This window comes from Pelophylax lessonae (genome assembly GCF_965119305.1).
Source record: "Pelophylax lessonae genome assembly, chromosome: 11".
NCBI classification, from domain to species: Eukaryota; Metazoa; Chordata; class Amphibia; order Anura; family Ranidae; genus Pelophylax; species Pelophylax lessonae.
In genome coordinates this window covers 173,565,687-173,709,865 of record NC_138778.1, presented here as the reverse complement: position 1 = coordinate 173,709,865, position 144,179 = coordinate 173,565,687, and the positions used below count along the sequence as shown (strand labels likewise).

Genomic DNA, 144,179 nt, shown 5'->3' with positions numbered 1-144,179 from the left:
AAAAAGTGTATATATAAACAATACATATATAATAAATACTAAAGTGCTAAGATTAAGTGTCCATAATATAACCATTAAAGTGCAAAGTGATTTGTTAAGGTGCAGTCCAAAAAATGCTTCTTCAACACAAAACTAAAGTGCCAAACAGGTGCTCGAATCCATAAAAGTGCCCAAGTGCTCTTCAGGAAAAAGGCCCCCAATGGGGATGCACTCACCAGATTTTGGGTAAAAATGAGCCTTGAACATGTATAATGTTCCTTGATCGGATCACAGGATCAATGCAGCTACCCTAGCATATGAGATATCCCTCAAACGGATGGATGGATGACAAGCACCTCATAGACTGGCTCCTTAATAATTCGTCTCCTCTCTCTCTCCCATGTGTGTTTCAAATATAAAGAGAGAAGCCGTACATAGTGAAGCCCGTAATATTTATTTAAAACAGAATGGTAAGAATAGTACTCACAATGTATCTTTAAAAAATCGGCAATGAACAGCATTAAACAGCCTAGCACAGTCAATCCTCCAATTTCCGTGTCGCTGCCGGCGTGCGTTCCACGGTGGTTAACAGGAAATGACGCTGCAAAAGCTCCGCTGCCCGGAAGTGCGTCGACGCGTTTCGCCCGCCTTAATGGGCGTTATCAAAGACATCCTGCGGGGGTGGTGCTACACATGGATGTGTTTATGGGCTTCAGAGACAGCATCCCATGTTGAATTAGGCATGCATGGCTGCACCCTTCCTCCTCTGGGTGCATGCCAAGGCACGGCCCTTAAGGCCCTTCAAAATCCTCAGCACCAAGCCCATGATGCTCTTAATCCGGCCCTGGTCCTCCTCCACCGCCGCTTCCACCTACACCGCCCATAGGTGTGCGCAGCCTATTGCATTAAGGTGTGCACCCCAAAGTTGAAATACACATGCATGTGTTTGCCAGCAGGGAGAGTAATGTATCGGGGCCATGTACCTGTAGGCAAAGAGAAATAGAGCAGAGCAGGTCCGAGGGAGATCTTTCCCATCTCCTCACTGGCAATGCTATGTGCCCTAGGTGATTAGGGTGTGCCCAGGCACACCCGGCACACCCTGTGCGCATGCCTATGTCACCGCCACATCCATCACCACCTCAACCTCCCTCCTACTCCATATGGGCCTCGTCCTTCAGAGATGAAGAAGAACATTGTTTTATTTTTCTGTTTTTTTTTGTTGTTTTAAGTTATTTCCCTATCCACATTTGTTTGCAGAGCACTTGCCATGCTCTTAATTACATTTTGCTGCCATTTGCAGCACTCTAGCCCTTTCCTTTGGTGTTTTAGAGCCATTTTAGTGCCTTAAAGTTCGGGTCCCCATTGACTTCAATGGGGTTCGGTGTCCGGGAAAAGTTCGGTAAAAGTCCGGGACACGGACCCGGACTTTTTTTTAAAGTTCGGCCGAACCCGTCGAACACGGACATCTAGGTGTCCGCTCAACCCTAATCATGGATGCAAAAATTAGTGTTTAGCACCAGAATACAAAAGTATGTACCAATATACCAAAAGAAAACTCTAAAAAAAAGACCAGAGATGCTTAATTATCTAAAGCATAGCACCTCATTTATGCCAGAGCTCATATGTGTCAAATTAGAACACATCAAATATCTGACACCCAATAAATAAAAACTTTCTAACACCCATAAAAACAGTCTAATCAATCAGAAAAAAAAAACAATTTGGAAACAATACTCCCATAAGGTTGGTTGTTGTTGAAGGCTGTGCTTGGTCGTTCTGAAAATCTCAAATTAAAGTTATCTGAGGAATAAGCATCAAGAAAAGTTTAGTAACAAAACATTTTACTTTTCCTCCTAAAAATAAACCAACGGTTAGAGGAATTTAGCATACAGTAAGCATGTCAAACATTTCCCTTCCTAACAGTGCACTTCTCTAATACCAAAAATTGTTGACGTCAAAGTAATTATTACCACATGGATTTCTATATTTTTTTATATTATTATGGTATACCATAAACTTAAAGAAAAAAATTGTTCACCATGGTTGAAAAAAAAATGAGCAACTCAAAACATTAGTAATTTCTCATTTGAATACAAGAACCCATACGTCACCCATTCTTCAGCAATTCGGAACATTCCTCAAAACTTGTTTTCTCTACAAAGCAAAACTGATAGTTAAATTTGTATGACAATACAACTATTTACAGTCCCTTTGCAGTTACCTGTGTCACAGACAGGAGAGGGGGGAGGGGGGGGGGGTTTGTTTGCTAAAAAGGCACTAGAAAATATATTTTTTAAAAAGTCAGTGATAAAGAAAGAAAAGTCGGTGACACAAAACCTTAATGATGAAAGTTCAAAATTGCTTACGATTTTTAAGGATAGAAATACAATTTTAGTCCTTAAAGCGGAGTTCCACCCATTTTTAATAGGTTGGAATACATAGATCTTTGTAATCCCCTTTAAAACGGCTTTTACCAATGGAAACTTTTTTTTTTTTTTTTTGCTAGTAAATACCTTAATTTTGGCTTTATTCCTCCTCTCCTCACTTCCTGGTCCGATCGGCGATGACGTCATTCGGCGATCCGCAGTGTCTGCTGGGATGTATTCTATTCCAGAAATCTCAGTAGCTGTATCTGTACTGAGCCGTGCCTGCCCCGCCTCCGCCCCGCCTCCTCTCATTCAGTTGCATTGTATGAATGTATTAAGGCCATTCTCTGCCCCGCCTCCACCCCGCCTCCTCTCATTGAGTTGTATTGAGAGGAGGCGGGGCGGAGGCTGGGCAGAGAACAGCCTTAATACATTCATACAATGCAATTCATTGAGAGGAGGCGGGGCGGAGGCTGGGCAGAGAACAGCCTTAATACATTCATACAATGCAATTCAATGAGAGGAGGCGGGGCGGAGGCTGGGCAGAGAACAGCCTTAATACATTCATACAATGCAATTCAATGAGAGGAGGCGGGGCGGAGGCGGGGCAGGCACGGCTCATTACAGATACAGCTACTGAGATTTCTGGAATAGAATACATCCCAGCAGACACTGCGGATCGCCGAATGACGTCATCGCCGATCGGACCAGGAAGTGAGGAGAGGAGGAATAAAGCCAAAATTAAGGTATTTACTAGCAAAAAAAAAAGTTTCCATTGGTAAAAGCCATTTTAAAGGGGATTACAAAGATCTAAAGTTCCAAAAATGGGTGGAACTCCACTTTAAGGTCACACTTTACACACCAAATAAATATTTCCTTGCTTCTAAAAGCTGCCATGACCAGTATAGTACGGCAAAATCACATCACTTTAAAACATAAGTAATAAACACAAAACAAATTATTATGCAACCAACATTCATTCAATGTTATGAAATGCTTTGCTGATACAGCACCTTTAGGAACAGTGTAAAAACGAAAACAACATAACGATTCATGGCTCTAAGGTTGCCCATACACGATACAATTTTCATACAATTTCCCAAACGTAAATTTCATCATTTTTTTGGGGATTACCTTGAGAATTTCCCATTATCTAAGCTCAGAATACAAAGTGAGATCAGCTGAGTTTGAAGGTTATATATATATATATATATATATATATATATATATATATATATATATATATATAGGGGTAGTGAGGTCAGTATTTATACTTTATTGGAAAAACCTAGTTTTCCAATTTATGTGGTTTCCTGCGTCTTAATAATCAGATTTATATACACCCGACTTCATGGTTTGCTGTTAACTATCCTTGGTGGCCAAGTGTATACCTTCATGCTCAGCTTAATATCACATACAATCTCCACATACATCTATACAATGGCATGCAATCTTATATAACGAGTAAATACACTTAAGTGTCTATACAAATATATACACGTTTTGGAGGGAGAATTCACTATCACACACAGTACTGCTTTGTAACCGGGTTCCAAACCCTGGAGTATCAGACCCCATCTTATCTTTGGCGCTTCAGGCGCTGGAGTATCAGACCCCATCTTTGGGAATTTCAGATTCCCGGGAGGTGCTAAAATTAGCGGTTAACTGGGTACCATTTATCTGCTCTGACAGTATAGGGTAGTAATAATAATAATAAAAAATATAATTACTTACCCCATACTGTGTTTTTGGCAGATCTAACTTCTGACACCAAAACTGTTAGCTCAAATCTTGTCAGGAGGCAATCACGATGATATTACAGCCTTTCAGTTGCTAACCCCCCTTTTCTAGATAGTGAATTCCCCCCCGTCCGGCCGGGAGTTATGACAACACATAGCACTCAAACGTAGTGCAGTCACAACTAATTTTATTGCACGTGAAGCTCATATTTAAGGCATGTTTTGAGCGGGAAAGACTGCTCCAAACCGGTTTATAATTCATCAGTCAATAGCACATATCAGACAGAATAGTACATAAAAGGGCCTTTGCTTTCGCCATGCATTTGTGTCAATATGAGGTGTTTTGTTGTAGTATCGGTCCGTCTTGTGTTCAGCTTGTCTGTGTTAATGTAAGCAATTGTCAATTGTTTATGGTGGTGTCAGTCTCTATGCAAAATGTCTTGTAATCTAAAGGCTAAGCCTTAACTCGTTAAGTGTCTGAATGAATGAATGGAAAAGTGTTGAACATGTCAATGTCTTTTCATCTATATGCAAAATACAGCTGTCTGCTGTCCAAGGTTGTTATGAATGGTTGTCCGTCTAGCTCGTTACGATGTAAATGCAAGGGCCCACATTTCATCACAGGATGGGCATAAACTGAAATATATATCTGAAATATCATAAGGCATGTTAATACAATCTTTCAACCCACTGTGTGAAAGGGGCCTTAGTGATGATGTCAGCAAGGAGTGACTGTGAAAAATTGCACATAAAACTGCACTGCCCAATTTCTTACAGTCAGGACAGTGCTACATGGAAACAGGAGATACCATCTTTGTTTTATTTCTATTCTAGCAATTCAGGACTGTTGGCAACTATGGTAGTGCAGCAGGGTGCTGCCACTAAAGACTAAGAGAGCCAAGGGAACCAGCAGAGCTTGGCAACACAGTCAGAGGGACTGGTAAGCGGAGCAGCGGTGCTGCCAACAAAGAGCCAGGGGGCTTGGTATTGTTGTTTGTTAATATTGAGGTGGAAGAACCCCTGTGTGGGAAACTGATATCTATGTAAACTTTCCTTTTATTTATTAAAAGTGGGCTGCCATGCCCTTAAAAAAGTTAAAACTGGTGCAACTCATTGAAAAAGCACCTACCACATGAATAAAATAACCCTAACAGCACAATGTTTAAAAATGATCACAAGGTAAAAGCTCAGGGGGTGGGGCGTGGCCTGAAGACCAATGTGAGCGCACGGGTTCTAGCGAGGCTCTCCCGGCGGATCTCCGTTTAAGTCATCCTGCAGCTCCAAACTCGAGCGTTACCTTCACCCCCGGACTCCGTTCGACCCCGCCATCCAGCCCTGGATATGTCTCCGCCGAAACGGCCATCTGAAGAGGCAGCTAAGCTGGAGAAGTTTCGGCACCAAGAGGGGAGCGGGGTGGCCCAAAATGGCGGACCGTCCCAGCCTGCTCCCGCTGCAGCTACGCAGGCTGCGGACCAAGCGGTCATCCTGGCCGCCATCACGGACTGCAAGGCGTCCCTGACCACCAAAATAGAGGAGATCAAGGTGGACATCTCCTTGCTCAGACAGGACTTCCAGAAGCTACGGGGTAGGATGTCTGAGGCGGAGGGACGGATCTCCAGGGTGGAGGACGATTTACCCCCCATACAGAACGCTGCAGAGCAGGCCGCCAGGGACATTCAATATCTGTTACACAAGCAGTACGACCTGGAGAACAGAGCCAGGCGTAATAACATTCGTTTTGTTGGATTGCCGGAGGCTGCGGAGGGGACATCCCCTACTACGTTCCTGGAGGACCTTCTGGTCAAATCGTACGGCAGGGAGGCATTCTCACAGGCCTTTGTCGTGGAGAGGGCACATCGCATGCCGGCGAAGAAGCCGCCTCCAGGCGCGCCACCCCGGGTCTTTATTGCCCGATTTATGAACTTTCGGGACAGGGATGCGGTCCTCCGGCTGTCCAGGGAGCGTGGGAATATCCCGCTGGACAATCATCAAGTCATGGCGTTCCCGGACTTCTCAGCGGAGGTCCAGAAACAGCGCAGCCAGTTTGGGGAGGTCAAGCGACGCCTTCGGACCCGCAACCTCAAGTATGCAATGCTGTATCCTGCCAGACTACGAGTGGTTGGAGAAGACAGAGTACACTTTTTCGAGGACCCTGACGCTGCGATAGCCTGGCTGGACCGTCTGCCGTGAGTGTTGAGTCTGCTGCCCCTTACCTACCCTTGTGTACACCGGATAACTGTACGTACTTCAGCCTGGACTGTCCTGGTGGTTTTCCCCCGTGCCCCCTCTCCCCCCCTCCCTCCTCACTTGTCCCTCATGCCTTGGAAGCTCATGCTGGCGCTCCTACTGTCCCCTGCTATTCCAGTAACTATGGACTGTACTCCACCTAGGGACGCCTGGATATGTTTCCCAGCCCCTTTTTGACTCCCCCTGGTCGGATGATTCCCCCCCCCCCTTTTCCCCCTAAAGATTTTCTTTTTCTCATATCTGTTTTGCCGATACGGACCCCTTCTTATTTTGCCTTCTGGCCGGGAGGCCTCTATGCCCACCATGGGTAATATGAACCTTCGATACCATGACTTGGGCTCACTGTTGTGTCCCAGTAATGGGACTCCTCTTCGGAGATTGTTTGCCCTCATGGGTGTGCGGTGCTCTAGTTGGTTCTGGGGGGCCTCGCCCTTTGGTGGAACTGCCCGGGACTGCTGGACACCGCTGCCTGTGAACTGTTTGGTTTTGGGATTGATGCTCACACAAGTTGGGGTGTGTGTTGGGCTGGGTGGGGGTTTATGTTTATTGAGTTTTGCTATGTGTATTGTGTACAGCCATGTGTTTGCATTGCCTTATCTTTTCACACTGTTTGGTTAGGCTTCTGGGCTCCGGGCCATGGGCAGCGGGTGTGCTCTGAGCTTGTCCCAGTGCTCCGTCACCATCCTGTGCCGCGAACTGCTCTCCCCTCCTTGATGATATGGCGGGGCTGACCTTCATTACGTGGAACGTGCGAGGCATCCGAGACAAGGTCAAGCGAACCGTTATCCTTTCCTATCTGAAGGAACAGAGGGCGGATGTGATCGCACTGGTCGAGACGCATGCTGAGGGCACCCTGCTTGGGGCCCTCCGCAGACCGTGGGTCAGTTGGTCTTTTCATGCGTCGCACTCCTCTCATTCAAGGGGTGTGTCGCTGCTGGTCTCCTGGTCTGTGGCTTTCGCGGTGAGGGAAGTGGTGACGGACCCCTTGGGCAGATATGTGTTTGTTGCTGGAGCCATAGGGGGGCATGACATACTCTTACTGGCGTGGTACTTTCCTCCCCCTTTTAGTGCCACCCTCCTGACTGAGGGTATGGCGTTTCTGGCGAAATACCCCTCGGTTCCCGCAGTATGGATGGGAGACTTTAACATGGTCTCCAATCCATTCCTGGATAGGGTGGGCGCACCAGGCTCCCCGCCTTACCCGGATAGACCCACCCGCTTCCATAGACTGCTCACTAGTTGTCACCTCCTTGATTCGTGGCGGTGTCTGAATCCCACTGCACGGGCCTACCCGTGCTTCTCAACATCTCACTCCACCATGTCTAGGATTGATGGTATATGGATCTCCCAGGCCCTCCTGCCCAGGCTTTTAAGTGCCAGTTTTGGCCCGAGACTGCTCTCGGATCACGCCCCATACTATGTCCCCGTTTACTGCCCCTCCTCAGTGACATTGGCGTTTAAACCCTTTTTGGCTCAAGACTATTCCGGACATTGACTCTTTGACGAAAGAATGGGACTTTTTTTCCAGCTCCAACTCTGACACTGCTGCCGTGCTGACTGTATGGGAGGCCTTCAAGGGCCATGCACGGTTACTTTTGTCGTCGCGTATAGCTCGACATTGGAGGGAGTCGCGGACTGACTTACATACTGCTGAACAACAATTGGCTGATCTGGAGGCTGAGTATGCCAGCTCTCCGACGCCGGATGCACTTTCCCAGCTTAAACTGAGGTCTAGGGCCCTAGACCATATGTTCCAGGAACGTGCCAATCACAAACTGTTTTTTAGTGGGCAGCGTATATTTGAGCATGGGGAGCGGTCGGGCAAACTGTTGGCCTATTTGGCCCATATGGATGCTAGACCGCCTGTGGTGATCACACTTCATCCTTCGGTGCTGGGCGACTCCTCGGACACCGCGGCTGTGGCGGAGTTGTTTGCTTCGTACTTTAGCGAGGTTTATTCCTCCAAGGTGGATTATGATCCTTTGGATCTAGCCGGTCTGCTGGATGCCCTGGAGTTTCCCACACTGACCCTTGAACAGATCACGGCATTCGAGGCTCCGATATCTCGGGATGAAATAGCTTCTGCCATTTCCTCTTTTGCTAGGGCTAAAGCGCCTGGATCTGATGGTCTTCCCGTCGAGTTTTACTCGCAGTATTCTGAGACACTGGCCTCCCGTCTGCTCGCGGTGTTTGAGGCGGCATTTGAGTCGGGCTCTCTCCCTGCCTCAATGTGTGAGGCTTTGATCATTTTACTTCCCAAGCCTGGTAAGGATTCCCGGTTCCTGGAATCCTACAGGCCCATCTCACTGTTACAGTGTGATGTTAAAATCTTGGCCAAAGTACTTGCCCTCAGACTCAATACGGTGATCCTCTCTCTTGTACACCCCGATCAGACGGGATTTATGCCGGCTAAGAATACGGCCTTCAACACTAGGCGCTTGTTTATGAACATGCAGGCCCCCCATGACTATGTCGGTACCTTGTACAGTCAACCTCGGGCCCGGGTGGTAGCCAATGGCTGGACTTCTAGGTCCTTTCCTCTATCTTGTGGCACGCTCCAGGGATGCCCCATCTCCCCACTGTTGTATGCCCTGGCGGTCGAGCCTCTTGCGATGGCTCTCCGGGCGGACCCTGGCATTTGTGGTCTCCGTCGTGGTGACCTGGAGGAGCATGTTGGATTGTACGCAGACGACATGCTCCTGTACCTGGCTGACTCGGGGCCCTCGTTGCGGTGTGCCCTGGGGGTCATACGGCGGTTCGGGAGATTTTCTGGCCTAACGGTCAATTGGGATAAATCCCTCATCCTTCCTCTAGACAGTTTCCCCCCAGAGGCTGACCAGACGTCACTCCCCTTGTCGCGAGTGTCGGAATTTAAACATCTCGGGGTCCGGGTGACTAGTTCCCTTACTGACTTTATCCCCTTAAATATTGAACCTCTCTTTGACTTGGTCAAGGACAAGACGCAAGTTTGGGCTCGCTTACCATTGGGCGTGATGGGCAGGGTGGGCCTGGTGAAGATGATCCTGCTTCCCAAAATCCTATACCTGCTGTGGCACTCTCCAGTTTATATTCCATATAAATACTTTATGACTCTGGAGAGTTTGTTGCAGTCATTTATCTGGGGCTCCTCCCGGCACAAGCTGTCCTGGAAGCACACTCAAAAACCCACCAAGTTGGGAGGTATGGCGGTTCCAGAGCTGGCGAGATATTACCTAGCTGCCCAACTATCACATTTCTTTCATCTGGACAAACAGGATTCGGGCAGGTATATGGCATTGGTCTGCAGGGGTGTGGAGTCGCGGCTCCCTCACCCGTTCTGTGATCTGCTTAGAGGCGTTGCGGGGTCTGTGTCTGCGGCTCCTCGGGGCAGTCTTTTATTCCATCACAGGCGGGTCTGGGACCTGGCACTATCTAGAACTGGGGATGCGAATTTGCATTCCATGACCCCCCTGTGGTTCAACCATCAGCTGCCGGAGCTCCTTCGTATCCCTGACCCTGGGGTATGGATCCGTAAAGATGTATACTTGTTATCTCATGTTGTTTCTGCTGGGTCTATTAAGTCCTTTAGCCTACTCCAGGAGGAATTTCAACTCCCGGCCTCCATGCATTTCTACTATTTGCAATTGTCCCATGCCCTGAGAGGACAATTCGCCCACATGGTCCCTGTGCTACCGTCGGTTGATATAATTGATATGATTAAGGGCCAGGAACATAGTAAACTCATCTCGTTACTGTATGAAATGTTGGGCACTAAGTGGGTGACTGCACTGGCATATGGGGTGCGGGGGTCCTGGGTGGACGATGTTGTGGAGCTGGAGGACGAGGAGTGGGATGAGGCCTTGGAGGCTTATACCCTGGTCTCTCCCAAATTGTCGGATCGGCTCACTCAAATTTATATTGTTCACAGATCGTATCTGACTCCTGTGAGGCTGGCCCGCTTTGACTCCTCCCGCTCATCGGCATGCCCTAGGTGTTCTCACTCCCCAGGCACCTTCGGCCACATGATTTGGTCCTGCTCGGATGTGCAGGGATTTTGGACGCAGGTCGTCCGATTCCTGCACGACCGCATGGGATGCCCGACTACCTTGGACCCCAAACTGTGTCTCCTTGGGATATTCCCTGAGGTTGACACAGACAAACACACAATTCACTTTCTCCGGGAGACTTTGTTCACTGCCAGAAAACTGATAGCCCTGAAATGGATGCAGCCTACATCCCCTACCCTTTCGGCTTGGAAAGCAGCAGTGGGTGCCACTCTCCCCTTTAAGAAAGTTATGTATGCTAATAGGGGCTGCCCCAAGAGATACAACAAAATATGGGATAGGTGGCTGGAGGCCCCTGACACTTGTGAGACTTGATGTAGCAGATGCTTGCTGGGCCCGCGCCCGTGGCCTCCATTATGTCTTAGTTGGGGCACGTAGTCCTGTTCTGATTATAACAAGTCATGTACCGCGCTGTATTATTTTAATTTTATTTTTTCTTCTCCTTTTTTTTTTTTTCTCCACATCGCTTCTCTTCTGCTCTTAGCCCAGTGTGAAGTTTGAAGTATTTGGCTATATGATATTGTACTTGTGCAATTGTCTCACGATGCTTTTTATTGTATGCTTAACTATTTATTGGTGCTTAACTCAATAAACGTTTGTTTGGTTCAAAAAAAAAAAAAACTCAGGGGTATGTTTGGATGGAAACATACAGTGTTGATCATACCCCCCAATGTAGAAGGAACCCTCAGATACAACCAAGATTTGATTTTTGATCCCAACATTAGACTTTTGAGATTACAATGGAGTTGTATCCCTCCTAGCTTGTCCAAGTGGATGAATAGGGCTGAATTATCTAATTAGCACTGATAAGACTTAGGTAAACACAGTCTTAAAACACTAATACAATAACTATATCAAGTTATGAATTATGGATCTGAAAAGTAAAAGTAACAGTTATTCTGCTATTCATAGACCCTAAACACTGATGCTTATGCTTAGAACAATCTTTCTCAAACTTTTTAATACAGGCGAACCCTTAAAATAACTTCCCGGTCTCGAGCAACCCCTTCTAAAAATGACTATATTTACAACTCATAATAGTTAGTGTGATGGTCAGGGGTTTTAGCTTAAAGCTGAAGTTAAGTGGAAAAGAATGGTTTCCTCTATAGCTGCATTTGCATCACTTGCTGTACCTGTAATGATGTATAGGATCTCACAAAAGTAAGTACACCCCTCACAAAATAACTCAACACACAGCCATTAATGTCTAAACCACTGGCAACAAAAGTGAGTACACCCCTAAGTTGAAATGTCCAAATTGGGCCCAAAGTGTCAATATTTTGTGTGGCCACCATTATTTTTCAGCACTGCCTTAACCCTGGTGGGCATGGAGTTCAGCAAAGCTTCACAGGTTATCACTGGAGTCCTCTTCCTCTCCTCTATGATGACATCACAGAGCTGGTGGATGTTAGAGACCTTTCACTCCTCCACCTTACATTTGAGGATGACCCACAGATGCTCAATAGGGTTTAGGTCTGGAAACATGCTTGGCCAGTCCATCACCTTACCCTCAGCTTCTTTAGCAAGGCAGTGGTTGTCTTGGAAGTGTGTTTGGGGTCGTTATCATGTTGGACTACTGCCCTGAGGCCCAGTCTCCAAAGAGAGGGAATCATGGTCAGCTTTAGTATGTCACAGTACATGTTGACATTCATGGTTCCCCTAATGAACTGTAGCTCCCCAGTGCCGGCAGCACTCATGAAGCCCCAGACCATGACACCCCCACCACCATGCTTGACTGTAGGCAAGACACACTTGTCTTTGTACTTCTCACCTGGTTGCCGCCACACACGCTTGACACCATCTGAACCAAATAAGTTTATCTTGGTCTCATCAGACCACAGGACATGGTTCTAGTAATCCATGTCCTTAGTCTGCAGCAAACTGTTTGCAGGCTTTCTTGTGCATCATTTTTAGAAGAGGCTTCCTTTTGGGACGACAGCCATGCAGACCAATTTGATGCAGTGTGCGGCGTATGGTCTGAGCACTGACAGGCTGACCCCCCACCCCTTCAACCTCTGCAGCAATGCTGGCAGCACTCATACGTCTATTTCCCAAAGACAACCTCTGGATATGAGGCTGAGCACGTGCACTCAACTTCTTTGGTTGACCATGGCAAGGCCTGTTCTGAGTGGAACCTGTCCTGTTAAACCGCTGTATGGTCTTGGCCACCGTGCTGCAGCTATGTTTCAGGGTCTTGGCAATCTTCTTATAGCCTAGGCCATTTTTATGTAGAGCAATAAATCTTTTTATTAGATCCTCAGAGAGTTCTTTGCCATGAGGTGCCATGTTGAACTTCCAGTGACCAGTATGAGAGAGTGAGAGTGATAACACCAAATTTAACACACCTGAGACCTTGTAACACTAACGAGTCACATGAGGCTGCTGCTTCATGTTAAAATCTTTTCTGCAAAGTGCCTGGTCCTCTTCCTTGCACTGAGCTTCTGACACAAAGGGTGTTAAAAGCTTCAGGGTTAAACTGCATTTGAACCAACGGGGACCTGTCTCCTCCTCTCCTTTGTTTGTTGGAGAAAAGCTCATGCATTGTATAGGTGGATTGTAACACAATTTCTGAATAGAAGAGAAAATCCTGTCATTCATCCAATTCCCCCAATTAGAAACTGTGTTACTTTCAGTATGAAAAATGTAAAGGCTTTACTCAGTGGATGAGATCAGAGGGGAGCAGGGGCCAGGTACCCGTCAGACGGTCTGGAATGCATTTCAGCCCGAAGACTCAAAGCTATAAACCTCCATAATGCTGGAAGTTCAGTACCAGGAAGAGGACAAGGCTCTCTGCAGAGAAGATGTCAACATACAGCAGCAGCTTGCACAGCATGAGACATACTTCATTACAGGTAAGTGATATGATTGCAAATATAGGGGGTAAAAAATTTCCGACTAAACTTCAGCTCTAAGTATGGAGGTCTGTAGATTTCTGAATTTCTGAATTATCTTGAACCTTTTGCTTTGCCCAGCATGGCCAAAGCACAGATTCACTTTAAATTCTGAGCTGTGCCCAACCACTATTGACAATGTATCATGCAAGGGGGCTGTTGGGATGGTGGTAAATTGCTTTATTAACCTTCCTAGCGGTATTCCCGAGCGTGACTCGGGGTTAGATTTTAGAGCCAAAAGCGGTAACCCCGAGCCACACTCGGGGTAGCGCTAGGAAGATCGCTGGATCCTGGAAGACGTTTTACTTACCTTTTCTCCGGGATCCAGCGAAGAATGTGACGTCCGCCGGGGGGGTGGAATCGGCGGCAAATTCGAATGTAAAACACACCAAACACACTGATACCATTCAAAATAAAAAAAAATCACATTACATTGCCCCCCAGTGCCCTTTCCTGCAGTTTTACTGTACTTTTTATGGAAATATATGTATATATATATACATATATATATATATATACACAGTATATATATATATATATATATACACACATGTATATACATGTATATATATATATATATATATATATATATATATATATATATATACATAATTCTTGTGAATGAGCAGCCCAAACCAACTGTATACATTATATATATATATATATATATATATATATATATATATATATATATACAGATGGTAAAGCAAACCTTTTTGAAAGAGAGGGGGGATGAAAGAGAGGGGGGTGAAAGATTGAGGGGGGATGGAAGAGAGAAAGAGAGAGTGGGGGGATGAGAGAGAGAGAGAGAGGGGGGATGAGAGAGAGAGAGGAGGTTGATAGAGAAAGAGAGAGGGGGTGAGAGAGAGGGAGGGAGAGAGAGAAAAGAGGTGAGAGAGGGGGAAGAGAGAGGGGGTGAGTAAGAGAGAGAGAGAGGGGTGAGAAAGAGGGGGGTGAGAGAGGCGGTTCTAGAAATCAGTGGCCAATAGAGTCTCAGGTGGAGGGGGGTGGCTTTGTTGCTGCCCCCTGCACAGTGCTGCCCTAGGCCTGGGCCTTGTTGGCCTAGGCCAAAATACAGCACTGCCCACACTGTATAGTGAGAAAAACTGCTGTTTAGTTTAGCGCCGGATGGGAAGGATTTATTTTACTGTTTTGTTGGTTTTTCATATTTGCAAACCTCTGCTGAATAAAGCTGGCAAACCCACCAGACTTTAAAGAAATTACCTGCATGCTGGCCTTATTTTACTGGAAAAGGTGATCCCCAGAGGCGTAACTAGAACCTTCAGGGCCCAGGTGCAAGAAACCATGAAGGGCCCCCCGGACCTCTGGCCTGGGCCCTTCCCTATAAGCTTTTGACTCCTCCTACTGATCATGGGGCCCTTTACTCTCATTGCGGGCCCTTTATTACAGTCTCGCAGCGTGACCCTTTCACAAGTTCTGCAGTGGGCTCCCTTCCTGCCATCTTGGGGCCTCCCCACAGTGGTGGAATGCCAGGGCCCAGTTGCAAGTGTGACCTTTGCGATCCTGGAAGTTCAACCACTGGTGTCAGTAGTTTTTATTTTTTGGTATTTTAATTGTATTATTTTTTATCATTTTATTTTGTTTTTTTACAATGTCACTGACTATGACTCTGTCCATTCAGAAAAGGAAGGAGCTGGTAAATTACATATTTACAGACCCCTTCCTGGTTTTCTATTGTGACACATCCCTTGCAGCAGCCGGGAGGAGAGGGGAGGGAGCACAGTGAGTGGGTGGAGGGGGGGGACCAGGGGAGCACACAGGGGCCCAGAGACAGAAGAAGACAAGTGAACTGTATAGGAGGAGTGGTGGGGGCAGCATACAGAGGAACCATTCTCTTCCATTGTCCTCCTACAGCTACAGGAGGAAAAAGGAGGACAGTGATTTCTCTACATGCTGCCCCCGCCGCCCCTCCTATCCAGGTGTACAGGGGAGCTGCACAGGCCCCCTGGAGCATGGGGCCCGGTTGCAATTGCAACCCCTGTAGTTACGCCCTAGCAATCTGCTTGCTGTGGGGGCACTCCACAGGAGGGAGGGACCAGAAGCACCAAAGAGGGACCCGAGAAAAGGAGGATCCGGGCTGCTCTGTGCAAAACCAACTGCACACGGCAGGTAAGTATAACATGTTTGTTATTTTAATAGAAAAAAACTGAGACTTTACAATCACTTTAATATATCCTTTTATGCTGGAGATGTTTTCATCACCAAGTAGTATTAAGAGCTCTACGATTAAGCCCATGAGGGGGTGAAACGCGTTAGTGGGCGTGACTTGGGAGAAAGCAATACTGAAGCCTTTCTGATACTCTTAGAACTAAACACCTTCCACCTTTCTTCAGAGATAGTATCACCTGGTTGCCGCAACACACGCTTGACACCATCTGAACCAAATAAGTTTATCTTGGTCTCATCAGACCACAGGACATGGTTCCAGTAATCCATGTCCTTAGTCTGCTTGTCTTCAGCAAACTGTTTGCAGGCTTTCTTGTGCATCATCTTTAGAAGAGGCTTCTTTCTGGGACGACAGCCATGCAGACCAATTTGATGCAGTGTGCAGTGTATGGTCTGAGCACTGACAGGCTGACCCCCCCCCTTCAACCTCTGCAGCAATGCTGGCAGCACTCATACATCTATTTCCCAAAGACAACCTCTGGATATGACGCTGAGCATGTGCACTCATCTTCTTTGGTTAACCATGGAAAGGCCTGTTTTGAGTGGAAGTTGTCCAGTTAAACCGCTGTATGTTCTTGTCCACCGTGCTGCAGATCAGTTTCAGGGTCTTGACAATCTTCTTATAGCCTAAGCCATCTTTATGTAGAGCAACAATACTTTTTTTCAGATTCTCAGAGAGTTCTTTGCCATGAGATGCCATGTTGAACTTCCAGTGACCAGTATGAGAGAGTGAGAGCAATAACACCAAATTTAACATACCTGCTTCCCATTCACACCTGAGACCTTGTAACACTAACGAGTCACATGACATCGGGGAGGGGAAATGGCTAATTGGGTTCAATTTAGACATTTCCACTTAGGGGTGTACTTACTTTTGTTGCCAGAGGTTTAGACATTAATGGCTGTGTGTTGAGGTATTTTGAGGGGACAGAAAATTTTACACTGTTATACAAGCTGTACACTCATTACTTTACATTGTAGCCAAGTGTCATTTCTTCAGTGCTGTCACATAAAAAGATATAATAAAATATTTACAGAAGGGGGTGTGAGGGGTGTACTCACTTTTGTGAGATACTGTATATATATATATATATATATATACTGTGCTTCAGTTATGAATGGACACAGTGAGCGTGTGTGTTCACTATGTTCATTTAGAAAAGGAAGGGACCAGTAAATTACATATTTACTAGCCCCTTCATCCGCTCTCCATCCTGAAACATCCTCCAGATGAGAGGAGAGGAGAGGAGGGAAGCCAGCACCAGAAGCCTGAGGGGTTGGGCCCAACATGGGAGTGGGAAGCCCAGGCAGTAGGGGGAATTGGCACACCCCCTGCACACACCTATGTTGCATTCATATTCCTGCCTAATACTGTATTCCTATTACAGTGTTGCTAGGAATGAAGACCATCATCAGCCCTGCATTATCCAAACCTTGCATTTTCTTAGGTACAAGGTAAAAACGTGTATGGTCACGAAGAAAAAAAACAACAAAGTTTTACAAAGTAGGGAATATATAAAAAAATACATTGCAGCCATTACCTCTACCTTAAAGGATAAATCCACTTTCGTGGGGGAAAAAAAACAGCAAATAAAGAAAACACAATATAGCGTATGCAATTGCGACACAAATCGTATTGTAATTACATGTTATTAAAAATGACCTTTCCTTTTCAATCTGCAGCTGTTGTAGTTTTCTGAAAATGCAATGCAATATGGTGCTGCAGCTATGAACCAAAAGACATGTATATTAAAAAAGAATAGCGCGCAAATGCAAAAGAAATTACTACCAAATCTGAAGAGAGTCCATAAATAAAAATGGGGGTTTGGTCCCACCATATGGCCATATCGTGCTCAAGCCCACTACTGCGTCAAAGTACCCCATTATCAGTGGGTCCTACACTATCCATGAAAAAGAGATGAATCCAGCCCTTCTAACCCTTGGAGACAACACTCCTTGCTGGGAAAAATGTGCAAATGCACTACAGGGGACTCCTCCTATATCCATTTGATGGTGGACACTGATTGAGTACAGGTGTATGTGGGGGGTGGGGAGGGCTGCTCAACCTCGATAGTCTGGTCAGACCGAATACATAATAAACAGGCAAAAAATTTGGGGGAGCATACCCATGTATTTCCAAAGCTGCTGCAGCTATGAACCAAAAGACATGTATATTAAAAAAGAATAGCGCGCAAATGCAAAAGAAATTACTACTTTGGAAATACATGGGTATGCTCCCCCAAATTTTTTGCCTGTTTATTATGTATTCGGTCTGACGAGACTATCGAGGTTGAGCAGCCCTCCCCACCCCCCACATACACCTGTACTCAATCAGTGTCCACCATCAAATGGATATAGGAGGAGTCCCCTGTAGTGCATTTGCACATCCTTCCCAGCAAGGAGTATTATCTCCAAGGGTTAGGCTGGATTCATCTCTTTTTCATGGATAGTGTAGGATCCACTGATAATGGGGTACTTTGACGCAGTAGTGGGCTTGAGCACGATATGGCCATATGGTGGGACCAAACCCCCATTTTTATTTATGGACTCTCTTCAGATTTGGTAGTAATTTCTTTTGCATTTGCGCGCTATTCTTTTTTAATATAAATGCAATATGGCTACCTGGAGCTGTTCTGTACACAGAATGTATACTGACCACACCCCCAGAAACATAATTTCCTGCTTGTGTGATTGGCTCACCAATTTTCCCAAAAGTCTGCTTAAGCTACGAATCAGATTTCTGGCATCTCCTGCAATAAAAATGTCATTTTTGGTGAGATACTTCCAATAGGAACACGTCTAAAGGGATGCAGGCCCAGCAGCTTTCCTCATTAGAGCCCTGCAGGTGCCACAGCTGATAGATAATTATGAAACCACTCCCATTTGACCCACTCAGCACAGAGGAACAAACCGTAATTTCTTCAGAATAACAAAAGGTAGGAATCTGCACCAAAGGTTGTTAAAATCCCTGCAATGTACAGAGATCACCCAGAGGGGAACTTTTTTTGTCAACAAAAGTGGAGTTTCGCTTTAATAATGCATTGTGAGAGTATTAGCGTCAAATGGGGTAGAAGCACTGGGTGATCAGTAGGCATAGGACATTAAGATATACTCAACTATTGCATGCAATGGATACTGCGTACACCAGTCTTTATTAATGACACTACAAAATTCACAGAGAAGCAGCCAAGTGCCCCCCTTCGGCCACTGAAGCCTTAGTAAAGGCAGTGCAGTATTACATACAACCAACAGGTGGCGGTACAATCCTAAGCATTGTTAGTCAATAAATTTGCTATTTCTGACATTTCCATTTCAATTTTTTTTTTTTGAGATCCAATATTCTGCAGCAAGGTTTATGTTTCTGTGATTTGTATGATTTTAATTTTTGTTTCAGTCTTAATTAGCCTGTAGGTACCAAGAATACCCAGGGGTGTCTGCCGTGCACAGAGACCACTCCGATGAATGCAAAATGAGTTAGTGGTGTACATAAGAGCCTTGGGGACTGGAAAATTCAATTCAAATTGTAATACGAACTCTGGTTCTTCTCGGCGTACCGCCGCTTCCCAAGAAACTCTATGATGGCAACAAAGTAAAAGTTGCATCTGTTTAGAGAAAGTTGACTGCTAACTTGCATCAAGCTTGTCAACAGCTTTGTAATTATTGTTGTCGCTGCCTTGTGATTCAATCTTGAAGTCTTCTAGGAAAATAAAAAATCTTATTATATTATTACAAGCTGTCAAAGCATGTAAACAATTTTCAATAGTAGAGGCATTGCAAGAGCTTTTCCTGCTTTTATGATTTTTTTTTTTAAATGTAGAATTACCTGGTAAAGATAACACAAATAGCCGATGAAGTTGGCATCATCTCAATGTGGATGTCAGCAAAAATGCTTTTATCTTGTCACGCCTTGGGAAGATCACAAGCATAGAGAATTACTGGGGAGATGAAAATTCTCATTTACTGTATATTGAGTCCAACGAGAGTACCAAACAAACATCCAAAAGTCCAAAGTTTTTACTGATTTAACTGGTTCATAGCAGAAAAAAATACCAACATGTTTCGGGGGCCAGACTCCCCCTTCATCAGGGCTTAGGACTTTTAACCACATAACGACCACCCACCGCAGATATACTGCGGCAGGCAGCCGCTGCTGGGCAAAGTGACGTAGTGGGGTACGTCACTCGCTCAGCCGCCTGTAGGGGGCGAGCACGCACCGCCGGAGGCGCGCTCCCACCCCTGCTCGTTCACAGGCATCCCCACGTGAATGACCGGCGGCTACGATGTCCGCCGGTCACTCACGACCTCCCGCAAGAGAAAGGCAGATGGCTGATGTAAACAAAGCCGCCTGTCATTCTCCTTGATGTAAGTGCAGAGATCATACGATCCTGCTATGTAGGATCATATGTCTCTGTGGTTACATCACAAGCCACGCCCCCCCCCACAGTTAGAATCACGCCCCTAGGGACACACTTAACCCCTTGATCACCAATAAAGTTAACCCCTTCCCTGCCAGTGTCATTTTGACAGTAACAGTGCATATTTTGTAGCACTGATTACTGTACTAATGTTGCTGGTACTCCCAAAAGTGTCAAAAATGTCATTTAGAGGTCCGATCTGTCCGCCACAATGTCGCAGTCCCGCAAAAAAAAAATCGCAGATCGCCACCATTACTGGTAAAAAAAAACAAAAAACAATAAAAATGACAAATCTTTCCCGTAGTTAGTAAATGCAATAACTTTTGTGCAAACCAATCAAAATACGCTTATTGCCATTTTTTTTTTTTACCAAACATATGTAGCAGAAAACAAATTGGCCTAAAATGTTAAAAAAGTTTGATTTTTACATTTTTTTTGAGAATTTCATATAAAAAAATGTGAAAAATATTGTTATTTTTTCAAAATTGTTTTTTTCTTTGTTTATAGCGCAAAAAATAAAAATCGCACAGGTGATCAAATACCACCAAAAGAAAGCTCTATTTGTGGGAAAAAAAGGACGTCAATTTTGTTTGGGTGCAGCATTGCACAACCACGCAATTGTCCGTTAAAGTCACGCAGTGCCGAATCACAAAATAGGGTTGGTCTTTGAGCAGCCAAATCTTCCGGGGCTTAAGTGGTTAAATGGTGCCTAAATGGATGCAGATAACCAGATACAGGGGCTGACTGGCAACTTTCGGCCCAGGAGGCAAGTACAAACCAGAGGCCCATGGTGCAGCGACTCAGCCTCCCTCCCACTCCCCCTCTTCCCAGCCTCCTCCTGACCCCCATTCAGGCTGAAGCTCTGCTCTAGGTACTCTCTACTCATAGGCTGAAACTGCGTTCCTGACCTGGCCAGCAGGGGGCGGTTGGAGGGAGCTGGGACAGCCCGGTTGGGGCTCCAGTGGGGCATAGAGCCAACCTCTGCTCAGAAGACACAGATTACACCATTCATGCTGGGAGGGGGGGGGGGGGGGTCTGCACTCTGTCCTTGTCTTCAATCCGCATTCAGTAGGTCAGCGGCATGGACTTTTTACTTTTCTTCTTCAGGAATCCTTAAGGCACGTCTGTGGCAGAAGCGGTGCAGCCTTTTTATGGAGCATTAGAACGGCCCAGAGGGCAATTGCCCCCCTGCCCCCTGGCCCAGTCTTCCGCTGACCAGATATGAGACAAATCTGTACTGTGATTTTCTACTTCGAACAGTTTCAGAAGACAAAGTATGCCAGTGCTAACAAGTGCAAAAAAAATAGAGATTTATATGTTTTTTTAACCATTTCAGCTGCAGAAGATTTACCCCTCTTTCTGACCAGGCCATTTTTTGCAATACGGTACTGCATTACAATTGTGCGGTCATGCAACACTGTATCCAAATAATATGTTTGTCCTTTTTTCCCCCACAAATTGAGATTTTGTTTGGTGGTATTTGATTACCTCTGCGTTTTTTTTTTTTTTTGTTTTTTTTTGAGCTCAACGATTTTGAAAAAAAAAAAAAAAACAATATTTTTTACTTTCTGCTATAAAACATATCCAATAAAAAAATGTAAAAAATCGAATATCTTCATGAATTTAGGCCAATATGAATTCTGCTACATGTTTTTGGCAAAAAAATACCAATAAGCGTATATTGATTGGTTTGCACAAATGCTAAAGCGCCTAAAACTATGGGATATAGTTATGAAATTTTTATTTATTTTTTACTAGTAATGGCGGCAATCAGCGATTTATAGTGGGACTGCAATATTGCGGTAGACAATTGGACACCCACTGACACGTTTGATACTTTTTTGGGAACCAATGACACTAATACAGTGGTCAGTGCTAAAATATGCACTTTCACTGTACTAATGACACAGGCTGGGAAGGGGTAACAACAGGGGCGATCAAAGGGTTAGCTGTGCGCCTAGCCTGTGTTTTATTACAGTGTGGGAGGTGCTTTTACTAGGGAAAGACATAATTCCTTGTCCCTGCTTTGCAGAGACAGATCAATGCCTTCCCTGCTGACAGAAGGACAGTCTGCCTTTTTAGTCAGACTGCCATTCTGCCTCTCTGGCTGATGATCGGTGGGTGCTGGTGCACATCGAGTCCATGGTACCTGCTGATTGGCTCCCACTGTGTATAATCACAGCCAGGACGGGCCTGTGGCGGCGCGCATTTGCGCCCCCTACCTGGAAGTGCAGGATCATGTACATATATTCGGGATCCTGATCCCAGTGGTGGCCCTGTAGCAATAAAACTGCTATAGGGCGGTTGGCAAGTGGTTAAAGTGAAATGACGAAATGCGTTGGGGTTACCTGCTATTTGTAACAGTTTGGGGTGATGTTGCAATATTGTATCGGGTTATGCTGTTCATTTTCTATCTATATGTGTTTTTAAAAGTACTATGTTTAATAACATTTTGTTCATTTTTATATACCTGTTGTTTTTTTGGATGCCTGAAAAAATCCCATCCTCTTTCTACACATTATTCTTCAAAGTGAAATGGCACCTTTGCTATGGATTATGAGAAAGAGAAGCAGTGCAAGAAGCCAATCAGTTCATGTGCTGACAAGAAGCATGCGGATAGGAGGAGAGAGAAGTGTGACAGACAGGTGAGCTTAAAACTGAGCTGCTTCTTTTTTCACTGTCCATTCACAGGCTGGGGGCAGTACAGGGGGACCGAGGCTCAGAAGAAGTGAGTTGAATAATGCTGGCCATCAGACTGAAGGCATCTAATGGCAGAGAAGAGTAGTGCTTGGAAATTTCTGGACTGAAGGTGAGTATTGCAGCAAAGACTGCTTTAGTTATTTTATTTTTTATTGGGCTATTCATTTTTATTTTGTTATTTTTGTCTGGAGTACTGCTTTAAAGCCCAACTCTATCTAAAGACGTTTTAAGTTTTTGATTAGTTTTCAATTACATGTACGAGTCAGAATTTCAGGGATGAAAAGAAATGTTTTACCATGCACACGATGCTCCTGTTTGAGCATCTAATTTCTCATCAGTTTTTTTTTTTTAAATGTATTTGCGCGTATTTTAGCGCATATGTGTTCATGCAATTTTGGCGCATGCGCGCATTTTTTGTACAAAGGCGCGGAAATGTATTTTCATGTTATTGTTTTGTGCATTATGTAAATGCCCATTTGCACACATTTGTGCGCAATCGTGCATGAGGAGTAATTTACTGACCAAAAATGCAGATTTTTCTATTTTGTTTTTAGGAATGAATGGCGCTTGTTTACGCTCCTGTGTGCACAGGCACATTACAATTAATCGGCTGTATTTTAGCTTAGTGAAAAAAAAAATGCTGTACTGAGCTTTTTCAAGCTGCAGTGTGCAAGAGAGCTTAAAGTCAACTTTACTACAGGTGAAGCTAAATGTAAATGTACTTTTTTTGCTGTCTTTGCCCCAACCAGGGAGACATATCATCACTGCTCTGTCTGACATATGTCACCTGGACAGGAAATTAGAATAAATCTCCCCAATGGGGACAGCAACAATGACCTGGCAGAGGGTTTAACCTATCTGCCCAGAAAGCTAAAAAAAAGAGGTTAGAGTTGGACTTTAGGAGGTCCCCCGCTTATGCAACTTTTCATTTTATGCTTCATTTGAATTGCCCAGCTTCACAGCCAGGGCTTAAAGTAGCCTATCTGACCTGGGGGTGCAGTAAAGAAGAGTCAGGAGGCATAATGTCAACATTGTGTATGAGACTTTGGTGGGGGATTTAGGCCCCTTTCACACTATTGCGACGCAATTTTACCGCGATTTCGCGGCGCGATTTTGACGCGATTTTGAAAGCAATGGCAAGGCTATATGCCTCAAAACACATTAAAATCGTGGCAAAGTAGTGCAGGAACTACTGTGAAGTCGGTGCGACTTCAAAACGCACTGATATGAATGGGGCTCATTGAAAATAATGGAAAACGACTTGTCATGCGATTTTGCAGTCCAAAATCGCGGGACAAGTCGCACTAGTGTGAATGGGGCCTTACTAAAATTGGTGCGCTCAGAATCTAGTGCAGCTGTGCATAGTAGCAAATCAGCTTCTAACTTCAGCTTGTTCAAATAAACTTTGGCAATACAACTTGGAAGCTGATTGGTTTCTATACAGAGTTGCACCAGATTTTGCGCACTTCAGTGTTAGTAAATAACCCCCACAGTGTCACAACCTGGTAAACACTAGTACGTAGTTGTCATTAGATTAGGGTGATTAAACAGAACCTATGGCCCCTTATATTAGATGTCCCTATCAGAGTCCCTCTTTACATCAGGAGTCCTCATCAGAGTTCCTCTGTACATCAGGAGTCCTCATCAGAGTTCCTCTGTAAATCAGGAGTCCTCATCAGAGTTCCTCTTTACATCAGGAGTCCTCATCAGAGTCCCTCTTTAGGCACTTGCCTACTGGGCACTTTCACCCCCTTCCCGCCTAGGCCAATCTTCAGCTTTCAGCGCTGTCACACTTTGAATGACAATTGCGCGGTCATGCAACACTATCCATATGAAATTTCTATAATTTGTTTTTACAAACAAATAGAGCTTTCCTTTGGTGGTATTTAATCACCACTGGGGGGGGGGGGGCCTGGGTTAATTTTTGCTAAATAAACAAATAAAGACCAAAAGTTTTGAAAAGGAAAAAATAACCGTTTTATAGTTTGTTCTAAAATTTTGCAAACAGGTCATTTTTCTCCTTCACTGATAGGCACTGATAAGGTGGCAATGATGGGCATTGATAAGCACCGATAGGCTGCACTAATGGGCAATGATGACAAGGCACTGGTGGATACTGATGGGCATTGAAAGGCGGCACTGATGGGCACTGATTGGCAGCACTGATGGGTACTAATAGGTGGCACTGATGGGCACTGGTAGGCGGCACTAATAGATGACACTGATGAGGAGGCACTGAAGGGCTTTGACTGGCACTTATTGGCAGCACTGGTGGGAACAGATTGGCAGCACTGGTGGCTACTTTTGGGGCTGAACTGATAATCAGGACACTGATATTCAATGCCCTACTTATCAGTGTACATGTCCCTTTTAGAGAAGCCAGTTATCGGCTCTCTTCTCCTTTCTCTCGCTGTCAGCATGAAGAAAGAAGTGCCGATAATAACTGGCTTCTGCTTACATCCATTATTAGCTGTGATTGGACACGGCTTATTGCGTGGTAAAGAGCTGTAGATTGGTGCTTTATCTCATTATGTGATCAGCAGTGTCCTCTGGACACTGTGATCACTGAGCGCGCCACCCGTGCCCTGCTGTGGGTGCGCAGCAGGCGCGACTACAGGACCCTATCATATGATGGCAAGTGGTTAAATTTATGAGTATTTATTGGAGTCCCCCATCACCTCAAAAACAGTCTCTCCTGCGCTCACGTGGTATGCATGAAGGTAAGTGGTCTTGTGTGGTCTTTGTACACACCACCTAGGGTCTTGCTGCCCCCTAAGGATAAAGGGTAGCCAAATACACAGAAAAACAACTACAAGAGAAAGGCGCACCAACCTTGTGTATTACCACTAAAAAAGTTTATTAAAATCCAAAAAAGGTTGCATACATTGTACTCACAGACGCATGATAATTGCACGCATGTAAGGACATTGGAACCAATCGCCTCCAGGACTACCAGGATACTCCTATGGTGCTTGATACCTTTAGATTTACTGTAAGTTGATTTTAAATTTCGACAGCACTGATGGGATTTTGGGACTAAAAATAAAATGATTACTAAAGCAGCTAGAGCATGCAGCTTAGTTCATTGCTAAGCACTGAGCATTCAGCATAGTACATTGTGTTGGTCCCAGACATCAGGGAGAACCCTGCAGAGATGAGGATCAGTCAGCAAACTCCATATTTTTACACTCACGTATGCAAGACCTTAGATTACCTCAACCTGAAAAACTTGAACCCCTGGAAGCAAAATCTTTTCTGAACTATTATATTCTTAGCTCATTTCAAATTTCTTATGTTTGTATGGAAATGGGAAGATGAAACATTTATCCTCACGTCTATTACCTGTGACACCCGTACAAGATATGGAGGCTGCACTTGTCACCGCTACACAACAGCAATAGAAACATTGTGAGTTCTAACTCATCCTCACTTAAAGTGGTTGTAAACTCTTACATATAACCAGTAAAGTGACTGGCCTCAGGTAATACAAAAAGATGAAACAAATCCTCCTACATAAGTTGTACCTGTTTATCTGCAGTCTTCTCTTCTCTACATCAATTCAAATTGCAGAATTTACCATATATACTCGAGTACAAGCCGACCCGAATATAAGCCGAGGCACCTAATTTTACCACAAAAAAGTGGGAAAATGTATTGACTCGAGTATAAGCCTAGGGTGGGAAATGCAGCAGCTACTGGACCCAACTGGACCACCACGAGACCCAAAACAGGGGCTGTGGGCATACAGGAGATGCAGAGCTATGGGCATGGTACAGGAGATGGTACAGGCACGGTACAGGAGATGGTACAGGGGTGGCACAGGAGATGGTACTGGCATGGCACAGGAAATGGTGTGGGCATGGCACAGGTGATGGTGCGGGCATGGCACAGGTGATGATACAGGCATAGTAGAGGAGATGGTACAGGCATGGCACAGGAGATGGTACAGGCATGGCAATGGTGATGGTACAGGCATGGCACAGGAGATGGTACAGGCATGGCACAGGAGATGGTTCGGGCATGGCACAGGAGATGGTTCGGGCATGGCACAGGAGATGGTTCAGGAATGGCACAGGTGATGGTACAGGCATGGTACAGCCATAGCACAGGAGATGGTACAGGCATGGCACAGGTGATGGTACAGGCATGGCACAGGAGATGGTACAGGCAGGCATGGCACAGGTGATGGTACAGGCATGGCACAGGTGATGGTACAGGCATGGCACAGAAGGTACAGACAGGGCATAGATGGTACCGACATGGTACAGGAGATGCAGTGCTGCGGGCATGGTACAGGAGAATGTCCTGTACCATGCCCGCAGCACTACCTGAGGAAATGCAGGGGCTGCGTAGGAGTCTCACTTACTTGTCGGTGAGGCGCCTTACATTAAAATATGGTGCCACCTGGCGCCAACACGTCACGGCGCATTCACCGCCGATTCTTGGGAAAGCCCATACACGTTCGACTATTCCTGGGCAGACAGGGCATGCGCGGCGCCATGTTTAAAGGTAAGTGAGACCGTAACTCGAGTATAAGCCAAGGGAGGCTTTTTCAGCATAAAAAAACACGCTGAAAAGGTCGGCTTATACTCGAGTATATACGGTATACAGCTTGTCTGAGCTGTCAGCTGTCAGAAAAAAAGGGGCGGAGAGCTCAAGTCACACTCTGCAGAGCTCAGTAAAGATAAGCTCTGAGAGCTGATTGGAGGGAACGGACACACCCTCCACCACACAGGAACAGAGCTGAGGTTGTCAATCAGCTGGAGGTCCCTCCCATGTCACCATTTTTCTCTTGGTGTCAGGAAGACTTGTCAGAAGTGATTCATGCTGATAGCAGAGGAAGGAGCCAGCAGACAGAAATGACATTTTACCGCGATTTTTACACACTAGGATATGCCTTGTTCATATTTCTTGTCTGAGGTTTACAACCACTTTAAAATTTATTTTTGTCCGTGACCCAATCGTATTCTATCATTTCCTATCCTGTCAAGAATTGAGGTGAATGTCCATAGGAAGGAACGCAGATGTCAATAAACAAAACTGGAAGATGCTCTAACTCTTTCCTGCTCTATAAAATAAATAAAATGCTTTGACTGGAGATGAGCCTTTTAAGTTGTAAATTATTAAAGACGCAAAATCTAAGCAACCCGTGAAGCAGAAACTTTATTAAACTGAACTGTTATTAGGTTTGCCGGAGCGGAATGTCTCGATATTGCTCATTGAGCTGCTTAGACAAAATTTGCTTGAAGAAAAAAATATTTTATTTAGAAAGTGCTTTTTTTTTTTTTTCTTTTGGTGAGATGTATTTTGAAGAGTTCAATTTAATTCATCTAGTGTTTATATATGTACAGATATATGTAAAGTATTTGTGTTCTTATAGAAGAAAAAAAATAAAAAATTAAGGGTAATGGGGGGACAATTTTTGACACAAGAACAGGTCAAGGATAGGTGGAAGGAGCTTTCAAAACCCTCAAGAGCCATTTAACCACTTGCTGTCTGCTCACTAGAGCACTACTGCGGCAAAGTGGCTCGATAACGTCTGGCGACGTAGACCTACGTCGCCAGACATTCCCCTTTCTCGGCGGCGCGCGCGCGCCGCCGGAGGCTCGCTACCGCTGTATTCAGTCACAGCGGGAGTCGGGCCAGGGGAGGAGCAGCGGCGATCGCCGCTGCTCTTCCCCGATCGTCGGGAAATCGAGTGTGGAGATCCGCCCGCTTGTGTAAACAGAGCGGGCGGATCTCCTAAGTGACAGGCAGGGTCAGATTGCAGGGTTCAGCATAGCTGAACATGCGATCTGTCCCTGTGTCACTCAGTCACCTCCCCCCACACATGTTAGTAAGCACCAGACATACATTAACCCCTCCCTCTCCAATAAAATTAACCCCTTCCCTGCCAGTGTCATTTTTACAGTAACAGTGCATATATATAGCACTGATTACTGCAGTAATGTCACTGATATCCCCAAAAGTGTCAAAAATGTCAGTCAAGGGTCCGATCTGTCCGCCGCAATGTCACAGTCCCGCAAAAAAAATCGCAGATCGCCACCATTACTCGTTAAAAAAAAAAACACCAAAAATGGCAGAAATCTTTCCCTTAGTTAGTAAACGCCATAACTTTTGCGCAAACCAATCAAAATACGCTTATTGTGATTTTTTTTTTACCAAACATAGGTAGCAGAAAACAAATTGGTCAAAAATTTAAAAAAATTTTGATTTTTTTTCATTTTTTTGGGGGAAATTTCATATAAAAAATGTGAAAAATATTGTTATTTTTTCAAAATTTACGCTCTTTTTTTGTTTATAGCGCAAAAAGTAAAAATCGCACAGGTGATCAAATACCACCAAAAGAAAGCTCTGTTTGTGGGAAAAAAAGGACGTAAATTTGGGTACGGCGTCGCAAGACCGCGCAATTGTCAGTTAAAGTCTCACAGTGCCGAATTGCAAAAAGTGGCCCAGACGTAACACAGCAAAATCCTCCGGTGGTAAAGTGGTTAAAGCCTATTGAACTATTGAAAGAAATCACCAAAACAACATTATTTCCGCCGTTCCTATTGACTCCAATACATTTTTGGAAAACGGCATCATTTTACTAATGGTTTGCAATTTTAGGAAAATGAACACGCTCAATTTTTTCCCATCCCTATTAACCACTTGCCGACCGCTCACGTTGAGGGTACTGCGGCAAAGTGGCTCGTTATCGTCCAGCGACGTAGACCTACGTCGCTGGATCCCGCCCCCTCTTGGCGGCGCGAGCGCGCCGCCGGAGACTTGCTCCCGCTGTATTCAGACACAGCAGAGGTCGGGCCAGGGGAGGAGAGGCGGTGATCAAGTGAGGAAATGAGGAGTGAGGAAATCCGCCCGCTTGTGTAAACAAAGCGGCGGATCTCCTATGTGACAGACTGACTGATTACAGGATTCAGCATAGCTGAAACTGCGATCTGTGTCTGTGTCACACAATCCCCTCCCCCCACACACGTCAGTAAGCATGAGGCATACATTTAACCCCTGATCACCAATAAAGTTAACCCCTTCCCTGCCAGTGTCATTATTACAGTAACCGTACATATTTATAGCACTGATTACTGTAGTAATGTCACTGGTATCTCCAAAAGTGTCAAAAATGTCAGTCAAGGGTCTGATCTGTCCGCCCCAATCCCGCAAAAAAAATCGCAGATCGCCGCCATTACTAGTAAAAAAAAATAAACGATAAAAATGACAAATCTTTCCCGAAGTTAGTAAACGCGATAACTTTTGCCCAAAACAATCAAAATACGCTTATTGTGATTTTTTTTACCAAAAATACAGTCAGGTCCATAAATATTGGGACATCGACACAATTCTAATCTTTTTGGCTCTATACACCACCACAATGGATTTGAAATTAAACAAACAAGATGTGCTTTAACTGCAGACTTTTAATTTGAGGGTATTTACATCCAAATCAGGTGAACGGTGTAGGAATTAAAACAGTTTGTATATGTGCCATGTATATGTAACTGTCAAAGTCAAAAATGTCAATTTTTTTGAAAAATTTTCGCTCTTTTTTTATTAATATCGCAAAAAATGAAAAGCGCAGAGGTGATTAAATACCACCAAAAGAAAGCTCTGTTTATGGGAAAAAAAGGATGTAAATTTCGTTTGGGTACGGCGTTGCATGACCGCGCAGTTGTCAATTAAAGTCGTGCAGTGCCAAGTTGCAAAAAGTGGCCTTAACGTAAAGCAGGAAAATCCTCCGGTGGTAAAGTGGTTAAAGTAGGTGGAAAGTCACTACCTTACTGTCAGCCCAAATGGTACAAAAATGGTACAAGAGCAATTGCTTTAATACTAGAGAGTTTTTAGGCTACATTCACACCTGAGCGTAGCGTTTTCGCGCGTTTTTACAGCGATTTCACCGCAATTTTTACCGTGATTTTACCGCGATTTTTACCGCGATTTACATGCGTTTTTACAGGCGTTTTTTGTGCAGGTGTTTTTAGATTGAATAGAAACCAATGGAAAACGCCTGTAATCTGCCCAAAAAGAAGCTCATGTACTTTTTTGAGCGTTGGGCGTTTTGCTTACAGCGTCAAAACGCTCAGATGTGAACAGGGGCCATTGAAATGAATAGCATTTGTCTTGTTGGGCGTTTTGAGAACTGATCCTAGAGCAGAAAAACTCCCCAAAAACGCCCAAAAACGCCTACATGTGAACGGAGCCTTAAAGTTTTTTATTTATTTATTTTTTATTAAAAATCACTTTTTTTAGTTGTTTAGTTTTTATTCGCAGTCACATTATTATTATTTTTAAAAGGAAAAAACTGCGCTTTTGAAACTTGAAAATTAAAAAACAAAAAACAAATATAAAATTTTATGAAACCCAACAGTGAATATACAAACGGAAACTCTACTGTGTAATAAAAGGACAGTCAGACATAATCATATATAAACAGAGTCGCGCTAGCAGTTAGCAATTATCGGTGTAAAAAACATAGTGAAAAATATATAGCATGTACTAAAATAAGTCCAAACATAAAATCCAAAGGGATACTGCAAAGAATAATTTTTAAGATGAAGTCCTCCTCATATGTGACCCAGGTTGGAAAACATCCAGTCACCATCCATCACCATGTGCAAAAGTCTGCAGAAGACACTGCCACCTTGGCATGGTAGTGCCCTGGAAAACGTCATTCTGTGACGAAATGCATAGTGCGGAGCGGCGTGCTGACGTCATCGCGTACCTTAGTTCCTAGAAGTGTGGGTTGCCTTACTCCTTAGCGTGTTTTTTCTACATTAATGTAAATGCGATTCTATTTTTTAATAAACTACCATTAGGATTTTACGCTATGTGGAGCATCTTATGTTTTTGGGTATGATATCATGGAGATTGTGGTTGGATGATTACTACTTTGGCCCAAAGGAACCCGGAGGAACGTCTCTGAGAAGCTCTGGTTGGGTATAAAGCCAAAAGCGCTGCTGACCTTTCTCGATTAAAGGTCCATTCTAGTTGGTAAGCAGGCAATTTTACCATTCAAAGGCGGCGGTGTCTTCTGCAGACTTTTGCACATGGTGGCTGCATGTTTTCCAACCTAGGTCACATATGAGGAGGACTATGAGGAGGACTTTGCAGTATTTCTTTGGATTCTATGTTTGGACTTATTTTAGTACATGCTACTGTATATATTTTTCATTATGTTTTTCACACCAATAATTGGTAACTGCCAGCACAACTCTGTTTTTATAACATTATTATTATTATTCAGGATTTACATACCGTAGTGCTTTACAAACAGGGGACAATACAAATACAACACAGTTCAATACAGAAGGAATAGGGGGGCCCTGCTTTTGGGGATTACAATCTAAAGGGAGGGGGAGATAGTGCAAAAAGTAATAGCTGCAGGAGTTAATCTGATGGCGGTGACTGAAGTACAGTATTTTAGTTGGATTTGGGGTGGGCTTCCCTGAATAAATGAGTTTTCTACGATCACCTAAAGGCGGACATACTGGGGTAGGGAGTCCCAGGGTATGGGAGAGGCTCTGAAGAAGTCCTGCAGGCAAGCATGGGAAGAGGTAACAAGGGTGCTAGAGAGCAGGAGGTCCTGGGAGGAGCGGAGAGGATGATTTGGACGATATCTGCAGATGGGGTCAGTGATGTAGCTGGGGTTGATGTTGTGGGTGGCTTTGTACGTTGTGGTTAGTGTTTTGAATTTTATACATGGGCAGAGATGTATAGTAACGAAGTAGAACTACTTAAGTACTGTACTTAAGTACCGAAATGCGGTATCTGTACTTTCCTAGAGTAGAATTTTTTTCTCCTACTTCTACTTTTACTTCACTACATTTTTTCGATGATTTCGATACTTCTACTCAAGTATTTTTTTTTTGTGCTGCATTGTTACTCGTTACTTTTAAAAAAATTACCACTGCCAGAACAGTAGATGGCAGGTTGCATAAAGCTCAAAAAAATGTGTATAATGTCATTTGTAAATCAGCGCATACGAAAATAAAGGCTGTGTATAATAAAAGCTGCTATACCAAATCTTTCCAATAAAAAGAAAATATGAAACAAACAAATAAATGGTGCTACAGCGCTTAAAGTGCATCAAGAAACTACTAACAAACACAGGTTAATCATTTGAATAAATCATTTGAAATAATAAAAACAATATGATGTTCATACTTTTGACTTCTTTCTTTAATAACTACATAACACAGTACTTGTACTTCTACTTTCAGTACTTGAGTAGAAATTTTTTTTCAAAACTACTGGTACTTTTTACTTTTAGTACTTAAGTAGCAAATTTTTTGAAAAAACTACTTGCAATACTTAAGTAAAAAAAATGTTGAATACTTTAGTACTTCTACTTAAGTAACTTTTTCTGCGAGCACTTCCACTTCTACTCAAGTAATTTTTTGATCGAGCACTTGTACTTTTACTCAAGTAGAAATTTCAAGTACTTTATACAAGTCTGTACATGGGTTAGTGGAAGCCAGTGAAGGGATTGGCAGAGAGGGGCAGTAGTCACGGATCGGTTAGTAAGGTGTATAAGTCTAGCAGTAGCATTCATAATAGACTAAAGGGGGGATAGCCTGTGTAAAGGTAGGCCAGTGAGGAGGGAGTTGGAGTAGTCAAGGCGGGATATAACCAAGGAATGAATAACTCGTTTTGTGGTGTCGTTAGTCAGAAAGGGTCAAATTCTGGAAATGTGTAAAGGTGTGGGGGATATTTTCTTGGCACACTTTGGGCCCCTTAGTAACAATTGAGCATTGTTTAAACACCACAGCCGGGTATTGTTGCTGACCATGTCCATCCCTTTATGACTACAGTGTACCCATCTTCTGATGGCTCCTTCCAGCAGGATAATGCACCATGTCACAAAGTTCCAATCATCTCACCACTGGATTCTTCACCATGACAAGGAGGTCACTGTACTCCAATGGCCTTCACAGTCACCAGATCTCCATCCAATAGAGCACCTTTGGGATGTGGTGGAATGGGAGTTTCCCATCAAGGATGTGCAGCCGACAAATCTGCAGCAACTACGTGATGCTATCATGTCAATATAGACTAAAATCTCTGAGGAATGTTTCCAACACCTTGTTGAATCTATGCCATTAATAATTAAGTCAGTTCTGAAGGCAAAAGGGGGTCCAACCCGGTACCAGCAAGGTTTACCTAAAAAAGTGGCCGGTGAGTGTATATTATAGGAAGCTTTAAAAGGACAGATTAAAATTTATGGCTGGAAAACCACGTTGAAGATGAAGGGACTTTACTGAAGATGCTCAAATAAGCTCACCAGCGTCCAACATCAGTACTTTACTTGTGTACGCATATAAATTCATGTAAATGCATACACAGTATCTCACAAAAGTGAGTACACCCCTCACATTTTTGTAAATATTTTATTCTATCTTTTCATGTGACAGCACTGAAGAAATGACACTTTGCTACAATGTAAAGTAGTGAGTGTACAGCAGCCTCCCATTGCTTTCAACAGGGCTGCCTCCCGCAGCTAATCGTGGCTGCTGGCATGTAATTACTTATGCAGTGATCACCTGCGAGTGATCGGACCTGGATGTAGAGAGTCTGTGTCAATGGCAGATCACTTGCAGGTGATCGCTGCATGAATGATTACCTGCAGGCAGTCACGATTAGCTGCGAGTGTGGCTCCCGCAGTTGATTGCCTGGAAGTGAAACCCGCACTGGGGTTCTCGCATGTAATTAGTGTCAGGCCTATTCAGACACATGATGGTGCTTCTGTCTATGGCCCCTCTCACACACTCCGTCCGTCGGACGGATTCCGTTTTTCTCTGCGGGGGATCGATCCGCCGACCCCCCGCTGAGCAGGAGAATGACAGCTGTGTCTCCGCGCTGTGTGCGGAGACACAGCTGTCAGTTCCCCATACATCTCTATGGGGAAATCGGATGGGAACGGACCGTCGGTCCGTTCTCATCCGATCCCATCCGCTGGATGGATGGAAAATAGGGTTTCCATCCGTCCAGATTTGTCTCCGCTGACATCCGATGCCCCATAGGGATGCATGGGGGGACCGTTCAGATCCGCTAAAAAAATGTACAGGCGGATCTGAACGGTCCGCCTTTGTGTGAAAGAGCCCTAAATGTTTAGATGCATACTCATGCACACGGCTGCCATAAACGCAGCATTTTTAATCAGTATTGGCTTTTTTTTTTTTTTACGGAATGCAGCTCTATTGTTTTCCTTGAGCCCATGCACACATTGCGTAAAGCTCAGTATATTTGCACTGCGTTTAGATCTGTAACATCAAAATAGAAGAATCTGCATCCAAGGTCAGTACTTCACACGCGTACACATATTAATGCATGTAAAAAAAAAAACAATATTTTTCACTTTCTGTTATATAAAATTCTAAAAAAAAAAATTTTAAATTAAATTTTTTCATCCTTTTAGGCCAATTTGTTTCCTGCTACATATTTTTGGTAAAAAAAATCCCAAAAAGGCCCCTTTCTCACATGCTGACTGTTCAGATCCACCTGTCAGCTATGTCCCATTGTCGGGTCGGCGCAGTGTGGGGCATGGAGATCGGATTGTCCCATTGTCGGGTCGGCGCAGTGTGGGGCATGGAGATCGGATTGTCCCATTATCGGGTCGTCGCAGTGTGGGGCATGGAGATCGGATTGTCCCATTGTCGGGTCGCGCAGTGTGGGGCATGGAGATCGGATTGTCCCATTGTCGGGTCGGCGCAGTGTGGGGCATGGAGATCTGATTGTCCCATTGTCGGGTCGGCGCAGTGTGGGGCATGGAGATCGGATTGTCCCATTGTCGGGTCGGCGCAGTGTGGGTCATGGAGATCGGATTGTCCCATTGTCGGGTCGGTGCAGTGTGGGGCATGGAGATCGGATTGTCCCATTGTCGGGTCGGTGCAGTGTGGGGCATGGAGAACGGATTGTCCCATTGTCGGGTCTGCGCAGTGTGGGGCATGGAGATCGGATTGTCCCATTGTTGGGTCTGTGCAGTGTGGGGAATGGAGATCGGATTGTCCCATTGTCGGGTCAGTGCAGTGTGGGGCATGGAGATCGGATTGTCCCATTGTCGGGTCAGTGCAGTGTGGGGCATGGAGATCGGATTGTTCCATTGTCGGGTCGGCGCAGTGTGGGGCATGGAGATCGGATTGTCCCATTGTCGGGTCGACGCAGTGTGGGGCATGGAGATCGGATTGTCCCATAATCGGGTCGGCGCAGTGTGGGGCATGGAGATCGGATGGATATTTGTTATAAGACATCTCCCTGCCCGCTGCTGACCTGTTTCCGCGCATGCGCACTAGGACGTGTGCCCGACACCGTTGCAATGTTGTCAAATTTCCCTACCTATTCCGCGCATGCGCAGTAAGACGTGTGACGTGGCTATAGCTGATGCATGACGAATCCACAGCTGATCTGAACCGGAAATTACGAGGGTATGAATTTCTGATGTGGTAGTGAGATCTGATAGAACACCGGCATCTTCACTATGCACCTAGCTTCCTGCGCGCGACCAACTTAAACCTACGTCGGTTTGCGCAGGAGAGCCACCCTGCCGCAGTAAAAAGGGAAGCGGTTAACAAAAACAGCATTATTATTTGGAAATGGTACTTAAATAACACACACAGTCTTTGATTTCAGAAATATGTTTACACTTAGAATTTGACTGGAGTTCGATGTAAAATTCGATTTGAATTTCAATTCGAATTTCGAAAAATTCAGACAAATTTTGTTTCGTTATTCGGAGCATTCTGTAAATTTTGTTTACACTGTAATCTGGGTATTCGGATATATCTGAATCACTGAAAATTTGTACAAATATTTATTCGGAATGAAACGAGCCGCACATATCTAGTGCATGGGCCCGTACTGCAATACGCTGTGTTCAGAGATGTAAAAACGATACGCTAAATAGATCTGGATGCAGATTTGTGCGTGGGCCCCTAATATATCAGTTTGTTTTAGAATCTGAACTTCCAAATGGGGTCAGAGTCAGATGATTATGACCCCCCCTACAGGGTTTATCTGCTGGGTCAGTGTGACCGTGTATGCGTTGGGAGGAGACACAGGGACAGAAGTCATCTCCTGGAACATTGTGACTGCCAGTTTTTTTTTTAAAAGCAACAAACTGGAACCGGAGAATGTCACTGGAAATCCAGAGAGTGCGGAGCCGGAGGAGTCGGCCCTCCCTGGGATCTTCTGCTCAGGTAAGGCAGGACTGAGCTCCACTGGGGAACAATGTAATTAACTAATGCCAGGTTACAAATGCATGTTTCATTAGAAAGATATAGAAGCTGGCAGCCAGGCAGAAAATTATCTTACCACCTACATATCTAAAATACGACCAAACCAACATTAAACATCCCATTCCTAATAGGCATGTAAATGCTAAATTGGTTTCAAATGTACAAAAGTAAATTAATATGGCCATTATCATATAAATGACTGTATAATAATAAGGTAAATGGTTGCCAGACACTCTGCTTTAACTGTTTTAAATAAGCCAATTTATAAAAAGTAGAAACATAACAGCTTTTACTGCAATTTATGACACATTATTGTCACTTTTGCACTCATTTACATTAAAAGAGATCCTGTTGCTATACCACCTATTTCAACAAAAATCCTCCCATAAGAATACACACTCACCGGCCACTTTATTAGGTACACCTTGCTAGTACCAGGTTGGACCCCTTTTGCCTTTAGAACTGCCTTATATCTTCATGGCATAGATTCAACAAGGTGTTGGAAACATTCGTCAGAGATTTTGGTCCATAGTGACATGATAGCATCACGTAGTTGCTGCAGATTTGTCGGCTGCACATCCATGATGTGAAAGCGGAGTTCCGGCCACAAAATCGACATAGTCGATTTTGGGCCATCCGCTTGCTTTTGGTCACCTGAAAAATAAATGTATAGTTACGATTTTTTTTTTTGTTTACTTACCTTGTTATTGAAGAAAAATATACTCACCTTTCTTCCACTTCCTCCCTCTGCGGCCGCTGCCCGCGCCGTCACTTCCTCTTTGCACTGATTCCTGGGAGCTGAACGTCATCGCTCCCAGGAATCAATGCGCCTGCACCGGCCCTGCTCGTCAGTTCCGGGGCGGGCGCGTCATTCCCTTCTAAACAGCTTCTTGGCATGCCCAGAAGCTGTGGAGGGATGACGCGCCTGCACCAGAAGTGACGAGCGGGGCCGGTGCAGTCACATTCTGGGAGAAGAGGACGCGGAAGAGGACGCGCTGGCTTCAGCTGCCCACATTTGAGATGGCAGCGCTGGAGAATAAATTTTCAAGGTAAGTATTTCTTCTAAAAGGTAAGTGCAACCCGGGACAGTACAGAGGCTATCAATTGTGGAACGTACTAGCCCTGACTGTCCCGGGGGTATTTTTATTTAAAACCAATTTTTTCGTGGCCGGAACTCCGCTTGAATCTCCCCTTTCACCATATCCCAAAGGTGCTCTTTTGGATGGATATCTGGTGAGTGTGGAGGCCATTGGAGTACAGTAACCTCATTGTCATGGTGAAGAAACCAGTGGTGAGATGATTTGAGATTTGTGACATGGCGCATTATCCTGCTGGAAGGAGCCATCAGAAGATGGGTACACTGTAGTTATAAAAGGATGAACATGGTCAGCAACAATACTCGGGTAGGCTGTGGCGTTTAAATGATGCTTAATTGGTACTAAGGGGCCCAAAGTGTGCCAAGAAAATATCACCCACACCATTACACCACCACAGACAGACTGAACTGTTGATGCAAGGCAGGATGGATCCATGCTTTCATGTTGTTTACGCCAAACTCTGACCCTACCATCTGAATGTCGCAGCTGAAATCGAGACTCATCAGACCAAGCAACGTTTTTCCAATCTTCTAATCTTCTTGGGCCCTTTAGTACCAATTAAGCATCGTTTAAACACCACAGCCTATCTGAGTATTGTTGCTGACCATGCCCATCCCTTTATGACTACAGTGTACCCATCTTCTGATGGCTCCTTCCAGCAGGATAATGCACCATGTCACAAAGCTCAAATCCTCTACAGTAATAAAGTGGCCGGTAAGTGTATGTGCATTCAACATATTTGATAAATGGTATTTAACTGTTAAAGTCTCCCTTGTGTGGACATTCAAAATCCATCAGAATGCTACCTGGGTGCCGCCATCTTGGATATGATGTCAGCAGCCCCAGCAGACTCAAGTGACACTTTATAGCAGATTTTCCTAACCTTTTTTTATCATGAAGGAACCCTCAAAATATTATTCAGGTCTTAGGGAACCCCTACTAAAATGATCAAATATGCAGCCCATGGTATATTAGCCACACCACATTGGTGGTAAATGCAAGATGGGCTTCCTTGCACTGGTGGTCAGTGAAAAGAATGCCTTGTTACAAGGGTGGCCAGTAAAAAAAACTGCCCATTACAATGGTGGTCTGTAAATAGAATGCCCATTTTAATGGTGGTCATGGTTGCCCCCCAAATATTTGGGGGATCTTTGGAAGAATGCTCCCTACATTGGTGGTCAGTGGGAAAAATATTCTCCTTATAGACAGGTAACATATTCACTGAAGAAGATCAATTGGTTCCATTCTGATGGTTCTGTTCAGTGTTGTTAATCAGGGGTGTTAATAAGGGGGTAGCACCTGCCCTCCTGTAAGGGTCTCAGGCCCCATACGTTCAACAGGGGGGGGGGCAGAGCAGCAAGTGTGGGCACAATTACTGGAATCAAGCTCCCCGTGTTTACAATGCTTCCGTTTGTGAATGAACAGGGAGCCTCTGTACAGTGCACTTCCTGTTCAATTACTCAGCAGCTGAGGCTGCAGAGAAAGGATTAAGGAATCTGTGTCCTCAATCTCTTTCTGTTGGGTGTCTGTTTAGACCCCTGATATTTCACCAACCCCCACAAGGCTGTTAAACAAATGTAAGTATTAAAAAAATCTAGAATTGTAAAAAATAATAAAAAAAAACATAATTAAGGGCTTATTCTCACAGGTATCCTGGTTGCATGAATGAGCTGTTTGTTCATGTGGCTTAACCCACCTCTTAGGCATGGTTCACTGTTCCTGACAGCAAGGCTGTAAGGGGGCCTCATTATAACAGCAGCCGTGTTGTTGGTGCCAATCCTATGTGGACACCATCAGACAGTAATTTTCTCCATCACTCATCAAGAAACCCCTAACAACATCTGGAGGAACCCTAGTTAATAAAGACTGCTCTATTGAATTTCCCTTAACTTCTTCACCAGCAACTACCTAAATGGTTATGTATGGAGGTGATGGGTGAGGAGGAGGAGGAGGAGCTGGGCCAGCACAGAGAGTAATTAGACACTTTAGAAAAGGAGAGGTCTATGACGTGGTGGGAAGGAGAGGGCTCTGCTAGGGAATTGACTCTCCTGCAGTAGTAACATTTTCTAGCAAGTTCCAAGGCACATTGCAAGTTAGTGTAAATTGTTTATGAAAAGAAAAAAGGCTACAAGTACGTGTATATAAAAAAAACTAGATTTTAAACTTTAATATCCCAAAATTGTAGCCAGATTGAAGATGATTATAAAAACTTCACTGGAAGTTTTTACCTAGCATAAACTTTTATAATGGTTACGTAGACAACACACAGAATTCAGGAATGTGTCAAGAGATGGGACAGAGATCACAGAGAGAAAATAGTAGTAAACCCATAAAATGCCCTACATCCAGGGCTATTTATTAATAGGACTTCATGGGCCAGTGCCTACGGCAGACCATTAGAGGTGGCAGCATCAAGCCTAAAAAATTGATATGGTTCCTTTTTATCCAGGCCATTCTATATCTGGTTATAGTTACATACGTCCAACTGGACTTGTTCTATTGAGTTGAAGGACATTTCGCGAGTGGCCGGCTCCGATGTCTGCCGGTCACTCGAGATCTCCCGCCGGAGAGGGAGAAAGGCAGGCGGCTAATGTAAACAAAGTCGCCTGTCATTCTCCCTGGTGTAACTGCAGAGACTATACGATCCTGCTATGTAGGATCGTACTATATGTCTCTGTGGTTACATCACAAGCCACGCCCCTCTACAGTTAGAATCACGCCCCTTGGGACACACTTAACCCCTTGATCACTAATAAAGTTTACTCCTTCCCTGCCAGTGTCATTTTTACAGTAACAGTGCATATGTATAGCACTGATTACTGTAGTAATGTCACTGGTAACCCCAAAAGTGTCAAAAATGTTAGTCAGGGGTCCGATCTGTCCGCCGCAATGTAGCAGTCCCGCAAAAAAAATGCAGATCGCCGCCATTACTAGTTAAAAAAAAAACAATAAAAATTACATAAATCTTTCCCCTAGTTAGTAAACGCAATAACTTTTGCGAAAACCAATCAAAATACGCTTATTGCTATTTTTTTTCCCAAAAATATGAAGCAGAAAACAAACTGGCCTAAAATGTTAAAACATTTTGATTTTTACATTTTTTTGGGGGGGAATTTAATATAAAAAATGTGAAAAATATTGTTATTTTTTCAAAATTGACGCTCTTTTTTTGTTTATAGCGCAAAAAATAAAAATCGCACAGGCAATTAAATACCACCAAAAGAAAGCCCCGTTTGTGGGAAAAAAAGGACGTCAATTTAATTTGGGTATAGCGTCGCATGATCGCGCAATTGTCCGTTAAAGTCACGCAGTGCTGAATTGCAAAATAGGCCCTGGTCTTTGTGCAGCCAAATCCTCCGGGGCTTAAGTGGTTAAAGCAGGTCAATTGTAGCCAATTTACCCAAGCGCAACATTTGTAGCAAAGTTTGTCTACACAAGGAAAGTGAAAGTATGCGGTGCCAAGTTTGACTATCATTTGAAATGTCAAGAATTACATATCATTTCCAATGTGGTTATTACTGGAGGTAACCTTTGCTTAGTATTTTTTCATCATATGTAAAGTATGAATTGGCCAGTAGGTTGGTCGTCAGTTTTACATTTATTTATTTAATACAGGTGTCAATATATAACCAAAATATTACATTGCACTTTGTATATTCACATCAGTGTCTGCCCTCAAGGAGTTACAATCTAAAGTCCATAGCTCACATAATAGGACCAGTATAGACAGAAGCTAAATAACCTTCCAACATGTCTTTGGAGTGATGTAGCAAACCCACCAAGCACAGGGAGAACATGTAAACTCTATGTAGGTAGTGTCCTGAGCAGACCTTAGTGCTGCAAAGCATAGGTGTTAACCACTATGCCACCACAACCAATCAAAATCTTATCAGGTGTAGCCAGTATTAGGCACAGTCAAGAGCCCATGTTTGCCATACATTGCTTGAATGTTGGTGGATTCAGCATGGAATCTGAGCCTTGGGTGTCCCTATCAACACAACCTCGCACAAAAAGGTTGATTGTTCAATCGACTTTTGTCAAAGAAACCAAGTGGAAAATTGCCATCGTAATATTTTAGGGTTCTGGATCACCAGCCAGCCGTCTTTATTTTGCAAAAAGGCAAATTAAAGCACTTCATTTCATCATTAAAACAATCACATCACTCTGGTACACAAAAACAAAACTTTGGCTCACAGTCAGTATAAACTTGTCCTACAACAGGGTTTAAAGTCCCTGCCTGTTCCAGGGGCCCAGAAAAGTCCCAGGCTGCATCTCAGTAGCTGTACAGCCCACAGCCTTCCTTCAACTGTGTCCTGTTCCACTCTAGACCTCATGGGCACTTGCTGACTGCTTCCTGCCCTTTTCAGCTGTTACTGGCAGGTGGGTTAATGGTTTTAGGACCAAAGTACCCATAGTCAGGTTTGGAGACTCTTTCCAACCCAAAATCTCTCCGAGCATCCAAATTCCCTGGATGCATATGAGGACTTAAAGTGGAGCTTCACACTGCCCCCCAAAAAATGTAAAAGTCAGCAGCTACAATTACTGTAGCTGCTGATATTTAGTATAAGGACACTTGCCTGCCCTTGGATCCAGCAAAGTCCTCACCTGAGCAGATTCTTCACAGCTTCGGGTGCAGGCGCTGGCATCTGATTATAAACGTTTATTAAAAGTAAACATAGAAAATTATACAACGTTAAGTATTGACAGTGAACATTAGAAGTACATTGTGGAAATTATATAACTTACAGCAATGATGTAACATATCACTGTTATACAAAATAATGCAACATACAATAATATATATTGTATATGTATACTATCTTAGAAAAACTTTCGCATTTCACATTCAATTATTCTGATAAAGTGAACGTTCATTATCTAGGGTTTAAATTTAAGTAAAAGTATTAATAACATATGCATTTATGATCAAATAACCGAAATGTCACCTGGCCTGACCAGCTGTATACGTGGGGGGTAAAAGGTGAACACCACCGTTAGATATCTCTTCTGCTTCTAGTGAAACATCCATGCAACCATGCATGGATATCGATTATGTCGCTTGTGTGCATCTATATGAGAACCAGGGGTTCCATTTTTGGTCATACAGATGTATAGAGTTTGTTAGTGTGATGATACCTTTCCATAGATCTGATGTCCTCTATTCTATGCGTAACCTATGGGAATGGAACGTGAGGCTCTTTCCACTGTCTAGTTATTGCCCATAGCATCGCCACGCAAATTGTGTGGGATAATCTGTTCAGTTGTATGGAGAGATCCGGTATGCTTCTAAACAATAAACAATGCGTTATTGACAAATTGGTGTTCTTATCTGTAACCTTCCTTATCAGATCCATTACTTCTGACCAGGTATTTTGTATCTTAGGGCAGTCCCAGAATATGTGTTTCAGAGTGCCCGACTCGCCACAACCTCTAAAACAGTCCGCAGAGACCTCTGGATAAAATTTATTCAACTTTACAGGTGTTAAGTACCATCTAGTATGTAACTTAATCGCCGTTTCCCTCACTCCCAACGATCTGGTAGAGCTCCTCAGGTTAAGCCAAATCTTTTGCCAATCATTCACCGAGAGGATCTCTTGCAGTTCTGACTCCCAGTCTGTCATATATTTAAATTTCGTCTCTATGTTACGTAAATTTAGTGTGTTATACATAGTGGAGATATGGCCTTTTCCCAATGGGTTTTTCAGACAGATGTGTTCAAAGGTACTTAAGGGTGCTCCAGAAGGCCGGGAGTGAAGAGATTCAAAGTAGTTTCTAATCAGATCATAATTTCCCTTTTCGGAAGGAGGAATTTGTTTGGTGGATGTTAGTTTTTCAAAAGAATGAAAAATTCCACCATCAAAGAGATCCTGGATAGTGGTCAAATTATTGTCTATCCACCATATAAACTGTTGTGGCAACAAAAGGCCTCTTTAAATCTTGGGTCGCCCAAAAAAGAGGTGCCTACTGAGGGATCCGAACCTAGGGTATATTTTTTGTTTGCGTATCTCCATATTTTAAGGGCATCTGAAACAACCAAGTTACGAGTAGAAATTTGGCGCATAGGTATCGAGGGATCCCATAGCAATCCAGCCAAATTGAATGGGGCAATAGAATGTTTTTCAAATTTCACCCATGGAGTTTGAGAAGAAAGGTCATGCCAACCTCCCAACTGAGATAGTCTACAACACATATAATATATCCATATCTGAGGTAGACCTAGTCCTCCCGACTGTTGGTGGTGATACAGAATATTTGCCGCATATCTGGGTTTTTTATTACCCCACACAAATTTATTGATAGATGATTGAATTTTGGAAAGATAAGCTTTCGTGATACGTATTGGTATGGCTCGGAAAAGGTAAACTAGTTTAGGCAGAATAGTCATTTTTACGGCTGTAATTTTCCCTAAGAAAGATAGCTGATATGTGGACCATATTTGTAGCAAATTCCGTATTTTAGTTAATAATGGCGGGTAGTTATGTTGGAAGAGAGATTTGTAATCTTTGCATAGATGAATGCCGAGATATGGGATTGTGTCTGTAGCCCACACAAAAGGGAATTTAGATTTCAGAGTCAAGGTATCTGATGTTGAGAAATTGATCGGCAATGCCACAGATTTGGACATATTAATACTCTGCCCAGACACCTCTGAGAATTTTTCCAGGCTAGTTAGTAAGTTTGGTATTGAGTTTAGTGGGTCTTGAATAAATAGTAGAGCATCGTCTGCATATAGGCTCAGTTTATACATTTCAGTGCCTTTATTGTACCTCACAATTCCATCATGATTTTTGATCGCTATCGAGAGAGGCTCTATAGCTAGAGCGAATAATAAAGGGGACAGGGGGCATCCCTGCCTAGTTCCTCTGCCTAACGGGAAGAAGGATGAGTTGCATCCCGTAAGTCTGATTCTAGTTTTGGGGCATTTATAGAGTGCCTCGAAACCGTTTAGGAACTCATCCACAAGGCCAAACCTGGGGAGAATTCGCTTGAGATATTCCCACGAAACACTATCAAAGGCCTTGTGGATGTCTAGCCCCAATAGCAATAGTCTTTTCTGGAAGAGGTTTGCATCTTGTATAATATTACTCACTAAGCGGATGTTGTCCGTGATTTGTCTTATTGGGATGAAGCCTGATTGGGATGTAGAGATAAGTTTAGGGATTAAGGCTGAGAGTCTATTTGCTAAAATTTTGCTAAATAACTTGAGGTCATTATTTATAATCGAGATTGGTCTAAAGTTTTGTGGGCTGGAAAGATCTTTATTGGGCTTAGGGAGCAGTACCATATTCGCTAGGGACATTTCTTCAGGGAAGGATTCACCTTTAAGGATTAGATTAAATAGTTGTGACAGTTTAGGAGATAAAATATGTGTAAAGGTCTTATAATATAATGCTGTGAATCCGTCTGGCCCAGGTGCCGAGGAGTTACGTAGGGATTTTATAGTTTGAGCTACCTCCACCTCTGTGATCAGCGCGTTTAATGATTCTATATCCTCTGGAGAAAGGGATGGGAGAGGAATATTATCTAGCCATTTTTGTGAGTCCGATGAAGCTGCTGTACGAGGAGGGGAGAGGAGATCTGAATAAAATTTCTCAAAAATTCCCAACACCTCCTTTGGGTGTGAGGTAGTCATACCAGATGTTGTGTTCAATTTGTAAACATGTGGGGGTTTTACTGACTGATTCAGTTTCCTGGCAAGCATCGTGGAAGAGGAGTTTCCGTATAGGAGAAATTTAGCCTTCGTATATCTAAGTGATTTATCCGCATTTTCGGAAAGGATAGTGTTTAGTTCTATACGCTTTTGATCTATTTGTAGTTTGATATTCGGTTCATGTAGGGCATTAAAATTTCTGTATAAATGTTGGAGATCTTTGGTGAGATCTAGAATTTTTTTGGTGCGTTCTTTGTTTTTTTTAGCCGCAGTGGCAATGAGTTTGCCTCTAATGAAGGCCTTGTGTGTGACCCACGTGTTTTGAGCTGAGGTGTCTTCTACAGGGTTAAGCCTGAAGAACTCCCCTAAATTTTCAGATATTTCTTGAGTGTCAAGTGTATTCGTTAGGATGGAATCATTCAGTCTCCATGAGTATGGTGTAGGAGATAACCCAATATTTTTGGTGTCGTATATGACCATATGGTGGTCCGACCACACACATGGAGAGATCTCAGCAGAGACTGAATTGGCCAATATCACTTGTGAGGTGTATATATAGTCAATTCTTGCCGATGAGTTGTGGGGGTTTGAGTAGAACGTGTATTCTCTAGAACCTACGTTTAAGCATCTCCAAGTGTCTACCAACTGTAGATTGTTTAATTTGCGAATTAGGGTTTTAGGGAATGTTTTGGATGAGACGGAAGGATTGCTCCTATCCATAGTTGGATGAGAGACCATGTTGAAGTCTCCCCCCAGAATGGTGTGTGAGGAGTGATGCTTCTCTAATTCTAGGAAAAAGTCTAGAAAAAATTGCATATTAGCCCCGTTGGGGGCATATATGTTGGCTACTGTTAGTTCTTTTCCCAAGATGCGCCCTCTTATGATAATATATCTACTCTCTGGGTCTTTATGAACTTCCTGAATCTCGAATGGGAGGGAATTGTGAATGAAAATTGCTACTCCTCTGCTTTTGGAGGAAAAAGTGGTGTAGAAGGATTGTCTGTAAGATTTGTGAAAAAATTTCGGATGGTTGTTGCTTGCAAAGTGTGTCTCTTGCAGTAATATGATTTTTGCGTTAAGGCGCTTATATTGGTGAAAGGCTTTATTTCGTTTATTGGGTGAATTTAGTCCCTGCACTGTAATGTTCCGGTACCTTTGGTACCCTAAATTACTCTTTTCACAAGTGTATGCGCCCCACCATTCTCTTTTGGAAAGGTGCGCATACACCTTTAAGACTGAAGCTGTCATCACTTAGCGCCGGACTAGATGGCTATTTAAATCGCCGGTTCTCACTCACATGTGTTCGTTCAAACACCCTTACCTGGATGCTAACTTGGCTTGAAGCTTTCGTGCTTGCAAGCATACCTCGCTGACGGAACCTCGCTGCGCTGATCCCTGCATCCCGCTTCCGGATCATCCGCTCCTCCTGAACCAACCTTTGGCTGTATTGCTATTAGTGCTAAGTACCCCGCAGGGGAACCCTCTATAAACTTATACTAAGCTTACACTATCTAGCTCTGCATAGTAAAGACTATTTATCACATCTGCATATCTAGATTGCTAGCTCTTAAGACTACTGCTACTTATTCCTGCACTGGGTTGATCTCTCTTGTATGTCCACCTGCTACTCTGTCATCTGCTACCATACATGATTGCTAAACCTACCTGCATCCATCTGCTACTGTCTTACCTTCAAGTGTCTGTCACCTACCACCTCCACTCAACCTGTCTCTTAAATCTTCATCACTGTGTTACTACATACATAAAGTCACTCTAGGAACCAGCTTGTTGAGTGTGTGTATTTACTAGCTGAATTAAGACCTTCCACACATGATGAGTCATTGAGGTTGGGAATGGTATCTCAGCATCTCTCTTACATGACTACTGAAGTGGAATATTTCTGCAGCTGAAAATCCACACCATACATGAAACGCAGGAGCGTTACAGATTGAACGAACCCACAAATGGATTCAGCAGAAATAACCACTCAGGTGACACAATTAAAACAGCAAGTAACTGCGTTAATACACGCACTTGCTGAATTAAAAGAAGACAATCAGGCTCTGTCGCAGCAGGTAATTAGACTGACACAACTTACCTCTGCTCAGTCCCCTGAACCCAAGATAAATTCCCCTTTGGTATTTACAGGCGATCGCAAAAAATTTCGCGAATTTAAAAACGCATGTGAGTTACTTTTTTTGCTAAAACCTCGTACCTACCTTACTGATCACATTAAGGTTTGTACTATTATTTCTTACCTAACAGGCGATCCTCGAGCCTGGGCAGACTCTCTTTTTGAGAAAAACGACCAGCTTCTCAACTCCTATGCCTTGTTCCTAGCAGAACTCACTAGCCTATATGATGACCCCAATAGGCAGAGTACTGCCGATCTTCAATTAAGATCCTTGAAACAAGGAAGGAGGCCTGTAGAAGACTTTGTCGCGGAATTCAAGAGATGGACCCTTGATTCAGAATGGAATGATGCATCTCTGAAAACCCAATTTAGGCTTGGCCTATCAGAAGCCGTTAAGGACGAGCTCGCCCGAGCGGATCTACCAAAAACCCTGGATGCATTAATATAACTCAGTATTACCATAGATAGAAGACTACGAGAAAGAAAGGCTGAGAAAATGGGAATGTCATTATCCGTTTCCTCTCGGATTCCGGCCGTTAACCCCGTTCCTATGGAGGTAGGAACCATACGCCCACCGCTATCAACTATGGAAAAAGCCAAAAGACGATATGAAAGTCTCTGCTTGTACTGTGCATCCCCGGATCACAAGATAAATGTCTGTCCCCTAGTCAACAAAAAGAAGGGTGAGTGTTCACATGTCCTCCTAGGGGGATTGACAACTTCATTCACTAACCCTTACATTTTTGTTTGTTTGACATTACAGTGGGACCAGAACAGGATTACTACTAAGGCCATGATTGACACAGGATCTTGTGGAAATTATATTGATATATGTTTTGCTGCTTCAAATAAAATTCCTATTATTTCTAAACTTAAACCTGTCTCAGTAAGTCTTATTACCGGTGTTCCATTATCCTCTGGTCCGATCACCGATCAGACACAAGCACTTCTAGTCACTATTAACGAGTCTCATAGGGAGACTACTACCTTCGATTTAATACCTTCACCCCACTTTCCCATTGTGTTGGGACTTCCCTGGTTACACACACACCAACCAACCATAGATTGGAAGGAACGGTCCTTGGCCTTCCTCTCTTGCTATTGCGAGGATACGTGTAACCTCCCGTCTTCCGGGAAGATTCTGTCTATGGTGACAGATGAGATTGCACCACTATGTTATCAGGATCTTTCTGAGGTTTTTCTTGAGAAAAATGCTCAAGCATTACCTCCTCATCGAGACTATGATTGTAGCATTGATCTACTCCCAAATAGCAAATTGCCGTTCGGTCATGTTTATCCTCTTTCACAGGATGAACTTTCCCATCTCAAAACCTATTTGGATGAGAATTTGGAAAAAGGTTTTATTAGACCTTCCACTTCTTCCACAGCAGCAGGACTCTTTTTTGTTCGCAATAAGGACTCAAGTCTCAGACCTATCATCGACTACAGGAAATTGAATGCTATCACAATAAAAGATCGCTATCCTCTACCGCTTATCCCTGAGCTCATTGAGCAGGTGCGTGGAGCTACCTATTTTTCAAAATTGGACCTGAAAGGAGCATACAATCTCATTCGAATCCGTGATGGACACGAGTGGAAGACTGCATTCAGAACCAGATACGGATTGTTCGAATATCTTGTGATGCCATTCGGGCTATGCAACGCCCCTGCAGTTTTCCAACGATTTATAAACGATATTTTTAAAGACTTACTAGATGTCTGTGTTGTGGTATATCTGGACGATATACTTATATATTCACGATCCCTGTCTGAACACATAAGACATGTAAGACTTGTACTATCGAGATTGCTTGCACATAACCTTTATGTGAAACTGAAGAAATGTTTGTTTCATAAAGACGAGGTACTCTTTCTAGGCTGCATCATATCCAAAACAGGAATCGAGATGGACATGAGTAAAATATCCTGCATTCAGGATTGGCCTACACCAACCACACGCAAGGCGCTACAGCGACTCCTGGGATTTTCAAATTTCTACAGGAAGTTCATTAAAAACTTTTCTGCTATTGTGAGACCCCTCACACAGCTCACTAGCATAAGAAAACCATTCAAATGGTCAGAAGAAGCCAATAAAGCTTTTCACTTGTTAAAGACAAGGTTTACTTCCGCTCCCATATTACGCCATCCAGACCCATCCCTCCAATACATTCTGGAGGTAGATGCGTCAAACATGGCAGTAGGAGCAATACTCTCCCAACGACCAACCCACACTTCACCACTTCATCCAGTCGCCTTTTTTTCTAAATCCCTAAGCAGTCCCGAGATAAATTACCCCGTGGGTGAAAAGGAACTGCTTGCTATAAAATTGGCTCTGGAGAATTGGCGACATTTACTCGAAGGCACCCAATTACCAATAATTATATACACGGACCATAAAAACCTCTAATATCTTCAGACTAGCAAAACTCTCTCGCACCGACAGGTACGATGGTCACTATTCTATCTAAGGTTTAACTTCCTAGTGACTTACACACCTGCAGATAAGAACAAAAAGGCGGATGCACTATCACGACTAACTGAAGAAAACTACTTTAAAATCCCTTCCGTTCCTATAATACCTCACAAACGCATTATTGGAGTTGTCCGTTCCTTGAAGGAAGAGGTTTTGCATGGTATAAGTTTGGATTCACCCCCACCACAACTAAATACTGATGCAGAAGGCTTCCTCTACTACAACGACAAACTTTACATACCACCTACCCTACGCACCAAGATCTTGGAATTATCTCATGATGTGCCTATGGCAGGACATATGGGTATGACAAAGACTCTTAATTTGATTTCCCGGCAATTCTGGTGGCCTGACATGAAAACATCTATACAAAAATTCGTCTCTTCATGCAATGTCTGTGCCAGGTCCAAAATTGACACTACGAGACCATCCGGTCTACTATGCAGTCTACCAATACCCCAAACTCCATGGGAAGTTTTGTCCTTGGACTTCATCGTAGAATTGCCTCTTTCCAAAGGATTTAATACCATCTTGGTGTCAGTGGACCATCTGACAAAGATGGCACATTTCATTGCTATTCGCAGACTACCTTCGTCCAAACAAACGGCAGAACTCCTGATGAAACATGTCTTTAGATTACATGGTATCCCAAAAACTCTTCTGTCTGACCGTGGATCCCAATTTATTTCTAAGTTCTGGCAAGAACTATGTCACATACTACGGATCGAGCGGAAGCTCACTTCTCCTTACCATCCGCAGACCAACTGACAGACTGAAAGAGTCAACCAATGCATCGAGCAGTATTTACGTTGTTACACTTCTTACCAACAGGATGATTGGGTGGATCTTCTCCCTCTGGCAGAATTTGCCTACAACAACGCAACCCACAGTACAACCAAGCAGAGTCCGTTCTACTTGAACTATGGGTTTCATCCCTCTATTCTTCCACCACCCATCCTTCCTTCAAACAACCCAGTAGCCTCAGACTATCTTACCCAAATAAAGGATTCTCTGGATTTATTAAATACTACCATTGCACACGCTCACAGTCAACAAAAGAAGTACTATGATCTTCGCAGAAGACCTTCTCCACAGTACACTATCGGGGACCTCGTTTGGCTCTCAACAAAAAATTTAAGACTGAAGATCCCTAGCAAAAAGCTTGGACCTCTGTTCTTGGGACCTTTCCCAATCAAAAAACTTATTGGAAAAGCTGCAGTACAGCTTACATTGCCAATAGACCTAAAAATCCATCCCATTTTCCATGTGTCGCTACTGAAGCCCCATGTTCCGGACCAAGGAATAAGGCCTAATATTCCACCTCCGCCTCCTGTACAAGTTGAAGGTGGAGAAGAATACGAGATAAAAGAGATTCTGGATTCTCGTATCTACAGAAGAAGACTTCAGTACTTGGTTAGATGGAAGAACTATGGGCCCCAAGACGACACCTGGCTAAACACCTCTGAAATACATGCCCCTAGATTAATCCGCAATTTTCATGCGAGATACCCAGACAAACCAGCTCCAGAGGCCTTCAGGAGCCGGCCTTAAGGGGGGGGGTATTGTAATGTTCCGGTACCTTTGGTACCCTAAATTACTCTTTTCACAAGTGTATGCGCCCCACCATTCTCTTTTGGAAAGGTGCGCATACACCTTTAAGACTGAAGCTGTCATCACTCAGCGCCGGACTAGATGGCTATTTAAATCGCCGGTTCTCACTCACATGTGTTCGTTCAAACACCCTTACCTGGATGCTAACTTGGCTTGAAGCTTTCGTGCTTGCAAGCATACCTCGCTGACGGAACCTCGCTGCGCTGATCCCTGCATCCCGCTTCCGGATCATCCGCTCCTCCTGAACCAACCTTCGGCTGTATTGCTATTAGTGCTAAGTACCCCGCAGGGGAACCCTCTATAAACTTATACTAAGCTTACACTATCTAGCTCTGCATAGTAAAGACTATTTATCACATCTGCATATCTAGATTGCTAGCTCTTAAGACTACTGCTACTTATTCCTGCACTGGGTTGATCTCTCTTGTATGTCCACCTGCTACTCTGTCATCTGCTACCATACATGATTGCTAAACCTACCTGCATCCATCTGCTACTGTCTTACCTTCAAGTGTCTGTCACCTACCACCTCCACTCAACCTGTCTCTTAAATCTTCATCACTGTGTTACTACATACATAAAGTCACTCTAGGAACCAGCTTGTTGAGTGTGTGTATTTACTAGCTGAATTAAGACCTTCCACACATGATGAGTCATTGAGGTTGGGAATGGTATCTCAGCATCTCTCTTACATGACTACTGAAGTGGAATATTTCTGCAGCTGAAAATCCACACCATACATGAAACGCAGGAGCGTTACATGCACGTTATGTGAAATAGTCCTAATAGCCATAACTACATTTTAAGTGAGGTTCCACTGGCATGAAAGAATATTTAGTGAATATGGAAATGTAAATTTGCAAATCAATAAAGTTACCCATTCTCATAGTAAAACCATATTGCATATCATTGGATCTGAGATAGTGAACCTTTGGCGTGCTCAAAAATCGCGCCCGATAGGGCTGAGCATGACATGAAAGGAACATCTGAGAGTATCATGTATCATAATGTCAAGACAAGTAAATGCATACATTAAAGATTGTGAATAGATTTTAACGTTGCGAAAGTTATTTCTATAAAAAAATTCAACAAAGTGGTTTTGGATCACTGTACCAATCAGGTACTGAAAACATAGAAAACAAAATGGAGGAAAAATACCTCCTAAACAGAACGTCAGCAGCCAGCAGCCCGGGGGAGTACCCGTGGGCCCATGGGAAAAAGATCCCGACCCCAGAGAAGTCCCGAGAGGGCCAGTGCCCGCCAACGCGCTGAGTAAGTGCGGCATGTACAAGCGCAGGAGATTGACTAAGGCCTTTTAAGGATATAACATAGGTTTAACATGAAGCCTCTTAGGCGATGTCTATTATGGTGTTAATCAGAAAAAAAGGAGAGAACCATAATAATGAACATTTTCGAAGAATAGTAAAAAAAAGATCCTGAGCTCTGGAACAATGAAATGATGATTGTACTTTAGTCCAGAAGAAAGATATCTGTAAATATACCCATAAAACTAATTACCCTTGCGATGAGCTGCTTCGACAAAAAAAAAATCATCTAGAAAATAATAATAGTTATGTTGTAGATATTACTTGCCGAACCTATAACAGGCGCTGGCATCTGAAGTAAGAGAAACAAAAGGTGAAGCCTTGTGGCTTCACAGAAGGTTTCCTACTGCGCATGTGAATGGTCCCCATGTCTTCTGGGACCTGTGATTTGTCCTAGAAGACTTCGGGGGAAGGGGGGGCGAACTTTCGGCTCAGATGTAAGGGTTCAGCAGCAGCTAGGGAGACCAGACACATGTAGCTACACACCAAAACAATATAGATAGCCTTAAAGTAAAATTTATTATAGAGAACCACAAAACAAACACACACAGCAACAGTGAACAAAGCAAATGCCAGTAAACAAAAACCAACCCCAAAGACACAATAACTAAAGAACCAACTATCTACAAATATATACACTATACAGGACAAGGGGAGCAGGGTAGCAAGGAAGAGGGCAAACTAGACTGGATGACTGGATACAAGGCCGAGAGCAGGAGCAAGGGGTACAGGATAGATCAGGGTATGGATCAGGATCTCAGGCAGCAAGGAGGCATTCAAAATAGTGACGCGCCTGGGAAAGGGAGGAGCAGCCTTAAAGAGGAAGTAAACCCTCCTCTACAACTTGCACCTATAGGTAAGCCTATGATAAGGCTTACCTATAGGTACTGTAAATATCTCCTAAACATGTACCGTTTAGGAGATATTTACCTTATATGCAGCCCTACGTCACTTTGCCTGTGAGGGGCTGACTGCCGACGTAGATCGGCGTTAGGCAGTCGGCAAGTGGTTAAATAGCCACCTGGCAGCTGAACACAGTTTGGGTGATCATAGAAGCCTGCTGGCTTCTGGGAGACACCTGCTGGTGGACAATGGAAGTGCAGCATTCAGCCCAGGGCAACACAGTGTCACCAGCAGGGGAACTCAATCCTAACATCAGATCACTTCTGTGATCTGAGCCGGAAGTGGGAGCGGGTACTTTTAATGGGGCAGGTGGCTGAGCCTGACGTGCAGAGGTAGCCTCGCAGGATTCGGTGAAACAGGACAGGTCACCCTGGTGGTAGACACGGGATAGCCCGTGGTGCGGAGTCTAAGTGCCAACAGATCTTCACCAAAGCCTCTGATGGTGAGGATGGATTTAGCTGTGTGCTGAACACCAGGTCACAGTCCTCGGGGTCGCCCCACCAGGAGGTGAGCAAGTCCAGATCCGGTAGAAGGTAAGCACACAAGGATGAGGCAGAAGAGTAGTCACAGGAACAAGCCGAGGTCAGGGCGGGCAGCAAACAGACAAAGTGAGGGGCAAGCCGGGAGGTCAATCTGGAAGTCAACAGGACACAGCAGGTTCAGGATCAGGAATACAGGTAAAGCTGCAGACAAGAAAGCAAGGAACAAGAGTTAAAGCGGAATTCCGGCCTCAAAATCGAAAAAATCAATTTTGGGCCATCCGCTTGCTGAGGGTCACCTGAAAAAGAAATGGATGCTCCCAATTTTTTTTTTTTTTTGGGGTCACTTACCTTAATATTGAAGAAAATATACTCACCTTCCTTGCACTTCCTCCCTCTGCGGCCTGCGCCGTCATCGCTCCCAGGAGTCAATGCACCTGCACCGGCCCCGCTTGTCACTTTCGGTGCAGGCGCAGCATTCCCTGCTAAACAGCTTCTGGGCATGCCCAGAAGATGTGCAGGGATGCCGCGCCTGCACCGGAAGTGACGAGCGGGGCCGGTGCAGGCGCATTGTGCAACTCCGGCGTCACGGAAGAGGCCGCAGAAGGACGCGCTGGCTTCAGCTGCCCACACCTGAGATGGCAGCGCTGGAGAAGAACTTTTCAAGGTGAGTATTTCTTCTTACAGGTAAGTGCGACCCGGGACAGTTCAGAGGCTATCCATTTTGGAATGTACTAGCCCTCACTGTCCCAGGGGTATTTTTATCTAAATTTGACCCCCCGAGGCCGGAACTCTGCTTTAAGCTACCTGCTTTATTTTCAGCCTATCACCACCACCAGTGGAGTCTTACTGCTCCCTGGTTATTAATATTTCCGAGGCTGTCTTATTCCAAGCCCTTGGTAAACAAGAATATCCTCTGCCAAAGAATTCTGCTAAATGATTTCTTTGTGTGTTTTCTTCTGTTATATTTAAACTAAGTATTGACACTACCTGCATGCCTTAATCCAACACAGGTCCTTGTTTTTATTAAAAAAAAATATATATATATTGTGTGTGTATATATATATATATATATATATATATATATATATACATACACACACATATATATATATATATATATATATATATATATATATATATATATATATATATATATATATATATATATATATATATATGTATAGTGGATATGAAAAGTCTACACACCCCTGTTAAAATGTCAGGTTTTGGTGATGTAAAAAATGAGACAAAGGTAAATACAAAGTTAACGACACCCCCAGGTCAATTCAGAAATGAATCGAATCGCATAGGTGTGAACACCCATGTGATCCGATTCTGGTGCGGACCAAAAAAAGGGTCCTGTGTGACTTTGGTCCGAATGCGATGCAAATTCAGCCATACAATCTGTATGGCTAAATTTGCAACGCACAGACATCGCATGTGATTTGCAGAGCAGTGGGGTACAAATCACATACGATGTCTGACATCGCCTATGCGTGAACCGGCACTTAAAGGATAAGTTCACTCTAAAACTAAAATCCCTGCATCTATAGATCTCCACAATCTAACACTAACCTATCTAAAGTGAAATGTGCAACAAGGGTTGAAAACGGCGCTACCTGAAAAGTGATTGATAATATAGTGCAATAATGTGCAAATGCCTTATTAAAGGGAAGTGACACCGGCAAATAATAAATAACGTGAAAAATAATAATATTTCAAAAAAGTAGAAAACCACACATATCCTTATCAATAACCACAACCGATATGGTCTGTTCGTGTGTGGTGAATTTTATCTGTAAAGATAATAATAGTGCCAACAAGTGAGCAATTCTTATAGTGGGTTTATTCAAATAGTGATACAGTGTAAATCAAACAATATATAATACATAAATCCCTGGTGGTGAAGTGGTGGATAAAGGTGACCAAAGTGAATACTGAAGTGCTGTATTCCTTAGAAGTGTAGGTGTTGTAGTACCCCAGGTGACCACTAAGTGAGGTATATACGACCTGTTCACATGAAGTGGTCCCAAGAGGGGTGGCTAGTGGGGTCCTCTCCTTGTCCCGCAAGGCACCGGCTGGTAATCTCACGGAAAGAAAAGAAAGGGGAGCCCCATCAAGTAGTATGCAAGGTTAAACCGATGCAGAAAGCAGTAAAAACTCACGGTGAAGCTGCCTCGGATCAGTGTAGAGAGACGCCGGGAAGCTTCCGCGTTCCACGGCTCCCAAGTCCGAGACCGGAAGTGACGTAATGACGCAATGGACCCGCCCTACGCGTTTCGTCAGAGGACGTCTGCTGGAGCGGCGTCACCATCACGCACTCCCGGAATCTTTATAGTCAGCCGATGTCATAGCAACCAAACGGCTACCCGCGGCCATCTTGGTGCTCCTCAATGAACTGCCAGACGTGCGCCATCTTGCTCACCCACTCCACAAGATGATTATGCACGGCGTTCAGACATATTAAGCAATTTTTCATACGGCTGCTATGTTTCACATCATGCGCAAAGCAGCTTTCACCGGATACCTAAACGGAACTAGTCTGATTCTTGTGAAGCAAAACGTACTAATTAAAAAAGAAAAAAAAGAAAAAAAAGAAAAAATATATGTAAAAACATTTTAAACTTTAATGTAATTCCAAAAATAAAAAAGGTAAAGGAATAAAAGTTTTTATTTTGCAACTCTTGTGTTTCAATCTCCCCGGGAGTGGACACGTGTCCTATGCTCCTTTATTTTGTGAGAGCACCCCCTAGTGTGTATGGATATATTACCTTTTATTACACATCTTTTTTGTTTATCGCGGGGAGGGAGTTTACCAGGTAAAATAGATAAAATTATATGCAATAAATGTAAAAAATATAAAAAACTTATTAAAATTTTTGTTTAAAACAAAGGGATTTTATATTGATAAAAGAGAGGAATTATTTAATATTTATTGGTGAGAAGGATGTTGGACGAGAAGGTTCAAATAAGATCACACTATATAAAAATTCAGATAAAGGAATAGTGTTTCAAAGAGTAGGTAAAGACCGAAGGGGTCGCATGGATAAATTGATTAAAAATCTATTTTAAATACTAATAACCTAGTGAGGGATTAAAAGGAATTGGAACGTATAATAATAAAATGAAGAAACATGGTGGGTTAAAAATAAGCAGGACGAAATGAATAAAATAATCATCCATGAGGAGACTTTTAGATACTGGAAGGGGTAACAATCCTTCCCATTGTGTGGGAGGAGTCTACATGCTGTACCATATTGCAATATATAAAAACCATATAAAGGATATTAAAATATATTGCTAAAAGGAGAAATTGGATAAGAGTAAAAAATAATAAATAACATAAAGGAGGAAACGAAGGGGTTTATCAAAAAAAGGGCCATCTGGAAGGTGCTACAGACATGGGCCACATGTTAAAAACATATAAAAGGGGGTATAGTGGGTTTGTGCACTAAAATGAATCATACTGTTATACCCTTGTTGGGACAACTTATTCTAAAAATTCCAAAAATTCTAAGAAATTCTAAAAGTAGGTGTAAGAATTATTAAAAAATATTATAAAAAATTAGAATGCTAGGATAAAGGAAAAACGGTTTCAAACATCTGTAATAAAACAGTTTAAATCAATGTCAGCGTTCAAACCATCAGGACGCAAAGATTTCATTAAAAAGATCCATTTTGTTTCGTTTCTTGAGACCAGTCTTCTCTTGTTGCTGCCTCTCCAGTCCCCTTTTATTTTATCAATACCATAGAACGTAAAACCTGATGGGTCCTAGGAGTGCATTTCCTTGAAATGCCTGGATAGGCTATGCTTCTCGAATCCCTTCTTTATATTTTTCACATGTTCTCTAATTCTTACGTATAGGGGACGCGTAGTTCTCCCTATATATTGTAAGTGACAAGGGCATTCGATGACATATGTCACATGTGTGCTGGTGCAAGTGATGGTATCTTTTATTTTGTATTCTACGCCTGTAGTATGTGATTTAAAATTCTTAATCTTTTTGGGTTGTCTCCTATTTGTTCTGCATGGCAGGCATTTTTGGCACCTGAAAAAACCGTTAATACTTGTGGGCAAGGAAATGGTTTTAGGTGGGTTCACCACGTTGTGTACCAACCTGTCTTTAAGTGTTGGTGCCCTCCTGTAGATAAAACTTGGTGCCTTCGGTAATATCTTTTTCAAGGTTCTGTCTGCTGTTAGTATAGGCCAGTGCTTCTTAATGATGCCTTCCAATTGTTTATGTTGTCTGTTATAGCCCGTTATGAACGCAAATTCGTATTTGTTGCTTCTTTCTTTACTTGGTTTTTCCTTTATAAGTTCCTCTCTTTTAGTGTTTCTGACTAGTTGTTTTAAATGTTCCAGATCTTTTCGTTTATAGCCCTTTTCAACAAATCGTTGTATTAGTATATCTGCTTGGATGTCAAAATCATGTATATTACTGCAGTTTCTCCTTATCCTCAGGAGTTGCCCCTTAGGAATATTCCCCAACCATTTCGGGTGGTGACAACTCCTGGTTGGGATATACCCATTCTTGTCCGTTTTTTTAAAATAAGTTTTACTGGCAATTTTTCCCCCTTCTTTAAAAAGTTCTAAATCCAAATAGGACACTCTTTCTTGGTTCCAATTACCTGTAAAGCTAATGCCATATGCGTTGCTGCTGATCTCATCAAAAAATGCTTGTAATGTTTCCATGTTGCCTCTCCAGATTAAAATGATGTCGTCTATGTATCTACGGTAATAAATTAGATCTGGTCTTTCCACGCTAAAAACCTGTTCCTCTTCCCATTTCTGCATAAAAATGTTGGCAACACTGGGGGCATACTTAGCCCCCATTGCAACGCCTTTTGTCTGTGCATAGTACTTTCCCTTATACCAAAAATAATTGGAGTTCATTGCTATTTTTAATCCTTCCAAAATAAAGTGCACCTGTGCATGTTTCAAATCTGTATGGTTAAAAAGAGCCCATTCCACACTGTCCAACCCATCTTTCTGTACTATGTTGGTGTAAAGTGAATTTACATCAATTGTCACCAAGAAATCTTCATCTCTAATCCTCAAATCCTGGATATCCGTTAGTAGCTGTTTACTGTCACGGAGATATGACTTTCCTTTCGGCACTATAGGTTGTAAAAATTTGTCCAGGTATTCTCCTAACCTGGAATGTACAGAATTTATCCCGCTTACTATGGGCCGGCCAGGTGGTTTTTCCTCATTCTTATGTATTTTGGGTAAATAATAAATAATGGGTGTTCTGGCTGTTTCTATATTCAGATAGTTGGCCTCCTTTTTATTCAGAATGCCCAAATCCTTTCCTTTTTGGACATATGTTTGTAGATTTTCCTTGAATTTTCTTTTTGGGTCTCCTGGCAGTTTTTTATACGTGTCCTCTGCACTCAGTAGATTTTCCAATTCTTCTTCGTAATCCTTCTGATTCAGGATGACCAGACCTCCTCCTTTGTCTGCTGGTCTGATAACTATCCCTTTTTTCTTTTCCAATGTTTTGATAGTCTCCCATATTTCTTTTTCCTTCTTATTTTTAATCTTTAGACTTCTGATTTCTTCTTCAACCATTCTTTTAAAGACCTCTAGGTTTTCATTCTGAGGGTTCTTGGGATTGAAGACTGACTTATTCCTCAATGTGGTCCGTTTAAATTCGGTGTTTGTTCTTGGTGTTCCTCTATCCTTCTTTAATTCAAAAAACTTTTTAATATTAATTTTCCTTATGTATTTCTGTAAGTCTATATATGCTTCAAATTTGTCTAAATTCTTGTCTGGTGCATACTTCAGGCCTAAATCTAAAAGTTCCAATTCCTCTTTATTAAAAACAACATTGCTTAAATTAAAAATCCCTTTCCCTAAAATTCTCTTCTTCTTTTTCTTCGACCCTCCGCGTTTTCCCCTTGGTTTCCGCCTCTTGTGTGGTCGAAGGATCTGGGGGGTTCCTCTCTCCTGTTCAAACCGGACCCTCCTTGTCTCGGTGTATTCCTGTGATCCTCCTGTTGGGGTCTTCTCCCATCCTCTCTCCAATTGATGTGATATCCTCCTTGCGGTCTCCGTGTTTCTCTCGGGCCTCCTTGGTAGTCTCCGCGCCTCCACGGTTGTTGCCATCCGTAGTTCCTCCAATGGCCATGTTGCCCTTGTGGTCTCCCTCCTCTCCTTGGGGGTCTTCCTCTGTTTCCCCTTGGAAAAAAATCCCTTCTAGGGGGTGAGCCTCTTCTTTCATAATTGGGTTGTTGATATTGTCTGAGAGGTGAAAATCTATTGTATGTATCAATTCGATCATAGGTATATGTTGGTGTTCTATCTCTTCTCTGGTGTGAATTATCCCTCCAGTTATCCCAGTGGTTGTTGTACATATCCCTGGGTTCATTAATTCTCTCCCCAGTGTTTCTGTCTCCATTGTATGGGGTTAATGGTGTTCTGGGGGTTCTTGGTGTAGCAACCTCTGTCCAAGTGTCCCCATCCTCATCTTCCATATCAGATGATTCCCTGGAATCTATGTCTACCGGGTCCACACTTGTACCTTGACCATTATATATTTCATCAGATTGCCATTTGTATACCTCTCTATTTCTGTAGTCCATAATATCCCTCTTGTACTTTTTTTGTTTTTTGGCTTGGATGGTTTTGTCATATTTCTGTATGGCCTCCTGAAGTGCCTTTTCTTTAGTTTTATATTCGGCTCTCTCTGCATATGGGGCTAGCTGTTCCTTGAGTAGTATAATGGTATTCTCTATTTTTTTGAGTTTGAATTGTCTTCTTGGACATTTCTCCCAATGACCACATCTCAGATCCAGCCCTCCTGGACAACTGGTATGCTTTTTTTAATAAATGCGAGAAAGAATTATTATTACTGATTATAAAAAGAAGACAATTCAAACTAAAAAAAATAGAGAATACCATTATACTACTCAAGGAACAGCTAGCCCCATATGCAGAGAGAGCCGAATATAAAACTAAAGAAAAGGCACTTCAGGAGGCCATACAGAAATATGACAAAACCATCCAAGCCAAAAAACAAAAAAAGTACAAGAGGGATATTATGGACTACAGAAATAGAGAGGTATACAAATGGCAATCTGATGAAATATATAATGGTCAAGGTACAAGTGTGGACCCGGTAGACATAGATTCCAGGGAATCATCTGATATGGAAGATGAGGATGGGGACACTTGGACAGAGGTTGCTACCAAGAACCCCCAGAACACCATTAACCCCATACAATGGAGACAGAAACACTGGGGAGAGAATTAATGAACCCAGGGATATGTACAACAACCACTGGGATAACTGGAGGGATAATTCACACCAGAGAAGAGATAGAACACCAACATATACCTATGATCGAATTGATACATACAATAGATTTTCACCTCTCAGACAATATCAACAACCCAATTATGAAAGAAGAGGCTCACCCCCTAGAAGGGATTTTTTTCCAAGGGGAAACAGAGGAAGACCCCCAAGGAGAGGAGGGAGACCACAAGGGCAACATGGCCATTGGAGGAACTACGGATGGCAACAACCGTGGAGGCGCGGAGACTACCAAGGAGGCCCGAGAGAAACACGGAGACCGCAAGGAGGATATCACATCAATTGGAGAGAGGATGGGAGAAGACCCCAACAGGAGGATCACAGGAATACACCGAGACAAGGAGGGTCCGGTTTGAACAGGAGAGAGGAACCCCCCAGATCCTTCGACCACACAAGAGGCGGAAACCAAGGGGAAAACGCGGAGGGTCGAAGAAAAAGAAGAAGAGAATTTTAGGGAAAGGGATTTTTAATTTAAGCAATGTTGTTTTTAATAAAGAGGAATTGGAACTTTTAGATTTAGGCCTGAAGTATGCACCAGACAAGAATTTAGACAAATTTGAAGCATATATAGACTTACAGAAATATATAAGGAAAATTAATATTAAAAAGTTTTTTGAATTAAAGAAGGATAGAGGAACACCAAGAACAAACACCGAATTTAAACGGACCACATTGAGGAATAAGTCAGTCTTCAATCCCAAGAACCCTCAGAATGAAAACCTAGAGGTCTTTAAAAGAATGGTTGAAGAAGAAATCAGAAGTCTAAAGATTAAAAATAAGAAGGAAAAAGAAATATGGGAGACTATCAAAACATTGGAAAAGAAAAAAGGGATAGTTATCAGACCAGCAGACAAAGGAGGAGGTCTGGTCATCCTGAATCAGAAGGATTACGAAGAAGAATTGGAAAATCTACTGAGTGCAGAGGACACGTATAAAAAACTGCCAGGAGACCCAAAAAGAAAATTCAAGGAAAATCTACAAACATATGTCCAAAAAGGAAAGGATTTGGGCATTCTGAATAAAAAGGAGGCCAACTATCTGAATATAGAAACAGCCAGAACACCCATTATTTATTATTTACCCAAAATACATAAGAATGAGGAAAAACCACCTGGCCGGCCCATAGTAAGCGGGATAAATTCTGTACATTCCAGGTTAGGAGAATACCTGGACAAATTTTTACAACCTATAGTGCCGAAAGGAAAGTCATATCTCCGTGACAGTAAACAGCTACTAACGGATATCCAGGATTTGAGGATTAGAGATGAAGATTTCTTGGTGACAATTGATGTAAATTCACTTTACACCAACATAGTACAGAAAGATGGGTTGGACAGTGTGGAATGGGCTCTTTTTAACCATACAGATTTGAAACATGCACAGGTGCACTTTATTTTGGAAGGATTAAAAATAGCAATGAACTCCAATTATTTTTGGTATAAGGGAAAGTACTATGCACAGACAAAAGGCGTTGCAATGGGGGCTAAGTATGCCCCCAGTGTTGCCAACATTTTTATGCAGAAATGGGAAGAGGAACAGGTTTTTAGCGTGGAAAGACCAGATCTAATTTATTACCGTAGATACATAGACGACATCATTTTAATCTGGAGAGGCAACATGGAAACATTACAAGCATTTTTTGATGAGATCAGCAGCAACGCATATGGCATTACCTTTACAGGTAATTGGAACCAAGAAAGAGTGTCCTATTTGGATTTAGAACTTTTTAAAGAAGGGGGAAAAATTGCCAGTAAAACTTATTTTAAAAAAACGGACAAGAATGGGTATATCCCAACCAGGAGTTGTCACCACCCGAAATGGTTGGGGAATATTCCTAAGGGGCAACTCCTGAGGATAAGGAGAAACTGCAGTAATATACATGATTTTGACATCCAAGCAGATATACTAATACAACGATTTGTTGAAAAGGGCTATAAACGAAAAGATCTGGAACATTTAAAACAACTAGTCAGAAACACTAAAAGAGAGGAACTTATAAAGGAAAAACCAAGTAAAGAAAGAAGCAACAAATACGAATTTGCGTTCATAACGGGCTATAACAGACAACATAAACAATTGGAAGGCATCATTAAGAAGCACTGGCCTATACTAACAGCAGACAGAACCTTGAAAAAGATATTACCGAAGGCACCAAGTTTTATCTACAGGAGGGCACCAACACTTAAAGACAGGTTGGTACACAACGTGGTGAACCCACCTAAAACCATTTCCTTGCCCACAAGTATTAACGGTTTTTTCAGGTGCCAAAAATGCCTGCCATGCAGAACAAATAGGAGACAACCCAAAAAGATTAAGAATTTTAAATCACATACTACAGGCGTAGAATACAAAATAAAAGATACCATCACTTGCACCAGCACACATGTGACATATGTCATCGAATGCCCTTGTCACTTACAATATATAGGGAGAACTACGCGTCCCCTATACGTAAGAATTAGAGAACATGTGAAAAATATAAAGAAGGGATTCGAGAAGCATAGCCTATCCAGGCATTTCAAGGAAATGCACTCCCAGGACCCATCAGGTTTTACGTTCTATGGTATTGATAAAATAAAAGGGGACTGGAGAGGCAGCAACAAGAGAAGACTGGTCTCAAGAAACGAAACAAAATGGATCTTTTTAATGAAATCTTTGCGTCCTGATGGTTTGAACGCTGACATTGATTTAAACTGTTTTATTACAGATGTTTGAAACCGTTTTTCCTTTATCCTAGCATTCTAATTTTTTATAATATTTTTTAATAATTCTTACACCTACTTTTAGAATTTCTTAGAATTTTTGGAATTTTTAGAATAAGTTGTCCCAACAAGGGTATAACAGTATGATTCATTTTAGTGCACAAACCCACTATACCCCCTTTTATATGTTTTTAACATGTGGCCCATGTCTGTAGCACCTTCCAGATGGCCCTTTTTTTGATAAACCCCTTCGTTTCCTCCTTTATGTTATTTATTATTTTTTACTCTTATCCAATTTCTCCTTTTAGCAATATATTTTAATATCCTTTATATGGTTTTTATATATTGCAATATGGTACAGCATGTAGACTCCTCCCACACAATGGGAAGGATTGTTACCCCTTCCAGTATCTAAAAGTCTCCTCATGGATGATTATTTTATTCATTTCGTCCTGCTTATTTTTAACCCACCATGTTTCTTCATTTTATTATTATACGTTCCAATTCCTTTTAATCCCTCACTAGGTTATTAGTATTTAAAATAGATTTTTAATCAATTTATCCATGCGACCCCTTCGGTCTTTACCTACTCTTTGAAACACTATTCCTTTATCTGAATTTTTATATAGTGTGATCTTATTTGAACCTTCTCGTCCAACATCCTTCTCACCAATAAATATTAAATAATTCCTCTCTTTTATCAATATAAAATCCCTTTGTTTTAAACAAAAATTTTAATAAGTTTTTTATATTTTTTACATTTATTGCATATAATTTTATCTATTTTACCTGGTAAACTCCCTCCCCGCGATAAACAAAAAAGATGTGTAATAAAAGGTAATATATCCATACACACTAGGGGGTGCTCTCACAAAATAAAGGAGCATAGGACACGTGTCCACTCCCGGGGAGATTGAAACACAAGAGTTGCAAAATAAAAACTTTTATTCCTTTACCTTTTTTATTTTTGGAATTACATTAAAGTTTAAAATTTTTTTACATATATTTTTTCTTTTTTTTCTTTTTTTTCTTTTTTAATTAGTACGTTTTGCTTCACAAGAATCAGACTAGTTCCGTGTAGGTATCCGGTGAAAGCTGCTTTGCGCATGATGTGAAACATAGCAGCCGTATGAAAAATTGCTTAATATGTCTGAACGCCGTGCATAATCATCTTGTGGAGTGGGTGAGCAAGATGGCGCACGTCCGGCAGTTCATTGAGGAGCACCAAGATGGCCGCGGGTAGCCGTTTGGTTGCTATGACATCGGCTGACTATAAAGATTCCGGGAGTGCGTGATGGTGACGCCGCTCCAGCAGACGTCCTCTGACGAAACGCGTAGGGCAGGTCCATTGCGTCATTACGTCACTTCCGGTCTCGGACTTGGGAGCCGTGGAACGCGGAAGCTTCCCGGCGTCTCTCTACACTGATCCGAGGCAGCTTCACCGTGAGTTTTTACTGCTTTCTGCATCGGTTTAACCTTGCATACTACTTGATGGGGCTCCCCTTTCTTTTCTTTCCGTGAGATTACCAGCCGGTGCCTTGCGGGACAAGGAGAGGACCCCACTAGCCACCCCTCTTGGGACCACTTCATGTGAACAGGTCGTATATACCTCACTTAGTGGTCACCTGGGGTACTACAACACCTACACTTCTAAGGAATACAGCACTTCAGTATTCACTTTGGTCACCTTTATCCACCACTTCACCACCAGGGATTTATGTATTATATATTGTTTGATTTACACTGTATCACTATTTGAATAAACCCACTATAAGAATTGCTCACTTGTTGGCACTATTATTATTACTTTACAGATAAAATTCACCACACACGAACAGACCATATCGGTTGTGGTTATTGATAAGGATATGTGTGGTTTTCTACTTTTTTGAAATATTATTATTTTTCACGTTATTTATTATTTGCCGGTGTCACTTCCCTTTAATAAGGCATTTGCACATTATTGCACTATATTATCAATCACTTTTCAGGTAGCGCCGTTTTCAACCCTTGTTGCACATTTCACTTTATCCTTAACCCTTTGGGGTTTGGTTGTTGGCTGCTTACACCTTCACACTCGTTACACACTGTTCTACCTCAGACTCCATAGCGCTGGTCACCCTTGCCTTTCACTCACTAACCTATCTAGCCCTGTAAAGAAGAAATCATTATACTTACCTCTTTTGAAGCCGATCCGACCCGATCTCCAGCGGCGGAAGCTCTGCAGAGGACACGGCCTGCAGGGTGGACTTATCCTTTAATGTGACCAATAAACTGTACAACTCAGTTGAACAACAAACTGAAATCTTTTAGGTGGAGGGAAGTAAAAATAAAAAAATAAAATAATATGGTTGCCTAAGTGTGCACCCCCTTAACCACTTTAGCCCCGGAGGATTTGGCTGCTCAAAGACCAGGCCCCTTTTTTGCGATTCGGCACTGCGTGAATTTAATGGACAATTGCGCGGTCGTGCGATGCTGTACCCAAATGAAATTGATGTGCTTTTTTTCCCCACAAACAGAACTTTCTTTTGGTGGTATTTGATCACCTGTGCGATTTTTATTTTTTGCGCTATAAACAAAAAAAGAGTGACAATTTTGAAAAAATAACAATATTTTTCACATTTTTTTATATGAAATTCTCAACAAAAAAATTTAAAAATCAAATTTTTTTAACATTTTAGGCCAATTTGTTTTCTGCTACATATTTTTGGTAAAAAAAAAATCGCAATAAGCGTATTTAGATTGGTTTGCGCAAAATTTATTGCGTTTACTAACTACGGGAAAGATTTATGTAATTTTTATTGTTTTTTTTACTAGTAATGCCGGCAATCTGTGATTTTTTTTGCGGGACTGTGACATTGCGGCGGACAGATCGGACCCCTGACTGACATTTTTGACACTTTTCGGGGTACCAGTGACATTACTACAGTAATCAGTGCTAAACATATGCACTGTTACTGTAAAAATGACACTGGCAGGGAAGGGGTTAACATTACAGGTGATCAAGGGGTTAAGTGTGTCCCTAGGGGCGTGATTCTGACTGTCAGGGGGCGTGGCTTGTGAAGTAATCAAAGAGACATGTGATCCTATACAGCAGGATCACATAGCCTCTGTGAATACTTCAGTGAGAATGACAGACGGCTGTGTTTACATCAGCCGTCTGTCTTTCTCCCTCTGCTGCGGGAGATTGTGAGTGGCCGGCGGCCATCGGAGCTGCCGGTCACACACGCTGGCTTTCCAGGGAACGAGTGGGGGTGGGAGCGCTCCACCGGCGGCGCACGTTCGCCCCCTAGAGTCTCCTGAGCGAGCGACATAGTACTACATCGCCTTGCCCAGGAGCAGGCTTCCTGCCGCAGTAAAACTGCGTCGGGTGGTCGTTATGTAATACTTTGTTGAACCACCTTTTGATTTTATTACAGCACTCAGCCTTTTTGGGTCTGAGTCTATCAGCATGGCATATCTTGACTTGGCAGTATTTGCCCACTCTTCTTTACAAAAATACTCCAAATCTGTCAGATTGCGAGGACATCTCCTGTGCACAGCCCTCTTCAGATCACCCAACAGATTTTCATTCGGATTCAGGTCTGGGCTCTTGCTTGGCCATTCCAAAACTTTCCATAACTTAAATCTTCTTCTGGTGAAGCCATTCCTTTTTTGATTTGAATGTATGCTTTGGGTCCTTGTCATGCTGAAAGATGAAGTTCCTCTTCATCTTAGCAGAAGCCTGAAGGTTTTGTGCCAATAGTGACCAGGATTTGGAACTGTTCATAATTCCCTCCACCTTGACTAAGGCCCCTCCCTGTTCCAGCTGAAGAAAAACAGCCCCAAAGCATGATGCTGCCACCGCCATGCTTCACTGTGGGTATGGTGTTTTTTTTGGTGATGTGCAGTTTTTGCACCAAACATATCTTTTGGAATTATGGCCAAAACGTTCAACCTTGGTTTCATCAGACCAGAACACATTTTCCCACATGATTTTGGGAGACTTCAGATGGGTTTTTGCAAAATTTAGCTGGGCTTGGAAGTTTTTCTTTGTAAGAAAAGGCTTCCGTCTTGCCACTCTACCCCATAGCCCAGACATATGAAGAAAACGGGAAATTGTCACGTGTGGCACCCAGCCAGTACTTGCCAGATATTCCTGCAGCTCCTTTAATATTGCTGTAGGCCTCTTGGCAGCCTCCCTGACCAGTTTTCTTCTCATCTTTTCATCAATTTTGGAGGGACGTCCAGTTCTTTGTAATGTCACTGTTGTGCCATATTTTCTCCACTTGATTATGACTGTCTTCACTGTGTTCCATGGTATATCTAATGCCTTGGAAATTCTTTTGTACCCTTCTCCTGACTAATACCTTTTAACAATGAGATCCCCCTGATGCTTTTGGAAGCTCTCTGCAGACCATGGCTTTTACTATAGGATGCGACTCAGAAAATGTCAGGAAAGACCTACTAGAACAGCTGAACTTTATTTGGGGTTAATCAGAGGCACTTTAAATGATGGCAGGTGTGTACCGACTCCTATTTAACATGAGTTTAAATGTGATTGCTTATTTCTGAACACAGCTACATCCCCAGTTATAGGAGGGTGTGCACACTTATGCAACCACATTATTTTATTTCTTTTTATTTTTGCTTCTCCCCCGAAAAGATTTCAGTTTGTTTTTCAATTGAGTTTATAGGTCACACTAAAGGTGAAAAAAGTTCTGAAATTATTTATCTTGGTCTCATTTTTTTTTTTACATCACAGAAACCTGACATTTTAACAGGGGTATGTAGACTTTTTATATCCATTGAATTTTTTTGAATTTTCTGGCATCAGAGCAGTTAATCTGTCAGAGCACACAATCCCTATAATTATGTCTTGCAAATGATGCTTTTTTTTTTCAGAAAGAGGTTCCAGACTTCCTGTTCGGAGCCGTGGATAAACTCTGCAAGGAATGAATGTGAAAGATGAAGTGTCAGTGGTCTCGGATCCCTCTGCTTGTGAAGATGTCTCAGCTGACAGGTAGGTGGTGATCCCCTCCCCTACCATCAACTATTCCCCAGATGCTTGGGAATATGCATGCGCGTACTGTAATTATCCGATGGTGGCCGCTTCGTCTTCAGCTCAGTCTAGGAAACTTACAAAACTTGCCAAGGAAGACGCTAAATACGCAGTTTGATCTTATAGGATAAAAAAGTCAACAAATCATAACATGGAGAACACGAAGAGTGCCGACGTGGAACCTGGCACCGAAGGGAAAGATTAAACAGTAAAGTAGCCTTCTGGAGACTGCGAAATGTCGGCTTACTGCTTTCCAAAGCTCCAGCTATTGCATCCATTAACCTGTTGCTGCCAACGCAACACGTGTGGGTGGTGGCAAAAGCATGGCCTTTAGCGCCCACGCACCGCACATACTGTATGCATCAGTGGGCGGCTGATGTTTTTGTGCATAGAGCGCGCTTAGTGTGCGCTCCCAACCTGTCAAAGACAGCTCTTAGTTCAGACTAACAATCGGTAGCCAACAGGATCAATCATTGATCATGTGACCATTGTGACAGCCAATCATAATGGCCACATGATCGCTGATTCTTCCAGCACCCGAGCATTCAGAACCTTCTAACCACTTCTGGACCGGAAGGTTTTCTCCCTTAATGACCAGGCCATTTTTTGCAATTCGGCACTGCGTTACTTTAACCTCCCTGGCGGTCTGATTATGTTCATATTTCTGTGCTAAAAGTGTTGCATTGTTTTGCATAGAAATCTGTTGTTTCACATTCTAAAACTCACTTTCCCCTGCGATCCTCCTCCGTCCTCCCCCACCGTCCTTCCGCTGTCCTCCCGCTGTCCTTCCACTGTGTGCTCGGCCGATGCCAGCGCCTGTTTTCCAGTTCCCTCCCTGTGAGCGTTGCGACGCAGGGGGGTGGGACCGGCGGCAAATTCAAAAATGTAAATACACTAAATGACATGGTACAAAGCTGTGATCCTAACGGATTACACTGTATCATGCCATTTCACCACAGGATTGCACCTGGTGACTTTTCCAGTGCCCTGCCTGTGCTTTTCCAGTTCTTTGTGCCTGGAAAATAGAGAACGACCATGGCGTCTAAAAAGCATTATTTTTGCGCAAAAGCAGTTTTAGACAAACTGGAAAACAGCGACAGCAAAACAGAGTTACTTGAAGAACTGAGCAATAGCAATTTGTGGGAAAATTCGTCATCAGGTACGGAAAGTGACGACAGCGACGATTCTGATGTCTCTTTCTGGGGAGACAAGTCTGAAAAAAAAAAAAAACAAAACAATATTTTTCACTTTCTGCTATATAACATTCCTAAAAAAAAATTAAAAATCAATTTTTTTTCATCCTCTTAGGCCAATTTGTATTCTGCTACGTATTTTTGGTAAAAAAAAAATCCCAATAAGCGTATTTTGATTTTTGACACTTTTGGGGGGGACCAGTGACAGTACTACAGTAATCAGTGCTATAAATATGCACTGTTACTGTAATAATGACACTGGCAGGGAAGGGGTTAACCCAGGGGTGATCAAAGGGTTAAGTGTGAGCTTATGGGGGTGTTTTCTAACTGTATGGGGGAGGTACTTCTGGAATCAACACAGAGACCTGTGATCCTAAATATGAAGATCACAGGTGCTCTGTGTTCATTCCAGAGAGAACAACAGTCTGCTGTGTTTACAACAGCAGACTGTTGTTCTCTCTCAGCTGGGAGCGATCGTGGGTTCCCGTCGGCAATTGCTGCCACCGGTCCTGTGGATCAGCTTCCCTGCTTCCTAATGGGGGCAGACGCGCGCCTGCTGGAGCACTCCCGCCAACTGATGTACAGGCACGCCGGTTCACGCACCTGAGCCAGCCTGCCGCAGTATATCTGTGATATTGACAGGAGAAGAGAGCAGATTGATGGAGGGATGAACTCATCAGCCTGAGTTTTCCCTTTTAACTATCCAGGCACAGGTTGGAGAAGGAGAGGAGACCTGTATTTGAAAATGAAACAAAAGAAAAAAAAAGAAAGAAAAAAAAATCAGGTGTTCTCCCCTGCCTGGCTCTGAGGAAGAGGCACGGCCTCGAAACGCGTTAGCCCTTCGTCTCCACGAGACATGGACTTACATTAAGGACGTTGTTCTATGGAATTGCGATATGGAGATGCTGGATTTTATCGCATTTTTGTGAGTAGTTCATTTTTATTTTTCCAATAAAAGCCCACTCAGGATAATGCGCTAGGCTGGTGCGCCCTTTTCTTTGTTTTTATTTGCAGTTCTCCCCTGCCTAACAGGGTTGTGTTGTGTGGCAGAGCTGTGTAAATCTTGGGACTGGATAGACAGGAATACAGCCCTTTGACTGACAAAAATCCCCCATATATTTATTTCTGTTTCAATCATTTTTATTGATATTTTGATAGTAAAAAAGCAACAGGAGTGCTGTAAAGTGTTGAGCATCGAACAATCCTCGAATGCTCTACTTAGACAAATAGAAATGGTGCATGGTGGGGGAAACAGAACAACATGGAGTCTTAGCAATCAAATGATATCTTCTCGAAGGTCCTGGGTGTACACCTAACCGTAAAGTGAACCAAATGAGAATGTTTTATATAAAAACCAGAGGCGTAACTAGAACCTTCAGGGCCCCGATGCAAGAAACCATGAAGGGCCCCCCAGACCCCTGGCCGGGGCCCTTCCCTTCAAGCCCGGGGCTCTTCCCACTAATCCTGGGGCTCTTTACTCTCATTGCATGGCCTTTTATTATGGTCCCGCATCAGGATCCTTTCACAAGTTCTGCAGTGGGCCCCCTTCCTGCAATCTTGGGGCCTCCCCACAGTGGTGAAATGCCAGGGCCCGGTCGCAAGTGTGACCTTTGAGATCCTAGAAGTTCACCCACTGGTTTGCTACCGGGCCCCCTGGAGCATGGGGCCCGGTAGCGATTGCAACCCCTGCAACCCCTGTAGTTACGCCCCTGATAAAAACATGGATATAGAGCATCCTTTCAAAACAGAGGAACCCTTGCAATAACTTTCCAGTCTCAGGGAAACCCTGCTAAAATTTCCATATCTACAACTTTTGCCACATTTCAGGCTTCAAACATAAAGATATAAAGCTGTAATTTTTTGTGAAGAATCAACAACAAGTGGGACCCAATCATGAAGTGGAACGAAATTTATTGGATATTTCAAACTTTGTTAACAAATAAAAAACTGAAAAATTGGGCGTGCAAAATTATTCAGCCCCTTTACTTTCAGTGCAGCAAACTCTCTCCAGAAGTTCAGTGAGGATCTCTGAATGATCCAATGTTGACCTAAATGACTAATGATGATAAATAGAATCCACCTGTGTGTAATCAAGTCTCTGTATAAATGCACCTGCACTGTGATAGTCTCAGAGGTCCGTTTAACCACTTTACTACCAGTCACGTAACCTCTACGTCGGCTGACTTTGAGTGGTTATACCGGGATGATGCCTCTAGCTAGAGGCATCATCCCGGTACCGTTGTTTGAAGCCAACGGTCGGCTTTCCGTCGGTAATGATCGATGCGGCTCGGGAGCCGCTCGATCGTTACCCGGGGGGGCGGGAGGGGACGTCCCCCCCCTCCCGCCGCCTTCCGCGGCTTTGCTCGGGGCTACCGTCCCACCGGGAGCCCCGAGCACCCAGCCGGCACGTCCGCCGGCTGGATGGAGTCCCGATGAATGCCGGAAACGGCATCGATCGGGTCTCCGATGACGTAACCCGGAGGCGGCGTCCATGACGTCACTTCCGGGTTACTGTGCTGCAAAAGGCGGCAGATTTGAAAAACGGCTGTATGCAAAAATGCCGTTTTCGGCGTTTTGCATACAGGGAAGTGTAGTGGAGGGGTCTAGGGTCTTTTAGACCCTCGATCCCTCCATAAAGTGTACCTGTCACAACATATTGCTGTCACCAGGGATGTTTACATTGCTTGTGACAGCAATAAAAGTGATCAGATTTTTTTTTTTTTTAAAAACCTGTAATAAAGTTTAAAAAAAAAGAAAAAATAAATAGGAAAAAAAAAAAAAAAGAAATTTAGCCGTCCCCGTCACCGTTAGCTCGCGCACAAAAAAAAACGTATACGCAAGTCGAGCCGCAAATGAAATCGCTGTTCAAACCACACATGTGAGGTATCGCCGCGATCGCCAGAGCGTGGGCAATAATTAAAAAAAAAGAGCTACACTCTAACTCTAAACTGGTAACCGTTAAATAAATTTAAAGCGTCGCAGATTGAGATCTCTATTGACCGTAGTTTGTCGCCATCCCACGGGGGGGCGCAATTTTAAACCGTAACATGTTTGGTATCTATTTACTCGGCGTGACATCATCTTTCACAATATACAAAAAAAATGGGCTAACTTTACTGTTTAGTATTTTTTAAATGCAGTGAAATGTGATTTTTCAAATTTTTTCCAAAAAAATGGCGTTTTAAAGACCGCTGCGCAAATACCGCGTGACAAAAAATTTTGCAATGACCGACATTTTATTCTCCAGAGTCTTTGCTAAAAAAATATATATAATGTTTGGGGGTTCTAAGTAGTTTTCTAGGAAAAAATACTGGTTTTAACTTGTGAACAAAAAGTGTCCGAAATAGGGCTGGGGCTAAAGTGGTTAAACCACAGAGAGCATCATGAAGAACAAGGAACACACCAGGCAGGTCCGAGATACTGTTGTGGAGAAGTTTAAAGCCGGATTTGGATACAAAAAGATTTCCCAAGCTTTAAACATCCCAAGGAGCACTGTGCAAGCGATAATATTGAAATGGAAGGAGTATCAGACCACTGCAAATCTACGAAGACCTGGCCGTCCCTCTAAACTTTCAGCTCATACAAGGAGAAGACTGATCAGAGATGCAGCCAAGAGGCCCATGATCACTCTGGATGAACTGCAGAGATCTACAGCCTAGGTGGGAGACTCTGTCCATAGGACAACAATCAGCATGTTCTACTTTTTTTTTTTGGGAACTGGAAAGCTCTGGAACTGACCGCACTGGTGTGAACTATGCCATTGGAAGCCATATAACCTACTTTCCATGCATTTTTTATTAAATACGCACTGGACTGCATGTGGTGTGAACTGGCCCTATAACAGAAAGTATAAAATATTGTTTTTTTTTTAAATATTTTCCAGTCTTTTCTTATTTATATACCAAAAAATCAAAAACCAAGAGGTGATCAAATACTACTAAAATAAATCTCTATTTGTGTGAAAAAAATTATATAAATTTAATTTGGGTACAGTGTTGCATGACCAGTTAACCACTTCAGCCCTGGAAGGTTTACCCCCCTTCATGACCAGGCCATTGTTTGCGATTTGGCACTGCGTTACTTTACCCGACAATTGCACGGTCCTGCGATGCTGTTCCAAATAAAATTGATGTCCTTTTTTTCCAACAAATAGAGCTTTCTTTTGGTGGTATTTGATCACCGAATTTTATCTTTTGCACTATAAACAAAAAAGGCCATCAATTTAAAAAAAAAAAAAAAAAGCTATATTTCTTACTTTTTGCTATAAAACATATTCAATAAAAAAATGTAAAAAATTGAATTTCTTCATCAATTTAGGCAATATGTATTCTGATACACGTTTATGCTAAATAAAATCCCAATAAGCATATATTGATAGTTTTTGCGTCTACAAACTATGGGATAGATTTATGGAATTTTTTATTTTTTTATTTTATTTTTTTTAGTAATGGTGCCGGTCAGTGATTTTTTAGCAGGATTGTGACATTTTAGCAGACAAATCTGACACCAATGTTGGCCATACGCTATACGAATAATCGTTCAAACTCATTTTGGAAAAACGAACACTCAACTGTGAGGGAAAACGATAGTGCCATCATATAATGACCGATAAATTGTTCAATGGACATAAATTAATCAGTTTTTTGTTAGTTTTTTTAAAATATACCGAGAGCAAACAGTTTGGACGAGAAACACATTAACCTTTTAATTTATCATTCGTTCGGCAGAAAATTTCCAAACTTGTCCTTTGTTTTTTAAGGCTCAAAAATGTCACAACCGATTTATGCCCATTAACTGGCCGAAAAAGGAACAAACTGTCCAGTGACCAAATTTCGGCCGATTTTTTGTATAATGTATGGCCAGCATAAATGAAACTTTTTGGGGACCAGTGACACCAATGCAGTGATCAGTGCTAAAAAAAATGCACTGTCACTGTACTAATGACATTGGCAGGAAAGGGGTTAACATCAGGGGCGATCAAAGGGTTGTGTGTTCCCTGGGAGTGCTTGCTAACTATGGGGGAGATTTTGACTGGGGGAAAACAGAGATCTGTATTCCTGTTAAGTACATAGGCAGAGCGCCGTTCTGCCTCTCTCACTAATGATCGCCGGGTTCCAGCGAACATTGAGTCCGCCGAACCTGCTGATTGGCTCCCACTGTGTCCAATCGCAGGTCGCGGGGGTGGCGCGCCAGACCCAGTGCACAAAATCACGTACAGGTATGACAGTTCGCACAGGAGGGCTGCCCTGCCGCAGTATACCTGCGTGGGGCGGTTCAGAACAGGGTAAAGTAGTGCAGTGCAAAATAGCAAAAAAATGGCCGGGTCATGGAGGGGGTTAAACCTTCTGGACCTGAAATGGTTATAAAATACTTGTCTATGCAGGTTTTGACGGCCGTGTGAATGAGGCCATGTGAATTAGGCTGTGTGAATGAGGCCATGTGAATGAGGCCGTGCGAATGGGGCTGTGCGAATGAGGCCGTGCGAATGGGGCTGTGCGAATGAGGCCGTGCGAATGAGGCCGTGCGAACCAGGCCGTGTGAATGAGGCCGTGTGAATGAGGCCGTGGGAATGAGGCCGTGGGAATGAGGCCGTGTGAATGAGGCCATGCGAATGAGGCCGTGTGTATGAGGCCGTGTGAATGAGGCCGTGCGAATGAGGCCGTGAGAATGAGGCTGTGTAAATGAGGCCGTGTGAATGAGGCAGTGTAAATGAGGCCGTGTGAATGAGGCCGTGTGAATGAGGCAGTGTAAATGAGGCCGTGTGAATGAGTCCGTGCGAATGAGGCCGTGCGAATGAGGCCGTATGAATGAGGCCGTGGGAATGAGGCCGTGTAAATGAGGCCGTGTGAATGAGGCCGTGTGAATGAGGCCGTGCGAATGAGGCCGTGCGAATGAGGCCGTGTAAATGAGGCCGTGCGAATGAGGCCGTGCGAATGAGGCCGTGCGAATGAGGCCGTGGGAATGAGGCCGTGTGAATGAGGCCGTGTGAATGAGGCCGTGCGAATGAGGCCGTGGGAATGAGGCCGTGTGAATGAGGCCGTGGGAATGAGGCCGTGCGAATGAGGCCGTGCGAATGAGGCCGTGTGAATGAGGCCGTGCGAATGAGGCCGTGTGAATGAGGCCGTGTGAATGAGGCCGTGTGAACGAGGCCGTGTGAACTCAATTAGGATCCTTGTTGGAGTTCCCCTTTAACCACTTGCCGACCGCCAGAAGTACATATACTGCAGCAGGTCGGCTCTGTCCCACGAAACAAAGTAACTGTACGACTGTTAGTGGGGGTGCGCCTGTGTGCCTATTTGTCACAGTGGGAGCCAATCAGATCGCTCCCCGTGGAGACAGAACGGTGGTCTGCCATTCTAAACACGGCAGACCAATGTTCTATCAGTTAAGAACACAGGGATCTTGTGTTCCTCTTATTTAGGAAACACAGGTCTCTGTGTTAATTCAGTGAATACATCCTCCACACAGTTATAAAACACCCCCTAGGGACACATTTAATCCTTTGATCGCCCCTGGTGTTAACCCCTCCCCTGCCAGTGTCATTAGTAAAATAACATTTTTTAGCACTGATTACTGTAGTAATGTCACTGGTACCCCCAAAAGTGTCACAAATGTTAGGCGTACCTCCCAATTTTCTGAGATAGGAATGAGGGACACCTATTAGCAAAGGTATGTAGGCATAGGACACACCCCCTGCCACGCCCCCTTAAATGAGAATTATAAAAAAAAAAAAAAAATTAGTTAAACCCACAAGTGCTTTTGTTTTTTTACCGCTACTATTTCTTTATATTGGATTTTGAAATGTACAAATGCAGCAATTTAGAAACTGGATGAAGAGTTTAACACTGGGAAACACTTTTTGAAAGATAAATAGTGCATTTTATATACAACTATATAGATCAGAGCAAAATGAGGGACAAATGAGGAGGAAAGAGGGACATAGAGACTTTGTTCCAAATCAGGGACAGTTGGGAGCTATGAGTTAGGTGTCCGATCTGCCGCAATGTTGCAAAATCGCTGATTGCCGCCATTACCAGTTAAAACATTTTTTTTAAAAAATGACAAATCTTTCCCCTAGTTTGTGGACGCGATAACTTTTGCACAAACCAATCAAAATACACTTATTGGGATTTTTTTTTTTTTTTTACAAAAAATATGTAGCAGAATACAAATTGGCCTAAAATGATGAAAAAATTGATTTTTTATTTTTTTATTGGGAATGTTATATAGCAGAAAGAAAAAAATATTGTTTTTTTTTTTTTTTTCAGAATTGTCGCTCTTTTTTTGTTTATAGTGTAAAAAATAAAATCGCAGAGGTGATCAAATACCACCAAAATAAAGCTCTATTTGTGGTAATAAAAGGATATCAATTTTATTTGGGTACAGCGTGGCATGACGGCGCAATTGTCCGTTAAATTAACGCAGTGCCGTATCACAAAAAATGGCCTGGTCATTAAGGTGGGGTAAAACCTTCCAGTCCAGAAGTGGTTCCAGTGGTATAGGAAGAAGCAGGCAGTGTTTTGCTCTTTGTATTCCGTGCCATCCCTCCGCCCTTTCGCTGTTTGAATTCCATGAAGAGATCCCCCTATTTAATAATAGCTTTAATTATATTTGTTCATCTTCCCATCGGTGTATTCCTTGGCTCTCCGCACCTCATTGGCTCTCTCCGGAGACGTACGACTTCTCCCCCACAATGCACACCGGTTCTCATCAATCCACATGTCTGTGAAATTACACCTGCGTGGTCGTACCCCGCTCGCATTTGCATAATATTTTCAATTAGCGGCACGCACAGATGTGCGCTCCAAGAAATGACCTGCTTTAGCTGCACATATTAGGCAATTTAAATGCATCTGATCTCACACACAAAGCACCGGCACATTACAAAGATCCACATCTATTCCCTCCATCTCAAGTGTACCTGTCAGGTATACTAAGCAGGGGAATCATTACTGTATTTAAAGCTTTACTTTAGGTAAAAAAAAATTTTTTCCCAATAATCAGCACAAGGGATGTTACATTTAAGAGTCCCTTGTGCTGTCAGATGTCATAGGGGAAATCTGAAGTCCCCTACCCCCTTCAGCCATAATCTCTGCTGCTGCAGGGGTTAATACAGTCGCTGGACCTGTCATAGACACTCATCTAGAGGGATGACTATACCCACTCTTTTTACCCCCCCCCCCTCCTCCATTCATAGAAGCTTTACTATTGCTTCCAGCAATGAAAACCGATCTATGAATGGGGGAAGTGGACCTTTCATTCAAAGTAATGTGTAGGGGGGGTTGTAATGAGCTTTAAGGTGTACTAAGACCTTTCATTCAACTGCCCATCCTCCATTCATATAAGCTGTACTATAATGGGGGGGCGGGGTTTTGGGAGGAGGTCAATCAACAGACACCCTCCCAGAACTACACACCCACGCTGTGGCCATCTTTAGAGTCGGCAAGTCGGCTTAACAACTTTGGCAAAAAAAAAGAAACCTAGAAGCCGATTGGTCTCTACACAGAGCTGCATCAGATTCTGCACTCTCCAGTTTAAGCAAATCAACCCATGGCCTCCTCGCTGCCTGTCAAATGCCCTCTGAAGAGTGATTCACCACGGATCGCTTTTCAGAGGTGAGGCAGTACAGCCACATGTATAAACGAGTCCTACAGGAGCTTCCTGTAATAAAGACCGGTTACTGCTGCTCTCTCTCCTTGTGCAGGGTGATTGGTCTTGTCTCCCCTCCTCCCTCCTGTAGTTTTTCTGCAGGCAGCCTGTAGTGGGTGGAGCCAAATAGGTCCCTCCCACAGCTCTGCTCTCTGCACAGGCTATGTACAGCAATAGTGAGGATGTTACTGCTACTTATACAAGATAATATCTGGGTTGGCAAAGATATTTGGTGCACACAGTGGATTTATATATATATATATATATATATATTGTGGCACTGAAGAATATATTTAAATGACATCTTTTGTGCCCGGAGTTTAGCTTTAGGATGGAGGCAGTTCAGCGGCGATTTTAGATGTGGTTTAAATGTGAATTTTTGGGGCTGGCAGCCCCCAGTATCTTTAACCAGTTGACCTCTGGAAGATTTACCCCCCCCCCCCCTTAATGAGAAGGGCTTTTTTTTTGTGATTTATTAACTGAAAATTGCGCGGTGGTGCGATGCTGTACCCAAAAAAAGAAAAAGAAAATTGATAAAAAGTGACGTCCTTTTTTCCCCCACAAATAGAGCTTTCTTTTGGTGGTATTTGATCACCTCTGCGTTTTTTTTTTTTGTACTATAAACAATTAAAAAATAAAAATAAAAATGATTTTTCACTTTCTGCTATAAAACTGATCCAATAAAAAAAATGTTAAAAAATCGAATTTCTTCATCAATTTAGGCCAATATGTATTCTGTTACAAATCTTTGGTAAATAAAAAATCCCAATAAGCCTATACTGATTGGTTTGTGCAAAATGCATTGCATCTACAAACTATGGGATATTTTTACTTATTTATTTTTACTAGTAATGGCGGCGATCAGCGACTTATAGCGGGACTGCAATATTGCGATGAGCAAATCAGACACAAACTGACATTTTTACACTTTTTTTGGGGGACCAGTGACATTACTACAGTAATAAGTGCTAAAAATATGCACTGTCACTGTACTAATGGCACTGGGTGGGAAGGGACGATCAAAGGGTTAACTGTGTGCCTAGCCAGTGTTTTAGCGTAGTGTGGGAGGTGCTTTTACTAAGAGAAGACAAAGATCCATGTCCCTGCTTTGCCATGCCTTCCTTACTGACAGAACAGGGATCTGCCTTGTTTACATAGAGAGAGATAGCTGGTCTACCTGTGTACCAAATGATCAGCGGGTGCCGGCAGACATTGAGTCCACAGAACCCGCCGATCAGCTGCTGCTGTGTATTAATACAGGATGACCGGGCCTGCGGTGGCGCGCCTGCACGCCCTTAACCTGGAAGCGCCAGATCTCATACTAGGTACATGATCCAGGGCAGTAGAGCCACCTTGTTGCCGTATATCTAACATAGCTCCCAACTGTCCCTGATTTCGAGGCAATGTCCCTCTTTCAGTACAAAGTCCCTCTGTCCCTCTTCCCTCCTCATGTGTCCCTCATTGTGGCCTGATCTATACAGTTGTATATATAATGCACTATTTATCTTTCAGAAAGTGTTTCCCAGTGCTAAACCTTTCATCCAATTGGTAAATTCCAAAAGCCAATATATAGGAATAGTAGTAGGAAAAAAGCACTTGTGGGTTTAACCAATCATTTTTTTTGTAGAATTCTCATTTAAAAAGGGGCGTGGCATGGGGGTGTGTCCTATGCCTTCATACTTTTGCTAATAGGTGTCCCTCGTTCCCATGTCAAAAAATTGGGAGGTATGTATCTAAGTGATAAGGTTGGCAAGTGGTAACATTAGCTGGTAGTTAAGGAGCGGCCATGGCAAGCCGGCCGCCGGGTCCTTACCAATGGATGACACAACAGCTGTCAGCGGGATTCCCCACTGACAGCTGAATGTAAAAAAAAAAAAAAAATATTACCTAAGGGTCTGGTATGTATTTGGGGGTTGGGGGCCCCATGGCATTTTTGAAAAAAAATTTGGAGTGGGGTTCCCCTTAAAATCTGTACCAGACCCTAAGTGCCTGGTATGGATTAGGGGGGGGGGGCTCTGTTTTTTTTCCGGATCAAATCTGTGTTCAAAACTGATGACGTGCAATTCAGATGCGTTCCAATAGCCGGCAATAGCCTGGAATTCACATCTGAATCGCATCGCAGTGCTCAGAAAACGCACAGGACTCTTTCAATTCGCAGCGGATTTGCACTACCGCTGCACTGCACATACTCCATAGACAAGGCTGCCGGTTCACATGTCATGCGAATCGGATGCAATTCAAAACGCATCCAATTTGCATATACTTTATGTGAAGGGAGCCTAGAGGGGATTGTACAGAGATTGTATTGTGTATGGTGACACTGACAGAACCAGAGGAGGAATCAGTCTCCCTGCTGATCATTATAGTCTCTCCCTATGGCAGGCTGGCAGCTCTCACTCAGGAGGAACGATCGCTCACATTTCCTCTATGTACACATGCATCTTTATTCAATCATCCCTAATGAGAACCATCATTCAGTGGCCGGGCTGTGAACACATCTGCCCGCTGTCTGGTGTTTGTAGACTAAACAATCGCTCTATCAAAGCAGAACCCAACCCATCCATTTAACGGTTTCCCAAAAACGGTTCTATTTAATGCATTCCATCATTGGTAACTGTGACAGTTGCTTGTGCTCTTCTTTGAACTGTCAAGCCATTTAAATGGCTGGTGTCATCGCTGATCACATTGGCAGCACCATGGCAACTGCAGATGTGTAGAGGCTAAGATGGCAGCTTCCTTGGCTGTAAAGCCACACTCACATTGGAGTGACTTGTCATGCGATTTGACAGGTCCAATCGCACGACAAGTCGCACCCTGTTGCCAGCAATCGCAATGTTCAAATCGGTGCGATGCCGACTTTGTAGCACAACCACATAGTCTTACTGCCCCCCTACCATATGTGTGGGTTAGTAAGCTGGATGCTGGGCCTCACAGCATTATGATGCTGTATGCCCAAGCCAGTAGCATCCTAGCAACCAATGATGCACAGTCACCAGAGTCCTAGCAACCAATTAGGCACAGCCATCAAAGTTTTAGAAACCAGTGATGCTGTGTGGCACTGCTGCCAGCATCCTAGCAACCAATGATGCACAGCCACCAGTGTCCTGGCAAACAATTAGGCACAGCCACTAGAGACATAACAACCAATTATGCGCAGCCACCAGAGTCTTAACAACCAGTGACCCTGTGTGACCACACGTGTGGGTTAGTAACCTGGATGCTGGGCCTCACAACATCATGATGTTGTATGCCCAAGCCAGCAGCATCCTAGCAACTAATGATGCACAGCCAACAGAGTCCTAGCAACCAATTAGGCACAGCCAACAGAGCCTTAGCAACCAGTGATGCTGTGCGGCACAGTTGCCAGCATCCTAGAAACCAATGATGCACAGCACCAGAATCCTAGCAACCAATTATGCACAGCCACCTGAGTCTTCACAACCTGTTATGCTGTGTGGAACAGCTGTCAGCATTCTAGCAACCAAAAATGCACAGCCACCAGAGTCCTAGCAACCAATTATGCACAGCCACCTGGGTCTTCACAACCTTTGATGCTGTGTGGCACAGCTGCCAGCATCCTAGCAGCAATAGTTCACAGCCACCAGAATCCTAGCAACCAATTATGCACAGCCATCTGAGTCTTCATAACCCGTTATGCTGTGTGGAACAGCTGTCCGCATTCTAGCAACCAAAAATGCACAGCAACCAGAGTCTTAGCAACCAATTATGTACAGCTACCTTAGTCTTCACAACCTGTGATGCTGTGTGGCACAGTGGCCAGACTCCTTCTAACCAATAATGCACAGCCACCAGAGTCCTAGCAACTAAATATGTACAGCTACCAGAGTCTTAGCAACCAGTTATGTTGTGTGGTACAGCTGCTGGCATCTTAGCAGTCAAAGATGTACAGCTGTTTGCTAGAATGCTAGCAGTTGGGTAACATGCGTATGTCCCCGGAACAGGGGGTCGCAGTGGGCAATGGTGGATTTGCTGTAAAGGTGAGAAAGGCGATCTGCAGTGGAACGCTTTTCTAGGGGGATTTGACAAGTGGGGAGTTTGCATTGTTTTAACACCTAAAATCCCGCGCCATCGTGCCCTGTGTATTGCAGTACGCCCCAGGTTTGGTAGGGGATACTGCCCCCCGAGCCCAAACAAAGGAAACATTTATTTGGGTCTGGGCCGTTGCATTCTAAGGGGGAGTGGTAAAAACTCACCTCAACCACATGGTTTTACCACCCCCCCCCCCCCCAAACTGCAAGTGTAGCCTAGCCTTAGAATTCCAACACTTTTTGTTTTAAATCACCTGGAATGTATTTAACTGATTTATTAGGGCTAGGCTCACATCTCTGCGGGTGGGGAACGCACACAAGATTACCGACCCCCAAGAAACGTGCTGCACTTTAACCATTTGCCGACCGCACCATAGCAGATTTACTGCTACAGGGCGGCCGCGCTGCGCAGGATCATGTATATATTTGGGCGGGAGTGCGCGCCACTGGCTCACTTTTGTTGTGATTTTACACAGCCGATGTCTGCCGGCACCTGCTGATCGCTCGGTACACTGACAGACTGCCTATGTCTACAAGGCAGATTATCGCTCTGTCAGTAGGAAAGGCATGGATCCTGTAAAGCATAAACACTGATCCATGCCTTCCACTAGTCAAAGCACGCCCCCCACTACTACATTAGCTAGACACGCAGTTAACCCTTTGATCGCCCCTGAGGTGGACCCCTTCCCTGCCAGTGTTATTAGTACAGTTACAGTGCATATTTTTAGCATTGATCACTGTAATAATGTCACTGGTCCCCAAAAAGTGTCAAAAGTGTCAGTTAGTGTCCAATTGTGTGCCGCAATATTGCAGTCCCACTATAAGTCACACATCTCTTCCATTACTAGTAAAAAAAAAGAAGAAAAAAATGAATAAAAATATCTCATAGTTTGTAGATGCTATAATGTTTGCGCAAACCAATCAATATACGTTTTTTGGGTTTTTTTTTTTACCAAAAATATGTAGCAGAGTACATATTGGCCTAAATTTATGAAGTAATTTGATTTTTTTTACAAACATTTTTTGGGCGATAAGCATCCCGCCATTATGTTTATGCGATTTTACTCTGATTCAGCGGGCGACATTAGCAGCAAAATCGCACAATTTGAGCGCCATTGAAAATAACAGGAATCGCATAAGGCATCCTGTGATTTGTAGGGATTTTGAATCGGTGAGATGTAAAAGAAAGGGGTCAGGGACTTCTTCCCCTGCGTTTCTGGACATAGGGCATTTTTACGCGCGTTGCATTCTAGGTGAGCTCATTAGTCTCAATGGGCTGCCCTATAAGCGTGAATGCGCAAAAAAAGGTGCAAGCATGATTTTTAAAATCGCAGCGCACCAAACCACACGGCACCACGCGTTTTGGCAGGTGTGAATGCGTGCACGTTCGCTACATGCCTGGGGTGTCATTGAGAATTACCGGCACCTGCTTGCGTCTGCAAAAGGCAGCACGTTTTTGTGCGGTGCGAGAAAACGTGCAATTTTGCACCTGGTGTGAACAAGCCCTAAAAGTTGAGTTGTGTGCAGCTTCACAGGTATCATCTGTTGTTATTATGGATTATATACTGGATCATGTTTGTCATTGGACTGCAGAGCACACAGGGGATTGATTTGGGCTTTGTTTACCCTATGGCGTGCCGTATCGTAGGCAGAATTGTCACGATTCCAAATCCCTGCAAATCGCAGGACACCCTTGCAATCCCCATTATTTTCAATGGCACTCAAATCGTGGTGCGATTTTGCCGTTAATGTTGCCCGCTGAATCACAGTAAAATCGAACAGAGTTGCGGGACGATTATCGCCCACTTCTTTTGGGCGATAAGCATCCCTTGAGTCTGTTTATGCGATTTCATGTAAGGATTATATACTGGATCATGTTTGTCATTGGACTGCAGAGCACACAGGGGATTGATTTGGGCTTTGTTCAGAAATCCAAATCCCTGCAAATCGCAGGATGCCAATGCGATCCCCATTATTTTCAATAGCACTCAAATCGTGGTGCGATTTTTGCTGCTAATGTTGCCCGCCGATTCACAGTAAAATCGCACAAACAGAATTGCGGTAAGCTTATCACCCACTTCTTTTGGGAGACAAGCATCCCTTGATTCTGTTTGTGTGATTTTTCTGCGATTCGGCGGGCAACAATTGCGGCAAAATCACGCTGCGATTTGAGTACCAACGGAGCTCGCAAGGGCGTCCTGCGATTTGCAGCACTTCTGAATCAGGGGCAGAATCACAGCTATTTCACCAGCAATCCGGAACGCCATAGTGTGAACGGAGCCTTACCAAAGCTGTAAAGTGCAAAATCTAGTGCAGCTGTGCATGGCAGCCAATCAGCTTGTTCATTAAAAAAACCTTGAAGCTGATTGGTTCCTTTGCAGAGCTGCACCACATTTTGCACTGTCTCTGGGAGGATAAATGGCGGGGGTACAGCAGCACACAGCACGCTCCATCCTCTTCTTATCACATCACTGGACCCCTCTGTTCTATAAACAATGACGAGCTATACCAGCAGCCGGCTTCTTACACGTGTAACCAACAGCCAATCAGCATCCTCCACATGAGGCTACGTCACCTATGGAGCAGACAGCTGTCAGCAAGGCCCCAGACACCCAAACCGTATAGCTGCCCTCATCACTGCCTGACTGAATAATAAACACAGAGAAGCAACACGTGTGCAGCATCCTCCCACTGCTCTCATTGGTTGGGGGGATCTCAGGTGACGTCAGCCTCTCTAGGAGATGTAGATTGGATGTGAACTTTTCTTACATTGGATTGGACAGAATGTTTGGTGTGCAGAACTACAAATCTCAGCATGCCAAATATAAAATCATAGATCTCATCGGACATGCTGGGGCTTGTGGTCACCATACACATCACAATCTGACCATACAATGAACTTTACATTTACCAAAAGTATATAGAAGGAGGATACATCTTATTTATCCAATCAGAGGCCTTTATAAAACAGACTTAATGGTAGATAAAAGAGAGATTGTACAATCAGATTGTAAGGTGTGTGGCCAGCTTTAGAACAGACATCAAGCTACTTCACAGAACAGGTGACATCTAAAGCTTTGTACCCCCTTCATCGTCTGTCCTCACCTCTGACACCAGAAAACGCCAATTGCCTGGCTTCCTCTGGCAGGGATTTGCAAGCAGATTAAAGCCAGGATCCCACATTCGTTACCGATCAGTAACGTAGGACAAAGGATCTGCATGACAGCCAGGCACCCGGCATTTTTCAGAATGCGAACACGGCAGCCTATCTACTAAAGACAGAACTGCAGACTGGTTCCTGATCAGTGAGTCTGAAGGCAAAGATGATAAAGGATCACCAAGACAGCCATTCAACCAGCATTTTCCAGAAGAAGAACCCAGCTGCTGCAGCAGCCTATCCATTGGTTGTTCCTGATCAGGGAGTTAGAAGGCATTGAAGCTGGAGAATCACCAAGACAGCCAGGCAACCGCTTTTTCTAGAAGAAGAAAGCAGCAGCAGCCTATCCATTACTTGTTTCTGATTTGTGACTTTAAAGGTATTAAAGCTGGAGGATTACAAAGACAGCCAGGCAACTGGAATTTTCCAGATGAAGAAACCAGCTGCAGTGGCCTATCCATTGCTTGTTCCTGATTGGTGACTTCGAAGGCATCTAAGCTGGAGGATCACCAAGACAGCCAGGCAACAGGCATTTCCAGAAGAAACCAGCTGCAGCAGCATCCTATCCATTACTTGTTTCTGATTGGTGAGTTGGAAGTAATTGAAGCTGGAGGATCCCTGAGACAGCCAGGCAACTGGCATTTTCCAGAAGAAGAAAGCAGCAGTAGGCTATCCAATATTTGTTCCTAATCAGAGAGTTGGAAGGCAATGAAGCTTGGGGATCACCAAGACAGCCAGGCAACAGGCTTTTTCCAGAAGAAGAAATCAGCAGCAGCAACCTACCCATTACCTGTTCCTGATTAGTAGCTTAGAAGGCAATGAAGTTGAGGATCACCAAGACAGCCAGGCAACATGCATTTTCCAGTAGAAGAAATCAGCAGTAGCCTATCCATTATTTTTTTCTGATCAGTGAGTTGGAAGGCATTGGAGCTTGGGGGATCACCAAGACAGCCAGGCAACAGGCATTTTCCAGTATTTGCAGCATTTATTAGTTTTATGGCAGATTAGTAATAAAAATCCCCCAATGTGTGTTGGGTGTAGTAATATGGCGCCCCATTCATTTGTGAGAGGCCCAATATGGCAGCCGATGTGATCAGATCTCAGGTGTCCTGTACTGTACTCAGGAATGCTCAGGTAGAAGTCAACTTTGTTTTTCCTGCTATTAGCCAAGTTCTTCCTGTTTCTGCAGATCCGGCAGTGCGGAGGACAGCCCTGGCCGGGGTCCTTCCTTGGTAGCGTGTCGCTGGGAGTGTATGAGGTCCCCGGTGGAGAGAGATGTGCGGCTGGAGGTGCCGGTGACAGCTGGAGGAGACATGGAGACAGGAGGAGTGCTGGGACCCGGGGGGCTGAGGCTGCTTGCCTGCTTCCTGGGGGTGTTTGTCTGCTACTTCTACTATGGAATCCTGCAGGAGACTATGTGAGTGTATGCCCCCCCCCCCTGTGTGATGGATATTGGGTTACCCCAGTGTAGTGTGCTGGGTATTGGGTTACCCCCATGGGTGGTATGTGAGGGGGGGACACTGAGCTATATATACACACACTCAGCCTGCCAGGGGTGCCAATCATCATATGAGAGGGGGAAGGGATACTTCACACTGCTGACTTATTTATTGGATGTTCAAAGTGGGGATTAACGCCAAACTTTACATATAGCATCTATTTATTATTATTATTATTATTTGATATTTATGGATAATATTTTTATTACTATTTTTAATTTATTTCATGTTTTATTATTTTAGTTATTTATTAATAATAATAATATTATTGATATCTGAAAAAAATTGTAATATAAATTACAATAAAATAATTGATATTTATATATGTTATTTGTATTACTATTTGTTTAGTTACTTTATTTCATATTTTAGTTATTATTGGTATTATTACTAATAATTATAATATTGATACTATTAATACCAATAATAACTAAAATAATAGCAACAACAATAATAATATATGAAATAAAATAATTAAAAATGAATAGTATAACATATTTTTTGAGATATATATTTTGTTGTTGTTTTTATTACTATTCTTTTTAATTATTTTATTTCATATTTTATTATTGTTGTTGCTTTTTTTTGTTCATAATAATAATCAAATTATCATTATTATAATATTTCTTTTTATTGATGATAATGGCAACAACAATAACAAAATATGAAATAAAATAATTAAAAATGAATAGTAATAAAATAACAACATATTATTATTTGAGATATATATTATTTTATTGTTGGTTTTATTACTGTTCTTTTTAACTTTTTTTTATTTCATATTTTATTATTGTTGTTGCTTTTTTTTGTTCATAATATTAATAATGAAATTATCATTATTATAATATTTCTTTTTATTGATGATAATGGCAACAGCAATAACAAAATATGAAATAAAATAATTAAAAATAAATAGTAATAAAAAGAACAATAAAATAAAACATATATAAATATCAATAATAACGTATTTTATCATATATTTTTTATTCTAGATGTTTCACATCAGCCCCTGCCATCAAGGAGCTTGCAATCTAATGTCCTTATAGGGCCCATTGCGTAAGAGTCGAATAACTTGCCAGCATGTCTTGGGAGGAATCGCACACAACATACAAACTCCATGCAGATAGTTTCCTGGCCGGGAACTGAGGAGACCTGGCAGACATGCTCACCACTAAGAGCCGGTTCACACATATGTGATGACAGACATCGCATGTGATTCGCACCGCCCTGCTCTGAAAATCACATGCGATGTCAGTGTGATGCGAATTCAGCCACACAGATTGTATGTCTGAATTTGCATTGCATTTTGACACAACTCACACAGGACCCTTTTTTTTGTTCCGCAGCAGAATCAGATCGCATGGGTGTTTACATCTATGCTATCCGATTCCTGTCCGAACTGACAGTTCGCACTGCAAACTGATCTTGGGGTGTCATTAACTTTGTATAGACACCCCCAGTGTGAACTGCCTGCGAGTTGAGTGCAATGCGGGAACCCGCAGTGGATTTTTGCATATGTGTGAACAGGCACTAAGTGCCAGTTCACATTTATGCGAAGCGGGAACGCTGCGAATATACAGCGTGTTCCCGCATCGCATCCGCAGCACAGGCAGTTCACACTGTCGTATGCGATACGCTGGGGGTGTCAATTCAAAGTTAATGACGCGCCCAGATCAGATCGCATATCGCAGTGCGAACAGAGAGTTTGCACAGAATCGGATCGCACTAGTGTGAACCATTTGATCCAATTCTGCTGCGGACAATAAAAAGGGTCCTGTGCGAGTTAGGTGCGATTGCGGTGCGAATTCAGCCATACAAACTGTATGGCTGAATTTGCACCGCACGTCATTTTAGGAGCAGTGCGCTCCGAGTTGCATGCGATCTCTGATTGCATAAATGTGAACCGGTGTTCTAAAATTTTCTCGGACCCGTGAAAAAATCGGACCTCGTCACTTCCGGTGACAGAGCATCACAAAACAGCTGATAGGAGTCGTCCGTGCGCATGCGCAGAAGACATTTTTCGAGTTTTGGAAAAATTATAACAGAGAGCGGACAGCTGATTGAGAGGAGGCGGGGCTGAGGTGCGACGGAGGATACCGCCGCGTCATCGAGACATCAGGGAGGGAGGCACATATGCAGAGCTGGCGGAGGAGGCGGGACGGAGGTGCGGCCGTGTAATAAATGCAGGGCTTAAGCGACTCCTTCTGTTTTATTATCTTTAGTAATTATCGTATTATTTATCCTTCGGATTTCATTACATTTAGTATTTCTATAATACAAAATAAGAAATACTAAATGTAATGAAATCCTAAGGATAAATAATACGATAATTAGTAAAGATAATAAAACAGAAGGAGTCGCTAAAGTCCTGCATTTATTTTATTACACGGCCGCACCTCCGTCCCGCCTCCTCTATTCAGCTCTGCAGATGACGCGGCGGTGTCTTCCGTCCCACCTCAGCCCCGCCTCCTCTCATTCAACTGGCCGCTCTGTGTTATAAGTTTACCAAACCAAGATAATGTCTTGTGCGCATGCACACTTGAGACTCCCATAACCGGAAGTGACGAGGTCCGATTTTTTCACGGGTCCGACAAAATTTTACAACACCGGCACTTTACAGATGGAAGTTCATTCCTTTGATCTAAAAGAAGGAAAAGATACATTGTGTTTATAGTTATCTCGCAGCCTTAATAATGTTGATAAACATTTGTCGGGGCACTTTTTTTTTTTTTTTTGATTGCTGTGAGTGAGCAGAGAACAACTCTGTATGGGCCCTTTCACACGGCCGCTCCGTGTGTCCGCAAATCATCCTATTTTTTTGCGGATGATTTGCGGACATAATGTAAGTCTATGGCATTGCGGATGTCAGCGGAATACCATCCGCTGACATACGATTTTCCTCCTGTCAGTTCTGTTCCGTTTTTTGGAATGGAACAGAACCCTATTTTTCCTCCGTGCAAAATCGGATGTCAGCGGTGTCATCCGCTGACATCCGCAATGCCCATAGACTTACATTATGTCCGTATATCATCCACAAACGGATGGGATGATATGCGGACATACGGAGCGGATGACGCAAGTGTCATCCGCTCCGTGAAAAAAAAAAAGGACCAGAGCAGAGGCAAAAAACTGATCGCCCGTGTGAAAGAGCCCTAAGAATCGAGGACATGCCGTTTTCAGATCGTAAAGTGGGGGGTGAATCAAGATTGTGATTTTTTTTTTTTTTTTAACGATTTAATCATGTAGCTCTAATCCTTTGTGACTGAATGAAATGAAATGAATGAAGTTTATTGATTATTCCTGTACAGGCACACAGATACACTGGCAGATCTGCAGGAGACTTGTATGACACCAGTGATCTGCTGATCGCTGGTACAATGCTTTACAGGTTCCTGCAACAAAAATAATAAATGCACATTTTTTTTTTTTTTACCTTCAAAAAATGTGCATTTTTTTTTTTTTTTTTTTAAAGTGAACTTATCCTTTAACTGAAGAAGGTGAAATTAAAAGCTCATTGGCTCCCATGCAGAGCTGCACAAGCATTTGCAATCTCCAGGTTTAGTAAATCAAACCCAATGTGCATCTCCCTTTGTTGTGTAAGGGGCTGCGTAGCCACAGACGGGTCAGGGTGGCCATTCTGAGCCGTGTCCACAGCCAAAAGTGCCTACCATGGGCATGAGAGCATCAGAATGGGACCACAGAGCAATGCAAGAAGATTTCCTGGTCTGAGGAATTCAAGAATGGTTTGAGGAACACAACAACAATGAGTTTGAGGTGTTGACTTGGCCTCCAAATTCTCCAGATCCCAATCCAAATTAGGCATCTGTGGGATGTGCTGGAAAAGCAGTCCAATCCATGGCCATCGCAACTTACAGCACTTAAAGGATCTGCTACTGGTGGCTTGGCGCCAGATACCACAGCATATCTACAGAGGTCTAGTGGAGTCCATGCGTCGGTGGGTTACGGTGGGTGGTCATAATGTTATGGCTGATCAGTGTATGATTGGACATTGTCCTTAATATTTTACACAGCAACAGCAAGTATAGAGGGAAAGGAAGAGAGGAATTAAAGCAAAGCAGTCCTGAATGGGCAAAGTTGGGGTTTGGTATAATTCCATTGTATGCTGTGTGAGCGTTGCCTGTGTGCCATCCATTTATTGTGGTTTTGTTTTGTAGAACGCGGGGGACGTATGGAGAAGGGGAGAACAAGGAGAAATTCCGCTTTGCACTTTCTCTGGTGTTTGTTCAGTGTGTTGCCAATGCCATATTCGCCAAACTATGTAAGTACAACCCTAATCCTATGTAAGTACAACCCTAATCCTATGTAAGTTCAACCCTAATCCTATGTAAGTACAACCCTAATCCTATGTAAGTACAACCCTAATCGTATGTAAGTACAACCCTAATCGTATGTAAGTACAACCCTAATCGTATGTAAGTACAACCCTAATCGTATGTAAGTACAACCCTAATCGTATGTAAGTACAACCCTAATCGTATGTAAGTACAACCCTAATCGTATGTAAGTACAACCCTAATCCTATGTGTAAGTGGCATTAATTACAACAGGGCTCAACCAATCCCAAGCGCTATGTATCCTGAGCTCCGCTTGCCCATTTACGGGCCCGGGACTGGGGTAGTGTTACTGACCTGGAAGTGATGTGTATGATGTCACTTCCGGGTCCCCAGTGACAGTTTCCCTAGGCCAATATAAAATACCAGACAAAAAATAAATTGTAATGGTCCCCTGCGCTAAAAAAGAAACACTTGAATTCCCATTTTAAGGCGGATTGCCGCTACTTAACCACTTTACCACTAAGCCTTTTTTTGACACTTTTTGTTTATAAGTTTAAATCTGTATTTTTTGCTAGAAAACTACTTAAAATCCCCAAACATTATATATATATATATATATATATATATATATATATATATATATATATATATATATATATATATATATATTATAATTATTTTTTTTTTTTAGCAAAGACTCTGGAGAATAAAATGGCGGTCATTGCAATATTTTTTGTCACGCGGTATTTGCGCAGTGGTCTTTCAAACGCCATTTGTTTGGAAAAATCACATTTCACTGCATTTAAAAAAACTGACACCTGCAGAATGGCGACAAACTACGGTCAATAAAAATCTCCATAGGCAACGCTTTAAGATTTTTTAACGGTTACCAGTTTAGAGTTAGAGTGTAGCTCTTTTTTTTTTTTTTTTTTAATTATTGCTCACGCTCTGGCGATCGTGGCGATACCTCACATATGTGGTTTGAACAGCAATTTAATTTGCAGCGCGACTTCCATATGTTTTCTTTCGTGCGCGAGCTTACGGCGACGGGGGTGGCTAAAGTTTTTATTTCCTATTTATTTATTTTTTTTTAATTTTAACACAGGTTTTTTTTAAAAAAAAAAAAGTCTGATCACTTTTATTGCTGTCGCAAACAATGTAAACATCCCTTGTGACACCAATATGTAGTGACAGGTACTCTTTATGGAGGGAATGGGGATCTAAAAGACTCCAAACCCCTCCACTGCACTTCCATGTATTCAAAACGCCGAAAACTGCATTTTTGAATACATTAACTTTTTCAATCTGCCGCCTTTAGCAGCCGAGTAACCCGGACGTGACATCACTTCCCCAGAGATATCTGCCCCCCCACTCTCATGGACATGGCTTGCTTGCTTACAATGGCTCTTTATTCCGGGTCAGACAAATCCTCTGCATTCAAATTACATCTTTCCCAACAGGCTACAGGTCCTCCTCCTCAGTACCACACCATCATCCACATGGGCATATGCAAATAGAATGACAACCCCACTAGTGTGATACCCTTTATAAATAAGATCAGTCTTTATTTAGATTTTACAAAGTGTGCACTCACAAAACACATGCTTAATTCAAGTACATCAATCACATCAGGCTGGATGACTCCTGCAACCATCCTGGGCACTCACGACCTCTCCACGCTGAAGGAATAAACTGCAGGGATGTCCGTTCGTCTCCACACTGTACTTCCGGTTGCCGTATGGTCACGCCCTGACATGTTTCGTCATTTCCGACTTTCTCAAAGGGGAACGGACATACTTGCGGTTTACTCCTTCAGTGTGGAGAGGTCGGGAGTACCCGGGATGGTTGCAGGAGTCATCCAGCCTGATGTGATTGATGTACTTGATTTTTCTGACACTTATTGTTTACGAGTTAAAATGATATTTTTTGCTAGAAAACTACTTAGAACCCCTAAACACTATATATATATATATATATATATATATATATATATATATATATATATATATATATATATATATATAATATAGTATACATTTTTTTTTTTTTTTTGTAGCAGAGACCCTAGAGAATAAACTGGAGATCGTTGTGATATTTTTTATTACACCGTATTTGCACAGCGGTCTTACACACGCAATTTTCACTCTTTTAAATTAAAAAATAAAACCGTAAAGTTAGCCCATTTCTTTTTCTATAATGTGAAAGATAATATTACGCTGAGTAAATAGATACCCAACCTGTCATGCTTCAAAATTGTGCACGCTCGTGGAATGGCGACCAACATTGGTACTTAATAAATCCCTGTAGGCGACAACTTAAACATTTCTACAGGTTACCAGTTTAGAGTTACAGAGGAGGTCTAGGGCTCAAATGATTGCTCTCGCTCTAATGATCGCGGCGATACTTCACATGTGTGGTTTGAACACCGTGTACATATGTGGGCGCGACTTGCGAGCTGACGGGGCATTTTTATTTTTATATATTTATTTTGTGGATTTTTTTTTTTTTTTTTACACTGTCCTCTTTTGAAAAAAAAAAAATATTTTTTGATCACTTTTATTCCTTTTACAAGGAATGTAAACATCCCTTGTAATAGAAATAAGCATGACAGGTCCTCTCTAGTGTAAGAGCTTAGGTCAAAAAGACCTCACATCTCACATCTACACTAAAAAGGAAAAAAAAAAGTACATTTTTTTTCCATGATGAAAAAAAAAAATGGGCTCTTTAAATCGGTTGCTAGGAAGGACCGTATCCGGTCCTCCAAGGCCATAGAGTCGAGTGAGGGCCGCTCGAGGGACAGTTTGTCATTTCAGGGACGCATGCAAATTTAAGGTTTAACATGCTCTGTGACTATTTACAACCTCTGGTTTATATTTTACCAAAAATTGAGGAATTTATTGCATTTGGAGCCCCTACATGAATTTTTTAATGTGACTTTTATTTTTTTTTATTTTACTGAAATTTTACCTTTGCGGTAATATCGTGTGCCATACAAAATTAGAACTACCATTTATTTTATTCTCTGCTTTCAGAAAATGTATCATGTGGGGGTTTTATGTAATCTTCAGGCCTAAAATTTTTTTTTTTTTTAAACGTGTGCCAAAAAAAAAATCCCCCCACAAAAATGGTTCTAGCAGTTAAAGGCTTAAATAATTTCACCTTTGGGAACCTGTAACTTGGCAGGCTCCTAGGTTTCATTATGTACAGTATATAGACATTATATACATTATAGTATGTATTCATTATGTACAGTATATAGACATTATATATATTATAGTATATATTCATTATGTACAGTATATATATTATAGTATATATTCATTATGTACAGTATATATATATTATAGTATATATTCATTATGTACAGTATATATATATTATAGTATATATTCATTATGTACAGTATATAGACATTATAGTATATATTCATTATGTACAGTATATAGACATTATAGTATATATTCATTATGTACAGTATATAGACATTATATACATTATAGTATATATTCATTATGTACAGTAAATAGACATATATTATGTATATTGTATATAGCAGATTTCTCACCTATGGCTCAGCGAATGCTCTTACCAGTATGAATGTCCTTTGGTGGTGTTGAAGTAAGTCCATGCTGAGACAAATACAGAGGCTGCCTTCACTGACTTTATCTGAAAATGCTAGTTGCCTGGCAAACAGGTTGATCAAATGGATTCAGTGCTTGTTCCAGGTCAGTGACTCGGAAGGCACTGAAGTCATAGGTTCTATGACTGGCACTTTCATTCACAAAGTTGACATAGCAGCTTGCCAGTTTTGGCCGTTATCGGCCATCGGTCCGATGCTGCATCTGTCCCCTGCTGGCTCGAACACTGAGAACCGAGCGATCAAACAGCGCTGATTGCTTGATTCTCAGAGCTTCCTGAGGCAAGGATCTGGTGACTGCCAGAGTAGGGAATTCAGGGATTGTCTAAAAGTAGGAGATAGTTGGACAGATTGGGGTAAGGAGTTCCATAGGCTGGAGGAGGCTCGGGAGAAGTCCTGGAGAGGAGCATGGGAGGAGGAAACGAGGGAGCTAGAGAGCAGGAGGTCTTGGGAGGAACGAAGAGAACGATTAGGATGGTATTTTGAGACCAGGTTAGTGATGTAGTTTGGGGCTCAGTTGTGGATGGCTTTGTATGTTGTGGTTAGTATTTTGAATTTGATTCGTTAATTCGTGGGCGGAAGCCAATGGAGCGACTGACAGAGCTAATTAGTTAATTAGTATTAGGAATATTTGCTGTCATTTATTATAGTGGCTCTTGTTTCTATGGAAATGGGTGTCATATTGTCATACTTTGTCTTAATGTGATTAATCTGGTTTAAAAATCTAGTGCTAAGGAAACCTAGAGGGGATACTTACCTACCCAGGTGGTACCTATTAATCGGATTCCAGTTTCTACTGCTGGTTATTTGGATTAGACCCCTCTTTATGTTGGCGTATCTCCAGCGTTCTGTGCCTTCTGGGTGACTGTACTTTCCATGGAGGGTTGTCATTGTGCTGCTTCCTAAATTCTATCTCCGTATTTCTTTCCAGTGATCCGATTCTTTGACTCAAAGGGAAAACCAGACCGCACACAGAGCTGGCTCTATGCGGCTTGTTCATTGTCTTATTTGGGGGCCATGGTGTCCAGTAATTCTGCACTCCTGTATGTCAACTACCCCACGCAGGTGAGTCACATACTATTGATGAATTTGACAAGTCCGGGTTAAAGTAAAAGAAATCTATTTTGGGCGAAATTTTTTTTTTTTTTTTTTAATGTTTTTATAGGTTTTTTTTATACGGTTTTGTATTTAATTTTACTATAAATCTAGTATCTTTGTGCCGTGGCTCTCTGCATAAAATAGCCAGCAGTGGAGATACCTTCATGTATGCTGTTTAGTGTGGATGGGGGAATCTTATCGAGAGAGAGAGGAATTTTATATTTAATGTTTTTTTTTTTTTCCTCGTTTAACTTGAGGGCTGAGTAAGAGTCCTTTCACGCGTGCTTTCCGATCCGATTGGCAGTTTTTCAGGCGGACCTGATTGGATGCTCCATGCAACCCTATGGAGCGGCGGATGTCAGTGGAGATATGTCCACTGACACCTGCTGCTATCTGACCTGACCCTATTTTCTATCCGTATGGAGGATCGGATTGGATGAAAACAGACAGGCGGTCCATTCTCATCTGATCTCCCCGGTCCATTCTCATCTGATCTCCCCATAGAGGAGAGCGGGGATCTGACAGCTCCGTCTCTGCACACAGAGCGGAGATGGACCTGTCATCCGCCTGCTCAGCACGGATCGGCAGATCGATCCCCGCTCAGCAAAACGGACTCCGTCGGGCACACCACCTGTGTGAAAGGAGTCCTTTCACGCGGGCTTTCCGCTCATCGGACTCTGTTTTGCTCAGCGGGGATCGATCCGCCGATCCTCCAGACAGATGGAAAATAGGGTTTCCATCCGTCAGGATTTCATGGACAGGATCGGATCGGATAGCAGCGGGTGTCAGCGGAGATGTCACCAGTGAAATCCACTGCTCCATAGAGGTGGTTCTGCAACTGCCATGATGCTGAACACAGACATTTGATGATTTCACATTTTGGTTGAGAGCACAACCAATGTGACGTTACACTCCTGGCATGCCTGTAATGTAACTGTTTTTTTTTAAACTGTTAAATCGATGATTTTAGTTCCGCTTTAACATAGATCTGTTTCATAACTGAGGCTCCTGGGGCATTCTAAAGACCAAAGCAGAGTATGTATAGGAATCTATTTGTGGATTTTTCGGTTCCTAGGGTAATTTTGTCTAAGTGACAGTTGGCTTTTAATCAATCGTGAGATGTTTCCATTAAAACGCGCTTCCTTTTTATTTTGCAGGTGTTGGGGAAATCATGTAAACCTATTCCAGGTGAGATGATCGGCTTCCTTTTTCTGTCAACCCACAGAGAACTTTCTTCATTTCTAGGGCCTGTGTTGATAGGCAAATGCTACTGCATTTCAGATGCATTCAGTCTGCATTTGAAATCAGTCACTTCTAAGATCATTCAGAGTTCATTGACTCACCTTCTAAACTGCGAATAAAAACCCATTAACACCAGTGTTTATGGCAGAACTATGCTATACTCCTCTTCCCTCCAGTGTTGAGTAATCTGTGAGCCTCTTTGCTGGTGGGACACCTCCTGGGTTCCGGATCTTTAGCCACCTTGATTGGCCATGCCAGGATGTGTTCCTTTATCCTGGCATATGATGAAGTTTGACCCTAAACTGCATGTCCAGCTCCGTGTACATTATTTTGAAGATTGTGGACAGGCAGGTAAGAATCCTTTATTTCAGAACAGACATATGGAAGAATTCAATAGAATCCCTAAAAACACGCTTCTGGTGCTATGACCATTTAAAATGTCCTGCATCAAATTTAAAAACCCTTGCCGTCTATTTTCGTTACTTAACGGATTCAGCTTAGCGCTGCTGGTGCTATTAATGCACCATATGATGAAATAATTACTGCTAGTTTGTAGATAATGAAACTGGAGGTAATTATTTCCTCTAAGTTGGCACACAGATAGACAGTGCTTGTAGCAGAGCAGCATATTTGCTGCCTCCTCCCCTTCCTACCTGTCAATGGTTGTTCACAGTCAACGGCCTCCTACCAACCAGTAATGCTAAGAGTGGGTGTTGCTTGATGGGGAAGCTGGGACACTAATTCGCCATCAGGTCTAGTCTTGCCTTGGCTTTGACAGCAGGAAGTGGGCAGATTTTATAGCTAATAGTAGACTGTCTATTGGCTAAGGAGCTGCCCATTGCCTGCTGCCAGTCACAAGAGGAGTGGACCTGATGGAGATCTGGTGTCTGGGAATCCCACACCCAGCTTTGAAACCTCTCTGCCTTGGCGCTGTCTGTATGTTAGTGGCAGGAGAAAGCAAAGCTGCACTCTGTGCACCTCCACATGTGGTGCATATCACATATTCATGTTCCTGTTCACAACATGTACATGAATCTGTTAGTCGCACCAACATTTGTTGCATGGAGGCACGCCAGAATTCTGAAGAGTGTCTTAAATACTGTTTATTAAATCCCCTAATTTTTTTAAAAAAGCCTGCCTGTTTACTTTTTTATATTTTATGTAAAAACCCACTGTAAAGCTGAATTCCAGAAATGTAGCTCCTTTGTAAAAAGCGGAGGCACACTATGAGTTAAGTCCAAGAAGGTGCATGACATCTCCTGCGCTTAGCTCTAATATTTACATCCGACAATTTTATTGCACTCCCAAAAAACAGCTATTGCTGTTATTCCAGGAGCCCGATGATGCTTCAGGTCTAAGCTTTTTCAGCATTAGAGTTGGTGCAGCTGGTATGCCTGCTCCTCCTGCCCAATCAAAGAAGCCTTTGTATTATTGTGAACTTATTCACAAAATACAAAGGCTTCTCTTAATGGGCAGCAGAGGGGAGTTGGTGCAGCAGCTTTGCCTGCTCCTGCCCTTCTCCACCCCCCAATCACAGAAGCCTTTGTATTAATGTAAACCCATTCACAAAAACAAAGGCTTCTCTGAATGGGCAGTGGAGGGGAGCGGGGATGGGCATAACTGCACTGTGTTCCTTGCTCTCCTCTCTCACAGCCCTGAGTGTCAGTTTATGCACCTGCAGAACCATAAACCTGTCAGATATAAATAGAGACAAGTTCAGGAGATGTCATGCACCTTATTGGACTTAACTCATAGCGTACCTGCACTTTGTACAAAGTGGCTGAATTCCTGTAATTCAGCTTTAAGAACATTCTGAGCTAGAGACTAGCGCAGCTCCCCTGCAGCCTCCCTGCTGTGTTAAAGTCAATATATTCTGCTTGAACTCTGAATTAAACATAGGAGCTTTAGGATCTATGGTGCTGAATGTAAAACAATATAAAGCAGATGAATGCAAGGTTGATAACCTACTATATTTTGCAGATACTTCAAAGGTAATCTTTAAGTTATTTATCTCCACCCTCTACCATAAGGTAGTTGGGAAGATCATGCATCTGGGTTCAAACTGTTTTTTAAACACAAATAAAGGTCTCCCCACAATTCATACTTGCTTGTCTCAGTGCCTGTGCTGCTGAACTCTGCTGGATTGAGGAGAGGTGCGTGCTTACAGATTTTCTGCATTTGACACTTTAAGGAGTGCTGGATTCTTTGTGTTCTGTGGTTTTCTATACTGATCCCTTCATCACTACAGGGCACAGGGTAGTGAACTACAACGCACAGCAGGAGACAATGGCATCTGACGCTTTTGGAAGTGTGCCCGATTGTGAAGATCTTTAAGCAAAATTATTCCTTCCACCCAGCAGAGTGTGCCAAGCTTCCCTTGCAGACATCCTTTTGAAAATGTGAGCTGTCTGGAAGCTCTTTTGACCCTTTAGCTTCAATACTTTCTGGATAGTGATCAGGAAATTTAGAGTAAGGTCTGAAGTTCTTGCATGCTTGTTGTAGGTCAGTAATTCAAAGGGGTTGATTGACTAAAACTGGAGAGTGCAAAATCTGGTGCAGCTCTGCATAGAAACCAATCAGGTTTTGTGTTGTTTTTTGTCCAAGCTTAAAGTGGAGTGTCGGCCTTGGGGGTCAAATTTAGATAAAAATACCCCCGGGACAGTCGGGCTAGTACATTCCACAATGGGTAGCCTCTGATCTGTCCCGGGTCGCACTTACCTTTTAGTAGAAATACCTACCTTGAAAAGTTCTTCCCCAGCGCTGCCATCTCAGGTGTGGGCAGCTGAAGCCAGCGCGTCCTCTTCTGCGGCCTCTTCGGTGACGTCGGAGTCCCACAATGCACTGCACCGGCCCCGCTCGTCACTTCTGGTGCAGGCGCGGCATCCCTGCACAGCTTCTGGGCATGCCCAGAGGCTGTTTAGCAGGGAATGCTGCACCTACACCGGAAGTGACGAGCGGGGCTGGTGCAGGCGCATTGACTCCTGGGAGCGATGATGTTCAGCTCCCAGGAGTCATCGCAAGCCGGAAGTGACGGTGCGGGCTACGGCCGCCGAGGAAGGAAGTGGAATGAAAGTGAGTATATTTTCTTCAATATCAAGGTAAGTGACCAAAAAAAAAAAAATTGGGAGCATCCATTTTTTTTTCAGGTGGCCCTTAGCAAGCGGATGGCCCAAAATCGATTTTTTTCGATTTTGAGGCCGGAACTCCGCTTTTAATTGAACAAGCTGAAGTTAGAAGCTGATTGGCTACTATGCACAGCTGCACTAGATTTTGCATGCTTTCGTTTTAGTAAATCTACCCTGCAGTGAATTACAGAAATCTCAAACTAAAGTTAATTTAGTGAACCTTTTGACTTTAGCTGATTTGCAGTGCTTGCTTAATAGCATTAGTACCTCATGGACTGTTTTCACTTGGAAATTAAAACTGAGCTCCAGCAATTCTGTAAAATGTGCTGGCATAGTAGGAGTTGAGTCCAACAAGGTACATGCCACCTCCTAGACTTATTTTAATTTACATCTCTGTTTTCTGGAGCTCTGGGAGTGCATATGTCGCTACACCCCGGAGATCTGACAGTCTGGGAGTGCATCTGTCGCTACGCACCCGGAGATCTGACAGTCTGGGAGTACATCTGTCGCTACACCCCCGGAGATCTGACAGTCTGGGAGTACATCTGTCGCTACACCCCCGGAGATCTGACAGTCTGGGAGTACATCTGTCGCTACACCCCCGGAGATCTGACAGTCTGGGAGTAAATCTGTCGCTACACCCCCGGAGATCTGACAGTCTGGGAGTACATCTGTCGCTACACCCCCGGAGATCTGACAGTCTGGGAGTACATCTGTCGCTACACCCCCGGAGATCTGACAGTCTGGGAGTACATCTGTCGCTACACCCCCGGAGATCTGACAGTCTTTGGGTACATTTGTCTGGAGATCTGACAGGAGAGATACGGTCTTCACACACACCACATCTCTGCCTGCCCCTCCCCTCCGCTACCCATTTCCAGAAGCTTTTGTATTTTGTAAATGAGTTCACATAACGCAAAGCTTTCTGTGATTGGGCAGGAGGAAGGGAGGGGAGGGGTAGGCGCAGAAGCTGCATGCGACTGCAGCTGCAGGAGCTCAGATCAGAAGGTCCGGCATTGGAGCGCTGGAAGTATAGTGATATCTTTGCTCCTGGCTCTCCATGAAAATTTAAATTGTAAATGAAAGATCTAAATCCCATGTGGTGGCATGCACCTCATTGGACTTAACCCCCTGCTTTTCCATCACATTTTACCAAAGTAGATGAATTCCTGGTGTTTCGGCTTTAATGTGTGTATAATTGTATGTTCTTCTCTTTCCTTAGTTATGCTCCTTGGTGTTACCGTCCTCAGAAAGAAGTATCCCCTGACCAAGTACCTGTGTGTCCTCCTGATTGTAGCAGGTGTAGCACTATTTATGTACAAGCCCAAGAATTCTGGCCCTTCTGACCATGGGTTTGGCTATGGAGAATTATTACTGGTAAGGATTAGATTGCTAAAAAATGCAGATTCAAAAAGATTGTTTTAAAGGACCTCTAAGAAATGCACTAAATTGCCAAAAATATTGGGACACCTGCCTTTACACACACATGAACTTTAATGGCATCCCAGTCTTAGTCTGTAGGGCTCAATATTGAGTTGGCCAACCCTTATCAGCTATAACGCCTTAAACTCTTCAGGGAAGGCTGTCCACAAGGTTTAGGAGTGTGTCTATGGGAATGTTTGACCATTCCCCTGGAAGCGCATTTGTGAGGTCAGGCACTTATGTGGACGAGAAGGCCTGGCTCGCAGTCTCCACTCTAATTCATCCCAAAGGTGTTCTATCGGGTTGAGGTTAGGACTCTGCAGGCCAGTCAAGTTCCTCCACCCAAAACTCACTCATCCATGTCTTTATGGACCTTGCTTTGTGCACTGGTCTAAATAATTTGGTGGAGGGGGCATTATGGTGTGGGGTTGTTTTTCAGGGGTTGGGCTTGGTGTGGGGTTGTTTTTTAAGGAGTCAGCATACTAAGACATTCTGGACAATTTCATGCTCCAAACTTTGTGGGAACAGTTTGGGGATGGCCCCTTCCTGTTCCAACATGACGGCCCACCAGTGCACAAAGCAAAGTCCATAAAGACATGGATGAGTGAGTTTGGGGTGGAGGAACTTGACTGGCCTGCACAACCAGAGGTCTAAGACTGGGATGCCATTAAAGTTCATGTGCGTGTAAAGGCAGGCGTCCCATTGCTTTTGGCAATATAGTGTATGTAAACCAAAAATATTTAAATAAAATAAAAAAACCTGATTATCAGTGAACATCTAGCAGGTTGCCCATTTCATGAATGTGCAAAAAAACCTTAAACTACCACAAAAAAAAAAAACAGAACTTTTAATTAGGGTTACTGATCAAAAGGGTTGCACAAATAATCACTTACATAATATTTAAGAAAATGAAAACATCTTAGAAGGGCTCTTTGCATAATTTATATAGTTTAAAATACAATGTAAGTATCAATGAGAAAATATAATCGTTTCAAAAGTAAAAAATTGGAGAACCCACCTACATTTATTTAAGTACATTGGTTGCATCTCTGGACCCCTGAGGATAGTTTTATAGGAATCGTGGGGGGGGGGTTACATGTTTATTTTAATAAAACTTGCTCTAGCTAAGTAAGGCTGCCAAATCTGAGCTGGCATTTCTCAAACGTCTTCAAAGCATACAGATACAACATCCCAGTCCAGAATCTCACCCATTGTATGTACTCTAGCCCTATACTCTGAACACATACCAGTGGGGTTGTGCTTCCATTCCCCACCCTCTCTTTCCTAAAGCTGGCCAGAGATGGATCGAAAATCAGCTGGTTCAGTAAAGACCGGACAAATTTTGACCCACGTGTGGGCAGGGAGGCTGTACAGAAGTTGGTCTACCGATCTACTTCTGTACAAAAACCCTGTCAATTTTTTTCTGCTCGACCAGCACTGCTGGCTGTAGTCTGCAATGCTGCCCAGTGTATCCTGATGGCAGGGAAGTCTCGCTCCTGTCAAATACAATAGTTCAGTTTTGAGGATTCCCCCACCCAACTTTTTTGCCAGTTGAATGCAAAAAAAACAGACTCCTCTATGGACTGCCTAAGTAGGTATTCTGGCATCCTCCGTGTGGCTACAATCCTCATTGGCATTCTTTTTCCCCCACTGTCGATCCCGCAAAAAGTTAGGGTTATAAAAGAATGCACCCCAATTTCCTTGCCAGCACTAGTAGTCCGCCAACAGATAGAAAAGCAACAGTTCACAAAGCCTTTTGTTATTGATCTTGTGTTTTAATTATCTATTTATTTATTTTTTACGTCGAACTATTCAGTGTACAAAAAAACTGCACTGTGAGTCCCCCTTCACATCAGTGCGATGACAGAGATCGCATGTGATTCGGAGCGCACTGCTCTGAAAATAACATGCGATGTCTGTGCGATGCGAATTCAGCCATACAGATTGTTTGGCTGAATTCGCAAAGCGTTCGGCGACCACTCGCACAAGACCCTTTTTTTGGGTCCGCAGCAGAATCTACACATCTATGCAATCCTATTCATGTCCGAACTGACAGTTTGCACTGCAATATGCGAACTGATCTGGGGGTGTTGTTAATATTGGATGGACACCCCCAGCATATGGCAGTGGGAACTGCCTGCGATTTGAATGCAATGCGGGAACCCGCAGTGGATTCGCAGGGTTCCCGCATCGCCTTTATGTAAACTGGATGTAAAAGGAATCTTTATTTTTGGTGTTTGTTCTTGCATCAACTTGTTAAGATACTAAAACTCTTGCAATTATTACTGTGAATACCATAATAAATCAGTAAAATAGCATGCATTGGGTAAAGCAGGTGTGTGTGTGTGTAAAAAAACTTTAGTGAATTGACTAATAAAAATGTTATCATTTTAGGCTGGGTTCACACATATGCAGTGCAAATTTCTGGTCCGTTTTCACTATAAATTTCCAAAGCAGCTGCTCAGCTGTCATTTTAGATACGGTTAAGATTTGAATTTTTGGAGCCGGTGGCAGGTTAAGGAGCTGGTCAGGAAAACGGCTGATGCGTCCTTAACAACAAAATTACTCATCAGCTGTCAGCGGGTTGTCTGGTTGTAAACCAAAGAATTGCCGGCAATAAAATTGGAGAGAAAAAGCAGCGTGAGGTTCCCTCCAATCTATATCAGGCCCTTAGGGTTTGTTATGGATTTTAAGGGGAACCCCATGCCCAAATAAAAAAAATAAAAACTGGGGACACCCCCTCCTCAATCCATACCTGACCCTTAGGTCTATTGTTCTTTATTAAAAAAAGAAAAACACAGTTATTGACACCTTCTTTATTAAAACAAAAAACAAAAAAAAAATGTTATCAATAACTGTTATTTTTTTATTTTTTACAATTTTTTGGTAAATGAGTAGGGGTACAATGTAACCCATACACATTCATATAGGGAAGCCAGGATATGGAAGCCCCCCATATCCAGTTTCTGATAAGCCCCCTGCCCGCAATCCCCACAAGCATTGGCGAGGGTTGTGGGAAAGAAGCCTTTGTCCTCATTAACATGGGAACAAGTTGCTTTAGGGGGCCTGCCAGTCTGCATGCTCGGAAAAGAGCCTAGTATGGACGTCAAATTTTTTTTTTTTTTTAAACATTTTGGCTAGGGGTTCTACCAGATCATTCGGGGTCACCTCCTAATGATCTGGTGTGGATTGGGGGGGGGGGGGCGGGGTCCCCCACATAATTTTTATTTTGGCGTGGGGTTCTACTTAAAATCTATAACAGACCTAAAGACCTGGTATTGATTAGGGGGGAACCCATTTTTTTTTTTTTTTTTTTTAATTCACACTGAATTTGCACTGCTGCTGCACTGCAGATATGTGAACCGACTCCGTAGAAAGCTGGTTTGGTTCACGTCATGCAAATTTGATTAGAATCAAAATGCATCCAATTTGCATATATGTGAACGGAGCCTTAAAATTAACAACACATGATAAAGAAGAAACTAAATTAATTTTAAATTGGCAACGCATGATAAAGAAGGAAGACCATGTGGATATGTGAATTGATTCTAAAGGATTTTTGATCCGGTGCTTCAGCCGCTGTACCATCTTTGACCAGAGAGTGGGACTAGTTCACTGGTTCTCAACTACGGTACTCAGGACCCACTAACAGGACAGATTTTAGGTATTACCTTGGGGAGATGCAGACTAGAGTACTGCAATCACTGAGTAGCAAATTATATCACCTGTGATGTAGTTCAGTTATCTTGCAAACCTGGCCTGTTAGTGGGTCCTGAGGACCGGAGTTGAGAACCACTGAGCTAGATAAATACTAATTTATTTATGAATTTTTAATTTTAAAGGGGGGTTTTTTTTTTTTTTTTTGGATAGTGTAAGGAATTTTTGAATGTTTTGCCATCCGTGTATCTGTTACTGTGCTATCAGCCTTTGGAGCTGCTGTCTGTTTCCAGTGACACCAAGCCCCTCATGGTGTCTCCTCCAATTCCCCCATCCTCTGTCTGTTTTGACAAGAAGCAGTGACACAATAACAGATCTGTGCATGATCTCCCATGTGAGGATAAAAGAGTACATCCTTCCTTTGGAAATCATCCTTTGTAGCACCCTCCTACCTAGGTGCTAGGTAGGTAGTGTATATTTGCTCTGCCTGCTTATCAGGGGAGTAGCAGGTAAAACCTAGTTGCTCTGTCTGCTTATCAGGGGAGCAGGATTTCTAGTCAGGCCTGATGCATGTGTCCATGTTTGATTCATCTGGTCTGAGGGAGTCTCCCCACTGTGTCCAATAGGGGAGCTTGTTGGACAGTGGAGGAAACCCAGCCAGTGACACACAGGCTTTTGTGGCTGTCCCAGTGGGTTGTCACAAACAGTGGTGCATCCTGGGGTATGTTATAAAAGCCAAGGGCGCATGTGGCAGGGGGTCTTTGGGCGGGAAGCCAGGTCCCAGGAGGAGGGTGACGGCTGTCTCTCCTCCTGTTTGCTGTGGATGGTGGTCACAGGCGGTCGGCCTTGTGGACCAGGAGTGTTGTGCTGAATCCAGAGGTCAAAGAAAGCTGACTGGTGGAGTAGATGGCAGAGCAACTCTGGAAAAACAGTGTCTGGGAAGCTTGCCAAGGGTTCTGCCCAGGAAAGGGACCACTCCAGTGGATGGGTGTCAGCACACACAGGCAGTGGAAGTAAAGGGGGTGCCAAGTTAGAACCCTGAAGAGAATGACTAAAACAGGAACTTTCTAGACTATCTTCACTTCAGTGGCAAGGTGAAGCAGCTGCCTTGTCGCACTCTGCAGTTAGTTGTTCTCAAGATCGTGCATAGTTTATAGTTGGAGTATTCCACTCATCCCTTCTCCTATATCATTTCCAAATAAAAACACAAAAAACCAACATCCCCTGGACTGTTCATTGTCTGAGCCAAGTCTTAAAGTGATCACGTTTTACAGACTGTTGCTATGGGTAACCCAGGGGAATCCACATTTAGCAGCTCCCTAGGGGGCAGTGCTACAGTTGTATAGAAGATCATTGAAGGTCCATTCACACCATTGAAGTGTGTTCGCTTATTCATGTTAATGGGAAGCCTAACACACTGAGAAAGGTACATGTACCATTGCTGGCAGTGCACATTATTGCGTTGCGCTACAAAGAGTGTTAATCAGCAAGGTGCGTTAGGGTGCTCTTCAGAATAAATGGCGCCACCTGGCACCAATGCATAAAACATGCATTACAGCTACACAATCGTAATGATGGATCTTAAAACCACATATGATCACGTCATGCTTTTTATATTTCTATAAATACTGGAGAGCAGCAAGATAAGAGGTCATCCTTGGTGCTGGTTTCTCCGGCAACCATTTGTCTGTACAGTAGGCTGTTGTCTGTCATAGTGTGTGTGGTTATTTTGGGCATATTTATGAAGCCGTGAATCTGACATTCATCAAGCATTTAGTGCCAGTGCATGTGTTTTTAAATGAGTGACTGATTCACCGCCTATGAATGTTGGGTAAAAGTCACATTCACTGCTTTATAAATATGCTTTATAAATTTCGGTCTTCTGTTCTATCCTCCCAGCTGCTGTCTCTGACCCTGGATGGCCTTACAGGAGTGTCTCAAGATCACATGCGTGCACATTTTCAGACCAGCTCCAACCCAATGATGCTTCATATCAACCTCTGGTCAAGCCTTTTCCTAGGAGCAGGTAAATGAATGCTTTTCCATTTTATTCACATAACGGAGCCTGCTCAATTGTTCTACATTGCGCACAGTACATGTTGTACTATTGTACTTAGCGGAGTTATGAGAAGCATTTTGTTCTCAAAGAAGAATGCCATTAAAGAGACCGCAGAGGGTTTATCATAGAGCTTCCATGAGGACTAAAATAAATATATAATTACTAATTGCAGCCAGCCAATGGAAAGCTTGAGGCTACAAGTTTTAAAAATGAAATATTGATATCTAATGTATCTTGCTTTTTTTTTTTCTCCATTGAGGGGCACAGGAATTTAGATGGTTATACTGCTGCTCAGGGCAGGTTTGGATACTGGTAAGAGCAAAAATTGTAAGCCATCTTCCATCCCTTCCATACCCAGCATGCCTTAGTTATTTTGCTGGTGTCCCAAAAGGTTGGACGGACTTTCCTCGGCTCTGCAGGGAAAATACATTATTTTATTTTTCTAACCTTCTTTCCTTTGTGGATTTTTTTTCTCCTGTCACGTTAAAGCGGAGTTCCAGCCACAAAAAAAAAAATTTCAATGAATATACCCCCGGGACAGTCAGGGCTAGTACATTCCACAATGGCTAGCCTCTGATCTGTCCCGGTTCGCACTTACCTGCAAGAAGAAATACACAATTTCTTCTCCAGCGTTGCCATCTCTGTTGTGGGCAGCTGAAGCCAGCGCGATCCTCTTCTGCATCCTCTTCCGTGTCTTCTTCTCCCAGAATGCGCCTGCACCGGCCCCTCTCGTCACTTCCGGTGCGGTGCCGCATTCCTCCACAGCTTCTGGGCATGCCCAGAAGCTGTTTAGCAGGGAATGCGGCGTCGCACCGACGGTGACGAGCGGGGCCGGTGCCGTCGCATTGATTCCTGATGACGTTCAGCTCCCAGGAATCATTGCAAACCGGAAGTGATGGCGCGGGCCGCAGCCGCCGAGGGAGGAAGTGGAAGAAAGGTGAGTATATTTTTCTACAATAACAAGGTAAGTAAAAAAAAAAAAAAAAATCCTAACTATCCAATTCCTTTTCAGGTGAAGAAAAGCAAGCGGATGGCCACAAAATAGATTATGTCGATTTTGTGGCTGGAACTCCACTTTAATCAAGATTCCTCACTACACCTTAAAAAAAAAAAAAAAAAAAAAAAAACCCTCATTACATTGCTGTCTGAACTATTCTCCATAAAGCAAGTTAGCAGCTATCTGGATCCCAGCTTCTTCAGCCTAGCTTAGGAGGCCATATCTGGACCCTGGAAGATTGTGGGGCTAGTCTAGATGTGTTTAGGCTCTGGGTTCTGCATTGCAGTGTCTTCCAGACTTGAGTATACTGAGTTAGTTAGCTGCAGAGGGTTTTCTAGGTCCACAGCCATGCCACAGCCCCAGGTGTGACCCTGTCCCTGAAGACTAACTTTGTGAGTAAAGCCGTTTGGGCTAAAGCATCGGGAGCTACTCACTGTTGCACTGTTAGGGTCCTTTCATATTTCCCAGAACCACCAGTTATACTGTGGTAAGGGTTAAGGCTGAGGGACTTGAGTGTTGATTTCATCTGCTAGATTGCCTACAGTCAGAAGTCGCCTCTGGCTGCCAAAAAAACTTTCCTCAGAACCAGCTGCTAGCGTTTTGTGAGTACCCGAGGTGTTGCTTCATATTGAGCCTAGTTGTATTGCTGCTGCATGAAAGCAACATGCCTTCACTGCTGCCATGGGGGACTTTAACAACTCGTACTCCCCTAGTGGTTCTGGGGGCATTTACCCAGTATCCCCAAAAGGGCTCAATGCCTTTTTAATATAAGACCTGGGACCTCCAGTGTTCCTGCGCTTCATCAGGTGAAGCCAAGTCCCCCCCCCCCCCCCCATTTCCTTAGGGATGTCTATGTTCACTTGGTACCTATTGGCTGTATGTGCTCAGTTATTCCAGCATTCTGGCTGCAAAGGTTTAAAGCACGCTTTTGTTCCATGTCCTGAAGATTTGGTCTCTGCACCTGTGGACAAGGCCAGGCCTTTGGTCCTATCACCATCTCTGACTCAGATTCAGAGAGGTTTTTCAAACTTTATTGGTGCAGTGCATAGCGCCCTGCATCCGGAGAATCAGTTTGCTGATCTATGCTTTGGGTCTTTCAGGGCTCCTACAGCCCTTTTAAGACCTTCAATAGGCGTTAAAACGGGCCAGGCCACCTGTGGACTAGATACCTTGCTGAACTGGGGTGGGTCAGTAGATCCCCAGAACCATGTTCTGTGCTGAGGGTTAGGCTGGTTCTGTGGAGTAGTTCAGTCAGGTCACACAGACACCACCCAGTGCTAAGGTAGATGGGGGATGGAGGACTTTCACAAGTTTTGGGTTGTTTTATGTCTGCCCTTGTATGGGTGCCTCTCATTCTATCTACCTCTGTTTGTTAGACTGACTTTGTGGGTTTTTACCCTTGAGTTCTCTACCAGTCTCTGCAGTCTCTTTGCAATCTTTATGGACTATTGCTCTGTGCTGACGTTCTTTACATATCTCAAAATGGGTTGTCTGGCTGTGCAACTTCATTTTTTTTTTTTTTTGTCCAAACATTTTATTAAGGTAAAAAGCATACATAGCACAAAAAGAACAAAGCAGTAATGGGCATGTAACAAAGCCCACAAAAATGATCAAGTACAAAAGTGATACACATGTAATCAGCATAATGCATGTAAGGAGCAACAAGAGATCACAGGCAAACCCACAAAGTATCATGCAGCACCAAGGTGCGAAAACAGAGGGCCAGTGGGAGTACCAAGTGAATGTGGGTCTATTGGAGGGGTTCGCTGGGTAGAGCACCCTCCCACCTGGTGAGAACCGGAACAAGAGGGTTACCTAGGAGATAGCTTAGTGGTTCCCCCAAACCCGACACCCCTTAAAGGGATCTATCTGTGTCAAGGAGTGGGGGATCCACCGCATAAAAGTGGGGGGTCCGGTACGTACATCTCCTTGATCGTGGGCGCCATAGCTGTTGTCGGTGGGGGCAGAGCCACCACAGAGTGCGAAATGGAGAACCCTGAGTAATTTATTGGGAGGCATAAAAGGGAGGGAATGAGTGAGGGGGGTGAGGGAGGAGGGTGGGGAAGGAGACGGGTAGGGTAAATAAGGGAAACACAAAAGGAGGAGGGGAAGGGTGATGTGTGAAAAGGGGCAGTACACTCCGGCACAAGATAAGCATCAAAAGAGGTATAACGAACTGAACATCCAGGAAAGCACCCCAGAACAAGGGGTGCATCCTCAGTACAAGACCAAGGGGTTAAAGAGTAGCCAACGAGTCTCAAGTGCTCAATCTTTGGAATTCTGGCAAGGATTGAAAGTGGGTCCAGGGTGCCCAAGTTGTACGGTACTGGTGGTGTGAGTCCTTGGCTTGAGCCACGATGTCCTCCATCTCCGCCACCCGCCGAACCCTGCGAAGCCAGTCAGCAACCAACGGGGGTGTGGTGGACAGCCAATGGCACGGTACGCACATCCGGGCTGCATTGATCAGATGTAAGGTCAGGGATTTTTTGTAGCTGGTGTAGGAAAGTGAGGTGTGGTGCAAAAGATATTGCGCCGGCGAGTAGTCTGGCGTGTATGTAGTAATACGGCAGATTAAGGCATGAACCTCTTTCCAGAACGGTTGCAGAACGGGACAATCCCACCATATATGCAGCAGAGTCCCTTTTAGGAATTTTTCTTTCCTATTCCTAACGGTTAGAAGTGTTTAGACTTGGGCCGCCTCCATATGCCTCAGCCTGCTAGTCTTTTTTTTTTTTTTTTTTGTGGACCAGGTTTTGTTCGAGGTTCCCTCTGGGGACCTGTTCTCTTTGGGGCTTACCCCATTTTCTTTTCTGTTGACCAGATCATGTTGTGGATCTGTGCCTTACATAATCGGGTAGTTATGTTGCTCCATTTGTTTTGGTGGGTTTTTGGTTTTCAGTCTCTTGCTGGCTTGTGGTTCCTTTGGGTGGAGTCATTTCCCTCTGGCAGTGATGTCCTCTGTCCTGGTCTTGAGCATCAGGTTTGTCCTCTGTGGTCTTCCTTTGCTCATTTGGCAATTTCTCATTTTTTTTGCAGGGGACTTCACATCTTCTGGATCAGGTTCTGAAGTTGGTCCTTCAGGTGGTTTGGAGTTGCAGTCGCTCAGTAGTTGTTGCTCATCCCTCAGTTGTACTGCTTCTGCACGTCTCAGCTCAGAGGCGTAACTAGAACCTTCAGGGCCCCGATGCAAGAAACCAGGGCCGGGGCCCTTCCCTTCAAACCTGGGGCTCTTCCCACTGATCCTGGGGCCCTTTACTCTCATTGCAGGACCCTTTCACAAGTTCTGCAGTGGGCCCCCTTCCTGCCATCTTGGGGCCTCCCCGCAGTGTTGGAGTGAGAGGGTCCGGTTGCAAGTGTGACCTTTGCGATCCTGGAAGTTCACCCACTGGTGTCAGTAGTTTTTATATTTTTGTATTTTTATTGTATTATTTTTTATCATTTTATATTTATTTTATTTTTTTTACAATGTCACTGACTATGACTCTGTCTATTCATAAAAGGAAGGAGCTGGTAAATTACATATTTGACACATTCCATGCAGCAGCCGGCAGGAGAGGGAAGGCAGCACAGTGAGGGGGGGGGGGGGGATCACACAAGGGCCCAGAGACAGCAGAACACAAGTGAACTGGATAGGAGGAGTGGCGGGGGCAGCATACAAAGGGAACCAATCTCCTCAATTTTCCTCCTGCAGCTGAAGGGGGAAAAAGGAGGACAGTGATTTCTCTATATGCTGCCCCCGCCGCCCCTCCTATCCAGGTGTACAGGGGAGCTGCCAAGGGCCCCCTGGAGCATGGGGCCCAATTGCAACCCCTGTAGTTACGCCCCTGTCTCAGTAGTTACGCCCCTGTCTCAGCTGTATCTACCCGTGTCCCTCAAACGGAGGAGAAAGAACATAAGCTCTTTTGTACTTGCCATAAAATCTTTTTCTTGGAGTCCATTTTTTTAAATTTTATTTTATGCTCCTTTCCACAAAACTAAGGAATACTGGGTAAAGGAAGAGTGGCAGTATACCCTGACTACTATAAATGAATTACTGTGTTGATCAATGATCTCCAAAAAAAAAAAAAAAAAAAGATAGACTAAATTAGAATTTCAGCTTCCCAATCATGCAACATCTTTTGTGCATGTTTGAGGATAAAGGTTAACTTCCATGATGTAAGGAAAGCTCTTCAGTATCGGTCCTCTTGATGCAAGGGAGATCATGCCCATAGATGTCAGGATAGTAGAGAGGGAAATGCCCAAACTATGCAAAATAGTCCAAAGCCAACCCGTGCATTTTCCAGATGTTCAGGAGTATGATTAACCAAAACTTCCAAAAAGATAAGTTAAGAGGCAGCTCCCGAAATTAAATTAACATTTGAAGAATAAATATGAGGGTTCTCGGGCTTTAGAAGACAATCCTAATAGAAGTGTGCACAACTGACAAAAAGACAGAAGATATTTTTGTTACTCCTAAAAAGCACAAATGCTGTAATTTACCCCGGCTCTGCACCTGTGTACTTGTCCCTCGCTATCCTAAGTTGACTCTATCTGTCCTTCTCACTAAACGTTGTTTGGATTCAAACTTGGAAAATCCATACATATTATCTTCAACTAACCCAGCCAATATTAGAAAAGGTCTGAATGGCCCCATCCACACAACCTCCAGCGCTAAGAGATGTGCTGATGGCACTATTATTACTATATGAAGACCATTTCCAGGACTCGGGAGGTATAGAGAAGCAAGGACTGGAATGGGCATTCACTCATTAGTTATTACTTGACCTAAAATAACGACCTTATTTCTTTCATTAGGTGCACAAAACGAATGCAGCTAAAAAGCCTCCTACCTAAAGTGTAATTGTAAGCTGAATACAGCTATGTGTGGACTGTTTTTTGCCTCTTTAAATTTTGTTAAGCCAGTCTTCTAATTCAGACATCCCTTTCACACTCTGTTGCCCAGTTACACTCTGCTGGCGGCTCTTACCTCCATCCACAACACCTGCAGCAGGGCACAAAACCCCCCCCCCCCCCGGGTCCATGCCACCTGAGGGGGCACAAGACCCCCCCCCGGGGTCCATGCCACCTGAGGGGGCACAAGACCCCCCCCCCCGGGTCCATGCCACCTGAGGGGGCACAAGACCCCCCCCCCCCCCCGGGTCCATGCCACCTGAGGGGGCACAAGACCCCCCCCCCGGGTCCATGCCACCTGAGGGGGCACAAGACCTCCCCCGGGTCCATGCCACCTGAGGGGGCACAAGACCCCCCCCCCGGGTCCATGCCACCTGAGGGGGCACAAGACCCCCCCCCCCGGGTCCATGCCACCTGAGGGGGCACAAGACCCCCCCCCCCCCCCCGGGTCCATGCCACCTGAGGGGGCACAAGACCCCCCCCCCCCGGGTCCATGCCACCTGAGGGGGCACAAGACCTCCCCCGGGTCCATGCCACCTGAGGGGGCACAAGACCCCCCCCCCGGGTCCATGCCACCTGAGGGGGCACAAGACCCCCCCCCCCCGGGTCCATGCCACCTGAGGGGGCACAAGACCCCCCCCCCCCCGGGTCCATGCCACCTGAGGGGGCACAAGACCCCCCCGGTCCATACCACCTGAGGGGCACAAGACCCCCCCCCCCAGGTCCATACCACCTGCAGGGTCACAAGGACACCCTCCCCCCCCCCCCCTCCAGGTCTCTACCACATGGTATAAAAGTCCCTGTGTTGAAGTGGGAAGAAAAGGAGTGCAAGATACAGAGAGGGGGAAAATGTAAGGTGCACAGAACCCCTATGGCGGGTGTAAGGAGAAGGTGTATTATAGAGTGGGGGGGGGGGGGGGGGTTGTCAGCAGTAGTTGGGGGGTATTATTGGGGGGTTGTAATAAGCATCGCCCCCATCAGTTGTAGAGGGAGGGGTTGGAATGGGGGGGGGGGGTAATATGCAGAGCCTCCAGTCAGCAGCATGTGTGGGTTTTAAAGGAGGGGAGTTGTATTACCTCATGGCAGGTGTAGGGGTCATTGGGGGAGGGGGTATTATGGAATGGGTGGTATTTATTGCCCCTGACAGATGTAGAGGGTATCAGAGAAGGGGGAGGGGATGCAGCAGGCAGAGCTCCTGGATAGTCAGTTACATTTCTGCACTGCAGTCAAAGCAATCCAGCTTGGTCCAGATCCCAGGTTGCTATTGGATGATGGAGCAGCAGTTCATCTCTGTGATCTCCCCTGCAGTCCGCAAGCTTCGTTTGTTTAGTTGGATTACTGTAGTTCCTGATTGGCTCATAATGTTGGCCCTTGAATGTTGATTACAGGAGGCTGGTACAAAACACAGACTTTATTATTTTATAAACATACATTAAAGTATAACATATATAGGGCAGGCCATACATTATACAATTTTCTTTCATTCAACCACAGCTTGAAGGAAAGGAAAGGTGCTTCATTCCCCCATCAACACAGTCAGTAAATCCCTCCCCTAGCGCTATTGTGTTCTTCCAGCAGGGAGCCTTCCCCACCGGCAGAATACAATGATCACTGCTGGCAGCTATAGACGTCAGCAGTGATCAGGCAGAACCCCCCCCCCCCCCCGACAAGCGGGTTGTACTGAAGTTGATTGATGGATCTACTTTAGCACAACCAACCAACCTGACTGTAGATGGATCGAAACTCATCCAGTTCAACAGGAACCGGCCAAATTTTGATCCATCAATGGCTAGCTTAACTAGAGTAAGTAGGGATCTTTTTATACTGATCTATATGTGGAAACCACAAACCCCTACTAAGGAGAACCTGCACTGTGTGATATATAAAGGCTGCCATTGTTTATTTTATTCTGAAAATGCTGTTTGCCTGACTGTGTTTTTGGATTTATTACATAAAAGGGGTTGTAAAATAAAAAAACAAGCATGCCTTTACTTACCTGCTCTGTGCAATCTTTTTGCACAGAGATTAGAGACTGATATCGTTTTTTTCTAATACCGATATTTTGGTCATCGGATATCGTTTTCGGCCGATATTTTTGGGCATGTATAACATTTTTTTTTATTTTTCCCAGGTACTCTTGAGGAGGGATCTGGGGGTCTAAAAGACCCCAAACCCCTCTTCTGCACTGAAAAGCATTCAAAATGCTGAGTTTGGCTGATTTGAATGCTGTCAGTTTTTTTAATGTGGCGCCAGACAGTACCTGGAAGTGATGTCATGACATCACTTCTGGGTTGTTTACATGGAGACCCGATCAGAGCCGAATGCGGCTTTGTTCGGGGTCTTCTGTTCGGCGGCCGTGCAGGTAGGATGCCCGGGTCTCCCGGTGGGACGGGAGACCTGGGCAAGCCACGGAAGGCAACGGGAGACATCCTTGTAATGACAGCGGCGCATCGGTTGTCATTACAAGACAGCCGACCGTCGGCTATGGACGCCGGTACCAGGGTGATGCCTCTAGCTGCAGGCATCACCCCAGGACATGCACTTTCCCGAAATATCGGCAATATCGGTAACCTCAGGGGCCGATTCCGATATATCGGGGAAAGTGCATATCGGCCCCTGATATATCGGTGGTGCCGACAATCGGTTGATCCCTATTAGAAATACACTATATTCCTGAAAGTATTGGGACACCTGCCTTTACACGTAAATTAACTTTAATGGCATCCCAGTCTTAGTCCGTAGGGTTCAACATTGAGTTGGCCCACCCTTTGCAGCTATAACAGCTTCAACTCTTCTGGGAAGGGTGTCCACAAGGTTTAGGAATGTGTCTATGGGAATGTTTGACCATTCTTACAGAAGAGCATTTGTGAGGCCAGGCACTGATGTTGGATGAGAAGGTCTGGCTTGCAGCCTTCACTCTAATTCATCCCAAAGGGGTTCTATTGGGTTGAGGTCAGGCCTGTCAAGTTCCTCCATCCCAAACTCGCTCATCCATGTCTTTTTATAGACCTTGCTTTGTGCACAGTCATGTTGGAAAAGGAAGGGGCCATCTCTTAGGATGTCAGCCATAATCCACTTGGCTCCACTTGAAGTATTTTTAAAAAAATCATTGAATTGACTCCATACAGTAAAGTCTCCACTCAAAAACCTCCTGTCCTCGATGCGTTTTACCACTCCTGACTTGTTTACAAGGATAGAGGAAGTCAAATGCTTGGTGAAACGTGTTCAGGAAGGTGGGTTTTTGGGTGAAGACATTATTGTATGCGGTCAATTAATTGATTATTAAAAAAATACTACATGAGTAGCTAAGTGGAGTGCGTCTGACATTCTTAAATATTTTTAATGGAGAGCATGACCAGCACCCAGGATGTCCATGTACAAGACAGGAACACAAAAAAAAGGGCGCACCGACCTAGCGCATTATCCTCAATATAGGCTTTATTATTAAAACATAAAAATGGCTACTCACAAACGCAGGTGAAAATCAATCACATCAAACTCATGAACTTGAGTCTCAGAAGTAGTCCATACAGGTGTCCATAGTCTCATTCAGATGACCTGACGCATTTCGAGGCATAGGCCTCTTCCTCAGAGCCACTCTCACTCAGGCCAGTCTTGAGCAGAGCTTTGGATCTGTGTGTGTTTCTATCCTTGAGATGCAATTAGATAGGTGTGCCTAATTATGGGGCCACTTGGTATATTTTATATGGTTTGATAAATGAGACCTGAAGTTCATTCATTCTACAAAATACAAGTATGCAGCTATTGTACAAATAATCAGATGTTTAATTATTATTATTATTATACAGGATTTATATAGCGCCAACAGTTTGCGCAGCGCTTTACAATGCGAGGGAGGATTTAATGTTATTTTCCATTCTGTATGGTAGGTTTTTAGGCTGCAAAAGGCACCAATTTCCCCTCATTTGAATTGTAAATCCCTTTTCATAATTCATGTGTATCATGGGTAGTTTGTCTGATGTCGGTGAAATTGAATTGCCACATGCATATTACGCCGTGGAGAGGTCCTATTTCATACACAGTAGTTATGTTTTGTAGTGACTGGTCAAGGTGAAGCTTTGTTTCAAACACAGGCCACTAGGTGGCACTGCCACCCTCGCTATCTATATTTAGACAGCGATCGTGGAGTGCATACAAACAAAGGCGAATGGCTTGGTACGGGTTTAGGGAGATACAGTTTACTAGTCTGTAGTAGAGCGTACACACAACAAAGGCTTGGGGGTTTTTTTTTTTTTTTTTTTTTAATCCGCCAGATAGAAATATTCTGCAGGATTTTTTTGTTTTTGTCTTAAAAGACAAGGGCTGGGAAATAAGTCCTTTATAATATTTAATGTATTCCATATGCTTTATCTATGCGATACAATATCTCACACCCCTCATATTTTTGTAAATATTTTATTCTATCTTTTCATGTGACAGCACTGAAGAAATTACACTTTGCTACAATGTAAAGTAGTGAGTGTACAGCTTGTATAACAGTGTAAATTTGCTGTCCCTTCAAAATAACTCAACACACAGCCAATAATGTCTAAACCGCTGGCAACAAAAGTGAGTACACCCTTAAAGTGAAAATGTCCAAATTGGGCCCAAAGTGTCAATATTTTCCAGCATTGCTTTAACCCTCTTTGGCATGGAGTTCACCAGAGCTTCACAGGTTACCACTGGATTCCTCTTCCACTCCTCCATGATGACATCACAGAGCTGGTGGATGTTAGAGACCTTGCGCTTCTCCACCTTCTGTTTGAGGATGTCCCACAGATGCTCAATAAGGTTTAGGTCTGGATACATGCTTGGCCAGTCCATCACTTTTACCGTCAGCTTCTTTAGCAAGGCAGTGGTTGTCTTGGTGTGTTTGGGGTCGTTATGTTGGAATACTGCCCTGCGGCTCGGTCTCCGAAGGGAGGGGATCATGCTCTGCTTCAGTATGTCACAGTACATGTTGGCATTCATGGTTCCCTCAATGAACTGTAGCTCCCCAGTGCCGGCAGCACTCATACAGCACCAGACCATGTTACTCCCACCACCATGCTTGACTGTAGGCAAGACACACTTGTCTTTGTATTCCTCCCCTGGTTGCCGCCACACACTCTTGACACCATCTGAACCAAATAAGTTTATCTTGGTCTCATCAGACCACAGGACATGGTTCCAGTAATCCATGTCCTTAGTCTGCTTGTCTTCAGTAAACTGTTTGCGGGCTTTCTTGTGCATTATCTTTAGAAGAGGCTTCCTTCTGGGACAACAGCCATGCAGACCAATTTAATGCAGTGTGCGGTGTATGGTCTGAGCACTGACAGGCTGACCCCGCCCCCCCCCACCCCTTCAACCTCTGCAGCAATCAGACGTCTATTTCCCAAGGACATGCTATGGATATGACATTGAGCATGTGCACTCAAATTCTTTGGTCGACCATGGCGAGGCCTGTTCTGAGTGGAACCTGTCCTATTAAACCGCTGTATGGTCTTGTCCACTGTGCTGTAGCTGTTTCAGGGTCTTTGCAATCTTCTTATAGCTTAGGCCATCTTTATGTAGAGCAACAATTCTTTTTTTTCAGCTGCTCAGAGAGTTCTTTGCCATGAAATGCCATGTTGAACTTTCAGTGACCAATATGAGAGAGTGATGACACCAAATTTAACACACCTGCTCCCCATTCACCCTGAGACCTTGTAACACTAACTAATCACATGACACCTCGCAGGGAAAATGGCTAATTGGGCCCAACTTGGACATTTTCACTTAGGGGTGTACTCACTTTTGTTGCCAGCAGTTTAGACATTAATGGCTGTGTGCTGAGCTATTTTGAGGGGACAGCAAACTTACACTATTATACAAGCTGTACACTTACATTGTACCAAAGTGTTATTTCTTCAGTGTTACATCAGTCACATAAAAAGATAATAAAATATTTACAAAAATGTGAGGGGTGTACTCACTTTTGTGAGATGCTGTATATGTATATATTTTTTTTTTATTTTCCATTTTGGGAAATGAGACTAGTGTAGTTCATCTTAGATGTATGTTAACATAGGCCGAAATTGGAGATCATAGTTTTTAAAGGACATATAATAACCTTGTTGCCCCTCTCAGCAGCCCCTTGTCCAACACTACTCCTCTCGGCCAATCCCATTTCTCCTGGGCACCACTTTTGTGTTCGCAGAGCCGCCACACTGGGCTTATCTCACTTTTTACCTCTGTGAAGCCTCTCTCCTTGTAGGGCAGGGGTCTGCAAAATTTCTAAACAAAGGGTCAGTTTGCTGTCCTTCAGACTTTTTAGGTGGGCCAGACAGAAGTTAAAAATGCATTAGTTGGAGTAGAAAATGCCCCATCTTTGGTGACATTGGTAGGAATTGTACCCCATCACTGGTGTCATTAGGCCCCATTGTTGGTGTCAATGGGAGGAACTGTGCCCCATTATTGGGCCCAATTGTTGGTGTCATGTGGTGGAGCTGTGCCCCTTCGTTGGTGACGGTGAATGAAATGTTGCCCAGGGGCCAGATAAAAGCAAGCAAAGCACTGCATCTGGCCCCCAGTTTTGAGACCACTTTTGTAGGGTTATGGTGGCTATACATGCTTTAAGTAATTATCAATGTTTTTATTTTTTTCTGATTGATTTAGTCTGATAGGAATAATTGACAACCTATTCAGTCAATATCACACATGAGAGAGTCAATTTGTAAGCAGTAGTTGGGTGACATGCTTATAAGTCATCAATCACTGTTTTCTCCAATGCAAGCTCATAATCTGATTGTAACGTTTAAATTCATGGCCAAAACATCTCGTTGCTGCTGGTGGAGGCAAGACAAAAATCTTAGTTTGAACAAATTCAGTCTCATTCAGGGGTCTCCAAACTTTCTAAGGGCCAGTTTACTGTCCTTGGGGCATTACGGGGGCCAGACTGTGGCTGATGGAAGTAGAAAATGCCCTGCCATCAATGAGTGTAAGCAATACCCTATCACTGGTTTTAATGGGAGGAATAGCGCCCCATTGTTTGTAACGGTTGGAGGAACAGCGCCCCATTGTTGGTGTCAGTGGAGGAATAGTACTCCATTATTGGTGTCAGCGGGAGGAATAGTGCTCTATTATTGGTGTCAGCGGGAGGAATAGTGCTCTATTATTGGTGTCAGTGGGAGGAATAGTGCTCTATTGTTGGTGTCAGTGGGAGGAATAGTGCTCTATTGTTGGTGTCAGTGGGAGGAATAGTGCTCCATTATTGGTATCAGTTGGAGGAATAGTGCCCCATTGTTGGTGTCAGTTGGAGGAATAGTGCCTCATTGTTTGTAACGGTTGGAGGAACAGCGCCCCATTGTTGGTGTCAGTGGAGGAATAGTACTCTATTGTTGGTGTCAGTGGGAGGAATAGTGCTCTATTGTTGGTGTCAGTGGGAGGAATAGTGCTCCATTGTTGGTGTCAGTTGGACGAGTAGTGTCCCATTGTTGCTATCTGTTGGAGGAATAGTGTCCCATTATTGGTATCGGTTGGAGGTATAGTGCCGTATTGTTGCTCTCAGTTGGTGGAATAGTGTCCCATTTTGGTATCAGTTGGTGGAATAGTGCCCCTTTGTTGGTATTGGTGGGAGGAATAACACCCCATCATTAATGTCAAAAGGAGGAATAGTGCCCCATTGTTGGTGTCAGTGGAAGGAATGATGCCACCATTATAGGCATCAGTGGGAGGAATAGTGCCCCAAGGTCCAGATATAGGCAATCAAAGGGCCACATCCAGCCCAGGGCCACAATTAGCAGACCACTGGTCTAAATCATTCAGAAGAGAAGTTCTAGTTAATTGTTTGCCAATTTGATCATTTTGACTAAAATCTCACATCGATCGGATAATCTAAGCATGTATGGCCACCCCATACAGAGTAGGCTGAACTGAGACTCAGTAGGGTAAGTTAATTTGCTAGCTTTAGCCACCCTGTACTGAAATGATCAGCTAATTACCTTGCTCTAGCACAGGGTACATAGCTTTTCTAGCAAGGTATGCTGCTGATAATATGACCAGTATTTGCCTACACAGCAGCTCGTATTATAAGTGGTACTAAACGATATCCTTACTCTCTAAAAAATAATCCATACACATTCATTACTTAGGGGCCCTTTATTCTATTTTTCGTAAGATAGTCCCTTTATGTGTTTTTCTGCCGCCTCCATGAGCTCTTGAACCTCTCCTTTTCCCCCTTCACTTCTGTTTGTTTGGAATGAGCAGTTCACATTAGTTGTAATCATGTGCACTGCTCTATGCACACTATATATCCCGTAATTCATAGCCCATCTCAGGATCGAGCAAGAGAGGGAGGCAGTGTTCTTACATACATTGGGACCATGAAGACCAAACCTAGCCACCCTCTACCGGGACGTCAGATTGCAATGGCCAAAAAAAAGAAAGCAATTTTGGGATTTAGAGGAGGCTCAGAGCAATATAAAGGATACCTACTGGAATAGAATTTCCTTTATTTAAATCCAGGTTTAGTATAATTTTAAGGTACTCTAAGTCACTTTGAGAAATGGGATGAAGTGGTGTTGGGGGATCTCTTTAAATCGAAGTTCTAGAAGGTGCTAGCAGGGAACGGGCTTTCCAGATATCCGTGTGGTCTACCATTGTCTTCTTCTTCTGCAGGTATCTTGTTTACTGGAGAATTATGGGAGTTTGTGAGCTTCACAGAGCGTTATCCCTTTATCATCTACAACATTCTACTCTTCAGTCTGACAAGCGCCCTGGGCCAGGTAAGATAAGTGGTGGCAAAGCTTCATTTTTCATGAATTACAAATGTTTTCATCTAGGACTGTCTGAACTGGGATCAGACTTGTCGGTGTTCATTCCATATCAGGACAAAGCCCAGGAATCTGGTTTCTGGCATGACTATACAACTGACATCGAAAGCAGCCCATACATTATGCAATTTTTGTTTTTCTTCAACCACAGGTGGAAGGTAAGAAAATTGCTTGATTACCCCATCAACACAGTCAGTACTTCCCGGCTGGCAGAATACAATGATCCCTGTTGGCTGCTATAGCCCCTGGCAGTGATTGCATGCAAAAAATCCGACAGGCTTGTTGTACTGTAGTCGGTCAAATCAACTTCAGTACAACCAACCTGCTCATAGATGGATCGAATCTTGGCTGGTCCCTGATGAACTGGATGAGATTTGTTCCATCTATGGTCAGCGTTACTCTTTTTTTTTTTTTTTTGCTCTTGTTTGTCCCTTATTGCCTTGTCTTGGTGCCTTTTGTAAAAGGAGCTTACACAATGTACCCCGCTTCCATCCCCATGCTCTAGTTCTAGGTGGTGCACTGGGGTACAGAACCTGGCCAGGATGTTTTTCTTGCAAAGGCTTTTTGGCGCTGGACAGGGCAGAGTCAAGAATTTAGAATCATGAATAAAGATAGGTATTTTACGGGGGCTCTTTCCTCCCATGTAACTCACACGTGCGGTGGCAAAATCAGTGGGCTCAAACACCTACATGCCTCACATACAGTGCATCAGGATAGTATTCACAGTGCTTCACTTTTTCCACATTTTATGTTATGTTACAGTCTTATTCAAAAAAGGATTAAATTCATTATTTTTCGCAAAATTCTACAAACAATACCCTATAATGACAACATGAAAGACGTTTGTTTGAAATCTTTGCAAATTTATTAAAAATAAAAAAATGACAAAATCCCATGTACATAAGTATTCACAGCCTTTGCCATGACACTCAAAATTCAGCTCAGGTGCATCCTGTCTGGTCATGCTTGAGATGTTTCTACAACTTGATTGGAGTCCACCTGTGGTAAATTTAGTTATTTGGACATGACTTTGAAAGGCACACACCTGTCCATATAAGATCCCACAGTTAACAGTTCATGTCGGAGGACAAATCAAAGCCATGAAGCCCAAGGAATTGTCTGTAAACCTTAGAGACAGGATGGTATGGTGGCACAGATCTGGGGAAGGGTACAGAAAAAATTCTGCAGCATTGAAGGTCTCAATGAACATAGTGGCCTCCATCTGTAAATGGAAGAAGTTTGGAACCACTGGGACTCTTCCTAGTGGGCGACCTGGTCAAACTGAGCAATCGGGGGAGAAGGGCCTTAGTCAGGGAGGTGACCAAGAACTCAATGGTCACACTGACAGAGCTCCAGTGTTTATCTATGGAGAGAGGAGAACCTTCCAGAAGAACAACCATCTCTGCAGCACTTCACCAATCAGGCCTGTATTGTAGAGTGGTCAGACAGAAGCCATTCCTCAGAAAGAGGCACATGACAGCCCACCTGGAGTTTGCCAAAAGGCACCTGAAGGACTCTAAGCCCATGAGATACAAAATTCTCTGGTCTGATGAAACAGATTAAGCTCTTTGGCCTGAATGGCATCGTCATGTGTGGAGGAAACCAGGCACCGCTCATCACCTGGCCAATACCATCCCTACAGTGAAGCATGGTGGTGGCAGTATCATGCTGTGGGGGATGTTTTGCAGTGGCAGGAACTGGGAGACTAGTCAGGATTGAGGGAAAGATGAAAAATGAAGAGAATCAATATTTAACCACTTGCCGACTGCCTAATGCCGATCTACGTCGGCAGTCAGCCCCTCACAGGCAAAGTGACGTAGGGCTACGTCACTAGCTTGTGAGGGTCTAGGGAGCGAGCGCGCGCCCCCGCATGGTCACGGACCCCCCCCCCCCCGCGCATGTGACCAGCGGACCCGATGTCCGCTGGTCACTCGGCGATCGGCGGGGGAGAGGGAGAATGTCAGGCAGCTTGTGTAAACAAGCGACCTGTCATTCTCCTCGGTGTAAAGACACTGATCACACGGATCTACTATGTAGATCCGTTGATCAGTGTCCTTACAGCTCAAGCCACAGCCAATCACAGTAGAAAGCACGCCCCTAGGGACACACACAGCCCCTCCCTCCCAAATAAAGTTAACCCCTTCACTACCAGTGTAATTTTACAGTAACCGTGCATATGTATAGCACTGATTACTGTAGAAATGTCACTGGTAACCCCAAAAGTGTCAAAAATGTCAGTCAAGGGTCCGATCTGTCTGCCCCAATGTCGCAGTACCGCAAAAAAAATCGCAGATCGCCGCCATTACGCGTTAAAAAAAAAAAACAACAAAAATGACAAAAATCTTTCCCTTTGTTAGTAAACGCGATAACTTTTGCGCAAACCAATCAAAATACGCTTTTTACGATTTTTTTTTTTTTTTTTTTTTTTTACCAAACATAGGTAGCATAAAACAAATTGGCCGAAAATGTTAAAAAATTTTGATTTTTACATTTTTCTTGGGGGGAATTTCATATAAAAAAATGTGAAAAATATTGCTATTTTTGCAAAATTGACGCTCTTTTTTTGTTTATAGCGCGTGATCAAAAAATCGCACAGGTGATCAAATGCCACCAAAAGAAAGCTCTGTTTGTGGGAAAAAAAGGACGCCAAATTTGTTTAGGTACAGCGTCGCACGACCGCGCAATTGTCCGTTAAAGTCACGCAGTGCCGAATGGCAAAATACCCCCTGGTCGGAATGGGGGTAAAATCTTCCGGGGCTTAAGTGGTTAAACAGTGTAAACAAGATATCAAAACCCTGACCGTACACAAAATATGTAATTTGTCTGGTTTACACTTACAAAAGTCAACACAGCATGACAAATTGTCAGCCTCTGATATTTATATACAGTTGTAAAAGTAACTGATTTTTACAAACTATCATTAAATTTACTGACGGTTGGTAACTCTGGGCACCACTAACAAAGAGACATAGCTGTCATAGACCGCTCTCGGTCTGTACTAATGATCAGGAACTGGTGGCACCAGCTCCTGATTGATGTGACCACTGTGACTGCAAGTCAGTGGTCACATGACTAGGCAGACCTTTTTGACCCCAGGCATATGAGCCCAGTTAAAGGGACACCTTGGCAGGCAGGATGGGGTAAAGGCAGCATCACTAAAGGCAAAATCTTTTTTAAATTTTGGATAGAATGGAGAGGGAGTAGAACTCCTGTCAGTGTGTATTGCTGTCTGTGCCCCCGTTAGGGAGATTCACTCTTACCATTTATCATTGAAAGTAAAAACCCTAAAATTTGGGTTGACACTAGAACAGTAAAAGAGGGGAAATCCTCCAATGGGAATACCCTGGGATTCTCTCACTTTGGAGTGATTTTCTCTCACTTCCTGTTTTGGCTATAGAAGAGGACATGAAGGGAAATCTTCCCAATGGGGCACAGATGGCAAAAAAAAAAAAAAAAAAATAGGGTTTTAACCCTCCCTTACTCTATCTAAAAAATAAAAAAATAAATTGCCTTTTAGTTACACTTTAACCACTTCTTGATGGCTACAGCGTGGTCCTTCAGTTCTGGGAGTAATTCCTCCCAGAACCACTTCCCTCATGTGATTGCTGTGACACAGATCGGGGTAAAGGACCAATCACAGCGGCCCTTACCATGTGATCCGCTGTGTCCAATCACAGCTCATCACGTATAGGCAAACTTGTTGGTTATCGGCATTCCTTTCCTCACGCGTTGTCATGGCGCAAGGATAGGGGAGACAGTAACCAGCAAGTGTGACAGGGAACATTTACACTGATAATCAGTGCAATGATCATCAGTGTCCTAATCAGTGCAGCCTCAGCAGGGTTCCATCAGTGCAGCCTCAGCAGGATGACAGGGTCCCATCAGTGCAGCCTCAGCAGGGTTCCATCAGTGCAGCCTCAGCAGGATGACAGGGTCCCATCAGTGCAGCCTCAGCAGGGTCCCATCAGTGCAGCCTCAGCAGGGTCCCATCAGTGCAGCCTCAGCAGGGTCCCATCAGTGCAGCCTCAGCAGGGTTCCATCAGTGCAGCCTCAGCAGGATGACAGGGTCCCATCAGTGCAGCCTCAGCAGGGTTCCATCAGTGCAGCCTCAGCAGGATGACAGGGTCCCATCAGTGCAGCCTCAGCAGGGTCCCATCAGTGCAGCCTCAGCAGGGTCCCATCAGTGCAGCCTCAGCAGGATGACAGGGTCCCATCAGTGCAGCCTCAGCAGGATGACAGGGTCCCATCAGTGCAGCCTCAGCAGGGTCCCATCAGTGCAGCCTCAGCAGGGTTCCATTAGTGCAGCCTCAGCAGGGTGACAGGGTTCCATCAGTGCAGCCTCAGCAGGGTCCCATCAGTGCAGCCTTGTCAGTGCACATTCGTAAAGGAGAAAAATGACTTGCTTGCAACATTTTATGACAGAAACAAACTAAGAGGAACAGGTTTTTTTTTTTTTCAAAATTCTTTGGTCTTTTATTTTTATGTTTAGCAAAAAATAAAAAAACCCAGCGGTGATTAAATACCACCAAAGGAAAGCCCTAGCGGTCTCAAAAAATGTAATTTGTGTACAGCATTGCATGACCGTGAAATTGTCATTCAAATTGCGACAGCGATGAAAGCTGAAAATTGGCCTGGGCAGGAAGGCAAGGAAAGTACCTGGTATTGAGGTGGTTAAAGTGAAATTGTCCTTTTTAAAGCTCATTCACATCGTAAGGCTTCATTCACACTGGCACTCCTGCAAGTGACCCAATTCTCAACCTTTTATGCCTCCCCGATCACTCTCACTTCACAACCTTTATGCCTCCCCGATCACTCTTTCCTGCGTTTTTTGATGCTCCTCATTTAGGTGAGTTTACATGTATTTTTCTGCATTTAAAGCTTGTGATCAGATCCTGGGTGCACAGATTTCTATTTTCCCTAAACGCAGCCAAACACAGGCACACGCATAGTGTGAATGGCGCTATTACAAGTATTTATTTCCATTTACAAATGTCCTCTAAATGCAGATTTGTGAATGAGGCCTGACCCCTCCAATAACGGGCGGTGCATTGTGTTCTTGGTTGTTTGGAATGGGACAGATCCTGTGCATTAAAATGCAACATGCAAGAGCTTCTCCCAATGTGCTGGAACATGTCCACAGGAAAGCAATAGATTTTTATTTGTACAGACAGACAGTGAATAAACTCTTCTATCCACCTCAAAGGCCTTGCAGTGAAGTTCCCCCACTGTTCCCATCTCTCTGCTGCCCCTGCTGCTTCCATTATTGCTGCATTAGAAGATGTGCTGTGGATGTTCCTATATACATCTAAAAAGCCCAGGAGCAGGTTCATTGATGGAAGAATATTAACTGACCAGTGCTGTAAATTATGAGTTCATCGATGATCATCCACCACTGGGATACTAGTCTTGGATGCAGGTCCGGTGCTACCATAGGGCGGCTTAAGCAGCTGCCTTAGGGCGCAGGATAGGGAGGGGGTAAAATCCGAATCCACAGCCACTTGCTCGGGATTCCGATTTTCTCTATCGCTCATTGACAGACGTAGTCTTCTTGATTCTCAAGAGCTGGGTTATGTTGTCTCCGCAGGAGTAGGACTAGGCAGAATGACAAAACGTTCTGGCTCCACCCTAGGGGGCAGTCCCTGAGGGTATATCCTCCCTCTCTCTGCTACAGGGAATCAGTTTTTTTCTGTCTAGTCAGGAGTAAGGACCTAAGTTCCTTGCTGGGATCTTTTGGTCTTGGCAAGACTTTTTTTCTTTAAGAAAAAGACATTTTTTAGGTAGTTTTCTCCAGTGTTTTTTTCCTGTGAGATCTTCAAGCAAAAATGCCGGACTGGGCGACACTTGTGGTCACCCCAGCCGGCCTACGAGCGCATGCAGACCATGGCATTGCGCTTGGTCGGCCGCGACATATTCAAGTAAGTATGCGGGGCCGGGCGACGGGCTGGATGTTGAGATCCAGTGGTCACCCCGGTTTCTGCCTAAAAGCGCGTGCAGACCAGTGCGCTGAGTCGGCCGCGACGGAGTCCCAGTAAAGGGACTGACTTTGCGAGTTAAAAGCTCGCTTGGACGCCAGGACCAGAGAGTCGAGGCGTCCACAAACCCCCACCCCGGTGGAGAGGGTATTGTGAAGAGAGGGTGCCTGTCGGTTCGGTATGGTGAGTAAACGTTCCCTTTTTTCCTCATTATGAGGCAGTATATATTATGGGCCCCTCCATATATGGTCAGTATATATCTGATACTTACAAGTCCCCCTTGTAATACAGCATGGGTTTGTGGGAAGTGGACTTGGTTCAAGAGCTAACACTCTACCCAGCAGACTGTAACATTACAGCAGACATAGGAGGTATAATCCTACCTTATGTGCAGTGTATCTCTGTAGATCCATATGTCACCTCTCAGCAGAGTGCAGGTGGATGTGCTGGGAAGACGATATCGGCGGTCCGCCGCCATTTTGCCGTAGACCGAATGCATATATGTCCTCAGGTCACGCCGGCCGCCATGTTTTTGGAGTCTTATGTCTCTTCTATGGGGGCGGCCATGTTTTGTGAGCCCAGCTTCCTCGTGGAAGGCTGGGAACGCCGGAAGGCGTACACAGGGGGCGGAGCCACGCCTTCTGCCCGGGAAAAAGCAAACAGCTCCTTCCAGTCTGTGTAAGACAGACGCTGGCTGCAGTTTGTTGGAAACTGCACTGCATCGGTTGGTGAGCCTTGGGGGTCCCTCTCTCTCTCTCTGGGATCGAGAAGCAGGTACTCTGAGGGGCGCTATTGCGCTAGGGGGAGACACACAAAAAAAAAAAAAAAGAAAAAGTTTTTTTGTTTTCGCTGGCAAAAGTGTCCTGTATTAACATGGACCCTGCCACTCATGTATCTCCTCCGGATCCCCTCGAGGGGTCTGCGGGATCCTCCAGCACCCCATTGACAATTGAATCTTTGTCAGCTATTATGGAAACTTTTGTGTCCCGGGTGGAAGTGGCTTGTCAGGGACAGGGCGCAAGAAAGCGACCCCCGCCTAACCCCTTATTATCTGAAACCTCGGATTCAGACTCTGAGCCTATTTCTGCAGTTGCAGGTACTTCATCTGGTATTGGTGTCTCGGGTCCTGTCTCTTCAGACAGTGAGGAGGATGTTTCGGCATCCGCCATAGCCCGAGAGGAAGCGTTGGTAAACGCACTCATTGTATCTGTTCAAGAGACTTTAAGGTTACAGGGTATTCCATCAGAAATAGCTGAAACTGAGATCCCCTTTGGGACTAAAAAGCGCATCTAAGTAGCAAAGGTTTTTCCATTGCCCAAATGTTTTGGCAATCCAATCGATGAAGAATGGCGTCTGCCAAAACGCACTTTTAATATTTCTAAACGCATTGACAGGCGTTATCCGTTTGAGGAAACCCTTATTAAGAAATGGACAGAACCACCTGTGGTGGATTCACCTATTGCTAGATTGAATAAAGCCACGGTTATTCCTTTAGAAGACGCTCCGTCTTTTAAAGATCCAGTGGATCGCAAGATAGAAGCTATGTCTCGCACCATGTTTTCCTTGATTGGATCAGCTTTCAGGCCAATAATTGCTATTGGTCTGGTTTCGCAGGCTGTAACTGAATGGACCAAGTGGTTACGCCGGGACTTAGAAGAAGTCCCTCAGGCGGTATCAGATTTGTTGGAACAAATGATACAGGGGTTACAGTTTGTATGTGATGCGGCGTTAGACGCCACTCCATTAATGGCGCGAGCATCAGTCTCAGCAGTGGTTCTCAGGCGTACACTGTGGCTAAAAGGTTGGTTAGCCGACCAAGGTTCCAAAAAAGCATTGGCTAATATCCCCTTTTCAGGAGAGCGTCTATTTGGAGCCAACTTAGATGAGATCATTAAGGATCTCACCGGTGGAAAAAGCACCTTTTTACCGCAAAATTTTAAAGGTAGAGGAACTCGTCAAAGACGAGGGCCTTCTTTTTCTGCTCACAAGAGGTTTTTTCGTCCAGCGGGTGAAAAAACTAAGTCCTCCAAAGCTCCTGCAGGAGGCGTCAGGGGTCGTTGGTCGGGCAAGCAAAAGCCCGCCCCCTCCAGACCTGAAGATAAACCATCCGAAGCCTGAAGGTGCGCCCCCACCCATAACTGGGGTGGGGGGACGTCTTCGCCGGTTCCCGGATCCATGGCTTTCCAGAATCCCGGACAAATGGGTTTGCGAAGTCATAAAGTCAGGGTACAAGATCGAGTTTCGATCTCTCCCACCGGCGCGATTCTTCCCTTCCAATATCCGACTATCTCCGGATCGTCTAGAAGATCTGCGGAGAGCAGTCACAGATCTACTACAACAAGGAGTGGTAGTCCACGTTCCTTGGACAGAACGGTTTCAAGGGTTTTATTCAAACCTGTTTACAATACCCAGGAAAGAGGGCAAAGTGCGTCCAATTCTGGACTTAAGAGCGCTCAATTCTTTCGTCAACATAAGAAGATTCAGAATGGAGTCCATTCGCACGGTAGCAGCCTTCCTGCATCCAGGGGATGTCCTAGCGTCCATAGACATCAAGGACGCCTATCTTCACATTCCCATTTTCGCAGGACATCAGCGTTTTCTACGCTTTTCCGTAGAGGAGAACCACTATCAGTTTGTGGCGTTACCTTTCGGTCTCGCCACGGCTCCGCGGGTCTTCACAAAGGTGTTGGCCCCAATGTTGGCACTTCTGCGCCAAAGAGGTATATCGATTCTAGGTTACCTAGACGATCTTCTGCTTCATGCAGAGTCTCCTCAGACCTGGCTACAAAACATAGAAATTACTATGATTTCTTTACAGGAATTCGGGTGGCTGGTGAACCAGCAAAAGTCTTTTCTGGTTCCCACCCAGAGGCTCGAATATCTGGGTCTAATTCTAGACACAGTCAGGACAAGAGTTTTCCTTCCGGTAGGGAAACTCCGAAAGATTCAATCAGCAGTCCAGTTGTTACTGTCCAACAGCTGGTCTTCCCTTCGGACTTGCATGAGGGTTCTGGGGTTGATGGTGGCTTCATTCGAAGCAGTCCCATTTGCCCAGTCCCATACCCGAATTCTTCAGCAAGAGATTCTTCTCAGATGGAATCGGAATCCGGAATCCCTGGACAATCAGATCCGATTGAGCAAACAGACCAGAGAGTCTCTGGTTTGGTGGCTTCGGTCTCCAATGCTCAGCCAGGGAAAGTCATTTCTGCCAATATATTGGACGATAGTGACCACGGATGCCAGTCTATCCGGATGGGGAGGAATTCTCGGTCAGTTATCTGTCCAGGGACTTTGGTCCCCGGAAGAATCCAGATTACCGATAAATGTATTGGAACTGAGAGCGATCAGACTTTGTCTGATTCACTGGACCGAGCAGCTCCAGGGCAGCCCGGTTCGGATCCAGTCGGACAATGCCACGGCCGTGGCTTATGTCAATCATCAGGGGGGCACCAAGAGTGTCCGAGCGGCCAAAGAAGTGGCTTGCATTCTTCGCTGGGCGGAACGATTTGTTCCAGCAATCTCTGCGGTGTTCATTCCGGGGGTGGAGAATTGGCAGGCAGATTATCTCAGCCGTCAGACCCTGGATCAGGGGGAATGGTCCCTCCATCCAGACGTTTTCCACCAGTTGTGCCTACGGTGGGGCACCCCGGATGTGGATCTGTTGGCATCACGATTCAACAGGAAAGTTCAGAGATTCGTGGCTCGCTCCCGCGATCCTCTAGCAGAAACCGCAGACGCACTGATCGCCCCGTGGGGGCAATACCAGCTAATATATGCCTTCCCTCCTCTCGCGTTACTGCCAAGACTTCTTCGCAGGGTAGAGGAGGAAGGAATCCCAGTAATCCTGGTAGCTCCGGACTGGCCTCGTCGAGCTTGGTACGCCGACATGGTCAGACTGGTGGCGGACGTCCCATGGAGACTTCCTCTCAGGGAGGATCTACTGTCTCAGGGACCGATCTTCCATCCTGCTTTACGATCGCTGGCTTTAACGGCCTGGCTATTGAGACCCAGGTGCTGAAGGACAAAGGTTTGTCAGCTTCAGTTATTCCTACTCTAGTTGAAGCAAGGAAAGCGACTTCCAGAAAGATTTATCATCGCACATGGAAGTCCTACATTGCATGGTGTGAACCTTTGGGGTTCCGTCCTCGGTCTTATTCGATTAGTCGAATATTGGCTTTTCTGCAACAAGGGGTTGAGCAGAAACTGGCCTTGAGTACTATCAAGGGTCAGGTCTCAGCATTAGCTATCTTCTTTCAGAAGCCTTTGGCTACTCATTCCTTGGTGCGGAATTTCATCCAGGGGGTGCGACATCTGGCTCCGCCAGTGCACGCGCCGTTACCCCCCTGGGATCTTAATTTAGTGTTGACGGTTCTTCAGAAACCTCCCTTTGAAGATATTAGGGAGATTCCTCTACCCACGTTGTCCCAGAAGGTGGCCTTCTTGGTGGCTATTACTTCTGCACGCAGGGTGTCAGAACTGGCCGCATTATCTTGTCGTTCACCATATCTGGTGGTTCATAGAGATAAGGTGGTTCTTCGTCCGAATCCATCCTTCCTACCAAAAGTGGTTTCAGAATTTCATCTGAATGAAGAAATTGTATTACCTTCCCTGTGTCCTAAGCCCAGTCATCCTCGGGAGTTTGCGTTACACTCCTTGGATGTGGTCCGGGCGATCAGGGTATACTTGAAAACGACAGACTAGTTTCGCAAGACGGATTCACTTTTTGTGATCCCAGATGGACCCAAAAAGGGGTTGCCTGCATCTGCCGCGACCATTTCCAGATGGATCAGACAGACGGTAGTACAGGCTTATTCTATTAAGGGTCGGGAGCCCCCGTTCCCTGTTAAGGCGCACTCCACTCGGGCACTTAGTGCGTCATGGGCCTTTCGCCATCAGGCGTCAGTGGTCCAGGTGTGCAAGGCGGCTACCTGGTCGTCGGTGCATACCTTCTCTAAACATTATAAAGTTGATGTAATGGCATCGTCTGATGCCTCATTTGGCCGCAAGGTTTTGCAGGCCGCAATTTGAGGAGACCAGTGGTCTACCTCGAGGGTTTTTTTCCGTTGGAAAATTTTTTCTTTTAGTCTCATTCTTTGTTTATAATGAGCCTTTAAAACTTCTAGTTTGGCACCGGTTGGGCCTACTAGATTGGATTTGATTTTGTCAATCCCACCCCTCATTTGTGGCACTGCTTCTGGATGTCCCAGCTCTTGAGAATCAAGAAGACTACGTCTGTCAATGAGCGATAGAGAAAAATGGATTTTTGTAAGAACTTACCGTAAAATCCTTTTCTCTTAAGCTCATTGACAGACGTAGTACCCGCCCCTCTATCATTGAGTTGGGTTGGGTTAAATTCTCTGTACTGCTTTAAACAGAACTGATTCCCTGTAGCAGAGAGAGGGAGGATATACCCTCAGGGACTGCCCCCTAGGGTGGAGCCAGAACGTTTTGTCATTCTGCCTAGTCCTACTCCTGCGGAGACAACATAACCCAGCTCTTGAGAATCAAGAAGACTACGTCTGTCAATGAGCTTAAGAGAAAAGTATTTTACGGTAAGTTCTTACAAAAATCCATTTTTTTTTCCAGTGGTGCAGATGTGTCTTTACACCCTCCCGGCCGCTTTACCAGCTGGGAGTGTGTGTGTACTTTAGTAAAGCTTACTATTGGCTTTCATGTGGAGGTGATTCAAGCGGCTGTAAAGCCGACTGTCACTTCTACCACCACCACAATATGCTGCCTTTCCCCCCGCCATGTACACAGAGCTCCGCTGTCCCACCTGTGGCAAACTGCACCTTCACCTAAGTAGACAAGGGTCCTTGCACTGGCCCAGCTTGGATGGAAATGCTCAGTAAAATCTATATCTGAGTTTAACCACTTGCCGGACGCATATTTTCTGTGGCAGATCAACTCTATTGTGCGGAATCATGTACCTGTATGTCATTTAGTGCAAAAGCCACTGGGTGGTACACGTGCAATACCGGAGGCTTGAGCACACACTGATTAGATAGAGGGAATGCCAATCAGCGAGTCTGGCGGACCCGTCGTCCACCGGCCACCCACGATCTATCCCCAGAGAGGCAGAACGGCGATCTGCCTATTTAAACAAGGCAGATCGCCGTTCTGACAGGGAAGATGATGGAGATCTTGTGTTCCTGCTAAGCAGGAACACCGATCTGTCTTCATCCAGTCAGAGCAAGCACCCTCTAGGGACACACGTTACCCTTTGATCGCCCATGATGGTAACCCCTTCCCTGCCAGTGTCATTAGAACAGTAACCGTGCATATTTTTAGTACTGATCCCTGTATTTGTGTCACTGGTCCCCAAAAGAGTGTCAGGTGTCCAACTTGTCCGACGCATTGTTGCAGTCCTGCTAAAAAACGGCATTACTAGTAAAAAGCAAAAAAAAATCCATGAAAATATCCCATCGTTTGTAGACGCTATAACTTTTGTGCAAACCAATGGATATACGCTAGTTGGGATTTTTTGTACCAAAAATATGTAGCTGAATACATATTGGCAAAAATTGATGAAGAAATTCAATTTTTTTACTATTTTTTTTTTTTGATGTTTTATAGCAGAAAGTAAATTTTTATTTTTTTTTTTCAAAATTGTCGCTCTTTTTTTTGTTTATAGAGCAAAAAATAAAAACCGCAGAGGTGATCAAATACCACCATAAGAAAGCTCTGTTTGTGGGAAAAAAGGACATAAATTTTATTTGGGTACAGCGTCGCATGTGCAATTGTCCGTTAAAGTAACGCAGTGTCGTATCACAAAAAATGGCCTGGTCATTAGGGGGTAAAAACTTCTGGGCCTGAAGTGGTTAAAACAAACCTGAATCTTGCCAATGCAGGGAAAAGGAACTGGTTCTCTCTAATGCTGTCTTCAGCAGCAGAATATACTTTTCTTTGCTTCCCTGCTACTGTATTCAGTATTAAAGAAAAGGCTCAGTACTTCCAGGTATGGAAGAGCATGTGATGGTGCTGTTGCTTACTGATTGGCCATCACTGTCACATGGGGGCAGTTAGACCAATCTCAGGGCTGTGTAAGCAGCAGTGGTTTTGATTCAGGGGATCAATCTATTAATGGAATATTTTTCTTCCTGTTTTTAAAATGGGCAAAGTTTCTCCGGGGGGTTTGCTTTACTATGGACCAAAATTTCACTTGTTGGGCTACAATCTTTTTTTTTTTTTTCTTTTTTTTTTTTTTTCAACCTTAACCACTGTGACCGTAAGATTTTATTTCATAGTCTTGATCATCTAAATTGTGACTTTTTCTGTTCCATTTCAGACCTTCATATTTATGACCGTGGTGTACTTTGGTCCCCTGACGTGTTCCATTATCACAACCACCCGGAAGTTCTTCACCATCTTGGCTTCGGTACTCATATTCTCCAACCCTATCAGTAGCTTACAGTGGGTCGGGACTTTCCTGGTGTTTTTAGGTGAGGATATTGCACCTCTATTTTTATTCTTTCTTAGGTTTTATTTTTTGGAAAATAAATCTGATTTAGTTTTCCCCCTAAATTCCTCAGTACTGATACCTTAGTAGGTAGGTAGGTATATAGGTGGGTTTTTATTGCGCAGCCATCTTTCATTGAGCCTTGTGATGGAACAATCATCCCTCTTTATTCTTACTGTGTTGAATGGAAAACTGAAATGAGCACCAATGTAACCATGTATATGCAGCATGGGGCAGCACAGTGGCTAATTGGTTAGCATTTCCACCTAGCAGCACTAGGGTCATCTGTTAGAATCCCAGCCATGGCACTACCTGCCTGGAGTTTACATGTTCTCCCTGTGCCTGTGTGGGTTTCCTCCGGGTACTCCGGTTTCCTCCCACCCTCCAAAGACATGCTGGTAAGGTTAATTGGCTCTTGTCAAAATGAGCCCTATTATGTGTATGTATGTATGAGTTACAGGCCTTCCATTGTAAGCTCTTTGAGGGCAGGGACTGATGTGAATGTACTATATATGTGGAAAGCACTGCCTAAATGGACGGTGCTATATAAGTACCTATGATTAGTAAATATATACCACACCTGGTGGATACCCATGGAAGCTGGACATCACTAAAGTAGACACGGCTACTACATTAATCTCCACCTGATTCCATGTCCCATGCTGAGAAGCTTGCCTCCTGCATTCTGACATTCTGAACCAAAGAAGTCAGTTGCTCAGCATAGGCACCATTCAAAAAATGCAAAGTATTCTCTGATTGGACGAGGTGGAGAGGTGGGGCTTTGCCATTGTCTCTTTTAAAGGGGAACCAAAGTTTGCAATACTTGCCATCCTGTCAACAGTCCAATATCCACAAATGTAATCGTTGGTTACAGCATCTTCTCCCTGGATTCCTCCAGGTGTCAGTTCTTGGCTGCCTTGATTGGGTGGCACAGCATGGCATAATTCCCATTAATGTGCAAGAGTTTGGTCACACAGGCACTGTGCCGGTAATGCAACTCAGTGTACATTCTACAGAACACTGTGAGCAGGCAGGTAAGATTTATTTCATTACAGAAGAGACATTGCATGCCTCTTCTGGGATAAATAGTCTGCCAGCGGGTAAGCTTACAGTATAATTAACCACTTAAGGACCAAGCCTATTTCTGACACAGGTTGTTTACAAGTTAACATCAGTATTTCTCTTTCGTTCATTGACGGACACAGCTCCTGTCATTCTTGATCATTGGGTTATGCTGCCCCCTACAGGAATAGGACACTAGGCAGAAAAAAACTTCTGGCTACACACATTGGCAGTCCCAGGGGGTATACTCCCTCTCCCTACTATAGTCACTTACTATATTCAGTAGTAAGGACCTACCTAGTTCCTTGCTGGGATCTTTGGTCCTGGCAAAATTTTTTGTCCTTTGAAAGTAAAAGAAAATCACACATTTTGGGTTGTCCCCAGAAAGGTAATAGAGGAGAAATCTTCTAATTTGAACACTAGTTCTGGTGACCTGTGGGTCCCCGGTGATTTCCCTTAACCGCTTCCGGACCGCCCCACGCATTCATACTGTGGCAGGGGGGTCCTTAAGCCCAAAATCACGTACCCGGTGATTTTGAGAGAGGCAGAACGGCGGTCTAGCTATGTAAACAAGGCAGATCGCCGTTCTGTCAGAGGGGAAGATGGAGATCTTGTGTTTCTGCTAAGCAGGAACATGAATCTCTGTCTTTCTCCAGTCAAAGCATCCCCCACACAGTTAGCAAGCACTCCCAGGGAAAACATTTAACCTTTTGATTGCCCCCAATGTTAACCCCTTCCTTACCAGTGTCAGTACAGTGATGGTGCATTTTTTTTTTAGCACTGATCTCTACTGCTGTCACTGGTACCCAAAAAGTGTCACCTAGTGTCAGGTTTGTCCACCGTCAGTCCCCATTTTACAAATTGCCATATCGCAAAAAATTGCCTGGTCATGAAGGGGGTAAATCTTCTGGAGCTGAAGTGGTTAATTTGCAGGGATTTCCTCTCACTTCCTGTTTGGCTATGGGACAGGAAGTGAAGGGAAATCTGCCAAATGGGACACAGATGGCAAAAAAAAAAAAAAAAATAGAAAATCTGACAGGGTTTATAACATAGTTAGTTACATAGTAGGTGAGGTTGAATAAAGACAATAGTCCATCCAGTTCAACCTGTGTAGGTGTGTGTGGCTGTAATCATCTCACATACCCCTGAATGTTCTGATCCTTGAGATGTAAGTCTAAGAGTCTCCCTTGCTTTATCAAAAATGGAAAAAAAAAGTTTTGCCTATAGTTCTACTTTAATTTGGCCATAGGTGGATCGAATCTCAGCTGGCCCAGCAGGAACCATCTGAGATTCGATCCATTAATGGGCAGGCTGAATGTACCCAAGTTGATCAATCAATCAACTTGGGTACAACCAGCCTGCTGGATTTTTGGCATGCAATTATTGCTGTCCGCTATAGCCACTAGCAGTAATCATTGTGTTCTGCAGGCAAGGTGGTATTCCCCCATCAACGCTAATTATGTTGATGGGGTTATCAAGGGATTTTCTTGTAGGAAAGAAAATCAAATCCTCTATGGTTTGCCTTATGCCTCGTACACACGATCAGATAATCGTACGAAAAAAGTCACTTTTGAATTGATCGCATGATGATCTGATCATTAGTACACATATTTCGACAGCCAATCACGACATTTCATCCAACAAAATCCAAAGGGACAAACACGAAAACTTTTGTCGTACGATAGCCTTGCGAATGACCATCGTTTATTCAGTACAGTATGCGTCCGCTAAAAATCGATAGACAAAGACCGCGCATGATCAGAAACACTAAAATAACCTGGAAAAAGCCTGGCTGCCATTGTTTCTGTTTTGCACCATCTGACATGTAGGTACGCAACCAGGTAGCTTTTCTGGAATCGTACGAAAAAAATCCTACGTTTGGTACGCATTGTTGAATTCAATACTAGTATCATGCAACAAAATGCGAACGATAAGTCGTCCGGATTATCTGATCGTGTGTACGAGGCATTAGAGTGCCATCCTAACAGGTCATGACAGTGTAAACATTGAATTATTTACATTTATCCTGGCTACATTGCCATTGCAGAGGAGGACTAAAAAATGGAAGGCATCTGCTCCACCTATTTAATGGGGAGGGAATTATTAAAGTGTCTGAGACAAGTTTTAGCACTTTAATGCCAGTTCCCAAAGCAACCAATCCGCTTTGATCTTTAGTTTTTCATACACGGCTTTGAAAATAAAAATGTAAAAGCAAATCAGGAAGGAATTTTTCCCCTGCTGGAGCAAATTGGATCATGCTTTGCTGGGGTTTTTTGCCTTCCTCTGAATCAACTGCGGGTATAGGATTGTGTATATGGGATTGTATGGTTGTGTTTTTTTTTTTATTGGTTGAGCTAGATGGACTTCTGTCTTTTTTCAACCTGACTAACTATGCAAGATTGGCTGCGTTCCAGTTGAGTCAAAGTTTGTGCCATGGGCAATTAATGGGCGATTACATTTTTTTTTTTTTTTTAACACAAATGTGGAATTACCCTTTACCATTATAGGAGGAATGACCATTTGCTCACATCATTGCCTTGTTGCTAAGTGATCAGGATAAGGGGGGTTTGGTGTTATTGCCAGTCGGACTTGGCAGTCACCCTGCGACAATGAGCCATCGTCATGTACTCCTAGTATATGACTGTATAACTCACGTGTTATGCCCACTCTCTTCCTGTCATACTCACCGCATTGCGTTTTTGTTTTTCCTACAGGTCTAGGACTGGATGCCAAATTTGGCAAAGGATCCAAAAAGCCATCCCACTGATATCCTTTACCGGGAGCCGTCACATGACGTATTCAGACCTCATTCACTCTTACAGCTTTCTAATTATATTGTAACTTTTTTTTTTTTTTACTAGAACCATGTAACATTGACTTATATTTTATTGATGATGGAAGGGAAACATTTTTATTGGAGTAGCGTGGGTGTATTAAAAGACAGACAAGATGGAGTATGTCTCACTGCCTTCACTTCTGTATAATTTAAGAGAACTGCGATGTACGGGAGAAGGAATCTATAGTGCTTTCAGGACACTTCGGATCACTAAATCTAACCAGTTAACACTTTTTGCCTTTTCCTCGCAATGGAAGAGCCCATTGAATGGGGGCCTTGGTGTGACACCCTGAAAACGTGTCGGTGAACTCCACGCTGTTACATCATCACTTTACATAAAACAGAATGAGGGAATCTTCTATTGCTTTGTTGGAGGTGACATTTTTTTTTTCCTGGTTCAGACCTGCCCAACTGTGATTCGCTAAGGATGAAGTATGGCTGCACAGTCCCAATTTCTGTTTTTTCACATTTTATTTATTTTTTTAATTCATCTTGTGAAACCGGCAAGGGAAATTTACCAACTGTGTAGTTTATATTTTATTGTGATTATTGTTACTTTGGGGTATATTATGTGGTTATTTCACTTGCAAGAAATGCCTAAAGTGAACCTGTTCTTTAATGCAGAGTAAACCGACCGGCTCAGTTTGATGCCCAGGCTGCCTGCTGCATTTGCTCATCATGTTAATCTGGTTGCTGTGGGAAGCCAAAGGATATACCCAGGATCATGTAACTAACTCACCGTTCTCACATGACAGTGCTGTCACATGGTGGTGAAAAGAGAATCCTCAGCCCTCTATAAGACCTGAATAGGCTTATTCTCCTAAATCCTGGCTGTAAAGGCAGTGGCAGGGGAAGGAAAGGGATGGTAAGTCTTAGATGCTGCGGGGGGTTGGCTTTAAAGTGAACCTGTTCTGTAGCCCTGATTGTGTAAAGCACGGCTCCACTTTAAGGGATAACTTCACCTTTTAAAAAAAATATAACATGCACATTTTTTTTTTTTTTTTTGCAGATAACAAAAATGTGCATTTACGATTTTTGGTTTTAGGAGCCTGGAAAGCATTGCACCAGCAAACAGCAGATCACTGATGCCATTCAGGTCTGCTGCAGACTCCGTGTGAGCTGTCTGCCCGTATATTGTACATCGAATGGGCAGGCAGTTTCACACTGACAGGAAGAATCAAGGAACTACTACAATGCTCAACAGCACCATGGTAGTTCATTGAGAACCACTAACCGACAGCCGCAAAGGTGATTAATTTAAATCATGCTTCCGTGTGGGCGGAATCCTGCATGGCTGCTGCGCTCTCTTTAAATTGTGACCGGGAGTATGGGGAGAATATCCCCGTCTCGCTGTCACAAGGAGGGGGGGGAATGATATGGAGGGAGAGGGGTCAGATGCTGAACATGGTCCCCCTAACTATGGGTGTAACATGGTCAGAAAGTCAGACTAATCCTTTAAAGGGAACCTGCCATGCAAGAAATACTTGACTGACATTACTGACGCTCTTTATTGAATTTGCTTGCTGATTGTTATGCTGATCCTTTTTGTACTTTCTGAGTAACTGGCCTGGAATAAGCATGCAGCAAATGAAGTTAGCGCTCATAAAACTGTAGATTAGGTAAGGCAATTTTTATATAGTTATGTTTTTATATAGTTATGTTGGTGCAGCTTGGACCAATGTAAGTATGTATGAGCCATACCGGGGTGATCCATGTGGAAGCCTGAAATCGCTGTAGAAGACGCTGCTATTCCAGTGAAGGCTGCTGTTCCGGTGAAGGCTGCTGTTCCGGTGAAGGCTGCTGTTCCGGTGAAGGCTGCTGTTCCGGTGATGGCTGCGGTTCCAGTGATCTCTGCTAGCTTCCTGGTCCCGTGCCAAGCGGCTGCCCTGCTGTATTTTGAACACAGGAGGTTGCCCTTTTGTGGGTCGAGTCACAGTATTACAGGGATAGATAGCAGCCCAATTTGGGGCTAAGGAACATAGCATTTATTTATGGGAGGTTGCTCATTTGGGACAGGCACCATTCACAGAACACTGCATGTTTTCAGTGCATGAAAAGCATTTTGTGATTGGACAAGTTGGAGGGGCAGGTGGTGATGTCATGATCCCCTCATCGCTCAATCAGAGAACACTTTGCATTCATTGAGAAAACGTGATGATCTGTGTTCACTAAGCAGCAGAGCAGCCACTTGGCACAGGACCCAGAAGCTAGCAGCAATCACTGTAGTAGCAGAGCCTGCTACAGTGATATGCAGCTTCTACGGGGATCCCACAGCTATCACACCGTCATACCCTCATTGGTCCAAGCGTTTAAAAAAAAACAAATATGCCATACCTAAACTTCAGCTTTAACATGCACATTTGTTTCTAAATTCAGGCAAGCAGTATTTTCAGACGAAGGTCAGCACTAGCCCAACTATGTATTGCTTTTTTGACAGGTTTTCTTTACCAGAGTTTTACTTTAACTATTTCAGGTCAGATCTAACCCTCAACTAGTTTATTTTTCCTGCAAGTTTTTTTCTTTAGTCCTTTTAATAAAAGATCTGATGAATATTACAATACAGAAATCCAAGCACACAAGCCTCTGTCTGGCTGTGAATTTGCACCATTTGCATAACGGCGGCTTCAAAGTTGGAGCATCAGGCCCTCCACAGACTTCTCCCACCACACATGAAAGAGGAGACGAGCAGCTGTGTAGAGCTTTCCATCTGGTGCCAACGAACCCCCCTCCCCGTCCCTTCCCTCCCCTATCCAAGCCCCTGTTTCTCATTAATACCCAGGGCTGGCACAACGCTGCCGGGGACCAGTCTGCCTGCCGGTGCCAGCAGTGGAAAAAGACCAAGGACAAGGAAGATTTAGAGCGAGCGAGAGCTGGCCGAATATTAATATATGCGCTCGTATTTTTTTATGATGCCTGTGATGGGATGAACAAGAGGTGGAGCCAGTTAATTTCAGCCGTATATTTTTATTGGCGAGGTGGCCTTTTCATAACTGCTACTGATGACAATATTACAAAGCAGCCTGCCAAGTTTAATTTTTTTTTTTTTTTAAAGGATCCTTAGCGCTAAAATACGAGCTGCTTTATAGGAAGGAGCTATTGCTGACATTAACAAACTGCCATTGTTTTACACATTCATTGGAGAGATCATCTTTAACCACTTTACCACCGGAGGATTTTGCTGTCTTACGTCCAGGCCACTTTTTGCGATTCGGCACTGTGCGACTTTAACTGACAATTGCGCGGTCGTGCGATGCCATACCCAAACGAAATTTATATCCTTTGTTTTCCCACAAACAGAGCTTTCTTTTGGTGGTATTTGATCACCTGTGCGATTTTTACTTTTTGCGCTATAAACAAAAAAAAGCGTAAATTTTGAAAAAACAACAATATTTTTAACTTATTTTTATATGAAATTCCCCCCCCAAAAAATTTAAAAATCAAAATTTCTTTTAATTTTTGGCCAATTTGTTTTCTGCTACATATTTTTAGTAAAAAAAAATCACAATAAGTGTATTTTGATTGGTTTGCGCAAAAGTTATTGCGTTTACTAAGTAAGGGAAAA

The 144,179-nt window shown here is 43.7% G+C and overlaps 1 protein-coding gene across 1 annotated transcript; it reads left to right on the top strand.

The window, feature by feature from the left end:
- Positions 1–69,399: 69,399 nt before the first annotated feature.
- Positions 69,400–140,735, top strand: SLC35B1 (solute carrier family 35 member B1). The gene is made up of 10 exons (XM_082271295.1): positions 69,400–69,488; positions 87,765–87,992; positions 92,250–92,353; positions 96,938–97,071; positions 98,262–98,292; positions 102,694–102,848; positions 108,450–108,576; positions 123,134–123,240; positions 136,549–136,702; positions 140,496–140,735. The coding sequence occupies exons 1-10, from the start codon at positions 69,421–69,423 to the stop codon at positions 140,546–140,548; spliced, it is 1,161 nt and encodes a 386-aa protein (XP_082127421.1). The 5' UTR covers positions 69,400–69,420; the 3' UTR covers positions 140,549–140,735.
- Positions 140,736–144,179: the final 3,444 nt, after the last annotated feature.

Bases quoted from the DNA above. Each gene is read 5' to 3' on its own strand.
- SLC35B1 (XM_082271295.1), top strand. From the start codon at position 69,421: ATGAATGTGAAAGATGAAGTGTCAGTGGTCTCGGATCCCTCTGCTTGT. The intron at 97,072-98,261 runs GTGAGTCACATA...TTTATTTTGCAG, and splicing joins ATGTCAACTACCCCACGCAG to GTGTTGGGGAAATCATGTAA. The intron at 108,577-123,133 runs GTAAATGAATGC...CTTCTTCTGCAG, and splicing joins AAGCCTTTTCCTAGGAGCAG to GTATCTTGTTTACTGGAGAA.